This window comes from Chenopodium quinoa, unplaced genomic scaffold, assembly GCF_001683475.1.
Source record: "Chenopodium quinoa cultivar QQ74 unplaced genomic scaffold, ASM168347v1, whole genome shotgun sequence".
Classification (NCBI taxonomy): domain Eukaryota; kingdom Viridiplantae; phylum Streptophyta; class Magnoliopsida; order Caryophyllales; family Amaranthaceae; genus Chenopodium; species Chenopodium quinoa.
The window spans coordinates 2,963,085-3,076,517 of NW_018743616.1; the positions used below are offsets into that span (position 1 = coordinate 2,963,085).

A 113,433-nucleotide genomic window follows, 5' to 3' on the forward strand; every position below is an offset into this window, starting at 1 on the left:
CCATGTGGAGGGTCCATTAACCTTAACATCATTCCTAAACCAATTAGGATTTATTATGAGCTTCAAGATTCCTCTAGAAGGTTGTTTTCAATCCTAAATCCCTTAGGATTTGTTATTAGCTTCTAGAATCCTCTAGAAGGTTCTAATTTATCCTGTTTTTGAATCTTTCGACCCTCATTTTTCTTATAAATAGAGGTCGTTTTACCCCGTTTTAATCATCAACAAGCTTGATCACCAACAATCATCATCTCTTTCCCTCTCTCTAAGCTAAAGTTTATTCTCTCTCTCTCTCTTTCTTTCTAGCCTTAGCCTAAACACATCCCAACACCTTTTTGGTATCATACACCATACCTCCATCACGAGCCTTGAATACTCCAAGCTAATCTCGTAGTTGCCTTCGACCTCAACGTGAAAGGTTGATAGTTCTAAGGGTTTGGTACCAAATCTATATTTCAATTCTTATTTGATTTATTTGTTTGATTTAATCTTTCTTGAAGTTACTAACGCGTGTATTGTTTTGATAGAAAGAGATATGAGGCATAAAAGTAAGTAATTCGATTACTTATTTATTCCTTTGATATAGAAATCATGCTTAGGATGTTATCTTAATTCTTAGTATCATGATAGGATGTTGATTTTGATTCCTAGTATTATGTTAGGATGTTTTCATGCTTCCTAGTATCATGTTTAGGGTGTTTCTAATATTTCTAATATCATGCTTTCTAGTATCATGTTTAGGCTATTGCTTTGATATTTATTATTAGTGACATGCTAGGGTTTGTTATTAATCCGTTTAGTATCATGCCTAGGATCTTGCTAATTATACTATTGACGATATTATGATGATTTGATTATTATGATGATTGTTGTGTCAATAATTATTATGTTTCTTGATTATTCATGATTGATTGTTTTTGCTTGATCACGCCCTCTTTTGCAGGTTTAAAGCGAATTTGTACTTGAAATCACGCCTAATAAGGTAAATAATAATTTGTTTTAGGCTTAATATGATTTTAATTCAAGTGATCGCCAATAATAGATTTGATTGTGTATTAATAATCAACCAACGTAGATTAAATATGCTTAGGGTTAACTTGATGTATGTATGTTGATCGGAAAATGCACATGAATATCATAAGAATTAAGTAGAGGCTGATTTAGGGCAGGTTCAATCTCTTTTAGGATGGATTCGTACCATCATCCCCGAATATCCAGTCATGGTTCCGGACCACTATGGAGTTAGCGATCTCCGTCATCGTGAATGGGGTGTAACCTTCACACCCGTGAACACAGTTTACAAGTTCCTAAAACTTGTTGGCGACTCTTTTATCTCTAGCTTCCTTCCCTTTGGGCGCCACCATGCTTAAATGCATAATCACAGTGGGGCTCAAAGTTGATGTTTGAAATATTCCCTACACTTACTCTTTTCATGGCAGTCAAGAAGTTGAAGCCATACTTCTTGGCACATCCGGTGGTCGTCTACACAGACCAACCACTCAAACAGCCAATGACAACTTTAGAGTCATCCGGTAGGATGCTCAAGTGGGCTATCGAGATGCAAAGTCTTGAAATCTTTTTCGAACTATGGAAGGTGGTGAAGGGTCAGGCGTTCGCCGACTTCGTTGTTGAAATGACACGACCAGTTGAACCGGAAGATCTTGATCAGGTTTGGAAAGTGTATGTAGACGGAAACTTTATTTTGGATGGCTGTGGTGCAGGGATTATATGTCAGTCTCCTGAAGGGGACAAATATGAATATGCACTGCGGTTTAAGTTTCAAGCCTTAAACAACGAGGCCGAGTATGAAGCCCTGCTAGCCGGTATACCCAAGTGCAAGGCGGCAGGGGCAAAGAAAATTGGCGTCTGCTCTGATTCTCAGTTGGGCGTTAGCCAATAACACGGTGACTATGAGGCCACCCATCCGGCTATGATCAAATATTTGCAGGCGGTCAGAGCAGAGGCTGGGACACTTGACGAATTTTATCTGAGTCAGGTGCCCCGCTTAGAGAACAATCAGGCGAACGCTCTGTTAAAATTGGCATCGTCCGCCTCCTGTGATACACCTCGGTCGGTCTTTTGGGAAGTAATGGAAAAAAGAAGTATCGAAGAAGATCCCATTGGCGTGCTGGACCAAAGTTCAACCTGCATGGACGGCATCCAGGTCAATCTGCTAGACGACACTCTGCCGGATACATATCCAGAAATGGTTATAATGAAAAAACCTGCAGCCAACTTTGAGATTCGTAATGGAGAGCTTTTAAAAAAAGGCTTCATATTGCCTCTTTTGAAATGCATCACCCTAAAAAGGGGGTATGAAATTCTAGAAAACCTGCACTCGGGCTATTGCGCCTCACATATAGGCGGCAGAGCTCTAGCAGAGAGGGCCAGGCAGCAAGGTTATATCTATGGTCTTTGACTATGGCCCCCAATTTGATACGCCTACCTTCAAGAATTGGCTGGGAGATTAAGGAATCTCTCACTGCTTTGCATCAGTCGACCGACCCTAAGCAAACGGCCAGGTTGAAGCCTTCAACAAGCTAATCTCAGACGGCATTAAGAAGAAAATTGAAAGGGCTGGCGGTTTGTAGGCCGAAGAGTTAATTCATGTGCTCTGTTCCATCAGAACGACAACAAAAGGGGCAACCGGCGAAACCCCATTCTTCATGGTTTACGGTGCTGAAGCCGTCTTGCCTATTGAGCTTTATGGCCGACTCTTCGAGCCATGTTGTATGATGAAGAGGCTAACTAGGAGGCTATGCAGCTGGCAGTGGACTCTCTTCTATAACGTCGGGGAAATGCTGCCTTACGTCATGAGATCTACCGTCTGAGAATGACAAGAGCCTACAACAAAAGAGTACACAAACGACCCTTGAAAGTAGGGGACTTTGTGTTACGCAAGATGGAGGCAACTGGTAGGCCAATGAGCAAGGCAAATTGACACCCAATTGGAAAGGTCCCTACCGGATTTATGAAGAAGTCAGAGGGTGCACCTACCGCCTGAAGACACCAGACGGCAGGAAGCTAGCCAGAACTTGGAATGTAGACAACTTAAAGAAGTACTACTTCTAAGACTTGTAAAAAATTTTGTATACAAATGGCATAGTATTGAGAATTGCTTTTTGTTTCAACTTTCTTCTTATTTTTTACAACTGAACCGTCTGTGCTATGTGCAAACGACTAACAAATTAGATATGCCTCCCTATGGGAGCACCGCCCGTGTGATGTACAAACAGTAAATCTAAACCAACCGCCCACTGTGATAAAGTGAGACATTCGGCGACATCCATCCAGGTGACTTCGCTTACAAAGAGCATCTCCCATTTGGGTGGTACATTTCTCTATAAACTTATATCACAAACGGCCCAACAGGCTACCTTAATAAGGACTAGCTCATAGCTGTTACTCTTAAAAATCTAATGTGGGACCTAAACGGCTTAAGAAACTGCGTGCCCTATGGGATAACAGACGGTGGTCGGCCGCTATTCAACCTTTGATCAAAAATTTATTATTTTGTTTATTACAACATTATAACATGTTTGTTATTGCTCTGGAGCAACACAGACGGTGCAAAAGCGCCGCCTTCCCTATGGGAAGAAAAGATGTTTGTGAAAATTATTTCCAAAGGAAAATTTGGTCATAAGATTGGACGGATGACCCAGACGGCAGAGAATGTTTCCTTATCCAATGGACTAGGTGATACTGGAAACCGTGTGGGTATTCAAGTCTTAACCGCTTGTGTTTTGGACGGCTATCTACTTGGTTTGGGGGCAATCACGGTAGTGATTGATTGGCCAAGGAACTTATCATACTCTTTAAAGTATCAAAAATTCCTAAGTCAATCAATCCACTTTTTTAAACCAACCACACAGCCGTTTAGGGGCAAGAGACCAGCCAGTTTGTTAGTTGTCGCATGCAATTAATAAGTTGGCCATAAATTCAAACATATATAGCAAAAATGCAAAAATTGAAAAAACTCAAAGTTGAGGCAAAACCGACTCAGTCGGTAATTTCATTAATAAAACCCCGACCCCATGGCCGGGAGTTAATTGTCAAACCGGATCTACATCCAGCAAAAGGAGAAGATTGTTAAGAATACAACACAAACTCAGCGTGCATGCCGGAAATACAGATGGCCCAAGGCCGGTGGAAATAATTAAAGCTTAATTTTGAACAGGCGGAGGCAATGATGAGTCTTGCCCTGAAGGGAGTACATCTGCAGTCTGATTAGGCGGGGGCAGAGTAGAGTTAACTGGTGTATTCTCCTCATGATGCTCTTCCTCTACCTCCTCCTCGTCATTCTCCTGCTGCTCGTCTGCAGATGCATCCTCCTTGTTAGCCCATTCCTCAAACGGAGGCAGCTCCGGCTCCCCTAGTGTCTTTGCATTGTGTACAAGATCCGCATACTTGTACCTCAAAGCAAAGTAGCCCCAGTCGGCGTCCGAGTGAACGAGACTCCGGGCAATTTTCATGTGCTCCGCGCAATCATTCTCGTTCTCCTCAACTAGCCGGTTCTGTTCAGCCTCTAGAGCCGCCCGGTGATTGCTCACCGTCTGGGCTAACTCATTCTTCAGCCTGTCGACGTCTACCTGGATATTAGTGTTCTCTTTGTCAGCCCCTTCTAAAGCTTTAAGGTCTGACTAGGAATTTTTTAGTTCCTGCTCGAGGTTAGACGTCTTCTTGCTTGCCTCCTCTAATGTAGACGTCGGCTGCTTGATGGTTTTCATCTGCGTCATTGACTCTGCCTTAGTCTTAATATCATGCATTGTAATTTGAGATTGAGTAGAGTCAATAGCCTTAGCTGCCCGGACTTTAGCATCCCTTACCTCCTCCTGTTTGTTGGAAATCGACTTCTTGAGCCCATCTACCCTCAGCATTGCCTGCATTACACAAATGGCAGGTTAAGCACTCAGTCGGTCCTCAAATTAAAGGAGATAAGTTTAAAGGTTTGAATTAAGCTAAGATACCTCAGCCAGCAAAGTAGTGATGCGGTCCAGATTGACCAAGTATACCCCCGGGATGGCCTCCTTCTCCAACTTTGATATTGACTTCAGCATTGTCTTGGAGAAATGCTGCACATCCGGCCATCTGGGGGATATATCTGCAGCATAAGGTAGATTTTGTGAGAAAGTAGCATAGGTGCCTCCAATAGACTACCGGCTGCCTGAAGAATCTTCTGACTGCTGGCGAGAATGTGACTTGCCACGCATGGGCCAAGGGAGATCAAGGGAGGCATCCGTACCTTGGGATAATGGCTGAAGGTTCAAACTGCCTACAGCCGCTGCAGAACCGCTTGCAGCATTGAGTGGCACGCCACTCTTCAGCGCTTCAGAGGCGCTCGGCTTTTTAGAGAGGTTTATCCTAAGACCAAAAGTTTTCAGACTCTTTTTGCCTGTAGACGGACGGTCTTTGCCAGACGGAAGAGAGGGAACCGTCTGGGAGGAAGACACCTGCCTGGACTTAGCAAAACTTTTGGCCTCATCCTCCGGCTTCCGTTTGATCAGTTTTTGAACTAATGTGGGAGGCCCCTTGTCCCCATCTTGAATGAAGAGAGCAAAAGTGTCAGGCACATTCGGCAATTACCGTCTTCAAAAAAAAATGGATGACAAAAGGACAGACAGAGCATACTTGATCCTTCCTAGCAGCCGCCTGCTGAGTTCATTTTTTCTCCAAGTTATCTTTCCTAATTTGAGCTGCAGAGCGGGTAGGCGTCTTTTCAATTGGAAGCATGTTTTTGGTCGTCTCTGCAAAAGATACCGTTTGTTAAATAACCAAACAAAGCAAAAACATGGCAACAGCAGATACGCCATAACAATGTCGGATGACTATTCTACGTACGTCTGTCAAACATGGTACTAAGACCACAGGAGGATAGAAAGCACTCGTCTTTCAGCCACTCATGCTTGGGTACCCAATTCTTGGGCACTATTATTTGCTCGCTGTCTGCCAGGGGCATGGTGGTTAACCCAAAGAAGTCCGGCTCTAGTACCTGCTCCCAACCCTCATTTGGGATGCGAGGCATGACACACTTCTTACCCAGCAGATCCGACTTCTTATTGTAACAGCAAAATTCATGATTCTCTCGCCGGCTAGGAGAAGAGACAAGATAAAACTTGTTTCTCTAGTTGGTCCATTTTGATGGCTTGTCAAGCTTCATTAGGTATTCAAAGTAAGTGGTCAGTGTGTACCACGCCCGCCACCCGCCTGGGTTGCGGCTTAAATAATGCATCTTCGCAAATGCCTCCCAGTCGGGCATAATGTTTTGCATCTCACAAGCGGCAACATACCCAAGTATGTTCACCCAAGAATTTGGGGTTGGTTGCCACACTCCCAGGCCATATCCTCTCAAAATGGCCTTCACTGCATCGTGAAGGGGGAAGCGTAAGCCGGCTAGGAATGCCGCCTCATAGCAGCCAAAGTAGCAATCAACATTAGGTTGGTCATCTTCCCAGGTTATTGTGCCAGCCTCAGGCGGCACCCTTATTTCATAGTTTTCCCCAAGGGGGCGTTTGCTTATAAAGGCGTCTAAGCCCGTCTACATGCTTATTCTGTCCCTAGCAGACACGTGAATCCTAAATGGGTCCGTATGCTTAGGGTAGGAAGGTAACTCTTCTTCCTCACTATCAACAGTCGTCTATAACGAATTGCTACCCTCATCGAAGTCCGAGCCAAAGACGGACTTCCCACGGATTCTCTCCTCTAACTCTTCTATAATAGAGTCACCCGGTGTACTTGTTGAGCTAGGGGGATGGTCCATGACCTCGTCAGTCGACACCTCTAATGTGTCGTCTTCCTTATACTCTGGGTCAAACGCCTTCATCTTTGTCCGAGCCATAGTGTCCTGCACAGACACAAAGACGGTCGGATTCGGTGAAGAACAAGGGTCGTCCAAACACCCAGAGATGGCACCCCCAGTCCTAGACTCAGCCGTACCAGGAGACCGGCTGACTACATTCCTAGGCTGTGCCGTGTGTGTTGTTAGTGAATCCATTTATTCAAAACAATATGCACAAATGGTAAAAGAAGGAAAGAGTTGAGATAGAGAGAGACGGTTACCTCAAATGAAATTTTCTGGAAAGGAAGATGTCAGACGTAGACCGGCTGTATCAGACGATGCAGTTAGACAGAGAAGTCAGAAGGTGATTTCAGACGGTCAAGACAGGCGGTAATCAGAGTTTCTCTCTCTAAAAATCTCTGTTTTCTCTCTCTAGAATTTTTTCTGAAAATGTCAAAAATAAGGAGGGGTAAACTTCTACTTACAGAGGGGTAAATTCAGGTAAATATACCTACAATTTCCCCAGAAGGTGAACAGTTAAAAACTGTTGACCAATACCTAAGTGACAAGTGTCATAGGCGCCACGTGGTACGCCACGTCGCCCCTGTGAGGGGAAAATGATTTGGGTTAAAATACCCAAGCCACGTGGCCCAATCAGAAGGTGACACGTGTCACCCTAAGAGAGGTCCCTAGAGGACCAATCATCGGCTGACACGTGGCATCCCCTATCATTTGAGAAAAAGGCGGCCTTCAAAGGCCCAAATCCCGAGGCGCCGTATAAATGGCCTATTACATCATTGATTATTCACTCACAACAGAGAAATCTCCAGATCTCGGGATCCGATAAGATTCGCTTTTCTTTTCCGCACTTTTCTCAACTTTGTTTCTTACTAACTTGATCGTCGGAGGCAGAACGTTGTACAACCAAAGCTTCCATTTGCTTGCAGATACAAGCGTAGAGGATCCAGTCTTGGTGACGCAAATCTCCCATAGGACACATAAAAAACCCCGAAACAGGTGTGGCGTGACATTTTGTAACTGAATTTGAAAACGAATTCCGGCGCAATCGGGGTGCACATTGTATCGTCGGTACGTTCCCTAAGGTTACACACCACTCTCACTCAAAGGCACTTTTGGTGAGAGGTGGAGCCATATAAACTTATGCCTAAAAGAAGAATAAATGTGTTTAGCTCTTTTGATATGTATAATGTGTAGTCTTATGTTTTCTGAAAACATTCTAAGCCATATATAGACAATGCAAGGAGTATGAAGAGTCAAATGTAGCCATCAAATGATTGATTAAATCAGAATAATGAAGATGATTTAATCACAATAAACAATCACTTGAATGAGGGGGTTACATAAGAATAGCAAAAGACCATCGAGGAATCTAAGAGAAAGAGTAGAAAGCCAAAGAGTGAATCTAGACATGGAAAAAGTCTAATCCACAACCTACTTGTGGGCAAACGTGGTAGGCCACAACCTACTTGTGGAATAAACTGATCATACTCTAGAAAAGCCACAAACCAACCAAGAAATATGACTTTTACTCTCTTTTTCCAACAATCCCCCACTAAAGGAAGGAAAAGCAAAACCACAGAAGAAAGAAAAATGAGAGACAACATATTGGGTATAAGTGGAGATTAGTACATAACTCTTAGATATTGCATAATTAATTGGAAATCTAGTGTTTAGTGGTATGAGGCAATGAACTACAAGTTTAAGGGTGGACAAACCTTGAAACCCTTAAGACCCTTAACTGATCATAGAGTGGACGAACCTTGAAACTCTAAGATTTAGTGCATGTCCCTCACAACACATACATCACTCCAAAATTTATATGAATTCCGCAAAGATATATGCTCTTTTATAGCCAAGCATATTAACCTTAGGTCTAGAGGAGGCTCTAGGAAATCCGCTCAAGTTTTCCATAAAAGATGGCTAGTCTTCACAACCACATAGGTGAATCACAAGCACTTCTCAATAGCACTTAGTCATTGGGGTTAAAATATGTTCACAAGAACTCAATAAATGCTACATCGTAGCTATTAACCCCCACAAGACCATGGATTCATTAAGAGCATAATGCTCAACCTCACAAGTCACAACAATCATAAACATCGATGATTCTAAAGTTTTAGTGCGTCCACTCAAACATTTGGATTCATTAAGAATCTAAGGATTCATCCTCAAACAGTGGATCAATCAAGTGCGTTTCAAATAGCACTAACCCAAATGGTGTATTGTTCCATTAAGAACTCAAAAGAGCTCAACCTCAATCAAGCATTACAACACGTGCCATAGAGATAAGAAAGTAATGATTTTAATCTTTCCACATGGGCTTAAGGCCTATCCCCCTCGACATTTCCACAAGTTATCAAGGATTGTTACATGTCCCAAATTTCCTTACCATAGTGCACAATTATTTTTGCTAGAATACTTTTCCAATAAGTAATACTAGCATGTTACCAACATCAACTTAATTTGTACAAATGGTTAGAAAAATAAGTCACATTCAGCATTAGATGAATAAAGTAACAAGACAACCCAAAACTTGAAAATAACATAGCCACCTTAGTGAACTTACTTCATCCACCATCAATCATCAATACTTGATTCCAAAAATTTTTGAACAACTTTTCCCGAAAGTTAGTGTATTTCACAACCTTTGTACTTAAAAAGATACTTAGTAAAGGATGAAGCAAGTTTAAACAACATTAGTCATTCACTATTAAATTTATAAAATATTGTACTTCAACTATTTCACAAATATATGCTATGTTAAAATAAAATGCAATGCATGTCACTATCACATTGCTAAATTTATTAGCATATACCAATCAAGACATACTTTAAGACCTCTTTAAAGTATACACAATTCATGCCAATACAAAACATATCCCACTTGAATGATGGCATGAACAACAAATACCATGTCATCACAAAATTCTTCCCAATCACAAAACATGCATGACACTTTGGAAAAACCGAAACTTCATAATAATTATTATTCTCAAAATAATAAAACACATGTCATATTTAAAATTGTGAAAATTTCTTAACAAATTGGAAAGATAAGAAGTTCAAGAATGTTATTAACTATAAATACGCATGTGATTCTCAACATCACCAGATTACTCATATTGTAGAAATAACACAAAAATTAAATTACCTTGAACCAAGTAGTGAGAAGCATACTTAGTCACAAATACTAGATTCTCACAAGGTACTACCCAAACTCTTGTACCATCTCATAGGTAAAAGTCTCAACAAATACTTGATCTTCAACTCACATTTCTTATCTTCAACATGGAACTCCCCAACCAACTCACTTAAGTCACCACTTAGAAGGCTTAACAAATTAAACTTCCACCACTAGAGGGGAACTTATCATTAAGGACAATGATCCAAAATAATTAAGTCATCTAAGTGAGACCTACATTGTTCCATTAAGACTAGAAAAACAAAATAACCTTTATTCACAAGTTTAGCCTTGAATACTTCCAACAAAACTTGGTTTAATAACATCGAAAATCTTTAGAAGAACTATTAAGAAGCACACTCCTTAGAAGGTTGTAAAGCTCTAAGTATGTTTAGACAAGTTCTAACTTATTCTCAATGGTTATAAAGAATTCACTGAGTTATAAAGATACTCTCTTAATATCAAGGCAAACAAGTAATTATCGTCTTTAGCAAAGTTAGTCACTTTCATGCTTTGCATCGAATAGAGGAGAAAATAAAATTGATGCCTCTTATTCCTCATATAGTCAAATTGTTCACTAAATAAACAAAATAAATACATAATAAGATAAGAATATAGCAATCAAGAGACGTGATAATTACAATATGCATAGCCAAATCACTTATCCTTTAAACATGGCATATATAAGCATAAAATTGCTAAAAACAAATTATTATATTAAAGGATGTCAATTATTGTGGTGCATGGAGATAACACAACATTCACACACAAAGTCATGGAGCATACAAAAACTTTCTTAAAAAGCAAAACCGAGATGTTTCACAACCACAACCAAGACTTTGAATCCAACACTTATTTTCATAATACACTTTTCCCTTACATTGGACGATAGAAGTCTTCAACTAAGTATTGAAATTAGACATGGTAAACTCTACTCCTTTCACATGGGGCACATAAGAATTAAATTCCTACTACAAAATTATATACAATCATAGAATCATAACCCCCACATGCCAAAGTTAAGTCTAAAAAGAAGACATAGTTAATTATGAAGAAAGGAATATGCGAACATCTAGTGGCGGATCCACGAAGGCACAAGGGGTAGCACATGCTACCCCTAAAAAGATAAAAATAAAAATAAAAAAATAAAAAGATGTTCAAAGAGACCGGTTATCTTAAATAACATGTCTCTTTGAGGTTGCTATAACAAATGTTGTTGCTTTCCATGTTAAAAGAAAAGAGACCTGTTATATATAAAACAGGTCTCTTAGGTTCTGAATTTTTTTTATTGAACCTGCTTTCCATGTTAAGAAAAGAGACCTGTTATATACAAAACATGTCTCTTAGATTCTGATTTTTTTTTTATTGAAATAAATTACTTTACTTTTTTTTTTGTAAGAAAAATTACTTTTACTTATATTTGTACATAATTTTTTTTTTTTTGAAAGACTCTCATTTAAGTTATAAAAAATTATAAAGTAGTAGAATTTAAAATTTTTAAATTATAAAATGTATATACTTATACTTTAATCCAAACATAACAATAAAAAAAATGAAATGAGTAATTATTACTCTTAAAAACTACTTTATTAATGAAATTCTTCCCATTTTTGTTGCACGCACTTTTCAAAATATTTGATAAGTAATATATTTACTATTTAGTTTCATATGAGTAAATCAATAATTTATTTTAAATAAATAAATTTATAGTTTTATATTTACCTTATGAATAGTAAATACTGAGGAATACATACAAAAATATACTATTTAACATATGGAATACTTTTTAATATGATCATATTGATAATTAGAATATACTTTATTCCATATTTGCGAAATGAAAATTTATCTACCAAATTGAATTTTTAAAATTTAAATGCTAATTATTAAACGATAATACTAGTATATAATATATAACTTTTTTCTTATTTTTTTCCCTAATTATTCTATGCTACCCCTAATTAGAATTCCTGGATCCGCCACTATGAACATACCTCCATGGTGCCTCTAATAATTTACCTTAGCAATCAATGATGAACAACCCAAAGATGAATCATATTGTTATCATGTGGAGATTTACTAGATATAGCATCAAAAGAAATAAAATTCTTAAGAATCACTTTCCACAGATAAAGAAATCGATAATAATTCTTTAAACAAATGTCAATACTAAACCAAATTGAACCAAGTAAGAACAAAAAACGAGCAAAACATGCTATAAGAATTAATAACTCTTGAAAACTCTCTCTTAAGGTGACACTAATGAAATAAAATAATCTAACCATTGAATTGAAAATAATAATTCAAACATATTTTACTTCAAAATTTACATCATAATGTTAACACAACTTTGTTAACACATTCCTGTCAAAAAAAAAAAAAAAAAAAAAAAAAAAAAAAAAAAAAAAAAAAACAAACTTTGTTAACACATTAAAAAATAAAATATTATCACCCAAAGAATATCAAGAGTAATAAATAATAGTTATGGAAGCTTAACACATCTAAAAGTCTCAAAAGCAACCATTAAAATAAATAGTACTATTAGGGGACAAAGCGTATAACTCTTCACAAACAACATTGCATGATTCTATTCAAACCTTCACTCACTCAAGAAATCGTAAAACTAATACAAGTTCACGAAATTCATGGATAAGTGCAATGTAGGCATTTAGCATTGAGCATGAACAAAATTTCCACAAGCATGACTAGGGATGGTAACGGGTCGGATATGAACCAGGTCCGGATGGACCCGAATCTAGATCCGTTTTTCAACCTCGGATCTAGATCCGTTAGGTCTAGAAATTAGAGATCCAGATCCAGATCCGACGGGTCCACCGGATCTGGGTTTAAAACGGGTCCTACATGTTTTGGCCCAAACTTTCCTTTATTTTCAATTTTTAACAAATCAATTATTATAGCTTGCATTATTGCTTATAGACTTGTAGTATACTTCGTACATGCAGAAGGCTTATTCTTAAAATTAAGATCTGAAGTCTGTAGACTATATAATTTTAAAAAAACAACAAAAAACTAAAACAAATAAAAGCAAATTAAATAAAAAAAATACACAAAATTAAAACAGATAAAAGCAAAGTAAATAAAAATCACAAAATTGGAACATTTTTTTTTTTTGGTGGTCAAGACTCAAGAGGGGCAAGCCCTAGAAACAAACGAGAAAGAAAACACAAACAAAGACAGAAAATAAAAGAACTACTCTACTGACTACCACAAAGCACAATCAAGCATGGGATTTGTTCTTATTGCTCACCACCAGCCGTGGCCACGCTTGTACAAACAATGAATCAAAGGAAAACAACGAGGGGAAGGGTCTTGATGAATGGAGGTTGGCCAGCGCTTGGAGAAGCTCCTCGGTGCTTAGTAATGGAGGATCAATCGCCGACTAGATGGAGGTTCGCTCGCCATAGTTGCAGACCTGATGGGCTTTAATGGAGTTAGGGGTAGAGAGAGAAAGTTAGGGTTTGTACTAGGGGGAGACAATATTTAACTTTTAATTCGCGAACGACCTAAGTGTCTTTTAGAGTTGTATACTTGGGCTGGGCCAAATGTATAATTAGAAATTTTAGTTTTTTTTCAGAAAAATTATAAAACAGGTAAACGGATCAGGATCCAGATCCAATTTTTTCAAAAGGACCCAGATCCGACCCGGATCCGTCAGGTCCAAAATTTGAAGATCCATATCCGTGAAAAACGGATCTGGATCCACGGATCCGGGTCGGGTCGGGTCTAGATCTACTGTCATCCCTACTTAAGAGGGGCAAGCCCTAGAAACAAACGAGAAAGAAAACACAAACAAAGACTGAAAATAAAAGAACTACTCTACTGACTACTACAAAGCACCATCAGCCATTGGGCTTTGTTCTTATTGCTCGCCACCAGCCGTTGCCACGCTTGTACAAACAATGAATTAAAGGAAAACAACGAGGGAAAGGGTCTTGATGAATGGAGGTTGGCCAACACTTGGAGAAGCTCCTCGGTGCTTAGTAATGGAGGATCGATCTCCGACTAGATAGAGGTTCGCTCGCCATAGTTGCAGACTTGATGGGCTTTAGGGGAGTTAGGGGTAGAGAGAGAAAGTTAGGAGGGGAGACAATATTTAACTTTCAATTCGCAAGCGACCTAAGTGTCTTTCAGAGTTGTATATTTGGGCTTGGCCAAATGTATAATTAGAAATTTTAGTTTTTTTTTCAGAAAAATTATAAAACTGGTAAACGAATCTAGATCCTGGTCTAATAGTTAGACCCGGATCCAGATCCTTTTTTTTTAAAAAGACCCAGATCCGACCCGGATCCGTCGGGTCCAAAATTTGAAGACCCATATCCGTGAAAAGCGGATCTGGATCCACAGATCCGGGTCGGGTCCAGATCCACTGCCATCCCTAAGCATGACATATACATATCAAGGTATATATTTGCATATGCTAAAAATAATAATCTTTGATATCATACTCAACGTAGCACAAAATTCATGGTAAAACTTATAAAACCTACAATTTAAGAAGTCTTAAATAACCATGAATTATCTATCAAAATAGGCATGTAAACATTAGGTACTCAACATATTGCTAATAGAAATTAATCTAAAACAATAGCCTAACATTTACTCTCTCAAAGAACAAAACAGTACATATGTTAAAAAAAACCAACATATTGGTAAATAAAACCAATTAAAATATTTATAAGTACTAAGTTCAAACCACAAGCATAGAACAAAGAGATAGAAATAATCATACCATGTAATATCACACATATATAACATGGATTATACTTTAGCCTATAAACTAATAATCATATAACAAATAATACATTATGGACAAAATAATCATCCAACATTATTATAATGCCAAAAAATCACAACTCATATATTTGTCAAGAGGATTATTAGATATTAAACCACAAGCTAAACATAATCAATATAAAAATTGGTTTAGAATGGACCTCCCTTAAATTAATTCAAGAAATGAGAATGAGCATTCTCGTAATACGCCCAAACATCCACTCCAAAAATGCAGCTCAAAGATGTCGTCATAAATCCAAAATGTGAGCTGCTATCAATGATCTAACCGTTGAAAATGAAGCATTGTATGTCCCGAACAAGCTCCCAAAATTTCAGCCAAAACCGACCATAAATGACCTTTGATCGGCGGTCATCTTCGGGACTGCTCCCAGAAACGTGAACATAAACTTTTCCCAAAAAATTATTTTTCTTCACACCATACAATCTTTCAATCAATACCCATTGAGTAGCCATTGATAATTAATAATTCATTTTCAAAATTGTTGTAAAATAAGTGTTTCAAAGGCTACAAAAATATAAGAATAATGTGTTTGTTTGATCAAAGGAAAATGGTGTGGCATGACATTTCGTCACTGAATTTGAAAACGAATTCCGGCGCAATCGGGGTGCACATTGTATCGCCGATACGTTCCCTAAGGTTACACACCACTCTCACTCAAAGGCACTTTTGGGTGAGAGGTGGAGCCATATAAACTTATGCCCAAAAGAAGAAGAAATGTGTTTATCTCTTTTGATATGTATAATGTGTATGTAGTCTTATGTTTTCCGAAAAGATTCCAACCCATATATACACAATGCAAGGAGTACGAAGAGTCAAATGTAACCATTAAATGAGTGATTAAATCAGAATAATAAAGATGATTTAATCACAATAAACAACCACTTGAATGAGGGGTTTACATAAGAATAGCAAAAGACCATCAACGAATCTAAGAAAAAGAGTAGAAAGCCAAAGAGTGAATCTAGACATGGAAAAAGTCTACTCCACAACCCACCTGTGGGCAAACGTGGTAGGCCACAACCTACTTGTGGATTAAACTGATCATACTCTAGAAAAGCCACAAACCAACCGAGAAATATGACTTTTACTCTCTTTATTCCAACAATTGTTACACCCAAAAATTAAATTTCTGACTTTTCTTGACTTTGACCCATTATCCGAGTTAAATAAACTCTAGAATTATGGTGAAGTACTTGGGTCATTCGATGGTAGCAATTAAAGGTGGGCTGGATTTAATCAAAGGCCCAATATGAAGAAAGGACCAGTTTGGAGACAAATTAAAAGAAGACAATTCGATTTCAAAGAGAGTTAGCGCCAACAAGAGTAACAGCAAAACAATTATTGGAGTAAGCCACAACTGCTCTAATTTGTTTATAAATAAAGGTAAGGAAACCGTATGAAGACATTAACAAATCAATCAACAACAAGCATTTCATTTTTTTTAAGCTTTCTTCTTAGTTTTCTTAGTTTTATCTTGGCTTAGTAGCCAAACGATAGTGTAGTTTTCCTTAGCATGTATTGAAAACCAATTGTCTTTTATATGAACATGGAGGTAACCTTTCTTTCAACTTGTACAATTGTAGACTTGACTTTATTCTTTAATTAATGGAGAGCATTTGTATCTTTTGTCATATGTTTATCTACTCGTTTATTTAAGCAATCTAACTTATTTAATTTCTTTGGGAAGCTTCTTTATTGTTTATTTTGTTACGTTTAGCGAGGTTATCAATTCTTTGAAACCAATAACTCGAGGGACAGCCCCCTAATACTCTAAAACAAGATAAGGTATTTGACTTGTTGGCAAAGAACAATATTTGCCTCAACAGTTATGAATAGTGTCAAAATAACAAATGGGAAGAACGTTTAGGGACGAAGAGAATAGAATCTTCTACCAATTAACGAAGTGTTTATAAAACAGATGTAAAAGAAAAGTATTGCAATTACTCCGTATTATGAGATGGATAGATCATTGTACACCTAGAGGTGTCAATTCGAATGATCGGATCAGGTCTCAGAAGATCAGGTCGGGTCGGGTTGGGTCGGGTCAATTTTTAAAGTTGAGTCATGCTAAATTAATATTTCCACGCGAGACCAAATTTGAATCGGATATTTTTCGAATCGGTTTTAAATCGGGTCGGGTCGGATGTGATTTTGACACCTCTGACCAGATTGTCCGGAAGTACCATGTTGTGTGCAGTTATGCTCCATTGCTCCCTAGGAAAAAAAGCACAATTTTTTTTTTAATTAACGTTATTCGTAAGATTAAAAAAAAATGACGAGATTATTGCATAATTTGGACACTGTACGCTCACCAATCATACAACATTCCCAGAAACAGCATATCCTTCAAAGAAATACCCACTTCATCTTCATCATAAACTTCGATTTCCTCCTTCATTCAATCGTCGATCCATTCGAACTCCAACAATGTCGCTTAACCCAGGTCTTTCTTCCTCTTTTCTTGCTTAGTATTCATCTTCAGATAATTCAATTTTAATCTTCTCTTCTTTTTCATAATATAAACAATTTTAATCCAAGTTGAATTGATTTGCTGTGTGAAATACCTACTAACTTTTATATACTTTTGATTGAATTTCCTGCAAAATTAATTATAGTAATAAAAAATTAATCGGGTTTTTATCTATTTTTGTAATTTTTTATTAGTTTTGTTTATGGCTTTATCCTATGATATAATTGTGATTACTGTGCTTCTAGTTCTAGGTTTTGATTTAATATAAGCTCTAATTATGTATTTTGTTGGGTTTAAATTTCATTTGTTTAATTTTCAGTAATGTAATTGAAGCCTATTATTAAAAAAAAATGTGGAGTTAATATGGATTTTTGGTTTAATTTTAGAAACAATGGTGTTATCGTAGAAGAGAAAATTAAAGTTGAGAGGTTTCCTTAATTTGATTGATTATAACTCAGAGAATATCATGTTCTTTCAGCTAACGAGCTACAAAAATTATTCGTAATCAATGATCAAAGCGAAAAGCTGGTTGGGCTGTTACATGATACAGGGTCCAAAGAGGTTGTGATCCTCTGCCACGGGTTCACGGGTCGTAAGGTTCGTAAAACACAATGTATATAATGTTGTAACGACGGGTAGATTTAGTTAAATTATCTAGTATTCTAATTGAAAGTTTTCCAGCAGCAACTTCATATAACTGATTTTGGTAGAAATGATATTTGATCAATTTGAGTCATACATTGTTGTTGAATTGGATCCTATGGTACTTGTGTGCAGGAGAACAAAAACATGGTAAACATCTCTGGTGCATTGGAGAAGGAAGGAATAAGTGCCTATCGGTTTGATTTTTCTGGAAATGGGTATGTTGTGATTGATGGTTTGTCAGTTTTGTCAAAGTTCTTAGTGATTTACATCTAGTCTATGCTTGCTATCTTCAAAGACGTCAGAGTGGAGGAGCACGGTGTGAAAACAAAATCTTCAATAGGGCAGACTGTATAGACAATTCAACAATATAGGGACAACTTAAAGAAAAGAAAAAAAAACCCCTGTATTTCTTCCTTCTAAATGTTACGGAGTACTGTATGGTTGAATTGTCTATCATGCAAGAATAGAATTTAAAATAGATTTTAAGTTTTGGCAATGTTATTTTTTACAAGCATCTCTTTATATGGTGCTTGCAGCCTTTTATATTTACAGGTACTATAAAAAACAATATACATCTACATTTTTCTGGTTTAATGTTTTTGTTTGGCATCGCTAAAAGGTTACCTTACCGGCTTACCCTTTTGTCTGGCATAGGGAGAAGGTTAATTTTCTTGATGAAAGAGTGGGAGCTTCCTGCCTTCCCCCTCTGTTGGCACTTCATTGTCTGTGTTGTCTTACATATATTCTCTTCAATTTATGTTTTATAATTGACAGGTGGAATATCCCTTATGTTTAATGCAATCCTAAGTCCCAATTACTTTGTACATTATTTCTTTTTAGCACAATCTTCAATCTTGCTTGCCTGTGCTATTCAGAGAAAGCGATGGTACATTTGCCTACGGAAACTACATGAAAGAGGTGGAAGATATACGTGCTGTTGTCAAGCATTTCAATGGGGTGAACCGTAGTGTGAGTGCAATTGTAGGCCATAGTAAAGGTTAGTTCCTATTTTTAAAAACAAAAATTATCTCTTAGGATCAGTTAAAGAACAAATTTGGATTCTTTTGATGAATTTAAATTATTTTTCTTCTCTAGCAAATCAACATTCTACAATTGACATAATTTCCCTGACTATCAGCCTATATAGCTAGTCTTCTGCTGAACTTATTATCTAATTCATTCTTCTTTCCAATCTTTCTTCTACCAAAGACAAGCCTAAAACATGGGGTTTTGGTCTTTTTTTCACATTGAGATGCTGCCTTTGGAAGAGAAATCCAATACAGGTAAAAATATCAGGAAAATGCTAGTTTTTTTGGATAAAAATGATTTATACTCTGGTTTCTAAAGCTGCAAATATATTAACTTTAGCGAAGATTTATGTTGTTATGACTTATGAAACAACTTATGGCATACATTGCAATAATGAAATCATAAACATATGGGTTGTGCGTTGCATAAAAACTAAGCTTCACTAACTTTACAGCCTACATTTAGAGTTTTAGACCAAAGAAGAATTCAAACAAGCATAATTTTACCATGTGTTTGGCCCTGTCCTCTGGAGTGTGTTGACTTTGCTTTTATTCTATCTATTTGTAATGCTTTTGCTGAATAGCATTAGGGAAATGTTTGAGATTTGAAGTTTACTAGATTTCTAGCATAAGCAATCAGGTTACCTGGATTTGTGTAAAACTCAAGGGAATGTATTAATACATCACTGCTTTGTATTGTTGAGATAAGTTTGCTGAAAGCATGCTCTTACAGGAGGTGATGTTGTCTTACTATATGCTTCAAAGTATCATGATATCCGCACGGTTGTCAATCTGTCTGGGCGTTATGACTTAAAGAAAGGCATAGCAGAACGTTTGGGTGAAGACTTCATGGAGACTATTGAAAAGAATGGATACATGGATGTGGAGTGTCAAAATACAGGTATCAATCCAATAACCAAAACATTGTCTCATTTAGGTCTACTTTTCCCCAATACCATCTAATATGTAAAGATGTGTGAAGATTGATTTTGCTCTAGGCTCTCTTTTCTGCGTGTATATTGCTTGGATTTGCTCCCCCTCTTGATACTTGTTTCAATTGTCAAAATTGAAGTCCTTGATGACATTGCCTTGACAATGCTTTGGTATCTTTTAGGAAATGTATTGTATCGTGTGACCAAGGAAAGTTTGATGGAGCGCTTGAATACAGATATGCATGAGGCAGCCCTTAAGATTGACAAAAATTGCAGGTTTGAAGTAGAATATTACTTTCTCAACCCTATTAAAAAAATTGAAAAAGAAACCTTGTATTTGATTTTTGTTTTTAATAATAAGAATTTCTTTTTTCCTTGTTCTTATTATAAATGCATTGTTCTCGCCACACTATAACATTAAGACAAATGCTTTATTTTCATGTTGACTTGTTGAAGATATTTACTTACTCTTTTTATTCTATTTTAATTGTCACATTTTCCTTTTGTGTTCGTCCCAATTTTATTGTTACACTTTCTTATTACTGGATCTACTCATGATTGATTTCTTCTCTTTTCTCACTACTTAAAGAGTTAAAACTTATTGCCTTCACGTCATATCTTATGGAGGGGTCAAGGGGATATAAAGGGAGGAATCCAAAAAAATGAGAAAAGGGGGGAACTATTAATATAATGAAGATTCTCTGTCTTTGGCGGAGTCTCAGCTGTCCTATATCATTTGTTACTCGCTGCACCCAGCACCATATTTTGTGGTGTGGAGTGCACCTCTGTCTCTGGTCGAATATCATGTCTTCCGCATCATCCATGTCATGGTTTGCAGCTAACATCACAATTTGTGGTTTGGAGTGCACCGAATTAAGGTCGTGCGGTCGTCGTGCTGCTCTCTGCTCCCAAGTTATAGTTGCTGTTGTTACTGCCAAATTGGCATTTTGAACGCAGTGATTTTGTGTACATTCACTATACATGTAATAGGATAAAATCTGTCCACTTTCAACGTCAATGGAAGGGTCTCCAGTTTGGGTTACTATTAGTGTGGATGGACTAAGTGAAATGTTTCTATAAGGTGAACAAAGTTGTATGCCAGTGAATTGCCTTTTAGAGTGTGTTTGGATTGAAGGAAATGGAGGGAAAAAAAGGGAAGGGAAATGAAGGGAGGGAGTATCTTTCATTTGGATAGCAAATTAGGCATGACGGGAATTGGAGGGGAGAGAAATGGAGGGATTAAATTCTAAGAAAATGATCCCTCCAACAATGGAAAGATTTGGAAGGAAAACTCATTATTCTTCCTTCCCCTTCCCTCCCCTTCACCTCCCTCCCCTTCTTTTCCAGAAACTGCCTTTTTGTAAATGTAGGGATAAAGCTGAGAGCCTTTTTGCTGTTGTATGGGTAAGGCTGCTTACATTTGGCCCTTCTCGCCCTTCCTAGATGGCAGCTTGTTCTAGGCTTTAGGGTAATGTTATTAGTATTGTATGGTATTCTGGTAATTTCGTACAATACCATCTAGAGATTACAAGATCTGGAAATACTTGAAGAAAAATGGGGTTAACAGGTGACCTGTTCATTGAAACTCTTACATATGGCTTTATAGTTTTGAAATTGACTTTTGATTGGCAAGGGTCTATAAGTCTATTGTTCTTCAACAAAGTCAAAGTGGAGACCAGAGATCTATACTAAAAGTTATTCCAAGCATGAGAGTAATCTGATTGGCTTAGGATCAAGTATGAGGTGGACTTTGTAGATTCATCTCTCCCTGTTTCATCCATGCTGGACTTGTTCCTCTGTTTAGGCAGAGGGAGAATGGATTAAATGGAGCTTTTATTTAATCATATGGGATTCAATATTAGTGGTTTTGAGCTGTGCATCCTTCTCTTACTAGTTCTTGCTTATAAACTGCTCATTGATCTAGCCTTGAATATATATGTCTGCAGTTGAAATAGTTTACATGAAATAAACACTTGTACTTAGGAAAAAACCTGCTTGCCATTTGTTGGATTAACCGAACCATTAAGTATTTTATGGTTTTCATTATTTAAGAACCATCAGCACATCACCTCTGGAGCATATACAACATTCCTTAGCAATATTGATTGATCTCATCTATGGCAGAATTATTATTCAGACTTACCTGCATGTCATGCTTAGGTCTGACAATATCTTTAAGAGCTGGGACTTTCATAAATATAGAAATCCATGCCTGTCACCTGTAATGATTTTATGGGACACTTTTGAAGAACTGTAGGTTTATTTTGTATTCAGCAGCATTCATGGTCTCATTTGTAATTTTGACTAAAGTATTTTTCAACTACCTCTATCCAAAGTATTTTTCAACTACCTCCTCTGTCACCTACATTTTAGCCTTTGTATTCCACTTACATTGTATCAACTTACAGAACTGCATTTTAGGGACATGGAGATCTGAACTTGGGACTTGTATGATATTGGTTCCTTCAAATAGTACCTCTTACCATTGGTCCATCTGAATTTTCTTTGCATATTATAGAAACAATAAGATAAAAAAAAAGGAAAGATTAAGGGAGGTGACATGTGGCATATGAGTGATTTGTGATTATATGTGGCATATGAATGTATTTGTGGTTTGTGTTTTTAAGTATAGAAGTATAGATTATTGTTTATCTTAAAAGTACTGTTATTTCAATTTCCTAATGACTTCTCTCTGATTCTATTTTTCCAGGGTGTTGACTGTTCATGGAACAGCTGATGAAATCATTCCCGTTGAGGATGCATATGAGTTCTCTAAGATAATGCCAAACCACAAATTGCACATTATTGAAGGGGCAAATCATTCTTTCACTGAACACCAAGATGAACTAGTCCCAGTCGTCATTGACTTCATTAAGTCATGCATGCATCAAGACAAAGAAACCTCTGGCTAAGTATGCTGTGCTTATTATTTTCTCTCAAATGGCTAGCAATTTTTTGTTTGTATATTTGAGTCTCGAGCTCTGAAATGGTTGCCTTACTTGGGTTCTTGCACTTTTCGTTGACAGGTTTACATCAGCAGACTATTTGTTCTTACAGAATTCCTGGATCAAGGATCAGGGGTTTTTAATATATGCAAATAGCTCAAGATCTTTTTGTTAAGAGCTATGGTCTTGATATTCACGATAATTGCTCAATGTTGTGTACAATGTACATTCACCCAAAAAGTTTAAAATTGTCGAACAGTTTATATTAGCTGCTCCCAACAGCGCTTTATGGTATACTTTTGTTGCCAAAATCTATGATAGCACATAACAACCATCTAGGCTTTAGTGTGGGAGCTTTTGGGGAAATTGTAGTTTTAATAAATGGTCCTCCATAATTTTCTTCACATTTTGGAAACTCGCCTACACTTTGTAGTTTACCCTAACTTGGAAGTTGTCATGGTCTCATGATGAAGGCAATGTCTCCTTGCTTGCCAATGAGAATATGCTTTAAATTGTGTGCCGTTCATTTGCAAATGTTTGTCCAGTATGAAGTACGAAGCAACAAGAACGGCTAAAACTGATTTCATCATACGGAGTAATGGAGTATCAAAGTATGACTTCAAATGTTCATATCCTTTTTGACATTTGAGATTGAGTTGATAGGTTAATGAATTAGTAAGAACTACGGGAATAATTATGAATGAGATACCTATAACCTCCTCTATAATGTTGCAGTTGATGCTTTACCTTGTATAGGAGTATTTGATGATTGTTATAAAAAGTGTCATCTAATCAAAGAATCTAAATCTAATTACTCCTTACTCCTTGGTGTAAGTTTCTTTTTCGTATTTTTTATTTATTTATTTGTCCTACTCTCTCCGTCTCACAATACAAAACATATTCGGGTTTTTTTCGCGGAAATGAAGAAAGTTGTAAATTCTTTTAAACTAATGATTAGAAGTACATATGTGCATGTGCGGTTAAAGAGAGATGGAGAGAAAGAAAAAGTAATTGAGAATAGTTGAAGAGATAGAGAGAGAAACTGTTAGAAATTGATGTCAAAAGTACAAAAAAAAAAAAAATGGCAACTCATCAAAAAGAGGGTAATAATGTCAAAAAGTACAACCTTTAAATAAAACATAGACATTGTAAGTTGGTTTACCCAAAAAGGAAAACAGGCTTTGTATTATGAGAAGGAGGGAATATTTATTAACAAATCTTTTTTTTTTTTTGACAGGTATTTCTTAACAAATCTCAAATCCCTACAAATGAAACCCAATATGAAGTACTTTTTTTGTTAGAAGGATTATATTAAATCAATTTCCGCCAAGGATAAAATTCATTGTGGAATGTTGCCAATACAAATAAGTTCATCACAATTACGAGTGTCCCATCTTGCAACTAGACGGGAAACTGTATTTCCTGCTTTACGTACATGAGAAAAATTTAATCACATGAAAAGATTTACCAAGCCGATCAATATCATCATAAATCAAACAAATAGGAGAGCTTACATTCTTGGCCTGTCGCATGGTCGCTAACCACATTCACAGAGTCAATTTCAACCCACACATTAGTAATACCCAATCGCAGAGCAACCTGGCAGCCATAACGAACAGCAGCTGCTTCAGCAGATTCAACATGCCAGTATGTAGGGAGTTTCTTGGCAGCAGCCCAGAGAACAACACCATCACAGTCCCTCGCAACCACTCCCCAGCCCCCAGCAGCCCCAAGTCCAATATGTGCATCAACATTAAGTTTGATAGTGCCATATGGAGGGCGAACCCATTTACTCACAGTAGCATTAGCAGTATAGGCAGTCGGTTTGAAGACCTTGGCAGCATATACATTGTAATCATGCACCATTCCTAGACAGCCAGCAGCAGTTAAACCAATATCAAAAGAGGAGCTATCATGCACTCTCTTATTTCTGCAGAACCAGACAGCCTACACAATAGTCAGAACTTTCCTGAGCACCCCTTTGTCAGTCTTCTCAACTATCCAGAGCAACCTGTCAGCAAGGAGCTTGATGAGGAAGTGTTCAATAATTGTAGCGAGGTCATTTACTACCCACACCTGCTGTACTTCAATACATTCGAAAAAGGCATGAATGATTGATTCCTCCTCCATGCCACACCCACCACATAGCCCATCAGTGGCAATAAGCCTTCTGAACAGCTCCTATTTTAGTGCCAGACTACCTTTACAGGCATTCCATACAAAGTGAGACAATTTAGGCAGACCACCTAGACCCCAAATAATTCGCCAAACTTGATTATTTGCACTACATGCACTATTTCTCATCTGGTCAGGCCCCAACTTTCCAAGCCAGTAGGCAGTTCATACAGTGAACTCGCCATGTTGGATGGCCACCAGTACTTGGAATCATTTGGCAAATTTAGAGATAAGGGGATTTGTTGAATGCAGTCACATACCTCCTCTGGGAATAACTATTGCAGTATTTCCTGTATCCATTCACTGCAATGATGGTCTATTAAATCAGCAACACGGAGCTCTGGGTCAAAATTGATGTCATGAGTGGGTATCACATTCCCAGGAATCCATGAGTCAAGCCAAACCCGAATATCCCTTCCATTTCCAACCCTCCAATTTAGAACATCTAATAGCAACGCCTTGGAACCCCACAAACTCCTCCAAGAGTACCTTGGGTCATATCCTCGAAAAGCCTCCAAAATTGAACTGTTTTTGAAGTATATATTGAGCTTTAAGGATGGCATGAAGCAAAGGGTTCGGGTGGTTGTAAAATCTCCACATTTGTTTTGCCAAGAGAGCTTGGTTAAAAACCTTAAGGTCTCGAAAACCCAAACCCCTCATCGACTTTGGCTTACTCAATGAATCCCAACTGTGCCAATGCATTTTCCTAGAAGTCTCTGTTGACCCCCACCAAAACCGAGCCAATAAGGCATGAATCTCATCAATTAAAGTCTCAGGGATTTTAAAGATACTCATCATATAAGTTGGAATCGCCTGAGCTACCGCCTTGATCAAGATTTCTTTCCTGGGCCTAGATAAGAGCTTTTCTTTCCACCCTTGGATTTTCCACCAGATTCTCTCTTTTATTGTGGCAAAAATGGCTTTCTTCGATTTCCCAATGATTGTCGGCAATCCCAAGTACTTTTCATGTTTCAAAAACTTCTCTCACCCCCAAAATATCCACAATTTCCATTTCCCGGGACTAGGGATGACATCGGATCGGGTTAAATGGGAGACCCATCCCAGTGGGGTGGGGATGGAGGGAGGTTTGGCGGGTGATGGGGCGGGGATGAGTCGTATAAAATGTGTACCCGCCATGGGTGATGGGGCGGGTATGGATTTTAGAGTAGACCCGCCCCATTCCCGCCTCATATTTCCTTTAGAATAGTTTAGAATTTATGAACCTTAAAACCCCCTAAGCCCCAATCCGCCTAAACAATAAGAGTCCAAGTGGGTGGTGGCATACTTAGTAGTGATAGTGTGATATAATTGTCATTAATGTGATATATACGGCATCATGGCAGTGGGTTTGGGACAGTTTTGGGGTGGGTATAGATATCTAAGTGGGTGGTGGGATGGGGATGGATCCTATCTTGTACCCGACGGGGCGAGTATGGATATGGATATTGTACCCACCACGGGTGGTGGGGCGGGGATGGGTATAAGATTTTTAGGCGGGTATGGTTATGAAAATTCTAGTCCGCATAAAAGTCGTAGAACATAGATCATATGCAGATATTATGTCACAACCTCACCCTGATGCTGGAATGCACAGCTAATCGGAGTGCCAAGATTGCACAACAGAGTAATTTGATGATTTCCATAAGTACGACACTTAGCTTCGTGTACACTGACCTATTATCTGATGTTATGTTACCAGATCAATCACCAGCATTAAAGTCCATCTAATGCACACCCAACAATCATCAAGACTATTTCACACCAGCAACACACTGATCAAAAGCGCCTTTCAATAGGAAGAAGTCTCGTCAAACAACATCCCAAGGACACTCCTATAGTCCTCCTGAAACCTAGAAAAACCACTTGCAATTAGAAACATAGTGCCAGTAATGTGGGTTAACATTGCAACTTCATCTAGCAGTTGAACTCAAAAGGAGCAGAACATACAAATCAAAACTCAAACCTGAAACAAGAGTAGTATATTCTCCAAATTAGCACAGAGATTTAATTCCTCGAAGTTTGTGAGCAGTTTACAAGCACCTACATAAAATGTTGTCAAGCACTTGCTTCCATTTCCAAAAAGAAAGTTGAGTAGGCACAAGCACTTGGTGCACAAGTGCTTAGCTGCTTATAAATATCAGAGCCGCTCAAATAAGGCCCCTTTAGCCCCTGTACATTTCCTATAAATAAGGTCTTTTGTGGAGGCCAAAGTTGCACAAGCTAGTAGCCAGCAGTGATGAACATACTGAAACATCAGCGGTTCTTAACCCCTCGGTGTTAGCCTGAACAAAGCAATTCATGTGAGGAATAAGTAAAATTTTAATGGCAAGTAAACTACTTTGGTTTCTGAAGTCTCTGAAAGACACTGGCATATGAAGGTTTTCTTTCTTTCACCTTTTCTAGAAGGTAGGAAGATGGATCCTATAGGTGTTTTTATCATCTTTCTAATATTGGATTTGTTTGTAAAATTTAACCTTGCTAATTAAAATTTTCTTTTATTGTCAAAAAAAAAAAAAAGGTACCACTCAAACAAGTATAAGAATAAAAATTACTCAAATAACTGCACGAATAAGGGATTAAATAAAGAATAAGTACTTGAGGTGGATGCAGATGATCGCAGTGAATAAAAGCTTGACAGTCAAAAACCTCCATGGTTTAATTCATCAAAAGTAAGGAGCAAGAGGTAGAAAAAGAACATAACATAAGCCATATGACAATATCATGAAGCTCTTACTTGGACTGGAGAATGTAGGGAAAAGCAGAATGGGCTCAGGGATAGATTTCATTCTTAATCTCTGAATGACTTTATACAACATTTTAATATTATAAAACAATTCCAATATTTTGTAACATCAGCCAATGATTGAAAGATATACAGACCTCTATCTTGCTGCAAGTTGTTGCTAACATGTACTTAAAAGGAGCACTTCTCCACTACTATACAATCTTCAACATTGCATCCTGAATTTAAATCTGAGGCAGACTGTGAATAAGCAACTTCTCAATAGGCAAAGTGAGTATTTGACCTCCGTTGTTTTAGGATCCTATCAGAATCATTCATCAGCTCTATGTATTTCTTTCTCACGGTAAACAAGGGATGCCTCTCTATAGCAGCCTCATCTTCATAAGCCTCTTTCAGGATTGCTGTGCAGGTATGGGCCTTCATGGAAAGGTAAAACATATGTGGGTGTCGCTCAAATGCCTTGTGAAACTTTTACGGCAAGCTCAGAAACTTTTTGAGACACAGAAGTTTTTTCCTTGGAGCAGCATTTTCTACAAAGAGGCAGAGTAATTCACGCAAAACACCCACAACTCTCTTTTCTGCTAATATCACTATCTGGACTCAAATGTGAAAAGTCCTCATATGGAGACACATAAGGTAGCTTCTGAAACTCATCCAACCAAGCCGAAATCTTTTTCTTCAATCTCAAACCTCCAGAGGGAAAAAGCGGGAATGGTATTGGTTCCATCCATCCCCCATTGCTCAGCCCTCTCTGTACAGCATTTTTCTGCAAAATGGACATCATCTTTTCTTCACCCTCTATGGCTAATCCTCTATCCCCATTTTCCATTTCCACAAACCTAAAAGAACTATCAAGATTTATATCAGGATTTTTCAGAAAATTATCAGGCAGACCTAAATACCACTGAACTCCTTGAATTATCCTCATTGGCAACCTCTGCTCTCTAGTCATTAGTATCAACTTCGTCAGCCTAAGTTGCAAATCCGATTTATAATCTTTATAAATCGCCTTCTCTTCCACATCAATCTCCATTGCTTTTGGGGTCAATCTAAACCATGGCAAATTGTATTGAGGCCCCACGAACTCTTCAAACACAGAAGGATCCTGCCTCAAAAACTTCACAACTTTGATGGGCACATCCAATACTAAACCCCTTTTAGATACATCTGAGATTGGAATGCAGCCACTAGGAGCTTCGGCAATGCAATTTTTAAGAGATATCAATGGCTTCAATTCTGGGCTTCTATAAATTGTTTCAATTGAGTCATAGCTGCGATTCTTTTTCCATTTCATATACACATTTACATAACTCAACTTTCGGATGCAACAATATGATAGTGGATCCTTGTCGAGAGAGAAAAGGACAATTTCCTTAGCATGGCAGAAGAGTTTCTTTGAAGTTTTTGTTGTGGACCAACATATGGAGAGCATGAATGTCAACTAGGGCTAGGAATCAGACAAAGATATTGCCTATTGTCAAAATGCAGATCCCTGAATAGATAGGAAAACAAAGGAATCTTAGCAAAGAGGACCTTCTACTAAGTACTTATTATGAACTATTTACAGAGAGCATGAATGTAACCCAAAGTTCCGAGTCTCACTATACATCAAATAAAAGTTACTTCCTCCATTCTAAATTAGTTGACATGTATTCTTTTTTGGGAAATTTCTTTTCAGTTGACTCGTTTCCTTTTTAGGAACGTGTTTTGTGATTTACCCTGAATCCTCCCCCATCCCCGGCCATAGCAACCCTCTCTCTCTCTCCTCTCTCTAACCTAACCCCTTCTCTCTCCTATCTTACAACTATGACATCCCATTTTCTCTCTCCTCCCTCATAGCCACCCTCACCCCGTATCCTCCTCCCTCGCCTTCTCTGTTATCTCCCCCTCCCCGATTCCAATTTATATGACACATATCTTTTTGGGAGTGTGTTACTATTTTAAAGTAGTATTGGGAGGAGTTCACCTTGAAAAATTAAAATAATTCAGCAATATAACAGATAAAAACACCAAGATTCTTTATAAACAATAAGGCCATTCAAGCCATAACATGAAGAAGGAACACTTCACACTCATAACTCAGCTCTTTGCCTCAATTTAAAGTGTTTGAAGTTTATATAATTGCAAACCTCAGACAAGTTAGATTTCACATTTTCACAATGTCATTGTAGTTTTTTTGCTCCACAATATCTTAACACACCAGGATTCTCTAGGCCAAACAATCCTTCTTTGCACTCATAACCCACCATGAAGCACAATAAAAAAATAAAATAAAATAAGGAATAGAATATAAGTAACTGAAGCTAATTGTTATTTATGTTACCCAGACTCTATTAAAGTGTCATGTCAGACTTGGCCACAACAGCCCACAAGGTATGCCGTAATTGTAAAACAGTCAAAGTGTGCCACTTTATAATATATTGCATTAGTTTGGTCTGAAATGAAGTACCCAAATGCCATACCAATGTTTGTTAGAGTCTTAAGTCAAATTAACATTGATAGTAAATAGATTCACGATAACAACAAACCAAACTTATTTATTAAACTACAATAAGACTAATATATAAACCCTTTTCTAACTGTAACTAGTTTTAAGCCCAGGTGATGCACAGGACCTTCTAATAAAATCTACAATCTTCAATATTTCATAAAGAAAAAACTTCAAAATTCTAAATAAATAAGCCTAGTTATGTCTTTGAAACTAACTGCCCCTTTTCACCCAATCATCGGAAATGAGAAATTGAAATTATTATTGTAGATTGTGGAACCTTTCACAGTATCACAGGTTGAAAAAATCTGAAACTCTCAAGAAATCCAATAAATTATCATTTTTTTTTAATTTTTTTTTTTTTGACATTGCGGTGGCGGATCCGGGATTTGATTAATAGGTTGTCCCATCATCGTCCATCTACCGCATATAATTTCAAAAAATAGTCAAAGCTTGCATAATGAACAAAAAAAATACTTTTGATTAATAGGTAGATCATTTTGTGGAGGAGTATCATTTTGTGGAGGAGGAGGTTTAGAGTAGGCACTTTTTTAGGAAAAAAACTTGAAATATCTCGTGTTATTTTTCTTTTCATTCTGAAATTGAAGTTAAAGGTTGAATTAGATAAATCAATCTAAATGTTTAACTTATCCAAATTTCCCACAATGATAACCAACAAGAAAACTACTTTGCACCATGATAAAGATGTAAAAGCTTGTTATTTCAATACAATTCCTTTAATTTTGGGCCGAAGGAAATACATAACATTTCTATTAATCCAACTATCACAAAAATATCATACAATCAAAAACAGAATTAATGAACATCAATTTGAAAAGAAATCCAAATTCAACAAAGCCGAAAATAATAGCAATTTCAAGTTCAATAAACATGTTGCAAATTAATTTTCCTCACTGAACATGCAAATTAATTAAACAATTCCCCACCACTCCCCAGCCGAGCCCCGACAGCCACCCCCCCCCCCCCGCACCACCACTGAAACCACCCTCCTGCAACACATTACACATTAGCAACCAAAATTGACTCAATTATCAAACTAGACTCCAAGAATTACGTTAAATTCTTCGAGTATCTATAACCAATAGTTCAATTATCCAACTTCGAAGAACCCTAAGTTGAGTATATATTGACAATTAAATACACGATTAACACTAGATTGTCAAAATTAATATTAGATGATTAAAGAAAAAGAAGCATCTAGCCTTAGAGACTGCTTCAATGGAGGAGAGAAAGCTCATAAGCCCCTTCAATGGAGAAGTTCGAGTACGCTTCAATGGAGGAGAGAGAGAGGGAGGAGTACTGGGCCTGGGAGGCTCCGTGAAATAGATCTAAAGGGGAAAAAAGAAAATAACATCAAGAATAAAAAAAAAAAAATTTAAAAAAAAAAAAAATAGTGTGTCCCGGGGGATTTTTCCCAAAGTGAGTCTTATTAGAAAAGAATTTTGCAAATTGGTTGCGTGGCAAAAACAATTTACCAAACTAAGTTTTCAGGGTAAAACGCTGCCTCGGATAGCGTTTTATGCCCTGGTTTTTTTTATAAAAAAAATTCAATTTGTAAAACATTGTCCCAAACAGCATTTTACCTTTTGACTTTTTTTTAAAAAAAAAATTCGTAACCTGATAAGTTGGAATTGTGAAAAAAAAAATTAATTAAAATAAGATAAAACGTTTAATGAAACGCTGCCTCAGTCAGCATTTTGAACAAAAGCAGCGTTTTCTTCCTCTCATTCCCCTGTTCTTCCTCACATTCCCTCATTACAATCCCCTAAACCAATCTCTCTCTCACTCAAGCTCTATCAAGCAACCCAAATCCCCCCAACCACCGCCTGCCAACCACCGGCCGCCGACAGCCCCTAGTAGCCTCACATCACCCCGATTTTGGTACTGCCCTCTCTTTCTTTGTTTTTTAAAATCTAGGGTATTTTTAATGGTTTTTTTGTTTATGAATTGTAGTTAAAATCTTAATAATGTTGAATTGTTAGTGTTGATAATGTTGAATTGTTATTGTTGATAATGTTGAATTGTTATTGTTGATTATGTTGAATTGTTAGTGTTCATAATTGTTGGTATTGTTGAATTGTTAGTGTAGATAATTGTTGATAATTGTTGATAATGGTTGATAATCGTTGGTTTTTGAGTGATTGTGATAACCTACATCGTTGTTTATTAATGTTGATTTAGGGCTTCTAAGCTGTGTTAATTTGAAAAGCATGTATATTGTTGTTTAACTATGGCGATTTAGGGATGATTTAGTGCCTTTAAGTGTAATGTGTTTTGGTTGTTATGTAGAATATGACTGCACAAAATGTAGTTTTGTTATGTCGATGGGGAGGTGAAATTTTATTCGATGGACCCCGTGTCGAGTATAGTGGAGGAAATATGGAACCACTAACACTTGAACCGAACATGACTTTCAATGATTTGATGAACGAGGTTCATAGTAGTATTGGTTCAAACCCAAGGAATGTTGAACTAAACATTAAAATGAGGTTTGAGACCGACAATGGGGTTAGTGTTACCTATTTCTACGAATAAACATTTCAAAGCTTTGAGGAGCATTGTTGCAATGAAGGGTGTTCCCACTGAGATAAATATAGAAATGGTGCCTATATGTACCCAACAAAGTACTCGGCCAGAACAATAATCTACATATATTTCCGGTTACAACGCAGAGCCCTTCCAAGTGCCCTCACACGACATTCCATCAACTGAATATGGGATGGGATCTTTCAGTCGAATGCTGCACGACAATCAATTTCACATGCCGTTTAGTTCTCATATAGCTTCACCTGTACATGGGGGGCATATGTGGCAATGACCGGCCGAGCTGGGCCTTCGACATCAAACACCTTCACCTTCACTGGTGCAATTGCATAGTTATTCGCCTATGCAAGATGATGTTCAAGCATCGCCGTCTCAACTTGTGCCAAATCATCTTGAAACTATTGTGAATAACGAATTGTCTATGTATGATGTGTATACAAATGATGAGGCCGAGAGTGGAGAGGAGGAAGATGGACTTCAGAGCATGGATATTGAACTTGCACACATGGAAGTTGGCGAGCTCCTGGTTAGAACTCCCGTACCTTGGTTCAGTCGGGTAAACGAGAACTATGAAGTTGATCGGTATTGAATTGGGCCGAATCGGGTAGCCATACATCGTTTGTTCCCGAGGGAGAATTTGAGAAGGGAATGTATTTTGAAAGTAAGAAAATGCTTCAAGAAATGGTGAAGATGTATTCCATACAGAGAAATCAATTCTACACCGCAGTGACATCGAATGAGAGTGTCCTTCATTTGCAGTGCAAGAAGAAATGTGGTTGGATGCTTCGGGGTACCAAATCAAGTGAGCACTCGCATGGCTTTACCCTAGTCACGTATAAAGGCCCGCACCGGGAGAACTGTGTCACTGAAGTACTATCTATTGATCACCCGCACTTGGATTCGTCCATGATATCAGAGTATGTGAAGTCCTTTGTGCGGAAAGATCCGTCCTTAAAAGTTGAATTCATACAGGAACTCATCTCCAAGAAATTTCATTTTGATGTTCCGTATCAAAGAGCATGGTATGCCAAGGAGAGGAAATATTTGGGGATTGGGAGAGTTCTTGCGGCAGACTTCCGCACTTCATGCAAGCACTCTAACAGTCAAACCCGGGAACGTGTGTCGTAAGGAAACACAAAGCTCTGGTGGACAATGTATATTACAGCAACATGGAAGTGTTTGAACGAGTGTTTTGGGCCTTCGGTCCTTGTATCGACGGTTTTAAACATTGTATGCCTGTTATCTGTATCGATGGGACGCACTTTTACGGGAAGTACAAAGGAACATTGTTGGTTTCTACAAGTGTGGATGCAAGCTTCCAAGTATTTCCGCTAGCATTTGCGGTGGTGGAAGGGGAAAACACTTCCAGCTGGTCTTGGTTCCTGGGCTGCATTCGGGTTCATGTCACGCAACGAGATGGCCTCTGTGTTATATTGATCGACATCCTGGGATCATTGCAGCAATGAATGATCCTAACGTTGGATTCACTGAGTCGCGAGCCTATCACAGGTTTTGTGTTCGCCACATATCTTCTAACTTGAAGACACACGTGCAAAGCAACGAAATGAGAGATATGTTCAAGGCTACGGCGTACCAAAGGCAGGAAAGAAAACTTCAAGCTGATCTGTGTTTCATCGGTGAGGCATGTACTAAGGCCATGAAGTATATTGTTCAAGTCCCGTTCACTATGTGGTCTCTCTTTCACGACGCTGGTCGCAAATATGGGATATATACTACAAACTTCTCTGAAACATTTAACAATGTGTCGAAGGGAGCTCGGTTTCTACCGATCATGTCCCTTGTCGAGTTAACTTTCTACAGAATTAACAGGTATTTCACTTTGAGAAGAGAGTCTTCTGAGGCTAGGTCTGAAGAGGGACTTGCATACCCCCCAAGGTCACTGCCATTCTGGAGAAGAACACCGCAAAAGCCAGATATCACAGAGTGGATGCGTATAGCCGCCGATTGCATATTTACCGAGTTACAACAGAAAGGGGAGAGCGACTTGGTAGTAAAGGAGGCCATAAACATACTGTTAACCTTTAGTTGAGAACGTGTACATGCAACAAACCACAATTCTGGCCTATCCCCTGCGAGACAACCTGAACGCAGTACATCAGCCCAAACTCATTCCTGAAGGCAGCATGGTACGTGGAAAAGGGTGGCCAAGGTCAAAGCGCATACGCAATGAAATGGATGAGACTAAACGACCCCCGAGCAAATGCAGCCGCTGTCACCAGTAGGGTCGTCACAACCGGACAACGTGTCCATCTAGACCGACATAGGACCTAAGTTTGTATTTGTTATTTGTTATAGTAGTCGAAAGTAGAATTATTTTGTACCAGATTTTCTAAAGTTCGTAACATTTGTAACATTTGAATCATTTCTATTTTCTACTTTAGATGTTGTTTGAAATTTTCTGTCTTTGCCTTTAACTCGTCCAGCTTATTTTTAATTGCTAATCCAGTAATTGTGTTGGTATTTGGTATATAACGTTTCCAATGAACAGATATAATGGACGGAGAAGATAGGAACACTCGGACCTGTTGACCTTAACACTACAGGACAAACATCGGAGCGTCAACATATGGGACCAGACAATAATATTTCATCCATTATTTCATGTACTTTTGTTTGATACATTGATGTACTATCTAATATTAATTACGGACGTACAATCATTTTTCAGGTCGATGTAGCGAAGATGCTGGTTTGCAGGCACTACACTACTAGGGTTATGGCCGACTAGGTTGTCGATCCACGTATTATTGCGTACGTCGAGTATGCTGGCTTTGGTGGTATTCATCGGATGGCGTTCAGAGAGGTGATCGAGCGCTTGTCACTGCGCTAGTGGAGAGATGGAGACAAGAGACGCACTCCTTCCACCTACCTGTAGGGGAGGCGACCGTTACGTTGCGGGATGTCGCGATACTCACACGCCTTCCCATACATGGGACTGCGGTGACAGGACATGCATTAGTCGATCCCACTGGTTTGGTAGCCCGGGTTCTCGGGGTTCAGCCGGGTCCCGACGACATCAGGGGCTCCGGGTTGAGGACCGGCTGGATACACGACACTTTTCGTGCACTGCCTGCGGACGCTAATGACGCCACGGTTCAGAGACACGCTCGAGCATACTTGTTCCTGCTCATATCGGGCGTGTTGTTTGGCAACAAGAGCGGGAGCCATATCCAGCTTATTAACCTACAGCTGTTAGACCACGACTGGCACCATATCCGTGGATACAGCTGGGGTAGTGCCTGTTTGGCAACGTTGTATCGCCACTTGTGTAGAGCCTCCCACCGTGGTTCAGTCGAGATCGGAGGACCTCTGATTGTGCTTCAGGTAACCCACCTAATTATCCACAAGCTAGTTTGGTAATGACTTACGTTATACTTAACATAATTTTGTATTTTGGTATTACAGTTATGGGCCTAGGAGCACATCCATGTAGGCTGTACATCGTCGGGGGCAGCAGGACCGGGACAAGCAGTACCAGGCGTACATTGCTCCACCGCTCCCTACACCTGATGAGGCGTACGGTTGCAGGTTTGTAACATTTTTCATTCTTTTTTGCCCCCATACGGTTTCATTTTGATGGATGACAAACTAAAACAATTTGTTGCCATAGGTGGGTGGTCCCCAGACTCACACATGTGCATGCGGTGAGGGGTCTTCCGTACTACCGAGACACCCTAGACCGACTCACCGAGGATCTTATAAACATTTATGTACTGTGTATACTGTCTGTGGACTAACCTATTCATGATATTACTGTTGCTGTGTTATTATAGATGACATGGGATCCGTATGTACCTGACTTGGTAGATGTCATGCCTGCACATTTGCTGGATCATCAGGCAGAGTGGCGTGCCAGGGTCCCCCTATGGAGGTTGTGGAGAGTCACCTACCCAACCGAGTCATGAGACAGTTTGGACTACGCCAGCCTATCCCCCAGCAGTCTGACACTAGTGTACGCCTTCACGGCATTGACCGTCGAGGAAAGGGGGAGACAAACTGGTCACTGGAGCATTGGCGTTTCCTTGAGCTATGGCAGCAACGGTTGGAGTTCGTCGTTGGAGGTGATCCGATGCAGGGCGTTATGGATCCTCACGATCCGTACATGGTGTGGTACAGGCGTATTACACGACGTTTCATCAACCCAACCTACACACCACCATCCACACATTACCATCCAGCATATGACTTCATTAGCGGATATGTGAGCTTCTTTTATTCTACTTATTGTCCTCAATTTTTAAATTTCTATATCATACAACTAACTAATCGATGATTACTGCAGACGGCGGATATGGTGGCGATGGTTGATGCACTATCAGTCGCCGTTGCAGACGGACCCACTAGAGCCCAGGTCGAGCGGGTACAAGATATGGGCGTCGCTACCTTACATAGATATGGTCACGGCTATCTCCTCCACCAGCGAGACACTCATGATGGCCACTCCGTCCATTCACAGTTCGAGCTCGGCTAGAGCAGCGGTGGAGGTGATCCTACGTCACCTAGAGACGCAGAGGATTACATCATCCACAGTACTGCGTCCGCTGGTACCCATGAGGATCCATCGTCCAGTAAGAAGACTCCCCCACCGCCCCAAGACCCATTCACCACCATTACTCATTACAAGCGGCGTCGTGTCAGACGGAGGGACGACATACAGGATACAAAACCGTTACCCCGAATAAATGAGTCGGGATAGTATTATCTGTTTTATTTGTTGTAGATATATAAAACACTTACATTATTAATATAATAAATGTTTTTTGAATGACACTGTGTCGTTTGAAGTTTAATTTCCTTATTTGTCCATATCGGACTTATGTTAGTCAAAATAGATCCTTCTAGGCCGATATATATCAAACAGCAGACATTTGGGCTCCATAATGAGAAACAGGGTAGAAGCAATGGCCCGTGGTGGTTAATGTGGTGGTTCATGGTGGTTGTAGTGCTGTTGGTGGTGGTTAGTGGTGGTCGACGGTGGTGGTAAGGTTGGGGCTAGTGGTGGAGGTGGTTGTAGTGTTGTTGGGGGTGGTTAGAATGTCTTGAAGTGCATAAGGGTGGTCGGAAGTGGCGGCAGGTGGTGGTTGATGGTGGTTGACGGTAGGGGTTGGTGGTGGGGGTGGTGGTTGAGGGTGGTGGCTTATTGAAGGCTAGGGGTGGTGTGTTGGGGGAAGAAATGGGGCAGATATTAGAGAAGAAAGTCTGCTGGCTGCTGGTGTTGCATTCCAGCAGAAAAACGTTGTCTTATGTACAAAAAAAATTATACATAAACCGCTGTCTTAGACAGCGTTTTATGTGCAACAAAAATTTTTTACATAAAACGCTATCTCAGATATCGTCTTATGTGTTTTTGATTTTTTTTTTTTTAAAAAATCATAAAATAAGAAACTCAAAAAAAAAAAAAAAAAAAAGTCAATAGGTAAAACGTTGTCCCAGACAGCATTTTATAAATTAAATTGTTTAAAAAAAAAAAAACCAGGGCAGCCAATTTGCAAAATAGTTTTTGTTTTAAGCTCACTTTGGGACCCACAATGACTACATGTGGGTCCGCCACTGATTGAAAGCTTGAAGAAGTTGTTAGTGGTAGAATGAAATATTATAAACTTCACTAATTATAAAATTATCATCCAATAACAACAAATATACATTATATCAAATACCAACAACAGCAGCATTGCCATACGGAGTAGTTCAAATCATAATTTTTGTACTTCAAATTTCATTCGAAACTTCCTATTTTAAAACAGCAGTATAAATTAGTACCTCTATTAAAACAACAAATTAATTAAAAAAAAAAAACCATTCAACGAACTACATCTTTAAACACCCAATGAAATTAAAAAAATTGAGCAAATATAATTGAGTAGAATATTGTAAATTCAGCACATAATAAATCATAATGACTGGAAAAATTGATAATACTGAAAGAAATTGAATTTGAATTCAAAAGAGTCTAGAAATGAAAGAGTATTAGACAACGATTATATACCTAGCGAATGATTGAGTTTGATTACTGAAAAAGTTTGAATATCCGGCGGCAGCGGCGATGACGACGACTGGTGGTTGGTTAACAATTGTTTGATGGAAATGGAAAGAGGGTTTTTGGGAGGTTTCAAGTACTGAAGAAAATACAAGTATTTTTTTCAAGAACTTTTTTTTTTAATGGTTTTATAGACATTCAACCTAAAAATTGACAATTTACCAATCAACCGGTTCAAACTCTCTTATATAGGGACTAAACCTATAGACATGCAAAAATTAAAGAAAATGATGTATATACAAGCTGGGATGCACGGACACGCCACCTAGCAGACGTGTCCGAGTCAGCACGCGTGTCGGACACGGGCACGCGTGGGACACGTGTCTGACACGATTTTGATTTTGATGCACGGTTTTCTGTGTGTCAGACACGTGTCCCACGCGTGTCTGTGTCGACACGCGTGCCGACTCGGACTTTTTTATTTAAATAAATAAGTGAGCAAGTTATTTTAAAAAGTTATCAACAAAAGAAATAAAAATATGGAAAACTTACTTATCACCACTGTGCATCACGCAGGTACTAATCTAGTTATTGAACTAAATCAAAGAACAATTTCTATTAAAAAAAACCAATTACACTGATCAAGTGTGATTCTGAGTTTTTGACAAATAGTGATTATTCAAACTTAAATAGTGCTAATATAAAAATCCTTATCAAAATGAAGGGAGGAAATCAATAACGAATAACCGAAGAAGAAATCTTGGTTCATGTATTAGGATTAAGACTTTAATGTTGTGTTTTTATAAGTTAAATCAGACATGTAAATATACTTTAGTTATATACTAGAATGTAAACATATGGTTTTTTTTTTTAAATGGCAGGGTCTCTCACTGTACCTCAACACTCATACTTCCTCCGTTAACATTTATTTGCAACAAAGGGGGGTAGCACGGACTCTTAGGCAAAACTTTTAAGGGGTATTTAAGGAGAATAATTGAAAAAATGGCATGTGATTAACTCATTAAAAAGGAGGGAAAGGGGGACCCGGTTTTTTAGAAAAGAGGAGAGAGAAACTGAATTTTAGTAGGATTTCATTTTCCCTCCTAAAATTTCACTAACTTTTAAAACTTTTCACCTTTTTGGATATCCAATTTTTCCCTCCACTTGAATTTTTCATTCAAGGAAGGGTATAAATACCTGCAACCAGAATTCATTGTTCAAAAACATCATACAAACCAAATGCTCTACCCTAACCAAATTACAGCATGTTTTCTTCACAAAAGTTAGCACTAATTTTCAGCATAAACATCATCAATTAACTTCTTAAAAAACTACCCCCCTGTAACTAATTAGTTCTTGGTTAGAAGCAGCATCCTTCATCTTCTTATCTATAGTCTGATTCAGCTTGAGTACTTCCAAAAAAATAAACAGCAACCCCCTCTTCATCACTATTAATCAAATCTGCAAAAAAACAACACTTCAGACATAAAACATGGCAGATTTTTTCGATGAGGATTTTTTTGATATAGACCAATTGCTAATGGATGAAGATTACATGGAAGAAAGTGATTCAAGCAGCATGGAAGAAGGTGAAAACGTTGTTTAAAATGTTGTACATGAATATGCATTGCAACAACCAAAAAGTAGAAAACAACTTATTGTTATGCAAAAAAGACAGATTGTTGATGCAATTCTAGTAAAAATGGATTGTGAGAATATGCCAAGAGGGTTTTTGTCACAGCAAGCAAGAAAATTTCATGTTCACATGTCATCAATACAAAGATTATTCAAATATATAAAGAGGCAAATGGCTGATGGGAATGTGATAGATGTCAGAAGCAAGAAGTTAGGCAAAACTGGACCCAAACCAATAGAGTATTCCAATGAGTTCCTACAGTCAGTCCCTTTGTACAAAAGGACAACAGAGAGAAGCTATGCTGCTGCTTTCAAAAGTTCACATGTGACAATTCACAAGTTAAAGAAAAAAGGGAGGCTTAGAACACATACAAGCACCGTACCAATCACCCAGCCCTGACATCTAACCATAAGATAGCAAGACTGGAATGGGTTTTAAGTCATCTTCTGCCTGCTGAACAAAATGCAAACCCAAAGTTCTAGGATATGCAGCAATTAATACATATTGATGAAAAGTGGTTCTACTTGAACCCAGAAACAAGGAGGTTCTATTTGCTGCCAAATGAACCTAACCCATATAGGTGCCAACACTCAAAACGATTCAACATAAAAGGGATGTTCATGGAAATGATTGGCAAACCAATTTTTGACACCCATGGAAATGTGCTTCATTCATGATGGAAAGTATGGAATCTTTCCCTTTGTAAACATTTCTGAAAAAAAACCAAAAACAGAGAAAAAAGAGCTGTGGAAATTAAGGCAACTCAAAATGTGAACAAGGAGGCAATCAGGGCAATGCTACTCAACAAAGTAATACAAGCAATACAAAGTCAGTGTCCTCGTCATCTGTTTAAGGACATTTTTATTCAATGGGACAATGCTAGGCCTCGTTAGATTTCCAAAGGATGAGGAATTCTAGCTGCATGTCAAGCAAATGGGTTTAACATTCAACTCATTTACCAATCAGCACAATCACCTGACTTGAATGTGCTAGATCTTGGCTTGTTCAATGTGATTCAGTCCATACAATACCAGTCATTCCCTAAGAATTTGGAGGAACTCATAGAGAAAGTGAAAGAGGCTTAAGACTTGTTCAATCCAGTACTAAACAAGTACATAACACTACAAAGTTGCATGATAGGATTTCTCAGTCATCTAGGTGGAAATAATTTTACCCCACCACACAAAGGGAAGAAAAGGCTAGACAGGCTAGGTTTGTTTCCAGAACAACTGGAGGTGGACAAGGAATTAGTTCAACAAGTTGTTGAATACCTCAACACTTCATTCATACCAACAGGGGAAGGACTTGAAGTGGATCAAGGCATGGAAGTGGATGCAGACTAAAGACAACAAACACACATAAAAAAAGGTGACAGTGAGACTGCCAAACATAACCAGTAAAGAGTATGTAAACAAACGGTAAAATAGTAGGCAATCTTTTTGTATTTTTGGTTTTACCATTGTTTGAAATTGATTGGTTATGTGTACTTTGCTCTAATTCATGTCAATTATTGTAAGGCAGTCTTAACTACCTTCTTTTGAATTTGTAGAACCTTTTTAATAACTTAATGATATGATTGGTTATTGTTTTATGTACCAAAAGTGAAATTATTTTGTTTGCCATAGTGATACACAGACCCACACATCATTAAATCTATCATATTTGTCATAGTGGTTATCTAAAGTGAAATTATTCTATTTGCCATAGTGTAGGCACCTGATTGTATCTCCCCAAAAACCAAACCCAGTGATGAATACCTTTCACGTCTTTGATTATCGAGTTTGGTGAAGAGTTAAAGAGTCTCGTGATGCTCCCTTTAGCCTTGACCATTTCTAACCTTTCCTAAAATGTTTTTTGCCTAAATCATTTATTTCGTGTCTTTAAACCCAAAATCACTCATTTCGTGTCCTCTTTATAAAAATGTACAAACCAATCTACTTTGGTCCATAATCCTGGTCCATTTATTGTGTAGTTAAATGGGGCTTGAAAAGAGCTTTTCAACGATACATTATAAGCCCAAATCCGATTTATAACGAATAAGTTATGGCCAAAATACTAAACTAAGCCCAAACCGGACCTAGGTCCATCTTACCTACGACCCAATGATCATGAGGAGGGTCCAATGCCTTAATCCCAATCCTAAACCAATTAGGATTTATTACGAGCTTCTAGAATCCTCTAAAAGGTTCTAATTTATCCTTTCCCCGAAAGATAAGATTTAAGAATTTGATATTGAATAAAACATCTGTTTTTCAATGATCCTAATCCCGGCCAAAATAGGATACGTACGGATATTCGGTTAACCCAATCTGATTGGGAATAGAATTCCGTACGGATTCAATCTTTCAAAAACCATCGCTCAGCGACAGCACCATCGCGCCATGACAAGACTGTCGCGCCGCGATGGAATCTGTTTTACTCCAAGTCGTATTCTGACTCTTTAATTTTCTGATTGTTTCGACCCTCTTTTTCGTTATAAATAGAGGTAATTTCACTCCGTTTTGAATCACCAACAATCATCATCTAATCCTTTCTCTAATAATTTCCCTCTCTGTCATGATTCTTTTCTTAACCTTATCCTAAACACGTCCTAACACACATCCTTTGATACTTTTTCCTAATCAAACACCATACCTCCTTCACGAGCCTTGAATACTCCAAGCCAACCTCGAAGTTGCCTTCGACCTCGACTTGAAAGGTTGATAGTTTTGAGGGTTTGGTCCCAAATCTATATTTCAATTCTTGTTTGATTTATTTGGTTCATTTGATTTAATCATTCTTGGAGTTACTAACGTGTGTATTGTTTTGATAGAAAGAGGTACGAGGCATCAAAGTAAGTAATTCGATTTCTTCATTATTCTTTTGATATAAAAAGCATGGTTAGAATATTATTTTAATTCCTAGTATCATGTTAGGATTTTGATTTTGATTCCTAGTATCATGTTTAGGATGTTAACTAATATTTCTGATATCATGTTTCTAGTATCATGTTTAGGCTAATGCTTTGATTATGATTTTTATTAGTGACATGCTATGGTTTGTTATTAATCCATTTAGTATCATGCCTAGGATCTTGCTATTAATCATGTTTTGATGAGATTATGATCATATTGATTGTGATGTTTTGATTATGATAATGATTGTTGTGTCAATAATTATATGTTTCTTGATATTCATGACATATTGTCATTACTTGACCACGCCCCTTCTTGCAGATTTAAAGGGAATTTGTACTTGAAATCACGCCTAATAAGATAATTGATAATTTGTTTTAGGAAAATATGATTTTAATATAAGTGATCACTAATAATAGATTTATTTGTGCATTAATAATCAGCCAACATAAATTAAACAGGTTCAGGGCTAACTTGTTGTATGTATGTTTATCACAAAACGCACATGAATATCATAAGAATTAAGTAGAGGTCGATTTAGGGCGGGTTCAATCTCTTTTAGGTTGGATTCGTACCATGATCACAGTAGGGCTCAAAGTTAAGTTTGAAAAATTCCCTAGAGTTTTTTTGCGACTCCGCTTGGGAGGATTTCTGATTTTGATTCCTAAAATTTATTTTGGCAATTGATTTAGAATGAGTGGATGAGATTTGAAAGATTCTAGATATTCATGTGTGTAATTTTGGTTAACATTGTGGCATAAGCATAAAAAGGTCCGCATTGAAAAGACCATCCGTAATGGTCAAAAACATAGGATTTTTACACGTAGGAAAAGCTAAAAATATCTTTCACAACTAGAACCGAAAAGATACTACGAAAATCGGAAAAAACGTAGAACATAGAAAACTATCGCGACGCGTTGGAACTGTCGCGAGACGACAGAGTTTGTCACCAAACGACAACTTTATCACGACGCGATAGAGTTGTCGCTGTGCGACAACCTCTGTTTTCCCTCGCCAAGTTCTCGCGACAATGCGCCAGGAGTCCGTCCTCTTATTTTAACCAATTCTAATACTGCTCGACGATTCTACTTCCTGATTGAGTTTTTCCGACTTTTCTGAACCCATATGTGTTCTACATATGGTCTTAGCCCCTGGGAATTCACGCTCCATCCACCTTAATGAACGCTCCGTGCAACAATGGGTGCATCCTAGTTTGTGAATTCACCAAACCATGGAAGCAAGTCTAACTTACGGGGTCCCATCCATCGTGCCAACCCTTCCAAAGGTAAGGCTTCCGCACGATGCATCCGGACTCATAACCATGGACCCTCTTGGACACCATAATTCTTGACCTTTAGAGAACTAGAGCCATGGTTAGGTTGCAAACTCATTACATCATATTGTGACTATTTGACTACTTGTGCATCTATTACTTGTGCATACCTTACTTGTGATTAAACTAACCCTTTTTGTTGACTCGTTTTGTTTGTAAATAAAGTCTTAACGAACTAACCAAGGACTAAAAAAGGACTTTGCTTAATTAATTGGTTAATTAATTTGAACTTATGAAGTCTAAACGTACTTGACTTAGTAAGACTATAGACTTAAACCTTTGAAAGGACCATCGAAAACAAATTAGATTGACGTTCCACTATTTGGTGCGAAAATTTGGTTTGTGCCGCAGAACGCCAGGTTTATCGCGTCGCGGCAACCTTGTTGCGCCGCGACAGAACTAACGTTCCGCGACAGTGCCATCGCCATGCGATGGTTCAGTTTTTTCCTTTCCGAGTCTTCATATCGATTCTAATTTCCATAATTAACCGATTTAATGTACAAACAAGATCTTAACTTTGTATTTGCTTGAGTCTAATCACATATTTAGTCCCATGGTCATCACACGAGTCTTGAACATGTCACTTTCACTCACGAGTCAAAGTACACACTTTATCTTTTCACCATGACCATGTCTAGAGTCTTGTGTACGTTTTTCCGTCATTTTTATAGGGGGGTAAGTCGGATATTATCCTCCCAACATAAACCATGTTGCTTAAAAACTTGATTTGATCCCCATAATTTGATTCCCAAAGTATGCACCCGTTTTTTTACTTTTCCTACCCAATAAAAATACGAGTCAATTTGAGTCAAGTCATTAAAAGAGTCAATGGTTTAATTTTACAACACTTAGTCAAGGAGAGAAGGGTGTTTAATCAAGGACAACACTTTCATTCAATTACTACTCTTTGATAAACCGATTCGACAAAGAAGAAAGTTCGTAATATTGGCCAGTCAAGAAGATTTCGAGAAACTTCAAGAAACTGTGAATGAACTTGCTGAAATGCTCAAGGGACTCACCACTCAAGTCAAAGATCCTAACAAGCAAGTAAGCATTGAAACCATCAAGCGCATGGAGGATAGCTTGAGTCAAATCTCCAATGACTACAAGTACTTTGGAATAAGCTCTAAGGGAGTCTCAGTGGATAAGGAACTTCTTCCGCAGATTTTCTCTGCCAATGACATTCCTAAATTTAAAGCTACTGACAACCCTTACTTCCACTTGAGGGCCTTTGAGACAATCATGGAGATCAAGGGGATTGATAAGAAAGTTTTCCCCTCGCTTTTCCCGCTTTCTCTTGAACCAGTAGGTCAACAATGGTTCTTTTCCATAGGCACTGAGAAGATCGCACTTGGGATTCTATTACACATGCTTTCATTGATAGACACAAATGTAATATTCAAGTAGAAACTGATCATAGGGAACTTGAAATTCTTAAACAAAAAGAGAATGAAGATCTTCTTTTTACAATAGGTGGAAGGAAACTTCCGCTAGGAAGATTGAAGTTCCAAGTGAGAAGGAATACCAAAAGAACCTATTAATTATCAATGCGATTTAAACACTTTTAAAGCTGTCTATAACATAGGCATTGAAATTGAGGACAATCTTGCATAATAGAAAGCTGCTAACAATAGTAACAACAGTGGCTGGAAAGGAAAGAAGAACGACAATCCTTCTTCTTCCAAAAACACTCACTCTAGTAACAATGTTAGTACCTTTAATCTAAATGATGTCCTAGCCTGAATAATCAAGGGCAAAGAAAGCAATTTAGAAGAGAGTTCACCCCTATTAAGATGAGCTACGACACCCCTTTTGATCGACTTCATGCCAAGGGACTTATTACTCTCATACTTGTTGATAATGTTAGTTATCACCGAGCACTCACTAACAGTAGCCTTAGCAAAAAGTAGGTTGTCATCGGCAAAAAATAAATGAGAAACCTTGCGATCTTCCCTGCAAACTCTTGCCCTGTGGATCAATCTATCATTTGCAGCTTTCGATAACATAGATGAGAACGCACCTGCAACAATGAGAAATAAATAAGGGGATATTAGATCACCCTGTCGAAGTCCCCTGGAAAGAACAACAGAACTAGAAATTTTCCCATTTATTTTAAAAGCAAACGAGACACTTGAGAGATAGTCCAGAATCCTCTGAACCCAACCATCACAGAACCCCATTTTAAACATATCTCTTTCTAGAAAGCCCCATTCAACTCCGTCATAAGCCTTGCTCATATCTAGTTTCAGAGCTATAGTCTCATCCTTACCCTCCTCAGTCCCCACCTCTCTTCATGGCATGAAAAATCTCAAAAGCAATTAAGGCATTATCAGTAATTAACCTTTTCGGGATAAAAGCACTTTGGTTAATGGTGATGATTTTATCAAGGAAAGGTTTCATTTTATTAGAGAGTACTTTCGAGATAATTTTATATACCACATTACAATAATTTATGGGTCTAAATTCTGAAACACGTTTAGGGTCTTCACATTTCAGAATTAGAACCACACAAGTCTTGTTAATCTCATCCAACGACAATTCGCCCCGCCACCAACTCTTCACAAAGCAACAAATATCATACCCTATAATATGCCAAAATTTCTAATAGAATATAGCGTGCAACCATCGGGCCCAGAGGCCTTGTTTGAATGCATCTGGAAAAGAGCAAATTTAATCTCGTCACTAGTTCGTTTTTCACACATCTTCACATTCATATCCTCAGTAATTATAGCATCAATGCCCGCAAGAGCAGGCTCTAATGAGTATTAAATGAAGTACTTTATTACAATATTAAATGAAAATTGTGCAAAATTTCAAGTTGAAAAAATTATATATGCAACCAATAAATATATAATGCCCTCCGTACTAATTGTGAAAATATGCACACTAATCTAATGAGTATTGTAAATATGCACAGGACTCTAATGAGTATTGTGTAATGATATATTGCTGCTTAGTGAGAGTAAGGGATAGCTCGTGGTTAGAGCTTTCCTTCCAATTCCGAGAGATCATGAAATCGATTTTTACCCTCGCCCTCGTGGCTCTCTAAACATGTATGTACGTAATTTTTATTTGTTTATATGTTATACACTGACCGACACAAAATCATATCATATCACTAATTAATAAAGCCGGTCTCGCAGCTAGGTCACAAGACAGTGACACTTGGCATTCCAGTTTTTTGCCAATCATATCACTAATAAATAAAGCCGGTCTCGCAGCCAGGTCACGAGACAGCGACACTTGGCATTCCAGTTTTTCGCCAAGTGTCGAGCCACGCAGGCAATAAATAGATAAATTGTGATTAGATTAGATGCCACGTTAGATTAGATTGGATAGTTTTTGCTTAGGATAAAAAACAGTATACATAAAATAATTTATAATTCTTTTGAAAAAACTTAATCTTTTTATTGACAATGGAATTTTACTTATAACAACATGGCACATTAGATTAGATGCCAGATTATATTAGATAGATTTGTTTAGGATAAAAAAAAAGTATACATAAAATAATTTATAATTCTTTTGAAAAAAATTTATTTTTTTATTGACAATAGAATTTTACTTATACCAACACACCACATATTATAATTAATATGAATATCCAAGTAACAATAATAGAATTTTACTCCTATACAAATAACCACGTAATTATAATTATAAATATGGCCATGTATCATTAATTTTTTTTAGTCTACCATTGATTTACCATTAAAGCTTTTGAATCAGGTATTCTTCATATTCGGTTGTAATATTTTTGTGTATGTTTGTGATTTTGTTAATGAAATTAAAGAAGTCAAAAACTACTAAAATTAGGCCACAACAAAAACTGTACAATACAAGGAAAAATCTTGAAGTAAATTCAGATCAATGTTAGCTAGGTCTTAAAACTTTACGGGGTTTACAAAGCCTTCGTATCCCATTTACCAGCCATGTATTACAAATGGTCCAATTAAACCAATAATATAATCCATTGATTTTACGTGTTAAAAAAATAATTACTTTTTATTTATTTTATTATTTTTTTTACCGACGCACTCTTCTTTTCACAAAATTATACTCCCTCTATTATTTTAGTGTCCCATTGAAATTTAGCCCTATGTCGACATAGGACTTTGATAAGCAATATCTTAATTATATTTTTTTTTATGTATAATTCATAAACATTGGTCGAAGTAGACCAAGTGAATATAGTGCAACTTACAAAAACAGAAAATAATAACAAACGTAAAAAAAGAATAATAGGTAGTATTTTTTATCTCTTTTTGTATCTAACATTTAAAAAAAATAGGATTAATATTGTTTTTCAATCCCTAACTTTCACCAATTTATTTTCATTAATCCCAACTTTGGATTATTCCTCAATAATCCCAACTTTAAGGTGGTCTATCTTTCTTCATACCCAAACCGGTCAACAAAAGTCAACAACCTATTATTGTAGGTTACTAGACACGTGTCGATATGTGAGTGGTCCAAAAATAAATTAAAAAAAACAAAAAAAAAAGTTAAAAAATCTCCAAACCCCAGCTCGGCCCCCTCCCCCTGAACGACCACCCATTCCCTACCCTTGCGCCACCCTTCCCTAAATGGCGTCCCACATCGCCACCACTGCTGGACTGAAACCACTCCTAAACGGACACCTCCAATCCACATTCCCCTTCTCCCTTTCCCGACCCCCAAATCAACCCCCTTCCCCTGCTTAGCCCTTTTCATACCGGAGTAGCCCCACCCCAGCGGACCAAAGCTACCCCCACCCTTTCTTCGCCGAACAACACCCCCACCTCTTTCCCTTTTAGTTAGCCTGGGTTTCAATGGGTTTAGGGGTTGAATGGGGTTTCGATCTAGCACGGGTTTCGATGTGGCTGGTCTGGTTTTAGGGGGTATGGTTTCGATCCAACGCGGGCTTTAGTGTGGCTGGGTGTGGTTTTACGGCAGCGTTTGTGTTTCGAAGTGGTAGTGGGGTTTTCGGTGTAAGGGTGGTGTTTTAGGGGTGGCTAGGTGAGATTTCATGGTGGGGTGTAGTTTCAGAGGTGGCTGGGTGGGGTGTGGTTATAGAGGTGGCTCGGTGGGTTTCAGAGTGGGGTAGGAATTCCGGTGTGAGGGTGGGGGCGGGTTCGCAGGTCAGGCTAGTTTTAGGTGAAGGTGGTGGTTTTCGGTTGGGCTGGGGAGTGAGGAGGAGGAGATGGGGGAGGTTCACGGTGGGGCTAGTAAAGGGAGGGGGTGATTTGTTGAATTTTTTTATTTTTTTGGTTTTCATTTTTTGGACCAATAAATGTTCAACACATGGCATATTGGAAAAATTAAAACAAAATTAACCTTTTCAGCGGGTTGCCGGTCTTTGGGATTGAAGAAAGAAAAGGCACCCTAAAGTTGGGATTATTGCAGAATAATCAAAAGTTGGGATTAATGAAAGTAAATTGGGCAAAGTTGGGATTAAAAAACTGTATTAATCCAAGAAAATATAAATACTAATAATAATAATTTTTATTATTGTTATTATGATAATTATAATTAGGATTAATACCATTTTTTAATCCCAACTTTGACCAATTTATTCCTCAATAATCCCAACTTTAAGGTGGTCTATCATTCTTCAATCCAAAAAACCGATAACCTGATGAAAGGGTTAAAAAAAAATTTAAAAAAAATTATTTGACACGTGTCACATGTTAATTGCTTCAAAAAATTAAAATAAATAAATAAAATAAAATAAACTAAGAAAAAACAAAAAAAATAAAATTAAAAATTAAAAAACTGAAGAAAAAAAAAACTCTCCTCCCTACCAACCACCCAATCCCCCTAGCCCAGCCGGAATCCGCCGCCACCTCGCCAGAAACCTCCCCTTTCCCCTTCCACTCCGACGAAAACAACCACCTTCCCTAGCCCCACCCCCGAAACTACCCCTTCCCTTCCCCCCACCCCCGAAATCGCCTCAAACCAACCCCTTACCATCCGCGAAACCACCACCCTCCCACTTGCTTGCCCGCTCGCAAAACCACCCCAACCTCCCTCCTTATCTTCTTTTCCGCCTAGATCCACTAATCGTTGGTGGTTTTGGTGGATTCGAGTGTTCCGAGGGAAATGGGTTCTGGCGAAGGGGGCTGGAGTTTCAATGGTTTCGGGAGAAGTTAGGGGTGAAAATGGTGGTTTCAAGAGAAGAAGGTGGGGGCTGTGAGTGGTTTTGGGGGAAGAGAATGAGGCTGCGGGTGGTTTTGGGGGAAGGGAGTGAAGCTGCAAGTGATTTCGGGGGAATTTGGTGGTTTTCGGTGGGATTGGGGAGGGAGATGGTGGATTCCAGTGGGGGCTAAGGAGGAGGTGGTGGGGCTGCGGTGGGATGGAGGTGGCTGGCTGGTTTTTGTGATTTTTGTTTTTTTTTTGTTTTTTTATTTATTTTTTTAAAATTTTTGGACCAATCAGGACTTGACATGTGTCAAGTGATGTATTCATTATATATAGTATTTTATCCCCGTCCCGTGATCATAGTTAGGAGTATTTTTGGCTCTTTAGAGCCAATTTTATTACTAATATGCGTTTTCTAGTGTTTTCGTAGTTGTGCAATTATTCTACAGGAAACTGCAGATTTGGAACATTTTCCGGCACTTAGTGGAGCCACCGCGAGCATTGGAGATGAGACGCATTTCTATGATCGTATTCCGAAGCCCAGGACCGTATTTGAGGAATCAATTCGGTGATTAAGGGCTCGATGAAGTGAATAGGAGCTCGGGCAAGTTGGACCTATGAAGAAGTTTAGTTTTGGGCCAAGAAGTGTGAAGCCCAATTGAAAAGAAGAAGAAAAGGCCTGCCCAAGCATCCGCCCGACCGGGCAGTGCCCTCGCCTTGAGGCGTGCCCGGCCGGGCGAGAGGAGAAGACCATAGGGCGAAGGTTCGCCCGGATGCACGCCCGACCGGGCGCGAGCAAGGCTTTAAGTGTGAAAAAGGCGTGCCCGGCCGGGCGATGCCTCGCCCGACCGGGCGCGTGTTTACGTTAGGATTTTTATTTTGTTTTGACTTTTTCTTTGATTTAGTTTATTAGTTTAGTATAAATACGCTTTTGTGAAGTGAGTTTAGGGGCGTCTTTGACACGGACGACTTTTCTTTCTTTCTCCCTTTCTCTCTCCCTCTTACTTTCTCTCTCCACACTTTATCTCTCTACACACTCTTGATTTATGCAATTCATTATTTTCTTTAATTTTGGTAACGATTTCTTCCCTCTTTACTTTCAATAATTTAGTTGTTTTGATTTAATTATGCTTTCATTAATTGCTTCGTCTAGTTTAGTTTTAATTATGCACGAGTAGTTTAATTCTTGGGTTCTTGGGGATCCATGAATAATACGAAGGGGTAATTTATTATTGTTGATTATTGATGATTGGTTAATTTTCTATTGATTGATTTAATGCTATGCAATTAGATTAGGCCTGGTTTAATTGTATGAGTTATACAATATTGATTCGAGATTCGAGAGATGAGAATTGATATTTAGGCTTAGTTTCAATAGGCATGTTAATCTATTAATGGTTAGGTCGAGATTCGAGAGATGAGATTTAATACCAGTAGATTAATTATGTGATTATAATACGTAGCGACAGCCCTTTATAATCTGATTAATTTATGCATTGATAATTGATCGTATGTTTTACCCTGGAGTATTATTTATTGGTGAACCTATACCCTAGAGCTTTTTATTATTGATTATTCTCCTAGTTTATTTGCTTAATTCATTATTAGATTATTTCCTCCAAAAACAATCTGGTTACTTGATAGTTAGACTATAATTATTAATTAGGAATAGAAGAACCTTGTTTCCCTGTGGATTCGACCCTACTTCCCTATCTACTTTAGTTAGAGGACTTAAGAATTACTTTTGATTAGGTGATATGACTTAAGCCTGTCATCAAGTGACTTGGTACAACAGGTTAAGAAACCGGTTGGGTATGAGGAATGATAGGCCATATCAAAGTTGGGATTATTGAGGAATAATCCAAAGTTGCGATTAATAAAAAAAAATTGGTCAAAGTTGGGATTAAAAAATGGTATTAATCCTTATAATTATAATAATTATACAAAACATGCCCACAAATAAGTACACTCTTTAAAATGGGTATTCAGGGCAACGCTTGGGGCACGTACTGATAACTAATATATAAACGAGACATTGACGCTTGGCGTTCCAACGTCTCGCCAATTGTCGCGCCACGTAGGCGACAATTAATTATTAATATGATACGTAGGATTTATTTGAATACATTTTTTGTAGAATAGGTTTAAAAAAGTTATTTTAGAGTTTTATTCTCAATAAAATTTGAATAGATTTTGTACGATAAAAAAGTTACTTCAGAGTTTTATTCAATCTTTGATTTAGAATTTTATTTTCAATAAAATACCAATAATTTTATACAAAATGGCGGATCTTACAAAAGGAAAAAAATTAAAAAATCAAAGAGATCTGTTATTATATATAACCATTCTCTTAAGTTTTAACATGCAGCCAGACTTTTATTAGATGTTCAGAGAAAATGAAAAGAGATCACAGCTTTAGACAACCGTTCTTTTAGTTGTATATTATTACTTCTAATTTTTTTAGATTGTTAAGTGATTATTAAACCATAAAATACCCATAAACAGACAAGTATGATTATCAAGTGATTATTAATCCATAAGTGAAAAATTCAAACAACATAGTACATAGTATATATTTTAAATAAAAAGATTTATTTTAAAATTCAATAAACAATCCGACACAAAACTAGTTATAAATTGGATTAATACTGTTTTTTAATCCCAACTGTCACCAATTTATTTTTATTAATCCCAACTTTGGATTATTCCTCAATAATCCCAACTTTAAGGTGGCCTATCGTTCTTCATACCCAAACCAGTCAACAAAAGTCAACAACCTTCTATTGTAGGTTGCTGGACACGTGTCACCACGTGAGTGGTCTAATTTTTTTTTTTACAGAACCAAATTTTTTTTTAAAATTAAAAAAGAAAAAAACAAAAAAAAAATTTCCTTTTATTTTTTCATTATATTTTAAATAAAAAAAATTAATTTTTTTTATTTTAATTTCCCCCTTCACCTCTATTTATGGCAGCCACCATCCCCTCCATTTCCGGCAGTCCCCCCTATCCCCTCCATTTCCAGCAACCCTCTTTCCCCTCCGTTTCCGGTCGCCCTTCCACTTCCCCTTGAAACCCCTACCCGAAACCCACTTGAAATCCCCTTTCCTCTTCCCTTCCCTTTCTCCTCCATGACTTCCAACCACCCAATCAAACACCCAAACCCCTCGAATTCCAGAAAAAACCCTCCCACCTTATCGAAAAACCGCCAAATTAAAAAACCCATCCAGACCGTCTCGAGACCACGGCGCACCGTTTGGGTATTCAAATTGGAGCACAATTTGAAGTTGTTGCTTCGATTGGAGGCCAGAATTGTTGTATTTAACTGCCAAATTGATATAATTGATGGTGGATTGGAGCAATTTGGTGGCGGATAGGTGATATTGTTGTGCGAAGTTATGATGGTTGGCACATCTTGTGGTGACTTAGGCGCAATTGCTGTGTTGCTGGGCTGCCGGTGGTTTTGGGCGGCTGTAGGTTGATGTGGGGCTGTTGTTGGTGAGTTTGGGGAACAGGGGAAGCGAGTGGGGGCTGCAAGTAGTGGGTTGATTTGGGTCGGAGAAGACGGCTGGGGGGTTTATACGATGAGGGAAGCGGTTTATTTTTAGATTTCAGGGTGTTTAGCGATGGTGGTTTGATGGTTTAGGGGGGAGGGAGTCGCCGGCGTGGGGAGGGGGGTTAGGGTGCGGCAGGGGTGGCGGGATGAAGACAGGGCTGTGGGTGGTGGTGGGTTAGGTGGCTGGGATTAGAGCTGATTTTAATTTTCAAGGTTTTTGATTTTTTTTTTTAGGATTAATACCGTTTTTTAATCCCAACTTTTACCAATTTAGTTTCATTAATCTCAAGTTTGGATTATTCCTCAATAATCCGAACTTTAAGGTGGCCTATCATTCTTCATGCCCAAACCGGTCAACAAAAGTCAACAACCTTCTATTGTAGGTTGCTGGACACATGTCGCCACATAAGTGGTCCAATTTTTTTTTTTTTTTTTTTTTTTTTTTTTTTTTTTTTTTTTTTTTTTTTTTTACTGAAGCAAATTTTTTTTTTAAAAAAAGAAAAAAACAAAACATTAATTTTTTTTTTATTTCCTCCTTCCCCTTCATCAGCCCCTCCCCCTCCCCCTCCACCTCCATTAATGGCTGCCAGCCAGCCACCATCCCCTCCATTCCTGACAGACCCCCATCCCCTCCATTTCCAGCAACCCTCCTTCCCCTCCGTTTTCCGACCGCCCTTGAAACCCCTACCCGAAACCCACCTGAAATCCCCTTTCCTCTTCCCTTCCTTTTCTCCTCCATGACTTTCGACCACCCAATCGAACACCCAAACCCCTCGAATTTCAGAAAAAATCCACCCACCTTGTCGAAAAACCGCCAAAAAACCCCATCCCATGGCCGATTTTTTGGGTTTCGAGATGTTTAGCGTAGGTTTCGGGGTTGGTTTTATGTGGTTTTTTGGGATTTCCGAGTGGGGCTGGTGTCTTTGAGGGATTTTCGCGAGTGGGGCTAGTGGATTTTGGGGTTTTCGGGAGTGGGGCTGGTGGTTTTTGGGGTTTGGTTGGTGGCGTGCGAGTTTCGGTGAAGGGGGCTGGTGGTTTTTGGGGTTTGGTTGGTGGTGTGGGAGTTACGGTGAAGGTTGCTGGTGGTTTTTGGGGTTTGGTTGGTGGCGTGGGAGTTTCGGTGAAGGTTGTTGGTGGTTTTTGGGGTTTGGAGTTTCGGTGAAGGGGGATGGTGGTTTGGCTTGGAGCGGTGACTCTAGTGGTGGGGAGGGCCGGTGGTCCGACGAGGGAGGTGGCTGGGCTGGCGGGTTACCGAATCTTTTAGGGTGGTTGGTGTATTGGCTGGGTGGTTTTTTTTTAATTTGGTTTTTTTTTTGTTTTATTTTTTTAATTTTTTAAAGCAATTAACATGTGACACGTGTCAAATAATTTTTGTAAATTTTTTTTTAACCCATTCAACAGGTAACCGATTTTTGGGATTAAAGAATGACAAACCACCTTAAAGTTGGGATTATTGAAGAATAATCCAAAGTTGGGATTAATGAAATTAAATTGGTAAAAGTTGGGATTAAAAAACGGTATTAATCCTTTTTTTTATTTTGTTGTTTTTTTTTAATTAAATTTTCATTAGCCAATTAACTTGTGACACGTGTCACTTTTGTTAAAAAAAAAAAAAAAAAAAAAAAACCATTCAACCGGTCACCGGTTTTTGGGATTGAAGAATGATAGGCCACCTTAAAGTTAAGATTATTGATAAATAATACAAAGTTGGGATTAATGAAAATAAATTGGTGAAATTTAGGATTAAAAAAACAGTATTAATCCTTATAATTAAAATAAATTAAGTCAATCTTGTCAAAATCTATTTCCCTTCCTTCTTAATTTCCCATACAACTACACTTCTTCCACTCATCCAATAACCACCATGTCAGACCCTTCTCCACCACCACAACCACCGCCGGAATTCCCACCAGTAGATCCAACCAACTTCCACATAACAATAATCGGCACCGGACTTCCTCAATCCATCATCGCCGCCGCCGCATCAACCGCCGGAAAATCCGTCCTCCACCTCGACCCCAACCCCTTCTATGGCTCCCATTTCTCCTCTCTCTCTCCTCCCGAATTCTTCTCTCATCTTCTCTCTCCTCAACCTCAACCTTCTCTCTCTTCTCCCATTTCTGAAGATTACGACGTCGTTTCTCTCACCTCAAAGTCTCTGTACTCTGATGTTGAGATCCCTCCTTTTCCGGCGGAATTGGGTGATTGTATTCGTAGATTTTGTTGCGATGTTTCAGGTCCTAGGGTTTTGTTCTGTGCTGATTCTGCGATTGATTTGTTGTTGAAATCTGGGGTCAATAATTATTTGGAATTCAAGGGTGTTGATGCTAGTTTGATCTATGATGGTGAGAAGAGGGGGTTTTCGAGTGTTCCAGGTTCGAGGGCCGCCATTTTTAAGGATAAGAGCTTGAGTTTGATTGAGAAGCGGACATTGATGGAGTTTTTTAAGCTTTTTCAGAAGCATTTGGGTGGGGAGAGTGAAGATGTTATTTCCTAGGAGGATTTGGAGAGTCCTTTTATTGATTTCTTGAATAAGTTTCGGTTGAATAAGAATTCTTTGAATCAGAAGATTAAATGGTAATCCTTTATCTTTTTATTATTGTGATTTTAGATAGGAAATGATCTTTGCTTTATTTTCTTTTGCATTAGACTGGTCGTAGAATTCGTGTTGAATCGAATTGGATGTTATAACTCATGTTGGAACTGGGAATATTAGAACTAATCATTACAGTGGAAGTATTGCTAGAATTCTAAGTAAATTGAATTTGATGCTCCGAACCTATATGGGAAGATTAGAGCTAATCATTACAGTGGAAGTTGTTGTCTATATAATAATAGAAATTGGTTGTAGATTGAACTATTGTCAAATTGATTTTGATGTTCCGAACTCATATGGGAAAATTAGAGCTAATCATTACAGTAGAAAGTGTTGTCTAGGGAATCATAGATGTGGGTTTGTAGCTATAATTCTTGTTGAATCGAATTTGATGTCCTGAACTCATCAGGGGATATTAGAGCTAATCATTACTGTAGAATGTGTTGTCTAGGTAATAATAGAACAACTGTAGATTGTAGCTAGGGAATCATAGAAATAGAATGTCGTTAGATTTCTTATTAAATTGAATTTGATGATCTGAAATCGTCTGGGAAGATTAGAGCTAATAGTTACGTTGAAGTGTCCAAGTGTTTCATTTTTGTGCATTGTATAGAGGATAAAGTAAGGTTAGACTTGATTGAATAAGGCAAAAGTTACTTTGGTTTAGGGCTTCAGGCTATAACGGAGAGGACTAGGCGTTGATGGTTGAGACACTTTTAAGCAGAGAACATTTGTGACCCAAGTTTTGAGATTCAAGAGAACGCAGATTAGAAACTCTCGTGAAAGAAGTGGAAGGCCAGATACGAACATCAAGGGCTAGTAATCTTAATTAGACATGATGAACTTCTACTAAGCTTCACCAAGAAGATGACTAGTTGAGAGGAGATTAAGTCCCATTTGTCCTCTAGATTCATGTGTTTCATAATTATACCATTTTTTAGCACAAAATAATCAATCTAGTTGATACATCTTCTCATCTCCTCTGCCCCCTTACCATTATCACTTTATTGCAATGTTGATTTGTTGTAATCCATTTGTTTCCTTGCTTTTTGTTTCTAAGCTAACTGTACAACACTATTGATTTAAATTTTTATTTTTTTTATTTTTTTTGTATTAGTTACCTCATGCTCTGTATTATTGTTATGTAAGAAGGTGTTATTAGTCGAAGTTGATTCAACGTTGGATTTGTTTGCTTGTCTGCCTATACAATGTATTTAATGACCTTTAACTTTTATCTCTTTAGGATTATCTTGTACGCCATAGCATTTGCAGATTACGACCAAGAAAATTTAGAAGTCTGCAAAGATCTGCTCAAGACAAAGGATGGGATTAATCGTTTGGCTCTGTATCACTCGTCAATTGGAAGGTGAGCATTTGTTAAATTAACATGACTATTGATATTTATTATTTATTTATTTTTCCTTTTTCCTTCTTCCTTTTTTCTGTTTGAAATTGACTAAGACTGAAGTTTTGTTTATCTACCTGTCAACTATCTTCCAATCCCGTTTAAGATTCCCAAATGCCCCAGGTGCTATGTTATATCCTATGTATGGCCAAGGAGAGTTGCCACAAGCTTTCTGCCGTCGTGCTGCTGTCAAAGGATGCATATATGTAGGTGCCTGAGAGAATTACTTAGAAAGTCTCATCTTGATTTGATCATTGTTTTACTTTCCATCTACATGTATTTGTTTGGTTCCCTTTTAGCATAGGAGTGGACCTTCCTATTCAATAGAATTCTCTTGTGACTTTTTGAACTGTAACAAAAGTACTGCCTTTCCCATCTTTTTTTTTTGTTTTTTTTTTTTTGAATATATTTTGCTGTGAACGATAGTCAATTCAGGCCAAGACAACCTCTTTTCAACTGTGTTAATGAGACTGCTTGCCAAACACCCCCCTCTCTCTAATGGCCTGGTGTGTGAGTGAGACTGCTTGCCGAACACCCCCCCCCCCTCTCTTTGATGGCCTTGTGTGTGAGCATTACTTTTAGACTTCATCTATACAGGAGCTGGCTTTCCTTTCTAAGAGGGAACTTCAGGAGTCACGGGAAATTATGATAAGCTGACAATTAAAATCGCTTGATTGATGAATTTTGCTACTAATATCTTGAAATTATGCAAGAATCCTTTCAATCATTGACCAGCTTTGAGATATTATATTGGTTTCTTAGATGTTTGGCAGTTCATTTAGAGTCCTAATCTGTTGAATTACCATGAAGCCAAATTGAGTCCGTTGTCCATGTTTATATTCTCTTCTTGTGTTTAACATTGTGAATTCGATGCAATTCTGAAGGTGACTTATATCATTATAGGCTTCTAGTAAACCCTTTTTTTTTTTTTTTTTTTTGAAAAATTACAGGTACTGAGAATGCCAGTAACAGCTTTGCTTGCAGATAAGGTGTGAAATGTGATTGTTAATCGTTGTTCAACTAGTTGCTCCATAACGCATGGGATATATCCAGATGATGTGAGAAGTTTACTTCATATTGTTGATGCTGCAGGGTAGTGGTCTTTATAAAGGTGTTAGATTGGCTTCTGGTCAAGATATCTTGAGTCAGCAATTGCTTATTGACCCACAATTTGTAGTTCCTCAAGCTTTGACTTTGTCTAAGCCGGATTGTCTACAAGGAAGTTCTCTAGATTCTAGCCCAAGAAACCTAAAAAAGGTGGCAAGGGGAATATGCATTACTAGAACATCATTGAAGTCAGATGCTTCAAACCTTTTGATAGTATATCCACCCAGATGTAAGATTGTTGATGCCTTTTTCTATTCTTATATTACCTCCGTTTTTATTTAGTTGACACCTTTCTCTTTTCACGCTTGCCAATGCACTATTTTAACGATTAATATCTCTAATTCTCAACATTGTAAAATTATAAAAGTGGATATTAATAAAATATACATTGAGATGATTCAAACAAGATCCCACTTGACTATATTTTATCGTAGCTATAAATCACAAAAGCTAGTCAAAGTGTAGTTGATGAATAGTGTAAAAGTCAAATGGTGTCAACTAAAAAAAAACGGAGGTAGTATATAGTTTGAGGGGGGATTATAAGCTAATTGTTTTGTTTGTTTTTTTTTGTTTTTCTCTCTCTAGCTTTGTCCGCTGAGCAGGCAACATCAGTCCGGGTTCTCCAACTAGGCAGCAACTCAGCAGTGTGCCCCGTGGGCATGTAAGTTTGGAAGCCAACAAATCTTTGTCTGTTTCTATCTACATTATGCCTGACTCCAGAACTTTACTATTGAGATTGCTTGTGTTCTTTTATTGGTAATGTTTGAAGGAACAGCTACACCTTGGTAGACATTCGAAGTCAAATTTTGATTCCACTAGCCAATAGTGAGATTGGTGACTATTGAGCAAATGGAAACCAGATTCTTTTTTCTTTTTTCTCTTTTTGTTGGTGAAGGATGCCTACTTGAACTAGTCAATTATTTGCTTTTTTCCCCTTGTTTCTTGGAATATATTATAGCATCCTCTCATTCTGCAAATGAAATGGTACTCCTACTGGAAATTTGAGAAGCTAGACAAGCTTAGAAATATATGTGTTTATTTAAGATATAGACCAGTTGTAACTTGGCTATAATTTGCGTTTCTTCTTGTTTTTTTTTTTTTTTTTTTTTTTTTTTTGGAACAGCGACATATATAGCACCTCTGATTCTGCAAATTAACTAATATTCTTACTAGATATTTAAAACTCATTCTGCAAATCTTTCCCTCCTTATCTTCATTGCAATGTACATTTGGAAGAAATAAGAAGGAATTTGCAAATGACTCATGTTGCATACTTCCTGTTCAACAGGTTTGTTTTTCACCTCTCCGCTTTGTGTGATGATGCCAGCCAAGGGAAGAAAATTTTAGATGCTGCAATTAATACTTTATTTGAGCAACCTACATCTGGAAGCTCTGAGCTAAAGCCTCCTGAAATTCCTGAAGGTAATTTAGTAGCTCGGAGTGCAGTTACAGAAGAGGAAAATCCAGCATTGGTGTGGACTGCCTTATATGTCCAGGAAATTACAGAGGTTTGATTGCTTCCCTTGCACCCCACCCAAAATGATAATGAAAAGATAAGATAAATTGGTGATTTTAATACCCATTTTCCATCTCTTTGGGCTCAACCAAGTCGTAATTTCTGAAAGTGCATTCATTTGTGTAGCAACTTTTGAATTGAGCTATATTCAGTAGTGACAAATCTGGCCAAACTTATTGGTATTCCATTACTGGATAATCATAAGCTCATGGCATCTATTTTTGCTCAAGGCTATTCCTCATGAATGTGCCTGTGTGCTATGTCATTCTTGATCAATGCCCTATCCAGTCCTTATGGTCCTGCTCATTTCTTATTGGATTGATGCGGAATTCACATCATTGTGGGAATAGTTTATATATTCTATCAACTTATGGGTTCTTCATTGCTCATGTCATTTGGATGATCCTCCTTGATTTTCATTTATCCCATCAAACATGAATTTCTTTTGCTAAAGTCAGCAAAAATTTGTTTGGATTGTTACGCAGACTGCCCACCAGCTACGTAACTACTGCTTGTTATTCCCTACTTACACATGGTCAGGGGAGGCCCATACCCCATACATGCAGCCTTGATCTTACTAGTTAAAGGCTTTAGAGAAGCTGTCTCATAAATCATAATGTATTTATGTAAAGCAATAGCCATTTGGAGAGAAGGTGCAGCTGTAATAAGCTAGCAATTGATGTTTTCTTGGCCCCCAAACCCTTTTCTGTGGAAAATAGGGGTGAACAGTTGTTGCCGAGGCTTGCAAAGGTAATCCTTTCTATTATTATTATTTTAAGCGGAGGAATGGTCACCATAATAGAGAGGGAGGTAAGGATAGAGGAGATAATTTGGGTAATGAGGAGTGAACAAAGGGTGGACTCAACCTCCTTTGGCATGAGATTGATAATTGCTGGGAAGCTGGAGATAGAATGGATTTTTTTTTTTTTTTTTTTTTTTTGGGCAAAAGATAGGCTGTGTGGTGGGATGCTTTTTTTAACCCACATGGCTGATATGAGATCAAGCTTTTGGGCAAGCGAGATAGGTATGAGATTGATAATTGATGGATGTTTCTATGATGTTTTCTTAAATTATTGATTACCAGAATGCTCTTCTGCCCCTCTTTATATCTTTTAAGTATGTCTCGTGCTTCCGGAGTAAATAGATGACTGGTTATAAGCTGGAGATTTGGGGATACCTTTTTTGGTTGTTGTCTACAGTCACTTTGGGGATTCGATATGAATTGCAGTTTTTTGAGTCTTTTTGAGATATTTTTTGTAGTTAGGGAACTTGCAAGTTTCAACGTTTTGATGGCCATTGTAGCTCTTTTATTATTAGTTCCTGTAATCTTGTGAATGATACTTGGATATGCAAAAGATAGTTATGTATAGATTTGATGGGTAATTATTACTATTCTCTTTGGATGTTAAGATTAAAAAAGCCTGGAGTTGATCCTTTTTGTTTTCCGTTGCTTTGCATCTTTTATCTTTCATGATACTTAGACAAGGTTTTTGAGCAAAACTTCGATAGGCAACCTATAGTTTTGTTAACTTTGCTTCCATGTTTCATTGCAGGAATCAGTGTCTACTATCAGCAGCAGTCCCTCTCCTGATGGAAATTTAAGTTATAATAACCTCATTGACACTACAAAAAAGGTATGTTAACTCATGTTTGAGCAGTGATACTTGTGCAAATCGACTATAGAAGATTCATCTACTATTTCTTGCTACTAAACCTTGCTTGGCGCCTTTATTTGATTGCAGTAATATGTTCACTGCTTAAATTACTGTTCTCTGGACCTTTGCAATGTTGTGCCACAAGATGGGAATTCCCTTGGGCTTCCATTTGAAAGAAGTTGAAACCCGAGTTTGCTAACTTGGTTGATATCTGGTTTGCAGATGTTTGAACAAATGTTCAATGGCGAAGAATATTTCCCAAAGGAAGCTTCTCCCGAGGATCCTAACAATGTCGAAGACCTTGGTCCTGAATAGTGGATAACCATATGAGAAAAACTAAACACAGTTGTAAAAGTTAGTGCACGACTAAAGGAATTTTATTGTTTATGAATTATGAGGAAAGTTGCTTGACCACATTGTTTAAACCAGTAGCAATTTCAAGTCCAGTATGACCACTAGTGCATATCATCTTTCTACCATATTCTGCCAATTCTGGTGTATTGTCATCTTAATACACTTTGCGCTACTGCCGGCAAAACTATGGAACAGTGGAACACTAGTAAATAGGCTTTGAAGTTCAAAATCATTAATGACACACCAAGGAGCATCTCTATTTAGCTTTGTAAAGAGAGAAAAACTCGAGTATCAAGCAACTGTAGTTACCCACAACTTGCATTCATGTTTTCCGGCGAACACTAATCCCCTCCTCCGGCTAGGGAATTGCTAGTTTTTTCACATTCAATTTTTATTGACTTTTTGTTTATTTATTCATTTATTTATTTTTTTCATGACTCCAACTATTTTTTCAACCGTGTTATTCTACTCGTAATTATAATGACAATAGTAAATTTTGTTAGTTTGCATATTTATTTTTCGCAGTACATTTAAATAGGATCTTGAAAGAGTTTGATTTATGATAAAGAATTAACACATGAGTAAGATAGGGTATTCTAAAAGTAACCAACCATTAGATATGGATGTAGAATCCATTCCGCGATTAAACAAACACAAGGTTTTCAATCAATACTACCGAGTAAACACAAATATCAGGTACTGAATTTTGCTATTAGTTGCAGATGGGTGTGGGTAGGAATAACAGTGATATAAGAGATGGTAGTCGACTAGTGGTGAAGCAAATGGTTGGTGAATGTAATTGGCAATGGAAAGGCTAGTGGTGGCGGTGGGCCACTATGGTGGTTCGTGTTGGGGTGATGAAACCACAAAGTGAAATTTCAAATTGTAAACAAAGAGAGATTCTTGGAGTAAAACTAGTAAAAGGAATGAAATGCGGTTAAACCAAATACCAAGAGACTCAAATGTGAGTTAAGACTTTCCTTTCCATTTACCATGATGGCCAACCAAATGGCCCTTGACTAGTACAAAAGAGTCTATGAACATCAATTGGTGCCCTAGAGGTCCAGGGGAAGCCGGCTCTACACTATCTCAAGTCAAAATGTCATAAGGTGGTCAAATATACTTCATACGATTGACTTAAATTTGACAGTAGTGCTCACTCAACAAGGTTCTACAACGTAACCTTAATAGATTACTAACGTTCAAATGATGTATTATACAGTTGGTGTTTGATGGGAATCACGCGTTACTGTTGGACTAGCATGACCTTGCTGATTCTCTTCACACACAGGCACCTCAAGGTCTGGTCTAGTGTCAACCACTTTCCAAGGATTCATTAGGAAACGCATCAGGATAAGTAGCAAATATCTTGGACTTGATGCTTCTCAGTTTCAGAAATATGTAGTCAAGGTCGGTCTTCATTGATTTCAAAAGAGTGTTTTTTGAAAAGTCAGCCATGACATCTGCATAGCGATTCTCTGAGTATTCATTAAAATGTGAAAGCACTGCTTTGATGTCTTGCAATCTTCCTAATATGAGGTGTTGCATTTGCCTGAGTGAATCAATAGCCTCCGCATTCATCAGAGTATTGACTTCATGAGAAACCTCTTTCGATGCAGCCCTTATTGCTGCCCTCTCTGATTCTTCCATTTCTATAAAGCGACATAAGATAGAAACAGCATATGTCATTTCAAACGAAAACAGCAAGCTTCAAAAATTCTTACTGCATAACATCCCTAATCTGTGATATTAGTAATTACAACTTCCAAAGCTCGGGTGCCAGCAATCGTACTAAGTTTTTTCTTAATCCTGTCACTCTGCTAGGCCGCTTTGTAATTTTCAGTAGTACCTAAATTATGTGATAATTGAATACGTTGCAACCCCTTGGAGAACTATGAATGATGCAATGTTAATCAACTGATAAAGCAAAGGATTAGGTTAGCACTCGCTCAATCTTGTTGGAAAAATACCTGTTAATTCCATGAATAATAATAGACAAATCAAGAACTTCCCTGGAACAAATTCGATCGCCATACTCGAATCAAAGACCTGTCCTCCTTCAGTTGTGCCGTGGTTTGGTACCCACTGACTTAGAAGCAAAATACGCCACCATCGGTACAGGTATCCCAGCAACGCACACCCCCCAAGTTTTACACAACGACCTCCGCAATTCGTGTACCCGAACTCGAAGGTTGGAATTGCTCAAGAACTTTTCAAATCTCAAAGGGTAGGTTTGTGTTTTATGTGTTTTTTTCAAACGTTATTTTTATTGAAAAGACTCTTGTTTGTATTTATAAAGTTCCAATACAAGGAAACCAATAAATTCAAACAACCTATCACATTATGTTGTGCCCAACTAGGCCCAACTAATAGCCACTCTAAACAATATTATCTGACACACACGGTCATGTAGAAGAGGGTACACGACCGTGTAGACAAGTTCGTCTGCAAAACCACACAACCGTGTAGAGTAAGGTACACGACCATGTATGACACACGGTCATGTAGTACAAGGTACAGGACCATGTAGTGGATAGTTGTACAATAATGAGTTTTCAACCAAGGAGTTACTCTCACCTGCTCGGTCGAACAAACCAACCCGACGCAGTCTGAGATTAAACCTTTCCGGTTGCATTACTAACTCCAACAATCCCCCACTAATGCAAACGGACTAGAGATCATGAAATCTGAAAAATAAATGAAAGTCTTAGTACTTAAATACTAGTTCACTTATCCTCCATTAAAACAGCTTGAGAGATTTCTCTACATTGAAGCAGCCTCTTCAGAGGGGGGGGGGGGGGGAATGTACTACCAAAGAAGAATAAAAAACAATTAAAAACTTAAGGAAATTAATCATTGAAAATGCAAAACAATCAGAATTCTAAAATTAAAAATCTCCACTATACTAAACTTCACACATAAAAACCCCACAAAAACAAATGAATAGGATGGTTCTTTATGGTACTAAGGAGCAATGTACACTACAAAATTATATAATAATAATACGAGGACTTTTTAATAATCAAATTTTAAATAAAATTATTAATCGAAACTTTAAAATTATCAAAATAAAAATTACAAAAATTGAAAAAGAAGGTGGACCTTTTGAATTAAGAACAACAATAGGGTATTTACTTCCAGTTACCAGACTAGCAATTGTCATATGTAAGCTGATGTTAGAGGAAATATTTCTGCATCTACAAACACAAAAATCACACTAATCAAAACCGCCTATAATTGAAGGGGAAACCATGAGCTCCAAGCTGCCAACAAAACCACAACTTAACTAGAGTGACAGTGCTCGCCAGCGATGGAATTGGGGAAACACCGATCGTCGGTGGGCCGGAGGCTAAGAGAAAAGCGGTGGTGGAAGGATTTACCCTTAAGTAGAGATTCTGTTTTGAGGCAAGTCATCAGTTAATGCCTTCTGTTTCTTTCTTTCATTTTTCTTTTTTTAAGAAAACACTTTTAACAGGTTGTTATAGGTTACAATCAGAAAGTTTACCTCTGGTGGGTACCTTAGTACCTTATTTGCTACCTGTCAAAGTTCAGTACCTAAGGTGTTCAGTACCCTCTATTATTATTTACTCCCATACCAGTATACCACCCTAGTATGGATCTAACTCCATTCCACTCCATACTCGTACGTTGAACCAAAAGACCCATAAGGTATTCCACTATTCCCTATCCTTGCCAAGTCTCCTTAAAGTCGTGATAGTATAATCCTGCTTCTCAAATAAAAATTTCAAGGTTTGGACTCCGTAGTATGAATTAAGTCTCCTCTCAGATAATATAGCATACATTGAACCCAATATTGAGCAGATAGAAAGCTAAAAAATTTAGCGAACAGGTTAATCTAATATTCAGATTTGACTAATAATCAATCATGTATAATAACACCAGCAATTGCTGAAAAAAATTACATATATACTCTCACAATTCTCCTTCGGTTCCCACAAATACATACAATTATGAGGGCTCCAAGGGAAAATAAATTTTACAATTTCATGCGGCAATGTAATTTTCCAAAAGCACTAGCATTTGAACCAATAAAGACACATACTATAGCAAATAAGGCAGCCAAAAACGAAAAAAAGAAGTATCCTTTCAACCTGCTTCCTGCACTTGTACTCGAAGATTTACTATTGATACTACCTGAAACTGCGGGTATGATGATTTTAGAACTCATTTTTAACCTACTGAAACTAGACATCCGCTGAAACGCCTTGTTCAACAAGGCACTATCAGCAGCTGATGCTGGGGCAGCAGGTATGGAGTCCACAAATGACCATAAAGAAGACCAAGATTGAGAACTTTCAGCCTCCTGATTTTGCTTTTGATTTGATTCAGACATACCATCATATACAACACCTGATGGACATACCCAAAAACCTCTATTATCAGCAAAATTAGTCTTTCCGAACCGATCAATTACAAGCAACCATCTCCATTGCACACACACACACCCACACCAAAACAAAAAAAAAAAAGAAAGAAGAAAAAGTTAAAAAAAAAACTTTGAATTTTCCACCACTTGAATGATGAAACTAAAGGAAAAGGTTAAGAAATTGAAAAGTTATAATCCTTCCGTTCTTTTATGTTCTATATAGAGTACTATAAGCACGCATATTAAGAATCTGTCAACAATGTAAGTGGGTATAAGATAATTAAGATAAATAAGAAAGAGAAGATAAAAGATGGGTTTGTGAAAAAAAAAAGTTAAATCAAGTAATAGAGTGTGAGGAACGGTATAATTATTGTAGAGTTCAGGAGATAAGATGGTAAAAGGGATAAGTAAAATATAGAACAATGCAAAATGAATGAACTAAAATAGTAAGCGAGAACAACAAAAAAATAACAAAAGGAAGTATGTTCAAGAACATATAAATATAAAGTAAATAAATGAATTGTTGTGATCACAAGAGTTAATTTGGCTATAAAAAAATACTTCCTCTGTTTTTTAATAAATGCAACATGTCCATTTGACACACATTTAAAGAAAGTGATTAGAAAATGAAAATTAACAAATTAGCAATATAATATGAACACCGCTAAGAGAAACATGTTGTGTTACATGTTGAACTTGTAAACAAAACTGAGGAGCTACATTTACTAAACATAATGCATCATGCCAAGTTGAAGTGTTACTCCCTCCGTTTTTTTTTTAAATGCATCCCTTTGAATTTTGCACTATTCACATACCATGTTTGACTTAATTTTTTTTTACTATTATAAAATAAATAAATGCTATTATATAATATATCATTAGATTAGTTGCAATGTCTATTTTCATAATTTAATTTTCTTATAATTTTCACTAATAAACAATTAAAGATATTAATGGTCAAAATTACGTCTCGACAAATGAAAGAAACAAAGGGAGTAGCATGGAAGACCTTGTTTGGTATTTAGTTCATTATAAGTTATAACTAGTTGTTTATATTAGAAACTTTGACTAGCTGGTAGAATAAATGTTTGAAAAGAAGTGTGATAAAATTAGATAATAAATAGCAGTTATTTTGTTGCTTAAAATATTGAAATGACAAATAAAGACTTTTGTGTGTGTGTGTAAAGACATATAAATTGACAATATTGATAATGAGATGTAAATATAAACAACTTAAGATAAAATAGTCTTTTTATTGTAAAATCTTCTATTTGAAAAAGCTCCAAAACTAAGCTCATAAAATAAGCTCTTTACCAAACAACCAAAAGAAAATATATTTTATAAAACAGTCAACCCTCTATGTTGATCAACAACAACAAAGTCCCAAAATGATTTGGGGACGGCTAACAGGAATCGTCACAAGGAACCGAGCATAGCAAGACAATTGATTGAATATAAGTAGGCGGAAAAAAATGTGTAAAGCGAAAAAACCAAGATACGGTATACAAACTAAATTTAAGAGTTTAAAAGATTGGTAAAAGGATATGTTAAAATAAATAAATAAAAAGGAAAAATGGAGTAAAACACATAACGGTTTGAGTTAACAAAGGAAATAAGTAGAGGTTGATATTAATTTGAATAAAGCTGATTTTGATCAAATAAGCTAATATTTGGCAAAACTCTCTTTACCAAACAACCCCAAAATCTAACTAAGATAGTAATTTGGATCTGACAGACCACCATATACAACACATACACATACCCAAAAACCTCCAAAAAAAACTAGTCTATGTGAGCCGATTGAGGACAAGCTGCCATCTCCATTTCAATATACAGAAAACATCAACAATTTTCCACCCAATTGAATGATTAAATGAATAGAGTGACTCATAAGGGTGAGTTTGACTGGTCAAAAGTATATAAATCCGGTCTATCTACTTAAAATAATGCATCATGCTAGGTCGAAGTGTTAGCATGGAAACTGTGAGTATGTACCTGTTGATGGTACTGTGGAGTTGACGACGCATAAATTCGGCTCATAAGTCCACGTCTCACTAACTAATTCACTTCCTTGTGACTGTGACCTATGGTATTGAAAAGGCATTGTCGGATCACTAGCTGCCACTTGATGTAATATGGCATCAGCATCATAATACAAATCAAATTCACTCAAACCATCTTCCATTCTGAAGTGCGAATCCCCCTGGATTTCTCCATTAGTAGGCTGTGAATTCTGAAGTGTAAATTCCCCATCTTCCATTCTAAAGTGTGAATTCCCCGAGATTTCTGCGTTAGTTGGTTGTGAAAGCGATGTACTGAGGCCTTGGGCAGGTCCTGGACTGAAAAGATCATCCATCTCGATAAAATCATCATCCCGGAAAAAAGTACTAACTTCCTCAAACGATTGATTCGTCACCAAACTATGATCTTCTTCACCAATAAACTGAAACATAAATAACACGCAATTTCAGCATAAAAGTTCCATAAAAAATAAAGAATAATTATAAAAATAATAAATAAATAAATAAAAAGCAGAATTCAAAAGTTATGCTATAATTATGGTGAGAAGCTAAGGTACATTCAGTAACAAGTACATTAGGTTTTCGTTAAAAATACAATAAACTTTTCAGGTTTAATGCCAAATGAGAATTGATAACATCGTATGTGATTATAAAAACAAATGAGAATGATCTTTGCAGGTGTACCTGACATGCTAATCACACAGGTCCATACAGATTTTCAGCATTTTTATTTATAATTAAATCCTAATAAACAAAAAACACAGAAACCAGAAGGAATATATAGACACAAGGAGCGAGAGTAAAGTCAAAAGGATTTCTAGCGCCATTTTGAAGCTCCATGGCAACTTTAGTGCTTTACGTTGATAGCGAAGAGAGAGGGAGAGACAACATGTGGGACTGATTGGTAAAGGGGACAAGCTAGGGTTTTTTTTTTTTTTTATCTTTAAATTTTACCAAATTGCCATTAGATTTAGTTGATAATACGTTATAGATAATTCTCACGACCCTTGCTACTTTATAAGCCTGACTATATATATTAACAAAAAAAAAAAATTAAAGTCAGCATTGACGATGGAAAACACAACCAACCTGAGACAGAGCTTGATCAAAGTCGTCGTCATCATTTAGTGGCAATGGTGCAGGCTCATTAAGCACACCGTTCAAAAACTCATCAATGTCATTCACAGAATGATCTACCTGGGCATTCTGACAAATATCAATTGGAGGAATACTGACCATCTGCTGGGCAGTATAGAGCTGGTTGCAACTGGACGTGCTTTTTGGGTAATCATCTTCAGGCCAATCCTCCTCCTTAAAAGGGGCTCCATACTGCTCACCGTTCTTAGGACCTGCACCACTCTTCTTAAAGACCTTATAAATCACATAGTAATTAAAAACATTTTTGCACCTCTTCAGCTCATCTTCCTCTAATACATACTCGTGCATAACCCAGTCCGTGCGTTTGCCACTAGGAGCACGACCCAGGTAGAAAACCAAAGTTTTCTTGATACCAACATTCCTGGCATTACAGGTAATAGCACGGTCCTTTCCAGTTGCTTTCCAATAGCCTTGTTTAGTAGCTCTGTTTGACCTTGATCCATTTGGGTACTTCCTATCCCTGGGGCTGAAAAAGAACCACTGCCGATCCCCATTCTTCAGTAAAGATAGCCCTGCATCCAAATTACACAAAAGTCTTATTAATAACCGGTTGTTCAATGCACAAGATATTCATGACTTAAACAATAGTCTATTAACGATGTGCGCAAAAAACAGTGATATCATCAAACTCAGTCAAACCATGACATCGATGAAAACTAATCTATTCTCATGACTACATGAAATAGCAGGACTATTGCTAAATGACTTTTTGCACAGCGACAGATGTTGCCATGTTATTATTAAAATTAAACCTACGAACCATCTACAATCTTTAGTAAACAACATATAAGATAACATCAGTTACTACAAACTTCGATCAATTAAACCATCACCCCGCGCACACACGAACACAAATTCAAGATCTGATCAACATTACATAAAAAATGTTACCAAATCGCATAAATTCCGCTAAAGAGATGATCTAATAATTAAAACCTATCAAAGATGAGAAACCCTACACATAATTACACCACAATAAAATATATATATATATATATATATATTTATAAAAAAAAATAAATAAATAAATAAATAAAAACAAAATCACTATGCTCTTTAGTAAACAACATGCAAGATAACATCGACTATTAGACATTTCGGTCAATTATCCATCACCCCCACATACAAATTCAAGATCAGATCAACATAACACAAACAAGATCAAAGAAATACCCACCAAATCGCATGAATTCCGTTAAAGATGAGAAACCCTACACATAATTCACATACAATCAGACAAATTAACTTATGGCCAAGTTCCTTAAATCAACCAAATTTTGGGGAAAAAAACAAGATTATAAGAGGTCAACATCCCGAATCAAGAATCAACAAAGAATCATCCAGAATCAACAAATCTTCCATGAAATCACACCGATCAAAAAAATTTGAAAAGTCAATAATCATGAAAAAGAAACAAGATCATCACACCGCGTAAATTTACAAAAACCCTAAATGAAATCAAGATTCATCATGAAAAAAAAAACCTAAATGAAATTCAACAAACCTTTCAGAATGAACAATCAAGAAAAGAAACAAGATCAAAGAATTACCCACAAACAAGAAACTTCACAAAAAACCCCAAAATCGAACGATCAATAAAAGAAACAAGATCAAAGAAATACCCACAAACAACAAATTTCACAAGAACCCAAGTTGAACAATCAACAAAAGAAACAAGATCATAACATCAAAATTGAAATTTTGTTGAGAAAGAAACATACCAGGTAAATCTTCAGGTTCGAACTTGTAAACATCAATTTCAGCGATAATATCAAGCTTCAAAGAACGACGAGAGACTTTGCGTTTGAGATAATAGAGGATTAATTCTTCATCAGTAGGATGAAATCGGAACCCAGGTGGCCATACTTCGTTAGCAGAAGAAGAAGCCGCCATTGATGTTGAAAGTGGAGAGTAGAGAGAGAAAGTAAAGACTAAAGAGTAGAGAGGGAAAAAAATATTAAAAGCGGTAAAAAATAAAGGGTCAATGGAAAGCCCTTATGAAGGAGAAATGGATGTGATGTAAATGACGAGTGACCCTTTGCGTGTAAGTTTCCAGCTAATTTTTTTTTTTTTTTTTTTCTCTTTTTCCTTTAGTTTTTAAACCCTCCATCCCTTAATTACAAGCAAATATTCCATTTTGGGTGTCCCAAAAAATTATACTTATTTCTATACCTTAAGGAACCTGTAAGAAGGTACGTTCCGATTTTCATTTAGTTTTCATTTCGTGAGTCCCTTCGTCCCTTAAATCCTTAATTACAAGCAAATATCTTATTTCAAAAAAATTAATTACCATTACTTACATTTTATCTTTCTCATAGAAAATACACATATTTTAAAAAAAAACATTAGTTACTTTTTATCTTTCCTATACAATATTCTATACTTTTTATTATTCTCATGTAACATTCTCTACTTTTTATCTTTCCCGTAAAATATTCCTCAACTATTTCCATCCACCTTAATTTCTGTGTTTTTTGAGATATTTGTCTGTATTTAAGGGACAGGGGGAGTAGTTTCTTTTTTTACAGATTATAGTCAAAAGTATTCTATAAAAAAAATGTGCAAGGGTTATAAAGTTCTTATAGCATCTCCAATGCTTGTAGTTAGGAACTTGCTTGCAATTTAGAAAAGTGCTTCCTCCGTCCCATAATAATTGACACAGTTATCATTTTCGTCCGTCCCACAATATTTGACACGTTACTAAATATGGAATGGGACCACTAATAAAAAAAATACTCTCTTTGGGACTACAAACCCCAAAACCAATAAAATCATACATTTTCTCTCTCCTCACTGCCCCCACCATCCCTACTTTTTGTTTTCTTACCATTTAAAAATACAAAATAAAATCTTTTATATAATAAACAAATGTTTTAAATGGACCCATTTGTAGTATTCTTAAATTACGTGTCCACCCTAATGTCCCAAGTATTATGAAACGGAGGAAGTATTTTATTAGATATCTTTCACAACAAAAAAAAAATAAAAAAATAAAAAAATAAAAAAACCCACCTAATGTAGGATAAATAAAATACGAAGTATATGCTTTAAAAATATACTCTGTTTTTCTTTTTTTATACTGCCGGTAAGAAAAAGGGGATAAAATTAGAGAAAAGCGACATAAAATAGTGGGCTGAGGGTAAAGTTAAATAGAAGAGAGATGACAAAAGTCAAAAACGCCTTAATTTGGTGGAGTGTAGGTACATACTAGTCTTTCCTTAAAAAAAGAAGGTAAATACTAGTCTATGTATTAAGAGGATAAATTAAAAATGCAAGGAGGGGGAGAAAATGGGTATAAAGTAGTTAATCTCTGTTTTGGTCAAATACTCAAGGTTAGACACCTTCCATGAAGGTGTGTTGTCTTTTTTGGGAAGTTTAGATTGGTTGTTATCATTTGTTTTTAGTAAGTTTAGATTAGATTGATTGTGAAATGGTCATTGGGGTTTACAGTCAAAAAGGATGAATTTGGTGCATGAATGATAATCACCGATTCAAATACTTGCTCCATTTCTCCTGGACACGTATATCAATGTTAATCTTATCAATAATATCTTTAATTATCAATAAGTATAAATCCTAACAATTGAAAATTAATAATCTATTCATTAAAACGATTCCAACAAGTACCCACAAGATTATATTTTTTTTCCTTATATATAAATCACAAATATTAGTCAAGGTAGCACAAATGAATAGTGCAAAAAATAGAAAGGGAGCATGTATTTAAAAATGGAGGGAGTAGTCATTTAGTAAATGATAGTGTAAAAAATATAGCTTGAAATATCTCTTTTTTATTTTCTCTTCCAATGCATTAGAAATTTAATTTCCTAGTAAGAAAGGTTTACTACTATTTTCTTTTTCTTATCTTTTATATATATAAAAATCGTCAAAATAGATAACGTATAACAAAATCGAGACATTATTTTAACCACATATTGTGGAATATGAAGTACTTCGTTCTTTTATAGCTATTCAATTACCGTAGATACAATTTACGAAAATATAGAAAAATATGAGTGGATGTAATTCGATAAAGTATGATAATGTGTGATTCTTGGAAAAAAAAAGGGGGGGGGGTATGATAATATGTGAGATATTGTACAAAAATTAGGGGAGGTTAAGAATAATAATAAAAGGTGAATTAATTTAAATCTATGAGTGTGTAATAAGTATAATGATTGTGAGGGTAAACGAGCAAAGATGGTAAAGGGGCAAGCCTAGAAGAATAAAGTAAAGTGAGTATGAAAAAAAAAAAAAACATATAATAGGACATAGGATTAGAAATTTGGAATCAAATGAGGAGCAATCAATATGCTACATGACGTATGGTGCATTCGGTATCATTGTCAGTTTTTAATTTTGAGTTTAAAATCGATAATGCATACACAAATCGCATTAATTTTGAAAATTGGCTATAGAAATCATTACTTTTTCTTGTCTCCATAATTTTGTTTTAATAATTAGATAAAGTGATGATTTTAAATTAAAAAAAATGCCCTTAAATTAGGTATAAATAAGAACAATGGTGGTGTTGAGTGTTAAACGTTTCTCTCGTAAATATATAAATTTGGAATAAAAGGATGTTAAGGGTGAAGTTTTGTAGGTTACATTAGTAATTGGAGTAGGTGATGCTCTAGCTGTTGCATGTATATTGAGATTGTTTTGAAAATTGCTCGGATTTGAGAAGAATTTTTGTGTTCAAAGTAATATGTTTTTTTTTGTTTTGGGTAACCTAAAATACACTTCCTTTATTTTTAAATAACGTTTGCAACACAACTTTTTATCATGTTATTTAAGGAAATAATTAGAAATAATAAACAAACGAAAGGTATAAATTTAAAATCGTAACAACTTATCGGTGATAATATTATTTCGATCAATTTGTTCATTTACCTAGTCAAATAAATCTTCAAGAAAACCACAACTACAGAGTTTATTTTACATCAAACCACACGTGAGAATAAATAAATATGGTAACAATCGATTTCAGGATCTCCTGAAATTGAGAGGGAAACTCTACACAAGAGGGATAATAATAACAGGGTTTTCGGGTAGGAACAAAGTTACTCGTATAAATAAATACGGTAAAACTACTATCTCCATTTTTATTTATGGTCTCGTTTGGTTTGATGTAAAATGTTTACTTGCAAAAATAAATACGGTAAAACTACTATCTCCATTTTTATTTTCAGGTAGGAACAAAGTTACCCGTATAAATAAATACGGTAAAACTATTATCTCTTGAAATTGGGAGGAAAACTCTACCTTTCGTTTGTTTATTATTTTTAATTATTTCCTTAAATAACGTGGTAAAATGTTGTGTTGCAAGTATTATTTAAAAATAAAGGAAGTATATTGTAGGCTACCCAAAACCAAAAAAAAAATAAAAAAAATTAGAGATCGTATTTTTATCGTATTTATTATAAAAATGGAGGAAAGGTGTAGCGGGCTCCTTTGTTCGGTTCCCTACAAGAATAGTTTAAGAGCATCATTATTGGTGAACACAAAAAAATGGTTCATGGGTCACTATCACCATTTCTCTCTCATCCACATCAACCCAACAAACCATTTACAATATTCACTCTTAACAATGAACACTAAACAATGGTTCATCATCAATACTCCCTACCCCACCTTATTTTATTTTTGTAAATATAATCTTTTTTGTTTCATAATTATAATTTATTAACCCGATGTCAATGTAATTAATTGACGTATTTAATATTTTAATCGTGATTACTAATTAAGAAATTATCGTATTTTTTTATCAGCTTTTTAAAAAACTAATTCTTGTGATTAATATTTTTTAAACAACAACGCGGCTAATTTTAATTAACAAAAAAAAGAGGTACAAATCGTGATTACAGTTCTACAACTATAATCTAGTACATTTTATTTTAAAAAAAAAACAACAACTACACATCGTTTTGTAAGATGTCCTTAGGGATAACCATTTGTTGTAAACCTAGTTGCCTAAGTTTTCGTTGTTACCAAATTTATTCCATATATGTTCGACCAAGTCGTTTTTTAGCTGCAAATGAGTCTGTTGATCCTCAATCTCTGTTCTACGAGACAAGTATAAGCCGATATCCACAATACGATCAGTACGGTACTCGGTAGTGTCCTCATTAGCGTTGCCTCCAGCATTCATAAACTCATTGGTATTAACGTTATTTTGATACGTCTCTCGTTCATCTTCAACGATCATATTATGTATTATGATGCAGGCGAGCATGATATTGTGGAGTATGTCGGTATCCCACGCCAAAGACGGCTTTTTAATAATGGCAAAACGAGCTTGAAGGACCCCAAATGCGCGTTCAACGTCTTTCCTTGCAGCTTCCTGGTGTTTTGCGAATAAACGATCCTGACGAGTTTGTGGACTCGTAATGGATTTCACAAAAGAAGCCCATCTAGGGTAGATTCCATCAGTAAGATAATACCCATTCGTATAATGATGACCATTGACTACGAAGTTCACAAGAGGTGTTCGACCCTCTAAGATGTCTTCGAACACAGGGGATCGATGAAGCACATTAATATCGTTGCAGCTACCTGGCATCCCAAAGAACGAATTCCATATCCATAGATCTCTGTCCGCAACTGCCTCCAGTACGAGAGTTGCAACTCCTTCTCTTCCTTGATACTGCCCCTTCCATGCGTGTGGACAGTTCTTCCACTCCCAGTGCATACAATCAATGCTGCCTATCATGCCAATACGTTCTTCCCCAATACGTAGCAATCTTTCCATATCTGCGATGTTTGGACGGCGTAGGTACTGATCACCGAACAGGTTGATGACACCTTCTGTAAACTTTTGGAGTGCCAATCGTGAAGTTGCCTCACTTATACGGACATACTCATCACAAGCGTCTGAAGCACACCCGTAAGCTAGTTGTCTAACGGCCGCAGTGCACTTTTGAAGTGGAGACAAACCAAGACGACCTGCCGCATCTCGCCTTTGTTGAAACCAGGGGTCATGTTGGGTCACTACGTTGAGAAGGCGCTCAAACACATGTTTACGCATTCGAAACCGGCGCCGGAACAAGGAACTTGGATAAACTGGGACTTCCGCGAAATAGTCATTGTATAACCGTGCATGACCTTCTTCGCGTCCCCTATCCTTTCGGGGCTCAGTAGATTTGCGTCGGCGTTGCTGAGTGGCAGCTTGAATAATTGGTGGAATGTACTCATGCATTACGTGTTGTATCATAAGACACACTTCATTACGTTGTTGAACTCTAAGCTCCCTTCCCTCATCATCCGAGTTAGATGAAGATGAAGAGGAATCGGTTGAGCTTTCGTTTAAACTGTTTGAATTCATTTTGTACGTAAGAAATGTAAGATAGAGTGAGGTTTGCTAATAGTAACTGCAAACGATTTATGTGTTTGTGTGTAAAAAAAAATGAAAGAATGGTGTTTATTTATAGTGAACTAATTTGTAATTCTTCTTCAGAAATAACTGAATATAAAGAGACAAAGATCACATGGGCTATGACAAACAATGAATTACAACCACACAGAAATTGAATGGAGAAGAAGGGTTTCACATGGGCTATGACCAACACTGGATTAGAACCACACAGAAATTGAATGGAGAAGAAGGGTTTCACATGGGCTAACAAAGGGGAAATTAAGATACTGACACAATTATATATAAAGAGACAAATTGATATAATTGAATAAACAGAATAAGATCACATGGGCTATGAAAATGGGAAAGTTGGCTTGATTCGGGATCATATTTTGACCCAAATTTTTTTTCTTCTTTCTATTTGTTTTGGGGTTGGTATTAGCATCCATAATTATATTTTATATTTGGAAAAAATAAAAATTTAATAATAATAATAATAATAACAATAATAATAAAAATAATAATAACGATAATAATAATAATAACGATAATAATAATAATAATAATAATAACGATAATAATAATAATAATAATAACGATAATAATAAAAATAATAATAATAATAATAACGATAATAATAAAAATAATAGTAACGATAATAATAATATTAATGATAATAATTAAAAATAATAATAACAATAATAATATTAATATTGGTATAAATAATAATAATATTGTTAATTATAGAGGGGATTTTTGAAGAGAAAAATATAGTAGAAAAAAATGAATTTTCAAAGTTGAAAAAAGTATATCAATATGGGTGTCTATTTATAGAGGGGAAAAAAATAGAGTCGTTGGTAATTTTTTTTTTTTTATTTGTATTTTGTAAAATATATCCGTTGTAAAATTACAACGAATATATTTAAAACAGTACACACGTGTCAAGCAGCGGCTGGGCCAAGTGGCGCGCTCCCAGCCTCTGATTTCTATTTTTTTTCTGACCTTTAACAGCAAAACGACGTCGTTTTGCAACATGAAACAGCAAAACGACGTCGTTTTGCATGAATATCAGTCCAAAATATTGGTGGGGCCCACAGCGAATTAATTCATGCAAGTGCTTGCTCCTGCAATCGAACCCATGACCACTCAACATGAACAATTAAAGAGTTTGCCATTAAGCCACCACCTTATTTGTTCACTCATTGTGAACTATTAAAATGTTCACCCTTAAAGATGCTCTAAAGAAATGAAAAATATAAGTGGAAATGTGAGAATGGATGAGTGAAAAGTAAAAAGAGGGTGAGGAGGAAGCAGGAAAATGTGGTTTCTCTTGTTTTTGTAAAATAAAATATTTTTCATTATTAAAGATGTACTTGTAATATTTTACCGTTGGAAAAATTGTTTTTCATATTTTCACAAACCAATCAAAGGAAAATATAAATGGGAAAATCATTTCCATGATAACATTTTACATCAAACCAAACGAGGCCGTAAATAAAAATGGAGATAGTAGTTTTACCGTATTTATTTATACGAGTAACTTTGTTCCTACTCGAAAACCCCCTTATTACCCTCTCGTGTAGAGTTTCCCTTCCAATTTCAGGAGATTCTGAAAATCGATTGTTGATATGTTCCTTTTGCTACTTAATATGTTCATTTTGTTGGCTCATATGTGTCTTTTGTTTGATGATTTCATTGTTATGTTCGCTGATATGTTCCTTGTATTGGATGATATGTTCCTTTTATTGGCTGATATGTTCCTTTTGTTAGCCGATATGTTTTATTAATGTTTGATATGTTCTTAATGTTGACTGATATTAAACTTTAGTTGACTGATATGTTCCTTTTGTTAGCTGGTATTTGTATTTTGTTGACTGATATGCATGATATTACATTCAACTATAGATGATATCATCCTAATAATAAATAATATCAACCAACCTACAAATTAAAGATATCATCCAAACAATTTACTATATCATCCGGCCAATTAATTATATCATCCAAACAATTATATATTATCTAACCAAGATAATTATTATTTTAAAATAATAATAAAAAGACTTATGTATAATTAAAAAAATTAAAATTAAAAATATATTTTAATTAAAAATCTAAGTTTTAAACACTGGACAATGCCATATCCACCTTTATCAACAACAAAATCAATCGGATTAGTCGACGATCATATCAACCATTATCAACGCCGCCGCCATATCAACCATTATCAACGATCTCCACCCATCAAACCACCGTCAGTGGCGGACCTGGCCTTGTGCCTGGTGGGTCAAGTGACTCACCAGGGCCCAAAAAAAAATCTAAGATTTAAAAAAAAAAAAAAAAAAAAATTGGTTTCTGGGAAATGGGGTTTCATGGAGTAGATAAAGCTCAAAAGTTGCTTAAATGGAGGAGAGAGAAAATATCGGGCAAGCTCACGAGCTACTTCAATGGAAGAGAGACATTGAAGCTGCTTCAATGGAAGAGAGAGAAAATGTCGGGAAAGGGAAACAGAATAGGAGAGAGAAAATTAGGGTAAGTGTGAGAATTTGAAAAGACGATATGTGAGATGGAATTTGAAAGTTTGAGAGGAAGAGATATCAGGGATGGCCATGGGAGCTAGGTGATACGAAGGAGATAGAAGATAGGTGGATTTATTTGATATATTGTTTTCTTTTTCCTTCTTTTCATATACATCATTATTACTTTATTAGAATACTGTGCTAGGTGATGCTCTAAAATTGATATACCCTGAAATGAAATGATATTAAATAGACTTGCTTATCTGCAAAAGCAAGAGTACTTCTCCTGATTTCAAAATGTGTCAGTCTCTCAATTTTTAGATCGCTTTCCAAACTATTGAGCCAATCTGAATATCGTTCATTATGCACTACTTTCTGCATTTTCCAAAACATAATCTTGTTTTTTTTTTTTCAAGTATTAGCATGCTTCTTTTCTTTCTTTGGCTCTTAAAAAAATGAAGCAAATATCCTTAACAGTTTGTGTATTCCTCGTGTAGTTTCAATGGCCACAGTTTGTGTTAGAGTCTTCGATTCTTGCTGTGATGTCGATATAATTGAGCTGGACTTAATTTTGTAAGGGCTTGGATTTGCATGAATTTGACCCAAATACAAATCCTAATGACTGTATTATCCAAACAGGCCCAAATGGGAATTTCAAATGAAATCCGCATATCCAAACAGGCCATAAGAAAATTCCCAGAAATTTCATTTGGGAAATAATTTCCCGTGAAATACAACTTCTTATGGAAAATTATTTCCCTTATCAACCAAACGAGTTATTACTTCATACTGCTGTTTTGTGTCCTCTTGTTGCCTTCGATTCTAGTCCTGCTTGCTTAATGCTTATCAACAACACTTCTGTTTTGTGTCCTCTTGTTGAAGATCATATGCATTTCGCCCTATTTCTTACATTGTTGTTGTTTTTGCGAGTGTTTTGACCTAAGTTTCGTATATTTAGTTGGTTGCATATACTTAATATTTAGTTCTTTAATGTTATTTAGCTTCTGAGAAAGAGGGTACAAGAACAGAGGATATATGGTTTCTGGGTTTTTGAATGTATTTTTTAGTACTATTATTTGGTTGTTTGGTAAAAAATTTTTTTTTACATATTTGGTTATCGATTGTGACTCACCAGTCGGAAATTCCTGGGTCCGCCACTGACCACCGTCGTCGTTGAATTCCTAAATTTTCAACACAATCAACAGTAGAATTTTATCAAATTCAACAAAAACCATACAATTTTGAAGAATTAGAGGAGAGAGAAAGAGAAAATCTCTGTAGCGTCAACCATGGCTTCCGAGTAATCAAATTTCAAAGCTTACTACAAGATGATGAAATACTCTTAAAATTTTCCCTAAATTCCTAAGATAGAGTTGAAGGTATAGTAATGGTGATGGAATTTCAATATAAAGTTGTAAATTTTTAGCAATGGAAGGAGAAAGGGGGAGGTCGGGAGGTGGGAGGAGAGAGAAAATGTCTGTGTGACAATGACAGAGAGGAGAATGATGTGAGTGAATGGGGAATAATAATCTGATTGTTTGGGAGTAGTAGATGAAAGGTATCTGATTGTTTGGGAGGAGTAGGTGGGTATCGCCGCACGAATTATTCTGTTATTTTATGAAGGAAAAATTGCGAGGAATGTCCTTTTAAGAAGTCGACCTTGTGAAGAAGGTCTTTTTATGAAAAATGTGGCACAAAAGGTCCTTTTATGGACTTTCGGTTGTGAGGAGGGCGTTTGACCAAACTCCGGCAAAAAAAAAAGTCACGTGCTGTTTTAGATTTTTTTTCTTTTTTTCCCTTTCCCTGTTCTTCTGCCGGAACAGCCAGACCCATCACCACCCACGGTTATTCCCGGAACCCCCTACCTCCGTCACCTCCTGGCATACCCTGCGCCAGCGCCTTAACCCTGACCTTCGTCGTGCCGGTGTTGACGCTCCCCTCCCATATCCCCTAAAATCACCTAATTCCGACCTCAAACCCACCATCATCACAGCCCGAAATGCTTCAAAAAGCCCAACCCCACCGCAAAACCTTCCAAACGGCCATCCCCCACCATCAAAACCCTAGCGTCTAAGGTTTTATGAAAAGAAACATAATTATAACTTATATATACAAATTCCAGCATTATTAAAACTTATAAAATTGCTGTAATTTAGTTTAAAAACATTAATTTCAATAGTCTTAATCAACCACAATCAAATTCTATCATAAACATTAATTTAGAAACCTAGGGTTTTCAAGTTGGGGCTTTTTAAATTAAAATTAAACCTGAAAATTTATATACAAAGTACTTATTATTGAACATCCTAAAATCATCACAAAACCCAAAAACAACAATTAGATTTAGGCTAGATTTAATTAAAAACAAAAACAATAATAATAATTTTTTTTTGAAGACCACCGGCGCACACAACCACCTAGGTTGGCTGCTGCCGCGCCGCCTGGTGGCTGCTGCTGCCGGTGAAGGCTGGCGGTGGTGGCGTGTGGTGACCGGCCGATGTGTGCGGTGGTGTGTGGTGGTGATTAAAATAAAATAAATAAATAAAGGGGAAGGGGAAAATTTAAGGGGAAAAGAAAATAAGAGGAGAGAGAGAGAGTTTACCTTTGGGTGCACTCCACCTTAGGCATATGATGGGTATTTATACCCCCTCTCAATATCCCTCCTACTTAAAATTCCTTTACTACCCTTAATGATCTCTTTCCTAGTCAAACTAGTATTTTGACTTTCCTTAAATACCATTGACTTTAAAAATTATCTTTTTATAAAATAATATGCCCCAAGATTTTTAAATCATAAAATAAAATATTTTCAAGATTATTAAATAATTAAAATTAAACTTTTAAATTAAAATAATTCTTTTTAAATTAATAAAAACCATAAACAATTCATTTCGAATTATTTAAATACTTTAAGAAATACTTATTTAAATTAAAATAAGTATAAAAATACGAGGTATTACAATTATATGCTGCATTGCTATGGTTAAGAATTGGCCAGGGGAATGTGATATTGATGAAAGATGATCAATTTCTTTTTTGATGTTGTTGTGTATTGAATGTTTCGCAATTAAAATGAATTGAGTCCCTACAATGTTCTCAGTGATATGCTGATTGAGAAAACAACCATGTTGGAAGGTGGAAAAGGGCATTTATATGGTTGGTTACTGAGTCCCCCCTATTTCATGCCCCTTGTTTATGTTTTTTACCAAATGATGAAGGGGGACTCATTTGAATTGGAATTTCTTATGGTTGATTTGCTCCATCTTAGTTCCTTTGAACTTGGTGTAGAGGTAACATCATAATGCAATGTTTTTTATATAAGCATATCCTTCCTGATGGTATTTTGAACTTGGTCTTACTACCATAACTTGCTAGAGTTTCCAAAAGCTTTATTACATAAATTTAGCAACATTATTTTCAAAGCATGACCCCCCCTTTTACATGACTGCCTTACAAATATCTACTCTGCATGATCAAAATACACATAATTAAAGCTTTAAAAACATAACAACTTAAAAAATAACTAATGACTAATGAGCACCTAAGGTTATGTGTGGTAGTCACTGTGTTCACATGTTGGTCCCCTTCACCCTCTGTTCAATCAGCATCCACTTCCATGTATGCATCTTCCTAAACCTGGGCATCGTGCCGTGCTGTGTCGCCGCGGGCCGTGCCTGGCGGGCCACGGGCTCCAGCGTGTCGTGCCGGTCGTGCCGCCGTGCCCAACACCTCGTGCCGTGCCGTGCAGGCCATTTTCACAGGCCAGTCCACGGCCTGGCACGGCCCTCGTGCCTGGCGGGCTCCTGCCGTGCCGGCCACGTGCTGGCTGCGGGTTGGGCAGTTTCAAGATTTTTTTTTATTATTTTTTATTTATTAATGTTTACACTATATAAATAAATATATATATAAATATATAATTTATATATAAATATATATACTTATATTTATATTTATATATATATATTTAGGGCGTGCCGGAGCGTGCCTGGGCGGGCTGGCACGGCGGGCCAAGGGGCGGGCTCGTGCCGTGCCGTGCCGTGCCGTGCCGAAAAGTCCAACTCTTGTTCGTGGCACGGCCCACGGCACGCCGGCGGGCCATCGTGCCGTGTGCCGGGCCACCACCCGGGCCGTGCCGTGCCTCGTCGAAGGGCGGGCCGTGCCGGGCGGCACGCGGGCCTACCCGGCCCGTGCCCAGCTTTACATCTTCCCCTGTAGTATCTGTTGTTGGAATGACCATAGTGTTCAAATAAGTAATAGCTTAGTGTATAAGTTCTCTGGGAACATGTAGATACTTTGGCAGAATACCTAATCTGTCCAGCTTTTTCTTCTTCATATGTGGAGGTTGGAAGTTATTTCCCCCTTACTTTGTGAGGATTTGAATCATAACTGACTGAAGTGTAAGCCATATGTACTTGTTCACCTTTGTCTCAAAAGCATTGTATGGCTTTAAATAACCCTAGGTCAAACACATTCAAGTCAGGTGACTATGCTGGCTGGTACACCATTTCAATGTTGAAACCATTTGCATGACATGCATCAATGAATTCGTGATCTTTGGGAATCTGATGAGGCCTTGCATTATCCCATTGTATTTTGATGTTCTTTGGTAAACTGGCTGGCCATTGTTCCTGTATTGCTGGAATGATGTGTTCCATTAACATGTTTCTGATTGCATCTTTGTTCACATTCTGCATAGCCTTTGTTTCCCATGTACCAGCATCTCTGTTCTTGCTTTTCTTCTTTGCCATCTGTTTTGTGACAAATGGAAATATTCCATACTTGTCATCATGCAATAGAGTCCCATTCCTTGCATATAGAGGTTTCCCAATCATACCCATAAACATTGCCTTGACTTTGTATCTCTTTGATTGTTGGCACCTGTATGGATCTTCTTCTTTGGGTAGGAGGTAGAATTTTCTTGTTTCTTGGTTCAAGTAGAACCATTTTTCATCAATACGTATGGTTTGTTGCATATCTGCAAATTTTGGGTCCCCATGAGCTGGAATTGGATTGATGTGACTTAATACCCACTTCAATCTTGCAATTTTGTGGTTGGAAGTCAAAGCTAGATGGTTTGGACTTGTGTGAGTTCTCAGTCTGCCCTTCTTCCTTAATCTGTGAATTGTTGAATGTGATACATTCAGTGCTCCAGCGTAGCTTCTCTCTGTTGTCCTCTTGTATAAGGGGACAGATTGTAACCACTCATCAGAATATTCTTTGGGTTTTGGCCCTGTTCTACCAAGTTTTTTTGACCTGACATCAATGACATTCCCTTGGGCTATTTGTTTCTTAATCTCTGCATGTAATCTGGACATTGTACTTCTATAAATGTTGAATTTCCTTGCTTGTTGGGATAAAAAGCCCCTTGGAATTTCACCCCCTTGCATTTGTAACAGAATTGCATCAACAATTTATCTTTTCTGCAGCATGGTAAGGTCTCTCCTTTTCTCTCCTTGATGAGTATGCCCATTCTGCATCATATTGCTCATCTGAATCAGTGCTTGTATCCGTAGAATCACACCATCCCCCTTCCGCTTCTTCCCCTAGTAATTGTTCAATCCCAAAAAAATCTTCTTCAACATCAATATCCATTGATAGATGCTAACTTGTTTACCCAGGTTTGAAGATGGTGATGAAGTGGAGGATGCAATTTTTTGGACAACTCGAACTGAACCAGCCTTTTGTAGGTGTGAAGTTGATGATGCTGCCCCTAATTTAGCACTAATTATAAGTAAGAAGGTAGTTTGTAGGTATTGAAGGTAGTTTTAGAAATTAACTAGTGCTAGCTTTTGATGTTGAAGATGATATAAAGTCATTAGAAGGTAGAGAAAGTTGTGTAAAAATTTGGTTAACAATTGCTGTCTTTGATATGAACATATGGGCCTCATGTATTGATAGCTTCAAGAATTTATTCACGTATATATTTTATGTTATATCAATATATTAACACATGTTCATTTCCATAATAGTAGATGACCATTTTCAAACTAATATATGTTCATTTATGTATTAATAGATGTTGTAATACCCCGTATTATTATATGTATTTTAATTTAAATAAGTATTGTTAGGTTTTCAGCAATTCTACACAATAGGAATTACTTAAAATTGGTGGAACAAAACCTAAGTACTGTATAATTCAATCAAATTATACAATAATCAATACTAGTCAAAGTATTACAATCCAAGCCCAAATATCAAAGTAATTAGAAACTTACAAGGAAAACTCTAATGTAAAAGATACTAAAACTTGCCTCTACTCCAAGCCATTGAAATCACCAAGAACATGAGAATACCAAGGACCACGTGAGTCTTCAATACCGGATACTTGTCTAAGGCGTGTAAACACTTTCCTAATGTGATTATTTCTCCCACCACGATGCTTGGGTTGAACCGGAAAGTCACTTTGAGATATAATAGACAACACTACATTCTTTGCACTTAGATTTGTAGCAAGATGATCAAATTCTCAAAATAAACTTAATTGATAGAGTATTTCAAGAAGAGATTGCAAGTTTCTCGGTGAAATTGTGAAGAAAAGTGAAAAACTTAGAGAGGAAAAACAGAGAGAGCAAAAGAATGTATCTTGTTATTCTTTTAATTTCGCAATTAAAAGAACAATCGAAACTGCAACTGCCAGGGCCGCTGGCGCGGCAACCAGTAGGAGCGGGGGCTCCTGCTGAAGGAGCGGGCGCTCCTCAAGGCCCCGCGGGCGCGGACAGGGAAATCTCAGATTTCACCCAACTTTCTGGAGATGCCTGGCGCGCCCATGCCGCGGCTTCCCAGACGCGGCCTCTCCACATAAAGGAGAGGGCTCTCTTCTACCACATTCTAAATTCCCAACAAGTATTTCTTAAAGTATTTAAATATATAGAAATGAATTATTTATGGTTTTTATTAATTTAAAAAGAATTATTTTAATTAAAAATTTATTTTTAATTATTTAATAGTCTTGAAAATATTTTATTTTATGATTTAAAAATATTGGGGCATATTATTTTATAAAAAGATAATTTTTAAAGTCAATGGTATTTAAGGAAATTCAAAATACTAGTTTGACTAGGAAATAGATCATTAAGGGTAGTAAAGGAATTTTAAGTAGGAGGGATATTGAGAGGGGGTATAAATACCCATCATATGCCTAAGGTGGAGTGCACCCAAAGGTAAACTCTCTCTCTCCTCTTATTTTCTTTTCCCCTTAATTTTTCCCCTTCCCCTTTATTTATTTATTTTATTTTAATCAGCACCACACACCACCACACACACCGGTCGGCCACCACACGCCACCACCGGCCGGCGGCCACCACCACCAGCCTTCACCGGCAGCAGCAGCCACCAGGCGGCGCGACAGCAGCCAGCCTAGGTGGTTGTGTGCGCCGGCGGTCTTTTAAAAAAAAATTATTATTATTATTATTATTATTGTTTTTGTTCTTAATTCAATCTAGCCTAAATCTAATTGTTGTTTTTTGGTTTTGTGATATTTTAGGATGTTCAATAATAAGTATTTTGTATATAAATTTTTAGGTTTAATTTTAATTTAAAAAGCCCCAAATTGAAAACCCTAGGTTTCTAAATTAATGTTTATGATAGAATTTGATTGTGGTTGATTAAGACTATTGAAATTAATGTTTTTAAACTAAATTACAGCAATTTTATAAGTTTTAATAATCCTGGAATTTTTATATATAAGCTATAATTATGTTTTTTGAAAGTATTCTTAATTAATTACTCATTAATTGGGAATAAAAATAAAGGTTTTAAATTAAATTTCAGATTATTTTAGAGGGTTTATGAGTGATTTAAAGAGAGTATATATTGCTGGAAATTTGTGTGGAAGAGGTATTAATACTTCTTTATAATTTTGGTTTGTAGGAGACTTTCAAGTGATTGATTTTATTTAGTCGTGGCGATGTTTAGATCGTATTCAAGGTACGTTCGCGTACTTAGTAATTATGTGGATATGTAGAGGCATGCTAGGCTTGTTTATTTCATTCCAGGTAGTATCATCATAGGTGTTGGTTGGAATTGTTTGATTTGGATTGATGTTGGTGAATAATTTGTGATGTACGAATTATTTGTGGTGAATTGGTGATTGGAATTAATTATGCTGGCATGTTGGTTATGAACCACGCTTTTATTATTGGCTTGTTAGAGAGCATGTTTAATTAAACTAAATGTTTAATTTGGTTTGGAGTATGAGAAGGAAATTTTATTATGGTTCATATAATTTTTATTGATGCTTTAAGCATGGAAATTGAGCTATTAAGTGTTTTAGTACACATGAATAAATTATATTGAGGTGCCTATGTGCACTTAAGGTGTTTCTAACGCCGAGGGATAGGATTTGCGGCGCATTATACGTTTAAGGTGTCTTTGACACTGAGGTAGATTAAAAAGGGTTCAACAATTAAATTTATGTGGACACTAATTATTCAAGAATTAAATTGGTATGTTTGATTGCTTGAATGATTTATTATGTTTGATTGTGCTATGGTTTGAGAGTCATCACCAAGTACGTAAACAACGTAAAGTGAAAGAAATTACACACCAAAACTCTTGGAACGTATATACCTTGAGTATGAATATATTGGGGGAATTATGGGGTTTTCTATTTAACCATGACTCTTACTGGGAGTATTGATAACTTGCTATTTGATACGATTTTAGGGTGTTTTGAACCTAGTTTACTTGATATAAATTGCGTTTTGGTTCATTTTTACTCTATTATTATGCAATTCTTGTGTATCCTATGCTTCACGGGTTGTTGGTGTTTTTGTTGAGATTCTAGGTTCAAAAGAACGACCAAATGGAGCCCATGGATACAAAGCCGAGGTTAGAAGCAAGAAGATGGATGAAAGAAGCCAAGGAAAGGAGCATTATAGAAGAAAAGATGAAAAAAGGGGTTTAGAAGACCCTGCACGGTTGTGCCAGACCTTGCACGTCCGTGCAGGATGTTCCAGAAAGCTTCAGCAAGCTGCCAAGGCCTGCACGGCCGTGCTTAATCTGGCACGTCCGTGCAGAAGAGGGTGCACGACCGTGCCAGACTTTGCACGTCCGTGCAGAAGTGCTCCAGAAACTCAGAACATTCTGCCAAGGCCTGCATGGACGTGCCAAATTAAGCACGTCCGTGCAGATGTAGCTGCACGTCCGTGCCAATATCTGCACGTCCGTGCGGAACTGCTCGATTCTTAGCAGTACGTTCTGCCTCCATTCTGCCCCCTCTGCACGTCCGTGCCAAACTTGGCACGGCCGTGCTTAGCCTTGCACGTCCGTGCCAAATCTGGCACGTCCGTGCAGACCTGCAGTCGAACTCCTTCCTTGTTTTCTCCGTCCTTTTTATTTGGGGGTCATATAAATACCCCTTTAGAGCTCATTTGTACGGGGGGAGGCAGTTTTTCAGAGCTTTTCTCTTAGTTTGTAGTCTTAGAACATTAAATTCTCAAATCATTAGTTAGTTCTCAATTATTAGCTTGGAATTATTCAAATTCAATCATTGTAGAAGACAAAATCCACCATTGTTGCTCACCTTGAAGCTTCATAGTAACCATTTCTTACTCATCTTTTCTACTTCTCTTTACCTTGTTGTTAATTATTTGCTAGTTCTTGCATGTTTTGGATTGTTAATTAGCTTAATCCTTAGTTTGAATTTGTTCATGAATTGCTTGAAATCTTTAATTGCTTTAACCCCCATGGATTGTGAGTAGTCTAAATTCTAGGGTTTGGGCAAAACCCTCAATGTAGTCACTAATTACTTGTTGCATGTGCTAATTTGGTTGTTGTGGGATGTTAATTAGTTGAGCTTAAGTGGTTTAATTGCTTAGTTCTTGTATATGGCCATTGCTAGAACTATTTATCCAAGCTTTCTCAACGAAGGATCGAGAGATGAACTTGAGTTAGCTCCCTTATGCTTGATTGACCCGAAATGCCATGAGAATAGGGATTACCGGTCAAGGGAATGTTTATGTCATCGTGATTATGCTTTAACACTTGTTTTATGCTATGTAACCACGAGAGTAGGTCGTATTCATGACTCAAGTAATCCCTCTAGCTTGAGAGAGTAGTTGGGTGCTTTAGATGACTTCCCCTAATTTATCCCATTAATTTACCTTGATTGTTGCATGCTAATTGTGATTTGTGATGAAGTTGAGTGGTATAACCCAAGCCCTAGATTCCTCTTAATATTGTTAACCTCCTCTTAGCTTAGTTGAATTGTGTTAGAAGAAGTTACTAAAAACCAACCCAATTTAGAATTCGTTTAGCTTATTTAAACGGTAGTACTCGGTGGTTGATTCAACGCCTCTCTTGGGTTCGACCCTTTCTTACCCTTACTATTGTTAGTGAGACCAAGATAGGAATTATTATCTTTGGTAGGCTCGACGACGGCCTATCAAGTTTTGGCGCCGTTGCCGGGGAGGCAAAGTCACATTGAATGTATTATTGTTGAATGAGACTAGATGTGTGTATATGTATAGTAGTTTTCTTACCTTAATTTTTGTTTATGTGTGTTTAAATTGCGATAGTCATTGCTAACGTTTTTCTTAGCTTTGTTTGACTTTGCATGACACGAAAGAGTAAGCAATCACCGCTTATTCCCGTTGATCCAGAGCTAAATAGGACTTTGAGAAACGTGAGGAGACTCTTGCAAGGCACACCCGAGTTTTCCATTGTATATTCGGATTCCGATCCGGAAGAGGTTTTTGGAACTAACGAAGAAGATAACATGGGAGAGAATCCTCCTCAACCATTGTTAAGAGACTATGACCACCCCAACGCATTCCAACTTCGGAGTGGCATACGTCTTCCCACCACAAATGCAAACAACTTTGAACTTTCACCTCAACTCATCCGTATGATTCAAAGCGATCAATTCGGAGGTAGTCCTCATGAGTGTCCTTTTGCTCATTTGGACAACTTTCTTGAGTTGTGTACAACTATCAAGCAAAACAACATTTCGGAAGAGTTCATCCGTATGCACATGTTTCAATTCTCCCTCCGTGATAAAGCAAAACATTGGTTGAGAACGGTTGAAGAGGGATCATTGAGTACATGGGACGAAGTCACTAGAGCCTTTCTTGGAAAGTATTGTCCTCCGGAAAAGACCGCCGAACTAAGAAGAAAGATCACCAATTTCAATCAAGACATTGATGAAACATTGAGTGAAGCTTGGGAGCGTTTCAAAGATTACACAAGGAAATGCCCCCACCATGGTTTTACATCATGGATCATTGTACAAAGCTTTTATGACGGTCTTACTCCTATTTCAAGGGCCAACCTTGATTCCGGGGCCGGTGGTAGCCTCAAAAAGCTATCGGTGGACGATGCATACAAGATGATTGAAGAAGTGGCCAAGCATTATGCATATGGAGGTGATAGAAGGCAACCTCAAACAAAGAAGGGCGGAATTCATGATCTTAGTGCAATAGATCTTATTGCATCAAAGTTTGATATGCTAGCTCACAAGCTAGATCAAGCCACCCTCACACCCTCAAGCTCTTCCTCGCAAGTCATGTCTTGTGAGACTTGTGGAGGAAATGATCACTTGTCCTCTTATTGCAACTCAACAAATCAAGAGCAAGCAGCGGAAATTGGGCAAAGGAATGAACAATACTCCCAATCCCACAATCAAAGTTGGAAGCCCCAACATAACACGGGATGGAAGCAATACAACCAAGGCCCCCCACAAAATAACTACAACCAAAATCAAACCCAACCTCAAAACCACTACAACCAACCTCAATCACAAAACCAACAAGCTCCATACCGCCATCCCAACCAAAGGGATCAAAACCACCAAAGATCACAATATAACCAACCCGCTCCTCCTCCTCCACCTCCTCAAAAGACTAGCCTTGAGTCCGTTCTTGAAACTTTCATGACTCAACAAATAAGGAACAATGCGGAGATGAATGCAAACATCCAACAACTCCAAGCACATAATAAGATAATGGAGGGCCAATTGGCTCAAATTGCACAACAAGTTGGAAGTTCATCCTCCAATCCTAGTGGTCACTTTCCAAGCACAACGGTAATGAATCCAAAAGAGCAAGCGAAATCAATCACCTTGATTATGGAAGGGGGGTATGAAACTCCAATTATGAGAGAAAATTTTGCCAAAAAGGGAGATGAGGGAGATAGTTGGGTAGATGAAAGTGAGTTTGAAAATGAAGTGAGTGAGGAGGCGAGAGGAAGGTCAAAAATGAGTGATGAGGGTGCCTCAAAGAGAGATGAGGGAGAAGTGAAGAGTCAAGCTCCATTGAGAGCATATGAGCCTCATATTCCATTCCCTCATAGAATGATAGAGAAGATGCTAAATGAGAAACTTTCTAAGTTCCTTGATGAAATGGAAGGACTTCAATCAAACATTCCACTTCTCCATGCTTTGTCTCAAATGCCTACATACGCAAAGTTTTTGAAAAATATTCTTTCTAACAAGAGTAGGCTTGAGGAGAGTGATTCTATCTCTCTTCCAACGGAGATAAGTGCTATTCCTCAAAATGAGCTTCCCGAGAAGTTTGGTGACCCCGGTAGTTTTGCTATACCGGTTAAGGTTGGAGATCTTGAATTAACAAATGCTTTGTGTGATCTTGGGGCTAGTGTTAGCCTTATGCCTCTCTCTATGGCAAAAAGATTAAATCTTGGGGAGATTAGCCCCACCAAAATGTCAATCCAACTAGCCGACCGCTCGGTTAAAGTCCCATTGGGAGTCTTGAAGGACATCCCAATTCAAGTGGGGAAGGTTCTTGTGCCTTGTGATTTTGTAATCATGGAGATGGATGAGGATTTCAAAATTCCTATCATATTGGGTAGGCCCTTTTTGAAAACCGCGGGTGTTAATATTGACATGAAACAAGGGCGACTTACCTTACATGTTGGGCATGAAAGAATCTCTTTCTCATTTCCGGAAACGTTGAATGACCCCATGGTTAAACAAGTTCATCGGGTTGATGTTTTGGTTAAAATTTTGAAAGAAGACATGGAGGAGTCACAAGATGAATCGACTCATGCTCCGGAGGTGAAAAAGCAAGAGAGGGCCAAGAAGAAAAAGAAAAACAAGATCAAGTTGATAGACAAGATGTTTGGTTGCATTTCTAGTGATGATAGCAATGTGATTATTTTGCCTAAGGAAAATGGCAAGTGTGTGGGAACAATGAGATGGGTCAAAAAGGTGTGCCTTGACCCTCCCTAATTTTGGATAGCGCAATTTCGTCAAGCTAGTGACGTTAAAGAAGCGCTTCCGGGAGGCAACCCGAATATTTTTGTAGTGGATTAACTTAAAAAAAAAAAAGAAAAAAACAAAAGAAGAAAAAAAAAAAAAAAAAACAGCACAAAGTGCATGTCTTCCAACAACAACCAACAGGAACAAAGGTACCAAGGAGGTTCAAGCGTCGAAGAAGACCCGATCCTTGAGTTAGTCTTCTTTCTCCTTTTTTTTTATGAGCTTTTATTGCTTAACATTGAGGACAATGTTTATGATAACTTGGGGGGAGTCATTTGCATGCCTTCTTGACATGTTGGTTTGTTTGGTTGCGTTTGTTTTGGTTGTTTCATTTCCCTAATATCCAAGACCCTTAATCCAATTTAGCTTCCTTGAAATCCAAATCTCTTGTCATGTGAATATTAGTGTTCCCTCTCTAGTTAGTAATGTGAATATTTTCGCTTTCTCTTCAAAAAAAAAAAAATGATGAAAAAATTGAAAAATGAAAAAAAAAAAAATTTCCCAAGGTTGAGACTCAAATGACAATGCTTATATGTTTTTCTTGCTTGACTCTTGAGCGATGAGTACTAGTTTTCTTAGAAGGGTGTATGCAAGAGATGGGGTCATTTAGAGGTCTATTAATCTTGATTGCATTAGTGTATATGAAATGAAAGCCAATGAATGCTCAATTGCACACCCAGTATAGGATATTGTCTAATTCGCTCAAGTAGGATATGTTTGAATTGAATTGCGGTCCCTTGTGCCCTTAATGTGCCTCCCTTCCTCCCCGAAATGAAACTCTATTAGGGAATTGGTTATACTTGTATTATGTGTAATAAGTGGCATAATAAGCCACACGTTTCGAATAAAGAAAGAGCCGCTCACAGTTAAAAGAGGCGAGGGCAATAATGTAAAAAAAAATGAGAAAAAAAAAATAAAAAAAATAAATAGAAAAGAAGGGAGAACAAAAAAAAAACTCCCCCAAAAATTCTCAAAATTTTGATTTTCTTTTCTTTAGAGGTCAACTTGTGGATGCCTCCCACACATTGTCGAATTTGTTGCTTATTGTTTCTTGTGAAATTCCCGAGTTAGAGTGTAATTAAGGGGCCTTGGGTGTGCATTTTGGGAGGTGGACTAGCATTTTGAGATTTTATAACCGAAAGAGGGCTCATTACAACTTTGGAATATCTAGGTGTGCTCTAATGAACTAGTAAAAGGTCTAAAGAATTATCCTAGTGCAATCTTGCTTAGTCCTCCTCTTTACCCCCAACTCATGTGCACATTTGTATGATTGGTAATTCTTGAAAGTCGCTCATTTGTCTTGCTTGCGATTTATATCTCGATGAGTTGACCTGGGTGATAATAACATCGGAACTTGTGTAGTTTGATAGTTTTGTTGTGGTTTGTGTGAGTTGTGGGTTAAGCTCAATGGAAACCCTCACGAGATAAAAACTCGTCCTCTAAGGCGACTTAGAGGTTTAAATTGCTTCTCACTTGTGCTAAAAGTGATGATGGCTGTCACCATGCGGATTTGTGTATTTATGCTTCCTCCTTGTTGCCTTTCCTTGGATTGATGTTAGCAAGTCGTTTTCCTCCTTTGATTCGACATGTTTGTTTTGCTCGAGGACGAGCAAAAGCTTAGCTTGGGGGGATTTGATAACTTGCTATTTGATACGATTTTAGGGTGTTTTGAACCTAGTTTACTTGATATAAATTGCGTTTTGGTTCATTTTTACTCTATTATTATGCAATTCTTGTGTATCCTATGCTTCACGGGTTGTTGGTGTTTTTGTTGAGATTCTAGGTTCAAAAGAACGACCAAATGGAGCCCATGGATACAAAGCCGAGGTTAGAAGCAAGAAGATGGATGAAAGAAGCCAAGGAAAGGAGCATTATAGAAGAAAAGATGAAAAAAGGGGTTTAGAAGACCCTGCACGGCTGTGCCAGACCTTGCACGTCCGTGCAGGATGTTCCAGAAAGCTTCAGCAAGCTGCCAAGGCCTGCACGGCCGTGCTTAATCTGGCACGTCCGTGCAGAAGAGGGTGCACGACCGTGCCAGACTTTGCACGTCCGTGCAGAAGTGCTCCAGAAACTCAGAACATTCTGCCAAGGCCTGCATGGACGTGCCAAATTAAGCACGTCCGTGCAGATGTAGCTGCACGTCCGTGCGGAACTGCTCGATTCTTAGCAGTACGTTCTGCCTCCATTCTGCCCCCTCTGCACGTCCGTGCCAAACTTGGCACGGCCGTGCTTAGCCTTGCACGTCCGTGCCAAATCTGGCACGTCCGTGCAGACCTGCAGTCGAACTCCTTCCTTGTTTTCTCCGTCCTTTTTATTTGGGGGTCATATAAATACCCCTTTAGAGCTCATTTGTACGGGGGGAGGCAGTTTTTCAGAGCTTTTCTCTTAGTTTGTAGTCTTAGAACATTAAATTCTCAAATCATTAGTTAGTTCTCAATTATTAGCTTGGAATTATTCAAATTCAATCATTGTAGAAGACAAAATCCACCATTGTTGCTCACCTTGAAGCTTCATAGTAACCATTTCTTACTCATCTTTTCTACTTCTCTTTACCTTGTTGTTAATTATTTGCTAGTTCTTGCATGTTTTGGATTGTTAATTAGCTTAATCCTTAGTTTGAATTTGTTCATGAATTGCTTGAAATCTTTAATTGCTTTAACCCCCATGGATTGTGAGTAGTCTAAATTCTAGGGTTTGGGCAAAACCCTCAATGTAGTCACTAATTACTTGTTGCATGTGCTAATTTGGTTGTTGTGGGATGTTAATTAGTTGAGCTTAAGTGGTTTAATTGCTTAGTTCTTGTATATGGCCATTGCTAGAACTATTTATCCAAGCTTTCTCAACGAAGGATCGAGAGATGAACTTGAGTTAGCTCCCTTATGCTTGATTGACCCGAAATGCCATGAGAATAGGGATTACCGGTCAAGGGAATGTTTATGTCATCGTGATTATGCTTTAACACTTGTTTTATGCTATGTAACCACGAGAGTAGGTCGTATTCATGACTCAAGTAATCCCTCTAGCTTGAGAGAGTAGTTGGGTGCTTTAGATGACTTCCCCTAATTTATCCCATTAATTTACCTTGATTGTTTCATGCTAATTGTGATTTGTGATGAAGTTGAGTGGTATAACCCAAGCCCTAGATTCCTCTTAATATTGTTAACCTCCTCTTAGCTTAGTTGAATTGTGTTAGAAGAAGTTACTAAAAACTAACCCAATTTAGAATTCGTTTAGCTTATTTAAACGGTAGTACTAGGTGGTTGATTCAACGCCTCTCTTGGGTTCGACCCTTTCTTACCCTTACTATTGTTAGTGAGACCAATATAGGAATTATTATCTTTGGTAGGCTCGACGACGGCCTATCAAGTATAGGACGGTGTATTTTCCTTTTTATTGTTATTATGCGCAGGACGTCCAGTCGCTTTATGTGACATTTGCCTACCCGGTTAGCTCTCGGTGTAGTTTACCTCAATTTATTTGAGGCAGGGATTTGGTTGGAAACCCGTTCGATGTGTAATCAAAATTAAATAAAAAAGAATTGTATTGGTCTAGTTAGGTGTTGAATGTTTTATGTGCTTGTAAACAGGGGCAACACGGTAAGTTGTGTGTTATTAGGATGAAAGCATGTTAGTGTGTTTTATTACGCTTATGTACTCAGCTTTGCTGATTTTGTGTTTGTATGTTCACTACTAAAAATCCCGTCCTTTTGAGACGCCTTTTTTCATTATTTACGGCATTGAAAAGCGTCGTTTTTTTTCTCGACGTTGTATAAAAGCGTCGAGAAAAAGTGAGTCGAGAAATTCGCGACGCCTTTTCATGTCACAAATCTCGACACCCTTTTTATCCCAATACTTTGTGACGCCTTTAACTGTCTTCAATATCGACGCTTATTAATGTCTAATAAAATATGCCAACCGTCGAAAATATCGGTATTCAAGCACCACCACCAAATTTCTAGACGCTTTTTCCCGTCCATATTGTCGATGTTGTTTTTAGTCCCAAAATCAATTGAGACGCTTTTTGTTGTCCACACAAAAATAGTGGCGGGAAATTTTGAAACTGATTATAGCAAAATTTCTTGACAAGAAAAAGCGCTAGACATTTTTTTACCGTTTTTTTTTATATAATTTAAATAAAAGTTCTTTCAAATAATTTTTTGTTTTTGGTTAATAAATAAATTTGTATTGCCAAAGAAATCTGCAAAGCAATAAAAAAATTTCTTTACGAAACCAGCCACCAAAGCAAAAAAAATACCAAAATCAACATCAACAAGTATCCAAAACAACCGACAAAAAAAAAAAAAAAAAAAAAAAAAAAAAAAAAAAAACCCAACATGGCAACAAAGGCAGCAGCTAGACCAAGCAACAACTTGAAAGCAGCAAGAAAGGCTTCAAGGCAACACCCAAGCAGAGAAACCAGCAAGGAAGCAGCTGCAAAATATCACCCAAGCTCAAGATGGTAGCTGCGAGCAGAGAAGATCAGACCAACAACAACCACCATTAAAAGCCAGCAGCAGCAAAACCACGAGGCAACAGCAGCCAAACTAGCAGAGAGGAAGGCAGCAGGCATGAGGGTCAGCAGCCAGCACAACAACCAGAACAGAAGAATAGCAGCTCAGACTAAGCAACTTCAGAAGAACCCAGGCATTAGTAGCTAGCAGGCAAAGCAAGGGCAGGAAGCAGGCGAAGGGCAGGAACAGCAACCCATATTCTAGTCAGCAAGTAGCAAATCTCAGAAAAATGGGCACATCAGCTAGCAAATTAACAGGCAGTTTAGCGGCAAACCAAGCCACTGCCAAAAGGCAGCAGCAAAAGAACCAGGCAACATCAACAAGATAGCAGCTGCAACCAAAGGGCAAAGGAAATGCTGAGTATAATAGGCTCAGCCACGTGAACAACACGAAGCACACTACCAGCAAGGTATAAAACATTTATAAAATGAATAAAGTTTCTGTCAAAATTAACGAACAAAAAAGAGTTGAAATCCAATCCCTGGCCTACATACTATCACTAATGGATCAAAAAAAACCTAGCCATGTCCAAAATATCATCATTATTATTACATATATCAACTGCCAACTAAATTAAAAAATTAGATTGAAGCCTACATAAGTTAACTACTATCTAACTAACTATAAACAAATTAAATGAAGGTGCATAGTAAACTAATTTCCAGCTTCAGTAGGTTCCCTTTGTTTTCCTGTTGCATTCATAAACCTTAAAAAAAATTAATAAGTATATAATATTTAATTGTTAGAAGAAATACAGGGGTAAAAAAATTATCTGAAGGAATGCAATGGTATAAGCATATTTTTTGATGAGTTTGGTACTTGCAAAGCATTTATAAAGAAAAATGATGAAATAAATGGCAAAGTAAAATTTTTCATAAAAAATAAGATACAACTTGGGAAGCAAGCGCGCAAAGGCCTGTGAAGTCTAGAAGGCCACATTGCCACTGCACACTTTTTCCACACATGCAAAAATCTAAGACACACGTACACTACCATACATAAACCAAATACACACCACATATTTTTACACCAACACAAAAGTCATGAGCATCATCAATTGGCAGCACAAAAGCTAAGACGTATGTAAGATAGACAGTTACCAACAAATATAAACACTAAAGTTACCAACAAATTGTTTGACGCGAGTAGGAATACCAGCCCTCCTGATCATAAGAACAGGGAAAAGAAATAGTCAGCTTATGCTCGATCTCATCTGTACTATTAGACAGTGCATATGCACCAAAACCTTAAACATTACAAATAAGAATAGATACAAAAGATTGACCCGGAGTCATGGGAACATTGTCACCATTGTTTTTCTGCAAATAAGTTCAAACAAAGAAATATGCTTTGACACTCTTATATTGCTTCAGAGTGTCAGTATATGCTCAACCATCTCCATCCAACAAAACCTATAAAATACAAGTTTGTGTTGCATTTAATTTTTAGTTCTTACATATAATGAGCAAGTGAACGTTACCTAACAAGCTGATGATCCCATGAAATTTCGTTAATATGCAAAACTCCAAAGAATTATGACATGGTTAAGTGTTGCTTCAATATATATAATCAAAATTTTTCAATGTAATTACCTTCATTAGAAGGATCTGTACACAAGCATACTTGTTATCCCAAGAGAACATCTTGACTGAATTACCAATTCCACCTAAATTGGCTGCATTGATTAATCACCCAATACAACAATTCTCAGTATTAGGAACTATGAGATTATAACCAACATTTATTTTGATGATGACTGAGCATTTGCAGATCCATTTTCCTCCCCATAAGGCTTATGGGCCTTTTGATAGAGTCATAAAAGTATATTATATTTTATTTCATTAAACTCTCAATTTTATATTGATATTTAATGGTTTAATGATATATTAAGTAATTTTCTTTCGGAAGCACGTACTACTACTATTGTATTTATTTGTGTTTAGGAAAGAAAATATTGGCACAAATTGCATATTACGACACTCCGGTTAAGAGAAGCAAAGTTTACAAGCCCATTGACTCTCAACTATTTCAAACCCAATGTTGTTTTATTGTGTAAGCTATTACAGTTGGGCCTTGAAGTATAACAAGCTGTCACACAACATATTAGAAAGAAGAGAGCAGCTCAAACTCTTGATTGTCTCACTGTTCTTGCGGGTAAGCCAAAGAGTAAATCCCTTGAGCGAGATTGACGGTTATCAATTTGTCAAGCAATAAAAGATAGAGATGAAATCAGATAAGGATGAGAGCGTTCGGGATCAAAGATTTCCGGTGATAAGATTGGGATGCCGAATTGGAAGGAGACGACATTTTTTTTTAAGATGGGAAGATTTACATAATTTTGGGCTGTTTTTGGGGTACCAAATCAGAGAGGAGAGAAGCTAAATTGCATGATAGAGGAGGCATTACTATGGGCAGCGAATTCAGCCACAAACCAGAAAATAAACTCAGTACAGCAGCGGAGAGCAGTAGCGGTGAAGTAGGTAGTTTACCTGGGTGCTAGCTGTTCGTGGCTGTTCTCGCATTTTCCATTCTAGAAATTGGTACTTTGAATTTAACTGTTAGTTTGCAGTTTTGCATGTAATACTTTAGCAGTTGATGAATTGGTTCAATTAAGTAATAGAATTTGCTAGTTTATTTTTGTTTTCTTTGTTCCGTTTTTATCATGTTAGGTGGTAGTTTCAAGTATTGTTGAATTCGTTTATAGTTGTTGACTTTCATTTTCTTATATTCTTTAAGCAATATGATTTATATATCTTCCATTGTTTTACATTCAGTACGTGATATGTTAGTCTAGATTATTAGTGGGTACGGAGATATATTATACATTGGATTATTGTGTTGTGAGAATAAGAATGCGGGTAATTTGACAGTAGTATGTTTATTTCTTGATTGGATTGGTATTCTGTTTTATTGGTATGAACTATCAGATTATATTACAAACCGACCATCTTTAGTATAATTTGTTAGTTTAATTGCTAGAGTATTATATTGTGATTCGTAATTGTCCGGGTTAGTACTCCTTAGTAGCACTTAGATATTTGATAGGTGACTAAAACTTGTCCGATGCCTATGATTACCAACCCTTTAAGTTGCACGAATCCGAGCTTGTGAGATTTGTGGCTTAAGTTAGCTACTTCCTAATTATTAATGCTGCTAATTAATCGAGTCTAGAGAGCTTGTTCTAGATTGTTAGTTAGTTTGACAATATTCCAAGAGCTTGTTTGGTTTATTTGCAATTAAGGGAAGTTTTGAATACTAGTTGGTGTTCATTAGTTAACATCAAGATATATGCATGATTTATGTAATTCGATGAACAATTGGTATTCCAATGTTATAATATATCTCCCGATCCTATTTTGTCATTCTTGATTTTTAATATTAATTCTTACTGTTAGTTTTACATCTCCGTACTTAACTTATTTTCAAGTCTGTAGTTTTATATATAAGATCGTAATAGTCATTCTTCAAATCAGGGGTTTCCAGCACACACAAGTAATAATTTGATAATCTAATTCTCTGTGGGATCGACCCTAACTTACCCTATTACATTTTTAGGAGGTCAGAGTTAGGTTTATTTTTGGTAGACACGCGACAGTCGTACCACCTTTCTTGCACTATCTTGAAAACTTCGACTATAAGTTTAAGGATTAATAGCATTTTTAATCCCAACTTTCACCACTTTATTTTTATTAATCCCAACTTTGGATTATTCCTCAATAATCCCAACTTTGATATGGTCTATCATTCTTCATACCCAAACCGGTTAACAAAAGTCAATGACCTAATTTTCTAGGTCACTTGACACGTGTCAAGCTGTCAGTGGTCCAAAAAATAAAAAAAATAAAAAAAAATCAATTAACAAAAAAAGAAAAAAAAAACAAAACCAGCCACCACCAGCCCACAACCACTGGCGGTGGCCCTTTCCTCCATAGCCAACCCTAAACCACTGCCTTCCTAGCCCCAACCCCAAAAACCTCCCCAAAAACCGCACTAACCCCGCAAAACCGGCCCCCTCTACCTCCCCTCACCCCCTAAACCAGCCATAGCCAAACCCTTGCGCCGGAACCGTCACCCATAAAACCCGAAACCACCCACAACCAAAGCCCACGTCCCTGAAACCATCCCATCCCCACCCGAAACCACTTGTAAACCCTCGAAATCACCTCCCCCACCCCCGAAACCACCTGTAAACCCTCAAAATCACCGCAGCCTGCTCCCTTTCTCTCTCCTCTAATTGCCGGATAACGCAATCAAGGGGAGTGATGGGAGGGTTTCCGATGCAAGGAGGGTTTTCGGCAGGTCGGAAAGTGGGGTTGGGGGGTTTTGGCAGGTCAGAAAAGTGGGGTGTAGGTCTCTAAGGAAGTGCGGCCACCAGCCACCCAACGCTGGTGGTCTTTGGTTTTTTTTTTAATTTCCTTGTTTTTTGTTTTTTAATTTAAATTAATTTTTTTGTATATTTTTTAACCAATTAGAGTGCAACACGTGTCATATAAATTGTTTTAAAAAAAATTTGACCCTTTCTTCAGGTAACCAGTAAACCCGATTGAAGAAAGAAGACGCAGGTGAAAGTTGGGATTATTGTAGATAATCCAAAGTTGGGATTAATAAAAATAAATTGGTGAAAGTTGGGATTAAAAAATGCTATTAATCCTAAGTTTAAAGCTCTATAATGGGTAACATTGGGAGAAGATATATACAATATCTTGATCTTAGAAGATATCTAGAGCTCTTTGATTTTTTATAGAGTTTTGAAAACTGCATTTTATAAAAATTAAATAAAATACCTGTTGATTCAGGGGCATGTAATCAATACCTAGAAGTTCCAGTCTGGGATGCTGAGAATCACCATTGTTGCAATCTACATGTTAAACCGAATAAATTTATATAAAAAAAGGCAAATGAGCAGCAATTTCTTTTTTCCTTACTGTGTAACTAAGGATGAAACAAATGAGAGATAGAAACAAATGTGCTGAAAAAGCAGGAGAAAATCATCCATTCAAAACAACAAAAAACAAAAGCAGCTCCTACTTTTCATTGCTAACAGAGATAGATTAACCAATACAAAACAGAATGGAAAAAGTTGTTGGATAATATCTTCAGATTTGTATATACAAAACCACAACAGACAACATAAATGTGAGAAAAAGTCCTCGTAAAGAAAAAAATAATTCTCTCTAGTTCTAATTTGACAGCCAAAAAAAGACTTTGATAACGATTTATATAGTGTATAAACAACACTGAATCCAAATACTAGAATTTCATCATGCTTATTCTTTCTACAATTTTGATGGCAACCAATCACCAATTTATTTTTATTTTTTTTTTTATTATTTTTTTTAATCTATTAACAGTTTAAAACTCAATCTATAGAAAAGTTTCACTGCAAAACCCTAGCTGGGCAACAACAACAGTAGAGCATAATTTACTAGTTTGTGACAAAAATCAATGAAAATGCAAAATCTAACCCAAAAAAATCTAAATTGCAACAACAATGCTTCAAAACCACCAAATATACTCAACATAAACAAAAATAATCCAGAAAACTTCTACCAGATTAACCAAAACATAAACCTTAGAAAATTCAACTAAAATTTCAAACTCAATATACACTCAAAAATCAACAAAATTACAGAAAACAATTCAAATAAAATAACTAAAAATTCGAGGAAAAAACCTCTCCGGCCAGGCATTTGCTTCTGCTTGGATCTACTGCTTTGACCACAGGAGATTACACATCAAGCTAATTTAACATTTAAAAAAATATAAACATCTTTCGGTTTCAGCAATGTTAGAGACGAACAAAAATTTAGAACCCTAATTACATAATTCAGACGAAAACAAATTTAGTAGAATAACTTACACCGTGGCTAGATTAGCATCACCGTTTACCATGGCCTGAGCGTAGTCATTCGTCGTAAATGTCAGTGGTGTGGTGGTGGAAATCGATTGAGAGGGTTTGAGAATGACTTTAAAGGTAAATGTCAGAGTGAAATTAAACCCTTAAGTTGTGAAATTGATATTCGGTGATTTTAATGGTAAAACATCATACCTCAGAAGCTGCTTCAATGGAGGAGAGAAAGCTTCGGAAGCCGCTTCAATGGAAAATTCAGAGTGGACAATACTCTGACATTGATGCCTCATAAGCAACCTAATTTGAGTGATATATCAACCAAAAACTACGAAATTGATGCCTATAACAAGGAAACTACGGAAAATTGATGACAAGAGCGAGGGGATTACCGATAATTGAAGATAATACTGAAGAGAGGAATGAAAATTCAACAATTTCAAGCGGTTTAGGAGATCAGATGAGATCGATCGTAAGCATAGAAAAGTTAGGGTTTAGTTGTGGGAAAGTAGTGCTGATGAGAACTAAAGGTTGTGGGCTGTAGAATTGTGCTGATGAAAAAGCCTGCTTATTTTTTCCCTAAAATTTTGAAGTCCCAGGATGGATTTTAGTCACGTGCAGTAAGGAATGTTAATTTTCGACGCTTTCTGTGTGAAGACCCAATTGTGACGTATGTAGAAAAGCATCGAAAAAACACAGAAACTAAATTTTATGCTAACGCTTGTTACCTGGCGTCGAGCAAACAACGTCTGGAAACTAAGGGATTTGTAGTGGTGGTTTGTTTGGCCTTGTCTTTACCTTAGCCCTACAACGACCCATTTCTAATGGCGAGTAGTGGGGAGAAGTAGAGAGAAGCTTTTCAGGTGATGAAACATATTCATGAAGGGGCATGAGTGAAGAGCGAATCATGCTTAGTTCTCATAGGAATATGATGTGTTTTATCTGCTTTAAATATTATTTATTTTATTATGATCATGGGACTAACACAAAGGTTTTAAATATTGATTGGGTTTTAAGGGCCTACAATGGTTCCAAGTTGTAGGTTGACTTCGTTTGACTTTGTTTGACTTTTACTTTTGTTTGGTTTGACTTTTTCAAGTTGATTTGTTTTAAAATGGTTTTAAAGGTAGTCTTCCGCAGTGTGTGAGTCTTTGATATTTGCCTTAGCCGTTTTCACGGTGGCGGTAATGTCTTAGATTTTCCTATTTCGTATTTTTAAAAGGGTAAAATAGGTATTTTAACGGGAAGAAATTTCTAATCATTACTTAGTTCTAGGTATTTCACCTCATCAACTCAGACAAAAGGACTAATATTCCACATAATTATGCAACAAATCACACATGATGTAATACCCCGTATTTTTGAGATGTATTCTCTAATTAATTAATTAATTAGTATTTTCTAAAAATGGTATTTTAGTAAATCATTTTCTATTTGAATTTGGAGCCAAAATGATATTTGAATTTTGGCGCCAAAAACATTTTCAAAATTAATTATAATTTTTGGATTTTGGATAAGATTTATTATCCATTTATTTTATTTCAAAATCCGGATTATATATATATTTCGGATATTTTAATTAAGCAAAAATTATATTTTTCTATTTACTTAAAATGGCCGAATTTTCCTAAGTTAATTAGCTAGGATTTTCGGATTTTCTTAGTGAAGAAAATCTGATTTTCTTAGTTAATTTAATTAGTGATTAGTTGATATTTTTCTAATTAATTATTTTGTACAAAATATATTATTTACACAATTATTTTTTATTCCTCAAAATCTAGCAATATATTTCCTAAAATATAGCTATGAGGTCTGAAAATATGAGCTTAGGAAGGCTCAATATTTTCGGACACTTCATGATAATTTTAGGTTAATTATTTTGATAGTTTTGTATTTTATTCATCTTCCTTAAATTCCATATTTCCTTAATTTCTTTTTTTCCATCTCACAAAGATTTGATCATGGAATTTATTTGCCTTAAATCATTCTTGATTATTCCCCAAGCAAAGCCATTTACCATTTAGTATTTCATGACTACATACTTACCTTATTTCTTCATTTCTTAATCACCATAAACTAGACTTTTCTAAATTCTTTAACTCTCTTTTCCAAGTAATTCCTTAAATTAAATTTACCATAATTCTTCCTACAAATTTTACCTTAATTCTTTCATTCATGAGCCTATAAATAACCCCTTATACCTCTCATATTCTTCACACCAAAAACTCAATTCTCTTCTTCTCTCTTACTCTTCTTTTTTTTCAACCTTTTCCTACTTTTCCTTTCCTCTTTTCTAAAAGAAAATCAGCCCGTATATCTTTGGAGCCAATTTTCGAGCACTTTTGTTCAGTTTTGGGGTTTTTCTATTTCACAAAAAATTGTTCCTCTCAAAAAATCCTTGAGGTTAGGCTCAAGAATCACCCAATTCGGAGTTATTGAAGGAGTTATAGCCTATGCAAGTTCTGCCTATTCTTTTCAACGCAAATTCAGTTCTCTTTAATCCTATTCCTTTAACTTCTTCATTGTTAGTTTACTAAAATATAAATACTTATTTCAAAGCTATACTTTTATATTAAAGTATTATTTTTAAAAGAGTTTTATAGTCCATGCACATTAGATTTGAGTTTATGTCTAAAGATGTTGTGATAACTTTATGGTTATGTTAATTGCAAGGTGTATTCGTGATTGAACTTTGAAAGTACGAAGTGTTGATTGAGATTCGGAATCAAGGTACGTTTAGGTGTCTAGATACCTTTGAAATTGATTGAATGAATAAGCATGTTTGAATGATTTTAATTAAATTGATTTGAATTATGATTTATGAAATAAAGTATGTTTTGAAGAAATTGGTTTTAATAATAAGTTTGAAGGAATGATTTTTATCATGTTTTGAATGATTAAATTATTTATCATGTTTTAAAAAGGTTTGATTTTGAAAGCATGTTAAATTAAATAAAAATGAGTTTTGAGTTATTTATTATAAAGCTTGGACTTATTGAATTAAAGAGGTTTAATTGAATTATTATTATTATTATTATTATTATTATTATTATTAAAGCTTTACAAGCATGTTGATAGTAATCCCACTATGCGGATTTGTTTGATAAGACTTCGGGCTTTGTACGACCGAATCTTTCCTCAAAAATAGCCTTGCAATATAAGAAGACTAGCTTGGGGGGTGTGCACACTTGACTAAGGAATTGGATTTAAAAAGAGGAATTGGTTTATTAATTATTTTATTGAAATATTGAATTATTGGAATTGGTTTTGAATAGTGAATTTGGATTATTGGATTAATTATTGGAATTGATTTTAAAAGCATGTTTGCAAATAAATTGAGTTTACTTATCTTGCACTTATCGTACTTAGCATATTTTGCTAATTCGTATTTCCTATTTGTTTTGGTTCGCCCTGTTTACCTTATTGGTAAGCAGTGTTGACTATTTTCAGGTGGAGTTATGAATGAGTGATAAGTGTCATTTATGACACATTTTAGGGCGTTTTTTTCCCTTAGTTTTAGGTTTATTCGGTGTTTCTTTGTTATTTCTAGTATGTTTAGTCTTATTTTAGTTAATATTGTCTTATTTTATGTTTTTAGGCCTTGTGAATAATATGCTTTTCGCTTGGTTTCTAGCTTGATTTGCGTGTTTTTCTATGTGCTCCTTCACTCTTTCCTCTCTTTGTCTTTTTGTGTAGGTGCTGGCGCTTTCTTCGATATTTATGACCCGAGAGAAGGACGGAAATTTCACTAGAAGAAGCTTTGAAGCAAAGAGAGGTTAAGAGACAAGCACAAGAAGCTTTATGCTATTTTCTCAAGCACCAAAAGAAGGCAGCAAGCAGCACCTAAAGCAGCATCACTGCGTTAGCAAGGAGCACCACAGCCAGCGACAGCAAGCAGCAAGGCCACCGCGGGCACGACTGCTCCCTTTTTCTAGCCTTTGCAAGTTCCTGGAGATGCCTTGGAGAAGCTGCCACCGCGGGCGCGGCTTTCTGGGTGTTTTTCGATCTTAATTTCCGGATTTTCTTGTTTCTCTTCTTGTAATATAAATAGAACAATTTCTTTTGGGTTCTTTAAGCAAGTTTTTACATTTTCTCTCTTATCTAATTAGGATTAGGCTTAGATTAGGAGTTTCTCTCTCTAGTTTAGGAGTAGTTTTAGAGAGAGAAATCTTGGGATTTCAATGGAGATTTGAGAGCTTGAAGAAGCAATTTTGTGGATTCTCTTCTCATCTAATCAATGAGCTTTTCTAACTTTCTCTCACTTTTATTGCTTTGTTTAATTCTTGTTTTTGCTTAATTCTTTGTTGATTAGAGTAGATAATTAGTTTACTTGTTTGATTCTTGCTTCAATTCTTAATTTACCTTGTTTTCTATGTTTTTCTTCATTATGTTTGCTTAGATTTTGTTCTAGGGAAATGGATGAAGGTTATGTTAATGAATTGAGTGATTGATTGTGATTAGTATCCAATTAATTCTTGATTATTGTTTATGGATGATGCATGCTTACATTGATTAGAATCTTTTTAGCTAATTGATTCTAGATTTTTAATTGTGCTTTCAATCAATTGTGCGGAAGTGAGTTGATTGAGAGTCTAGATTCTTACATGCCTATGCTAGGCTAGTTGCACGGGAGTAAATTAGCTTAGTAGGTTAATTAGTGTTTCGGGGTTTTCTGATGTCCTGCGGGAGAGTTACAATTCCGAGACTGGAACCGGACGCCTGTACCTGCAAAACAAACGGATGCTCCGGATGGTTGGAGATCCGCCTCCGACGGTCAAGTTAGTACTTGATTAAGGAGTAATTAATGCGGAAATTAAAGTGATTGAGTCTCTCTAGGTGAGAGTGTTTAATGTGTGTAATCTGCGTTGTTCGCGTAATCTCCCTTAATGAGGATTAAGGGAGGTATTTATAACCTCGGGAAACGTGCCAATCTAGGTTTAGGTTAATCTTGGGCTGATTGGGCTTCCCTCGGAAGTTGGGCCTAGGTGACCGGCTTCTCCATTAGGCATGGAGTATGCCACGTGTCATGACATAATAAGTCCAGTGGTGGACGAATAAGCGTGTGCCACGTGGAAAGCCCTGAGATGTCAAACTAGGGGACACTTGACAGGACCTGATTGGCCCACGTGGCGCATTTCGATTGGTGGGAGCAAAATCCCCTAATCATTTGCCCCTCACAGGTGGCACGTGACTGGTCACGTGTTACTTGTGACAGGTTTCGCCCTGTAACAGGCGACGGCCTGCTACAGGTGTCACTCGGCGAGAGGCCGAGAGATTCTTCCGCCAAAATTTTGAATTCTGGAAGTGACCCTTCGCCTTCTCACTTCGCCTATATAAAGGAGTGTTGACTTCGGTCATTTTCACACTTGAAAACTTTGTGAGAGAACATTCGGACCCCTAAACTTGCTCTAACATTTTGGACCCTTTCTGCCTACCGCCTGCTCTGACAAGCCGACTGCAAAGGATTTTCAGAATTTCATCAATCGTCACTCGTTCAGGTAACCGTCGGTTCTCTTACTCTTAATTTTCTCTTTACTTTATTCTTTTTTGAAATGGCACCACGGAAGCACACGACACGACCTAGGTTAGTGATCAGCCGGTCACCGGGGACGGCTGAATCTAGGACTAGGAGTGTCGCCTGCCCTTTTCTGGACCCATCTTTGCCCTTTATACAAAGTCCGACTGTATCTGTGTCTATGCAGAGCATGATGGCCAGAACAAAAAAGACTGCCAGGATCTCAAACTCAGACGGCTCCTCCCACAGGGTGCCGATTAGTGAAACATCTGACCAGGCGCCAGATGTGGAAGTGAAACAAAGCGGCTTGAAAGCCGGCAGTTCTGAGGGAGGAGTCAAAGTGACCCCTTCCCATTTTACAGTTGACAATTCTACATTCTCTCCTGCTCCTTTTAAAGGAGAGGAGGCGGGCCCCTCCGGGAGAGGGGAGAAGTCGTCCTCTTCGGACTCGTCAGAGGACGATTCCGAGTCTAGCTCTTCTGGCCATGCTTCTCTGGACACAGAAGAGAAAAACAGTCGCCTACAAGAGGCGAGGCTTTCTCACGCAGTTGAGAAGGGGGACGATTGGGCGGAGCCATCCGCCTCTCACCGAGAGCAAAATACCCCCTACTACTGCACGGTACCTCGGGGCCGGATCACGGCCATGCAAGAGAAAGTGGAGAGCTTTATCGCAAACCACACAATGGGCCCCGACTTTTTAGTGTTCGTGCCGGATCCAGAAGACACAGTCGTCTGGCCGACTGGTACCAGTTATGATGGCGCCTGCTTTGGCTGCTACGAGGCGGCCATCAAGGCTGGGCTGCGCTTCCCACTACATCCGGCTGTTCAGCGGATCTTAGATGGGTATGAGTTGGGGTTATGGAAGTTAGCCCCAAACTCCTGGGTCAACATACTCGGCTATGTGGCCGGGTGCGAACTGCACGGGGTGGAACCGAACTTCGAGGCTTTCGCCCACATGAACTACCTCAGCCGGACCCCTAAGGCAGGCGGTACCGGCTGGTATCAATTGACGAGCCACAAGGGCTACCTCATGACGAGAGGTAAAGCAAACAAATGGAAGGACTGGCGGAGCACCTTCCTTATCATTGAGAGTTCAGACACAGAGCTGAACAAGCGCTTCAACACGTGGAACAGGAATCCGCCCCTTCTTGCAGGCGGCCGCAGCATGCCGCCTGTTCCCCCCAAGGCTAAGAAAGAGATCCTAGATAAAGGACTCTTCAAAGTAGAGTCGAAGGTGAACTCTACTTCAGGGGTACGAGAGCAAGTACCCCTGCACTGCGTCCCGAGCTTCAAATGGCTCTACGACGAGTACTTTTTGGCCGCCTATGGCCTCAGCAGTCGGTGCTCAAGAGGTAGCCGGCCTGTCGAATACTCTGTTGTTCCGTGCATTTCTTGTTATGACTTTTATTAACTTTACTATTTGTTTTTGCAGCGGACGCCATGAGCAAAATTACCGCCTCCAAGACTGCGGCGGCCATGTTGCGGGCCTCCATCATGCAACAGTCTTCAACCGACTCCCCCAACAAGGGGGCACCCTTGGTGGGCTTCGAACCTTTCACCCTCTTTTTGGAGTTGTGTTTATGCATATACTGACTCTTTTTTTCTTTTTTAGACGGGCGCTCCAAGAGCTTCTTCTTCCCAACAGCTGGACCCCAAGGCCCGGAGGACGACTGTTGCGAGCTCTCCTGGTTCTGCCAGGAAACATGTGGCGGCTGAGAAACAGCCGACCACTTCTTCTAAAACTCCAGCTGGGCTACCTAGAAGTATGAAATTTTCCTTGTAAATTTTAGACTTGCTCCCTCCTTTACTAGGTCTAATCCGTTTGTTTATGCTTGATGCAGCCGGCCCTCAGGAGCCTGACTTGGTCGAAGTGGCCAAGTCTATGATCAAAGCCGTTCCTCCAGCTGAAAGGGAGGCGGTCAGGGGTGTCGGCACCCTTGACCTAGACGGGATTGCAGGGGTCCTTGCTGAGGTATACTTAGCATATTTTTGAGTATTTGAATTTCAGGACGCCTGTTTTCTTTTTTGTTTGGAAACTGACGCCTGTTCCCCTTTTTACTTAGGCCCTGCTCCGAGTGAACGGCCTTCGCAAGCCGCTTGACCGGAAGAACAAAGAGGTAAAGGCTGCAAAAGCTATGGCCGCCTCTGACTGCGATAAGGCAATGTTTCAAATTGCCCAAAATGAAGTTCTGACCATTGATATTCTTTATTATCAGGCGCAGGCTACCGCCGCTATCCGGGCTCAGTTAGAGGCGGCCCAGAAGAGGAATAGCGAGCTGGAGGCGACCATCAACAACCTCAAGGCCGAGCTGAGACCTTTTCGCCAAAAGATGTCCTCATACGAAACCTTGGAGAAATCCTTGGCGAGCATAAAGGTACGCCTGGTGACCCAGGAGAAGAGTCTTACTCAGGAGCTCTCGGAAAAGGCCGAGCAAGAAAAGAAAGAGCTGGTCCGGGAGATGATGGAAGACTCTGCTCAAATCCAGCGCATGACTTGGGGCCGCCTCTTCCCCAATGCCGACTTTGCCTCCTGAGAAAAAACGTACCGCCAATGTTCTGATAGATATAATCAAGAGATCCTGGCGGCTGCTGAGGAAGAGGCACTGGAGGAGGAGGAGCAGCCGGTGGTGGCGCTTGTGCCGCTTGGGGGTAATACATCAAAGAAGGATGCAGCTGAAGCCGAGTCCAGCAAAAAGAGTGCTGACCAGGCGGCAGCTGCTAATATTGAAGATCTGCCCCCTTCATAAGCTTTATGTCTTCTTTCCCCGGCCTGCGTGCCGTTTGTTTGTATTTACCCGGCCAGGGGGCCGGGGCTCTGAATATTTTGCCGGTCTTTAATGACCGGCTTCTTTTTAATGAATATTTTTGTTTTGCTTCAAATTTGTTTAAGTATTGAATATTCTGATATCCAATTGTACACTATACCGACTGTTTTACATGGCCGATAGTTGCAGACAGGTACGGATAGTTAGTCACGCCGCCTATGCCCGTGGACGATTGGTTGTCTGTTTCCAGGCTAGACGATCAGTCGGCCAGTTATCCAATCGGTATTCGAAACATTTTAAAGACTAGATCCCCTTTAGGCAGGCGGTCCTGTCATTTGTAAAATTAACCAAGTAGGAAAGTGGTTTCCTACTTGTCATGCTTTTAGGCTAGAGACTTTAGGCCGTCTAGGCCGACTGTTCCCCACCATATTTAATCTAGTGCGAACAGGTGCTGTATGAACACCAATTTAGTTTCATACTAAATTTTTAAGGAGTGACCAAGTAATTGAGTAGTAGAGGTATCAAGCGGTGGGTACCGGTTGGTCCCCTTTATTCGCCAATGTTTGTTGGCTTTTAACTCATAGGTTGTTAACCTAGCAGGAGTAGTGGTTGAGAGCCCCTGTTTGCTAAAAACAGGCGGACGACTCATACCTTTTAGGCTCCATACTAAGTTTGAGAGAGTGACTATGAGTTAACTTTGGTGTTACTCATTCGCCGTCACTCCTGCTTGAGTAGTAAAGGTACCAGGTGGCGGAGGCCGGCTGAACCTTTTGATTCGCCAATGTTTGTTGGCTATTAACTCAAGAGGTACCCCCTGCATTTATCCCAAGTAATACAGGCGGTCATCTGACTCAGATGTCAACTGCTACCACTGGTTTGGTTAGTGATAGAGTTATCCTTGTCTCAAAAACGGCTACGTGGTTGCCCTTGGGGACAGTCGTATAGGTGCCGTGTAATTAGTTTATAGAGCAATGTTCCACCCAAAAGGGAGCTGCTCTCTGCGATGAATTTCATCCGGAGGGATGCCGCCGGACGCCTGCTATGATGTTGGGACAGGTCGTATTAGTTTAAAGATTGGATCAGTTGGCTTGGCGCCTGGACTGATCATTCGGCTTGTGGACTTGGTTAGTTCTTGGTGAACGTAGGTGCTAAGTAAGAGGAGGGTAGCCGCCTGTTTAGGCACAGGGTCGGC

At 37.5% G+C, this 113,433-nt stretch overlaps 7 protein-coding genes, 1 long non-coding RNA gene and 2 pseudogenes across 8 annotated transcripts; 3 read left to right on the forward strand and 7 right to left on the reverse strand.

Moving 5' to 3' along the window:
- The first annotated feature begins 17,058 nt into the window (after nt 1-17,058).
- LOC110683065 (mycophenolic acid acyl-glucuronide esterase, mitochondrial-like) lies at nt 17,059-23,253 on the forward strand. The gene is made up of 8 exons (XM_021859413.1): nt 17,059-17,233; nt 17,739-17,857; nt 18,038-18,120; nt 18,781-18,902; nt 19,667-19,834; nt 20,048-20,141; nt 22,576-22,777; nt 22,892-23,253. Exons 1-7 carry the CDS (start codon nt 17,218-17,220, stop codon nt 22,775-22,777), a joined length of 804 nt encoding a protein of 267 aa, XP_021715105.1. The 5' UTR covers nt 17,059-17,217; the 3' UTR covers nt 22,892-23,253.
- A 4,481-nt stretch (nt 23,254-27,734) lies between these two features.
- LOC110683066 lies at nt 27,735-31,689 on the reverse strand (annotated as a pseudogene).
- A 14,090-nt stretch (nt 31,690-45,779) lies between these two features.
- LOC110682919 lies at nt 45,780-46,822 on the reverse strand. The gene is made up of 2 exons (XM_021859270.1): nt 46,358-46,822; nt 45,780-46,001 (listed from the first exon to the last, which is right to left on the reverse strand). The coding sequence occupies exons 1-2, from the start codon at nt 46,820-46,822 to the stop codon at nt 45,780-45,782; spliced, it is 687 nt and encodes a 228-aa protein (XP_021714962.1).
- Nucleotides 46,823-55,915: 9,093 nt separating this feature from the next.
- LOC110683067 lies at nt 55,916-63,357 on the forward strand (annotated as a pseudogene).
- Nucleotides 63,358-64,262: 905 nt separating this feature from the next.
- LOC110683069 (kxDL motif-containing protein 1-like) lies at nt 64,263-64,647 on the reverse strand. The gene has a single exon (XM_021859416.1). The coding sequence runs from the start codon at nt 64,635-64,637 to the stop codon at nt 64,263-64,265; it is 375 nt and encodes a 124-aa protein (XP_021715108.1). The 5' UTR covers nt 64,638-64,647.
- Nucleotides 64,648-66,786: 2,139 nt separating this feature from the next.
- Nucleotides 66,787-72,699, reverse strand: LOC110683068 (NAC domain-containing protein 17-like). The gene is made up of 4 exons (XM_021859415.1): nt 72,236-72,699; nt 70,446-71,026; nt 69,331-69,778; nt 66,787-67,319 (listed from the first exon to the last, which is right to left on the reverse strand). Exons 1-4 carry the CDS (start codon nt 72,405-72,407, stop codon nt 66,946-66,948), a joined length of 1,575 nt encoding a protein of 524 aa, XP_021715107.1. The 5' UTR covers nt 72,408-72,699; the 3' UTR covers nt 66,787-66,945.
- A 3,780-nt stretch (nt 72,700-76,479) lies between these two features.
- LOC110682920 lies at nt 76,480-77,838 on the reverse strand. The gene has a single exon (XM_021859271.1). It carries the CDS (start codon nt 77,836-77,838, stop codon nt 76,480-76,482), a length of 1,359 nt encoding a protein of 452 aa, XP_021714963.1.
- Nucleotides 77,839-84,871: 7,033 nt separating this feature from the next.
- LOC110682921 lies at nt 84,872-85,702 on the reverse strand. The gene has a single exon (XM_021859272.1). The coding sequence runs from the start codon at nt 85,700-85,702 to the stop codon at nt 84,872-84,874; it is 831 nt and encodes a 276-aa protein (XP_021714964.1).
- Nucleotides 85,703-91,107: 5,405 nt separating this feature from the next.
- Nucleotides 91,108-93,573, forward strand: LOC110682922. Its single transcript, XM_021859273.1, has one exon. The coding sequence runs from the start codon at nt 91,108-91,110 to the stop codon at nt 93,571-93,573; it is 2,466 nt and encodes an 821-aa protein (XP_021714965.1).
- Nucleotides 93,574-102,512: 8,939 nt separating this feature from the next.
- On the reverse strand, nt 102,513-104,595 carry LOC110683070. The gene is made up of 2 exons (XR_002503555.1): nt 103,974-104,595; nt 102,513-102,971 (listed from the first exon to the last, which is right to left on the reverse strand). It is a non-coding gene; the product is annotated as an uncharacterized LOC110683070 (long non-coding RNA).
- Between the last annotated feature and the right edge of the window lie 8,838 nt (nt 104,596-113,433).

Coding starts and splice junctions, on each gene's coding strand:
- LOC110683065 (XM_021859413.1), top strand. Junction 17,858..18,037: donor ACGGGTTCACGGGTCGTAAG/GTTCGTAAAACA, acceptor ACTTGTGTGCAG/GAGAACAAAAACATGGTAAA. Junction 19,835..20,047: donor TGTGGAGTGTCAAAATACAG/GTATCAATCCAA, acceptor GGTATCTTTTAG/GAAATGTATTGTATCGTGTG.
- LOC110682919 (XM_021859270.1), bottom strand. CDS start 46,822: ATGGGGTTCTGTGATGGTTGGGTTCAGAGGATTCTGGACTATCTCTCA. Junction 46,002..46,357: donor GGACATCATTTAGATTAAAG/GTACTAACATTG, acceptor CATGTGTAATAG/AATCCCAAGTGCGATCTTCT.
- LOC110683069 (XM_021859416.1), bottom strand. CDS start 64,637: ATGACATATGCTGTTTCTATCTTATGTCGCTTTATAGAAATGGAAGAA.
- LOC110683068 (XM_021859415.1), bottom strand. CDS start 72,407: ATGGCGGCTTCTTCTTCTGCTAACGAAGTATGGCCACCTGGGTTCCGA. Junction 69,779..70,445: donor TTGATCAAGCTCTGTCTCAG/GTTGGTTGTGTT, acceptor TTTATGTTTCAG/TTTATTGGTGAAGAAGATCA. Junction 67,320..69,330: donor CTCCACAGTACCATCAACAG/GTACATACTCAC, acceptor TATGTCCATCAG/GTGTTGTATATGATGGTATG.
- LOC110682920 (XM_021859271.1), bottom strand. CDS start 77,838: ATGAATTCAAACAGTTTAAACGAAAGCTCAACCGATTCCTCTTCATCT.
- LOC110682921 (XM_021859272.1), bottom strand. CDS start 85,702: ATGTCCAGATTACATGCAGAGATTAAGAAACAAATAGCCCAAGGGAAT.
- LOC110682922 (XM_021859273.1), top strand. CDS start 91,108: ATGGGAGAGAATCCTCCTCAACCATTGTTAAGAGACTATGACCACCCC.